This window comes from Elgaria multicarinata, chromosome 1 (assembly GCF_023053635.1).
Source record: "Elgaria multicarinata webbii isolate HBS135686 ecotype San Diego chromosome 1, rElgMul1.1.pri, whole genome shotgun sequence".
NCBI lineage: Eukaryota > Metazoa > Chordata > Lepidosauria > Squamata > Anguidae > Elgaria > Elgaria multicarinata.
In genome coordinates, this window is record NC_086171.1 from 125,705,079 (window position 1) to 125,833,148 (window position 128,070).

At 41.9% G+C, this 128,070-nt stretch overlaps 2 protein-coding genes across 3 annotated transcripts; one reads left to right on the plus strand and one right to left on the minus strand.

The window, feature by feature from the left end:
- The first annotated feature begins 3,999 nt into the window (after nucleotides 1-3,999).
- On the plus strand, nucleotides 4,000-82,690 carry PALMD (palmdelphin). Its single transcript, XM_063136259.1, has 9 exons — nucleotides 4,000-4,133; nucleotides 41,899-41,944; nucleotides 55,137-55,217; nucleotides 63,182-63,312; nucleotides 65,044-65,158; nucleotides 68,977-69,010; nucleotides 69,102-69,215; nucleotides 71,439-72,545; nucleotides 78,846-82,690. The coding sequence occupies exons 2-9, from the start codon at nucleotides 41,900-41,902 to the stop codon at nucleotides 78,887-78,889; spliced, it is 1,671 nt and encodes a 556-aa protein (XP_062992329.1). The 5' UTR covers nucleotides 4,000-4,133; nucleotide 41,899; the 3' UTR covers nucleotides 78,890-82,690.
- Nucleotides 82,691-82,756: 66 nt separating this feature from the next.
- Nucleotides 82,757-113,332, minus strand: FRRS1 (ferric chelate reductase 1). 2 transcript variants are annotated; one of them, XM_063136236.1, is made up of 16 exons: nucleotides 113,243-113,332; nucleotides 104,697-104,892; nucleotides 103,437-103,573; nucleotides 101,071-101,165; nucleotides 99,114-99,252; nucleotides 95,976-96,155; nucleotides 94,916-95,017; nucleotides 93,585-93,732; nucleotides 91,818-91,934; nucleotides 91,160-91,275; nucleotides 90,736-90,822; nucleotides 88,680-88,777; nucleotides 87,588-87,646; nucleotides 86,929-87,072; nucleotides 84,303-84,364; nucleotides 82,757-83,947 (listed from the first exon to the last, which is right to left on the minus strand). In XM_063136236.1, exons 2-16 carry the CDS (start codon nucleotides 104,890-104,892, stop codon nucleotides 83,855-83,857), a joined length of 1,773 nt encoding a protein of 590 aa, XP_062992306.1. In that variant the 5' UTR covers nucleotides 113,243-113,332; the 3' UTR covers nucleotides 82,757-83,854. The 2 variants fall into 2 exon arrangements, with proteins under 2 accessions (XP_062992306.1, XP_062992315.1); XM_063136245.1 differs by having other exon boundaries at nucleotides 113,238-113,296.
- Between the last annotated feature and the right edge of the window lie 14,738 nt (nucleotides 113,333-128,070).

The window sequence follows — 128,070 nt, forward strand, 5'->3', positions numbered from 1 at the left end:
TGAATGTTGTGCAGTATCCATCATGTTTATAATGCAGTCAGGCATCACTCACAAATGCATAGTGTAACTGCAAGAAAAGTAGGAAGAGTTTTAATAAGTTTGAATCACATGTATCTTTTTGTTTGTGTTTATAGCCCATGTCACAAGCCACCGTGTAGTGCTGCGACTGTTTGAAAAATGGGAAGGCATTTGGCTATTGTAGTTTGTTTTTGCTCTTTTTTGAGTTGGCTAACTGTATGTGCACCTTTGTGGCTGTGCAGGAATTGAGGTTTAAAAAGAAATTGTCGTTAGTGCTGCACAACTGTGAGAAATGGCCACCCAAAAAATCAACTACATGTGAACCTTCACTGTTGTGCAGGAATGGATATTTAAAAATGAAATGTGTGGTTATTTACTTCTGTGTAAATCTGTATGTGCACAGTGAAAAAATAGCCACTGAACCACCATCCCCAGTGTGGATTTCCTGCCTGCAAATCCCATGAAAATCAGTGTGAGGAAAGCTCAGAGAACAAAAAGAAGAGGAGGTGGACGCTGAGGAGGGGGAGGAGGAAAAGTGCAGATCCTACAATGCAAGGAGGAAAAGGATATGGGGGAATGTTTTAAAAAAAGATTCTAGTTTTAAAGTGGCTCCCTCTAGTAAGAGTTAAAATATTGCTAGATTGGAACACACATTTCTTTGTAGCACACATAACCCCCCAAAAACACCATAATGATAGTTTGAGGAAAAAATGAAATCTTGAGGGAGAAACAGCAACGGGTCAAGAGGCTGGGGTGTGTCATGTACCCCACATGTGAGCCAGAAGTTGCAATCCTGGGGGAAACCACTAGTGTACATTGGCCCTGTACAACCAAAGTTGGGTCATTTATTATCCTGACAAATATTAAGAAACGATTTGGGTTTTTTACCACACATCAGGTGTAGAGGTGTGGAAAAATGAATTATCAAATGCTTGCCATCCATACTACCCCCTCCTTCGAATCCAGTTCACTCAATATGAATACATTTTATGAAATAATAAATATGGAAAGAGGAGGAGGAAAAGATTAGCTGTGGCTTTTTCATTTGGAGGCTTTGCTTATGGCTCTTATACAGCTTCGAGACAATTTTAAAAAAGCAATTTATTGGCTAACACCTGGAACAAGATAATGTGTGATTGCTAAAGAGTAGGGCTAGCATGAGTATAGCATTAACAGCAATCACCACCACCACCCAAAAAACCCTGCTTTTTGGTTGTAATGTATCTGGAAGCACCCCATATCATTTTCCTATAATTGCTGAGGCTCTCTTCAGAGAGGACAAAACAAGTCCTAGCACAAAAGGTACTGTCTTATATTTCTGTTCTAGACTGAAATGGTTTCAATAGCAGACTTTTAAAAAGGGGAAGAAGAAGAAAAAACATCACAGGCATGGATTCTCTGTGAAAAGAATCACGCTGTTCACTTTCCGACAATGACAAACTAATTGCTCTCCTTTACCAAGCAGAGTCTAACCATTCTGTAGGCTAAGACTAAAACATGATGAGGATACAATGTTTAAGTCACAAAGGCCAGCCTGCAAAGCTGAACAGCAACATGTGACCCTCCATGCTTAATGAAACCCGCATGCCATAAATTACAGCCTTAGTTTCAAGGGCTTAATAAGTCTCCTCTCTCTCTCTTTCTCTCTTTTGCTGCCTGAAACTGCTGGAACAGGGGGGTTGTCCAACATCTGGCAGAGCACAGTATGTGTTCAGAAGGCGATGGTCATCTTAATGAGTCATAACTTTGCAGGCTTGATGTAAAGTAGGGTGGGCTACTTGTGGGCCTCCAGATGTGGTTGGACTACAACACACCATTATTGGCTGTACTGGTTGGTGCACCCCTGATGTAAAGGCAAAAGTAAGGCATAAAATCTAAGGTGAAAGTCCAACTTGTACAAACGTTAGTGTCTGTCTGGTTCAAAAGGAAACCATTTCTTCATTATCTGTCTAAAAGTACTGTGTTAATAACAATAAATATCCCCACTTACTTCTGATGATAATTCTGTCTCTTGAAACTTTTTAATGCTATCTCTTCTATTCTCCCCCCCCTTCCCTTCATCATTTTGTTTGCTGTCTCCCTTTCCTGTTGTTGCCTTTATCTCAGTACAACATATGGTTTAATGACATCCTTTCCCTTAACTGCAACTCTTATTGATCGCTGCCATTTTATGTGACCAAGAAATCTTTTGTGACAGCTATTTGGCTATCAGAAGTTGTTGTTGTTATTGTGTGCTCTTGCTTGGCTGTTGCACAGCGTGCATGATCTCCTGCTTGTTTAGTAACTAACCATCATATAGCCTGATCCACAATTCAGTTCAAAGAAAATTAATGGAAGGGCTTCACTCGAGGACTCCAGAAAATTTAGTCGAAGGCTGCACTGAAGTTGATGTTGGTTCTTTTGCCAATCATAATTTACCTCCCTTCCTTTGGCCACAATTATCTCTCCAGCAAAGATTTACATGATTCCCCACTACGGAATCACTAGGGTCACCACAGCTTTAGGTGGAGTAAGCCTGTGAAAGTTGAATCAACTTAAAAGCTTGCAAGAAGTTATTTCAGTGGTGTTTACCAATGGCGAATAGGCCATTCATTCAAGTTCCCTCCTGATGTTGCAGGTGTCAAATGATCAGCTAGGAGTGTATGGACCATCTCCACATCTCTCTTTTTCTATGGAAGCATCAGTGCCAGCAAGGACCAAGCTACATGTCTAAAGTAAGCACAGGGGACCTAACCTGGATTGAAACCCTAGCATGGAAGGTGGGGCTTTTGGTTTTCTCTGTCTGTGTCCAACTGCAAAGCTGCCAAACCGTCTTCTCAGCTTTGGAGCAGGGGTGTAGTGACAAATTTTGAAGTGTAGATGCTCATCAAGACAGCCCCCATAGCCATGCCCCCAAGGAAAGGCCCTGTATGCATGGAGTTCTGTGGAATTATATCAACAAACCAATTCCAGCAGTTTTCAACTTTACTAGGTGCTTTATCAAACTAATGGGCCTTAAATTGCCCATTCAAGTCTAAGCTACACCAAAGTACTTTTGCATTACAACAGGGATAGCTCACTACAATACAGTGTTGCTGGGGAAAACCACTTCCACAAAACTACTATGAGGATTGCAGCTAGGCTCAGAGAAACAGGCAAATCCAAGAGGGATAGTGGGTTTGGTGGGGACATTGTCCCTGCTAATCGTAAAGTTCCAGGGCTTCGACCGTGTGAGCCCTGGTTCCGCTACACCGCTGCTCAGGAGGTGTCCTGGACTGTTAAGCAGTAATCCTTCTAACAAAGGCACAGTTAGCCAGCAGCTGTAACACAATCTTTTCCAGCTACACAAAACGACACCTTTGTGGAAGAAAGGTTTCATTGTGTTATCAAGGAGCCTCCACAAGAGGGAGACTTCACCTCACTCGATCTGAGCGGACTACATGGAAAATGAACCTTCCCTGATTTCTGTGAAGGTATAACTGAAATTTTTAATGTATCCATTATAGGGTCTTCGATGAAACTTCATTAGCTAATCCCCTTTTCTTAAAAAAAAAAAAAAGTATCAGGAAAGGACGCACACTGTTCAAAATCTGCCAGATAGGGTTTTAGTTGCATGTAAACTGGCAGGGCTGTGGATGGGTATTTCTGTGCGAAAGGTTATTCGACTAATCAAATTCAAAACCCATGAGTCATTTTTCTGTCATAGCGCCAGAACCTTCGACACACAAGAAAGCACTAACCTCCTCTCCTTTCCATTGCTGCCTTGCTGTTCACCAACCTTTACATAGGACAGAGATTTGGCCAGGTATAAATTCCCATCTATTTCATAACTGCATCCATGCCGAAGTTAAATATTTACCAATCTGGTTCTGCACACAGCCATAAGATGTATATGCAGTTGACATCAACAACAGATCAGCTAGAGTATGTTATAATCGCAGGCGCCTCCGCCCTCAAGGAGATACTGCGTCAGTAAAGGCCAATAGCAGTCAGATGGGTTTTTTTTATTATCATTCCAGCTGGGAACTTCCCTGGATACACTTTGAATCGCTGCCATTCATGATGTGGCATTGATCACTGTGGCACCAGAACGAGACCGCGACTTGGATTAATTCCCACCCTGTGAAGGCACAAAGGTAAGAGACCGGCGGCGGCGGCTTTTTGCTACTTGCAAAAAGAGAGGCAACGGTGAGGATAGCAGTCAACCTAGGGCAGTCTACTGTAGTGCACAGAGTTTTCCATTTCCACTAAGGGTGGGCAACGCAGGAACAACAAGTTGTACCCAGTTCACCAAGGCTTTGTTCCAGTCCTCACAAGGCTAGCATTACCAACATGTAGAGTACAGGTGGGGAAACTCAGGCCTGGGGCCAAATTGGGGCCACTATAAGCCATAGTGGGGTGTTTTGTGAATCAGGTTGCTGACTTACAAAGGGTTGATTCACATTATCACTGGAGCCCACCACAGCTTATTTAAGCCACTGTGGGTTTCAGCCCATGCCGGTGGCCATTTTGAATATTCAAGCAATGGTGGGCAGTTGCCATGGTTTATCATAATTTTATTTATTATTACATTTATATCTGCCTTTTTTCTTTTTGCAAAGAACCCAAGGCAATTTACATAGTCGTCCTCTGCTCCATGTCTGAATCCAGCACAAGGTGGGTTGTTGGTGTGGTTAACAAACCACCCACAACATTAAAACAGCCCAGGGTTGTCTGGTTGTTTAAAGTTTAAACCATGACTTTTCATGATGTCTGAACCTAGAATAAAAGCTTACCCCTTCTTTCTTGCATTCTTGTCTGTCCTGAAACAGAGGCGCGGAGCAGTGTGAAAATGGAACTTGCTCTGAAGGTTAGCAAAATGAGCAGGAGAGAAATAAATCAGAAATAGGGAAAACAAGCCACAATTTGGTTGTTTGTCTGCAAGATAATTCCTGGCCAAAGCAATGAACTATGGTTAACACAAATGATGGATTAGCGTTATATAGGGTGACCCTATGAAAAGGAGGACAGGGCTCCTGTATCTTTAACAGTTGCATAGAAAAGGGAATTTCAGCAGGTGTCATTTGTATATATGGAGAACCTGGTGAATTCCCTCTTCATCACAACAGTTAAAGTGCAGGAGCTATACTAGAGTGACCAGATTTAAAAAGGGCAGGACTCCTGCAGCTTTAACTGTTGTGATGAAGAGGAAATTTCCCCAGGTTCCCCATATATACAAATGACACCTGCTGAAATTCCTTTTTCTAAGCAATTGTTGAAGACACAGGAGCCCTGTCCTCCTTTTCATATGGTCACCCTAGTGTCATACACAAACACAGTCTCTGAACTTCTCTAAACAAGCGATTTATAGCAAGCTCATGATTGGCTACTTACAGAAGTTTGTGGGTTCATTACACAACGTTATCAGTATCCAGGGCCCCTCCTGTGCTATCCCCTGGAAATTGCGGGTTTAAAAAAATCAGAGATAAAGAGGGGAATATCTGGGAAATTACATGATTTTCCAGTGTGTAATTTCCATGCTGTGCTCTAATTATGCCACTAGATGGCGTTCTCTCATTAAACTGAATAGAGCACATGGAGCATGCAGAGGGAGGAAGTATTCCGTTTAAAACCACGTGGCCACCTGTGTAATGGCACCGATCACATCCCAGAAAGAAAGCGGATGCAGAAAGCCATAGTAAGGCAGTACTGGGTTTTTAAAATGTAGAGATGCTCCCTTTGTCTTAAGAGCTTTTCTAAAGGCCTGTAATGATGCGGACCCGATAAACCCCACTTGTTTTTCCAATATCTGTTTCGTAGCAATGTGTTAATACATCATATCTAGTGGTTATTAACTAGAAGATCCCATTATTACAAGAAATAATTATTTTGGGTTGATTTGAATAACGTATTGGTTTGGTTTGGAATGTCTTTATAGCAGCTAAAATAACAGTGTCAAAAAAACACAAAAATGTATTTATTTATTTATTTGTTTGTTTGTTTGTTACATTTATATACCGCCCCATAGCCGAAGCTCTCTGGGTGATTTACAAAAGATAAAAACAGTAAACATTAAAAGTATACAAAATTTAAAAACATAAAAACGACAGTATAAAAACAACAGTATCCATTTAAAAACAACAGTTCTGGGGTCCGTTAAAAAACAAACTTAGTGTTGTTAAATGCTGTTAAATGCCTGGGAGAAGAGAAAAGTCTTGACCTGGCGCCTAAAAGATAACAGTGTTGGTGCCAGGTGAGCCTCATCAGGGAGATCATTCCACACTCGAGGGGCCACCACCGAAAAGGCCCTCTCCCTGAGGTCACAACATAGATCAGACCAACTGGAATGACTGACCAAGATTTTGAGATGTGAATAAATTAACATTACTTGTTCACCAGAGAAGACTTGTAAGGCGATCCTTGACAGATGTTTGGCATGTATTCTGTACCGTATGGAACATTTTGGTTCAAGATGTGAACCGCCCAGAGAGCTTCGGTTATTGGGCGGTATAAAAATGTAATAAATAAATAAATAAATAAATAAATAAATAAATAAAATAAATAAAGATATAAATACGCGAGATGTTTTATTAATACCATCGTAACAGGATTTGAATGAGGCTTCTTCCTCTGCTAACATCATGTAAATACTATGATGAAAAAGAGAAAATAACAATATTCAGGCATTCTAAGCCAGAACAGGGTAGACACGCAAGGGGAGGGAGCGCTCCAGGCCTCATTCCTGTACCCCATTGTGTTTTATTGCCCTTTACCATCCCGCCTCCTGTATCCCATTGCGTTTTGTTGCCCTTGAAGGGTGACAGTCGAAAGCAGACAGCCTCCTCTAGCTGTGGGGGCTCCCTATGCAATTCCGAATGCTGATTGTCCCTGTCCTTGTGTATTTACCCTATTCAGGTTTAGAATGCCTGAATCTTGCTATAGTCTCTAAAGCAGTGGTGGGCAGAAGGAAGATCTCCAGACATTTTGGACTTCAGCTCCCAGAAGTCCTTGCCAGCATGCCCAATAGTCAGGGATGCTGGGAGTTGAAATCTCAAATATCTGGAGATCTACTTTCTGCCTACCCCTGCTCTAAATCATGTGCCATCCCTTCCTTCAAGTTGTAAGGGCCAAACTAGATATGATCCTGAGTCGTGGATATTCGTTCACAGGGACACAGGAAGCTGCCCAACACCAAGTCAGACCTTTGGTCTATCTAGCTTAGTATTGTCTACTCTATGGTTAATGAAAGTGGCTCTCCAGGGTTTCAGACAGGGTTTTGTTTTTACCAGCTCTACCTGCAGATGCCAGGGATTGAACTTGGCTGGGACCTGCATGCAAAGCATCCATTCTGCCAGTGAAACATTTCCTCAAGGGTTTATTTGGTGTTTAAACAAAATGCAGCCAGGGCAGGTATGGAGGGGCCATAGCTCAGAGGTAGAGCACCTGCATTGCATGAAGACGGTCCCAGGTTCAATCCCTGGCATCTCCAGATAGGGCAGGAAAGATTCCTACCTGAAAACCTGAAGATCCACTGCCAGTCTGTGTCGGCAGTACTGGGGTAGATGGGCCAGTGGTCTGAGGCAGTATAAGGCAGCTATCTAGGTTCTAAGGGTACAAGCTCCTGTGAAGGATGCATATAGGTTGCTTAACTCTCTCCTCCAGCATTTTTTCTAGTGGAAGCTTCTCCCCTCCCCAGCTACTGTTTCCGTGATGAAGGAAAGGCTATATGTAACTATGTCTTCTGTTTCAACTTGCAGCATTTGTGGTTGTATTTTGTTTGTTTTTTTCTAAATGTATGTAATAAATAAGAGAAAAGCTGCACATAACTCAATGTCAAATGCCATTTGGGCTTAGAGTGTAAAGATCTAGTTTCAGAAGCTTGCCATAACGTAATAATCAGCAGTCTTACAATGGAGGAATTGTTATGGCTATTGTGAGAGCTGTGTATAACCAGGAAACAAAGGAGGAAGAACCTGAATGATGCAATATATAATCTCAGTGAAGATGAAGGCCTATATCTGAAAGGCAAGCCTCACATTTTTCCAGACTGAATTGAAAATCACCTTTAGAGAACCCTGAAATTAAGTTCTGCATAATTTATGTTAAATTAAATGAGCCCTATTTCTCTAGGGTGTGTAAAGGCGTGTGTGTGTGTATGGATGGATGGATGGATGGATGGATGGATGGATGGATGGATAGATAGATAGATAGATAGATAGATAGATAGATAGATAGATAGATAGATCTAAATACATCAGTGTCCATGATTATTTAACTGCTTCATAATTTAAACTAAACTATGGTGTACTGATTCCTTACTTAGAATTCTCCATTTTGCTGCTGTTCCATCCAGCAGGCCTCTGCTTTAATATTTATTAATTTCATAGAATCATAGAATAGTAGAGTTGGAAGGGGCTTATAAGGACAAAACCCGTTGTATCGCTTTTCAGTTAAAAAAATTCATGGCAGTTTACAATAGAGTGGAAATCTCAAAAGTGTATGGGATTGTTTTAATATTTATTTGTTCATTTATTCAACTTATGAGTTACCTTATAGCAGCTATAAATTAAGGCATAAATTGAATAAATGTTTAATATAGATTGATATGTACAAGTTGAATAAGGCTCGGTCTGACTTACATAAAATAAACAATAAAACACAATGAAATCAATCAAAATCAAATACAACTAAGTTTAAAAGTGTCTCAGTCATTGGTTGAACAAAATAGGGCAAACCAATTAAGGTGAAACAAGCTGTCTCAATTCAGGGAGAATGTTAAATTTCCAATTATAGAAGGCAGGCAAATGTAGAAATTGCCTCTCTTTATTCCAGCCTTCCCCTGTCTAGTGCCCTCCAGATGTTTTGGACTTTACCTTCCATCAGCCCCAGCCAGGATGGTCAATGGTGAGGAATGCTGGCCCACTGAGCTGCCACTTTGTGAAATGGTGACTCATTTTTTTTCATAACTGTAATGTTGCATAGATGGTCCATTTATGCCTGCAATGTAATGTTGCATAAATGGCCTCTTTATGGCCGCCATTTACACATTATATCTGTGAAAAACTTATATATATATATATATATATATATATATATATATATACATGGCAGCTTGGTGAGGAATCAGGCAGCCATGTGCCACCCATGAACAGCACGGTGAGAGGCCGGCCGGTGGGGGTCCAACGAGACACAGTCTAAGGCCATGGCTAGACCTGCCAATATCCTGGGGATCGTCCCGGGATCAACCCTGTGCATCCACATGATGCACAGGGGATCCCGGGAGCAGGGAAGGATGATCCTTCCCTTGCCATTAATCCCACTTTTTCCCGCAGTCTCAAAATGATCGCGGGATATGTGGGCAGGCATCAGGTTTCATCCTGGCTCCTCGCGAGTAACTGTGAGGAGCCGGGAACTGTGCACGTGGTGCAAAGCTCCTCAGGAGCTCTGTGCCCATTGGGGGTGAGGTTGGGGATCAGGAGGTTTTTTTTTGTAAAATAAAACACTTACCTTTTGCACTCGACCGTTTGAGTGCTCCTTCCCCTTTAAAACAAAAAACAAAATGGGGGCTGCAACGTCCTCCTCCTCCTCCTCCTCCCAGGACATTGTGTAGACAGAGGGGGAGATCTCGCGATCATAAAATCCCAAGTTCCTTCCCCCTCCATCGTGCAAGCCCACTAGGTCTAGCCATGGCCTTAGTTCAGTTCAACAATTCCTAACTGGCACTGTCTGTATGTGGTACTTAAGAGCTTCATTGCACTATTTTAATCATTCCTTAATTGATTCTTTCAGGTGAAGGCATGTAGCAACATGCCAAATCGCTGTCTTCCAATTATTAGAAAGAGCATAATTCCATTGACTTCAGTTAGACTGCAACAATCAATACACTAATCTCATGGGTCTATGGGAGGTGGGGGGAATCTGACTTACTACTTCATAATGTGTCATAGTTGAAGCCAGTTGGACCCAAGATTGAAGAGTGACATGGGAGAGTTCCCTTGGGGCCTCGTGCATACAGGCAAATAAAGCTCTTAGAAGTAGGGTTGTGCAAGGACCCCCCCCAATCCGCTCCGCACCCGATCCGCAAATTCCGGATCGGGCCCGCTACACCCTGCGTCGATCCGCCTATGGGCTGCTCCACTCTGCTGCGGAGCTCCGGCTCTGAATCGGAGCTCCGCAGTGGCGGTGGCACCAGGTAAGCCCCCCTTCCCTCCTCCCCCCTTACCTGGCTCTGCCGCCGTCACCGCACAGACTGCGGTGGTGGCAGCGGTGCCAGGTAAGGCGCTCCTTCACCCTTACCTGCGTCTGTCGCATTCCAGCAGCAACTTTACCTGAGGCCAAGGACTCAAACAGGAAGACCAGGCCGCGCTTGCCGTCTGGTCTTCCGGTTTGAGCCTCAGCCTCAGTTGAAGCCACTGCCAGAATGCGACGGACTCAGGCAAGACCCTGTCCCCTTACTTGGCTCCGCTGCTGTCGCCGCACGGACTGCGGTGGCAGCACCAGCGCCAGGTAAGGCCCCCTACCTCCTCCCCCCTTACCTGCATCTGTCGTGTTCCAGCAGCAGCTTTACCTGAGGCCAAGGACTCAAACAGGAAGACCAGGCCGCGGTTGCCGTCTGGTCTTCCGGTTTACGCCTCAGTTGAAGCCACTGCCGGACCGCAACAGAGGCAGGTAAGCCCTCCTCCCTCTGCCTCCTTACCTGGCTCTGCTGCCGTCGCCGCACTAACTGCAGCAGCACCAGGTAAGCCCCCACTTACTTTTTTTTTAGCTCCGGATCGAGGCGAAGGATCCGCTTGGTCTCGATCCTCTTCGCCTCAATCCGCAGCCCCCCCAACCCGCTTCGTCTCCGCCTTTGTCGGAGGCGAATCAGGCCGCCTCGCTATTGCTTCTATGCTCTGATGCGAAGCGGAGCACAGCCCTACTTAGAAGCATAAGCAAGAGATCATTCTTTCCCAGAAACATGCTTGGCTTACTCACTCACATGCAAATACCCTGGATGTTCTGTTAGCTCCTAGCAATTGAAGGGAATTGCCGGAGTCCTACTTTTGAGAGTGAGCTGTATTCATCACAAGCTTTTGTGTTCATTCTGTATGAAGAATGTAATTATGTGTGTTTTCCATAGAACAGGCAGCAGCACAAGAGCCTTCATTCAGTAGAAAGCTTTCCATTAGGGCGTGAACAGATAAAAGTCAGCAGTGGGAGCCAAGGAAACAGTGAGTCAGACTGTATAGTAGCAACTGTTACGTAAGACAGAGAGACGTGGAAAAAGGCACGAGTGTGTTACTGTCAATCTCAAAGGACCATATCAGTTGTGAGGGCTCCTTGGTAGCTAGTTCTGTATTTGCCCGATAAATATTTGCACACTGCATAAATGGAATGCCAAGCACTTGACTTGCATGTGCAGCTTGCCTTGCATATAATCTGCCTGAGCTCTAGTTTGACTAAAAAAGCATGCTCAGCTAATGAGATCATACTGGAATTTAACTTAAGCACCCACAGATGTAAAAATGGCTAACCACACATTCTTCTTCAAAGCATAGGAAGAGCAGCCATTAGGAAAGACTAAAGGACATGGGTCACAGGGAAAGCTTTCCATACACACCTGGTCATGTTCAAATGCGTATTACGTGCCCTAAACCATTCACATGTTAATTTTAGCACACCAGTTAACAATGGCCCTGGCAGGTGCACTGCTGGCATGCTATCATGAATGGGCCAGAGCATACAGAAAGTACATTTAAATATGATTATATGAAAATGAAAAGCTTATGAGAGTAAAGGTTTTTTTTCCACATAGCCAGGATCCTGTATAAATCAGGCTTGCTACATCAGCACACAAACAGTTTATCTTCTTTATTGTGCATTCTGCTCAGCCACATGAGACAATTCTATCATATGGATGGGATTAAATTTATTTATTTATTTGATTTGTACTCTGCCTTTCTACCATGAAAACGGCACTCAAGGCAGCTCACAGTCATAGGAACTTTTTTAAAAAACAAAACAAAATAAATACATTAAAAAGACAATGCCAGAATAAAAACAGCACCCAGCCCAATAGACCAACTTACACACCGGAGGCCTGCTTGAATAAAATCATCTTTGCCTGCCAGGGAAAGGATAGTAGAGGAAGCAAAGCTAGCCAGGGCTAGCATCAAAAGTAGGCATAGTCAGGTGTCTGCCAAGGGCCCACACCCCAGCAGTGGTCCACTGACAAGAGACCCTGGAATTGCTCCTCTTTATCATTGCAACTTGTCTGTTCACTGTCTTTCTCTCTGGCCCAGACAATGGTGGTGAGGAGAAGGAGGAGGAACAGATGCCACTGCCTACTTTCTCACTGACACTCTGCCCATTATGCAAGTGGTAGCCATGATGGGAAAGATGAGGAACAATAGCTGCTGGTGGCAATGAAGGTGGAAGGTAAACTCACTGAGGGAGGGGAGCATTGAGGGTGTCCTTTGCAAGGGCCCTCAAAAACCTGGAACTGGCACTGAACCTAGCCTCCCATGTCAGAGAGTTTCACAGCCTGGGAGCAGCCACCAAAAAGGCCATATTTCCAATTGCCACCAAATGCATCTCTGATGGTGGGAGTACCAAAAGAAGGGCCTCTCCCAAAACTCTTATAATCCTAGGCAGGATTGCATAGGAGAAGGCAGTCTTTCAGGTAGCCTTGTCTCAGGCCATATATGGCTTTATAGGTTATAACTAGCATTTTGGATTCTTCCTGGAAACACACTGGTAGCCAGTGAGCCTACTGTAAGAAGGGAGTCAGTGAACAGTCTGGCTGCAGCATTCTGGACTAGTAGAAAACAGTTTTCAAAGGCAGCCCTACATGGAGCTCATTACAGTAGTCCAAACGGGATGTAACTAAGACATCTCTAGGAACGGGCACAGTTGACACACTAAAACACACTAGCTGTCACAATCTATAAGAAATAAGGAACTCACGTGGCCAGTACTGCATCTGCTGACCATGTTTATCCAATATGAGCCTTATACAGCAGAAAGAACTGCATCTGGTCATCTGATGTGGGAGGACCAAGAGTGGTGTGCCCCCCATAATTTTCAGAAAAGAAAACAAGTCAGCTGACCACTTGTTAATACCACTTCATCTGTCTACTCATTGGTCAGGCACACATGTGTGGACACACTGGGTGGCAAAACAAAGGTAAGGTCGGGCTAGGAGTGGGTCTCTACAGACATGGATGTCATGTTCTGGTCTGAGTAGGGCCCACAGGGCTAAGAGCAAGGCAGGGTAGATGTTGCAGCACCCCGGAAAGCTCCTAGTGAACAACTTGCTTCAACAAGATCTGAGACCAAAATGAAGTCTTTTATGCTGTAGTTCCAGACTCCACCTACAAAATGGTAGTCTAAAAGAGATAGGCCTCTGACCTGGAGCTAGCACTCTTCTGTTTCTTCAAGAGCTCATGCTGGGTACACTGCTGGTTTGGGTTCATTGGCCCCATTGAATGGGAGGGGGTGCTGGCCCAGGGCTGGAGCTTGCATGAGAGGTCTTGGGTTCAGGGGTCTCTGGTCTCACGATCATGCTCAGGTCTGGAGTTTCTTCTGTTGCCACCACTGGTTCTTCAGCTTCTGAGTCTACATCCAGGCCACTGCTGGACCCCAGCATCATGAAAATAGGGAGACTCAAAGTGTGGTTAAAACTGTAAAGCACTGTAGTCCGAAAATCCTATCATTGAAATATAGAATGATATGGCTTTAAAGAAGAGGGTACTGCTACAGAAGTTTGAGACACCTATTGTATCCACTGAGTGTGAGCCTCTCCCTCTGAAAAGTGACCCATACAATACTAGATTACAAGAATTAAACTGAGAGGTCTAATCTTTTAGATAGCCTGGTCCAAGCCATTTAGGGATTTATAGGTCAGAAAATAAGCACTGCAGCTTACCTCTAAGTAGATATGTCTAGGATTGCACTGTTAAACTGATTTATTACTCATTCCTTTGACTCAGGAAACTGTAGAGCTTTGAAAGGGGAAAGGGATCTCAAACAGAGAATTCTCAGCACCTTTATCCAACCAAATTACAGTTCTTAGAACTCTTCGGGGAAAGCTGTGGCAACTGAATTGATATTAAATCAATAGACAGTTGTAACATATCCAAAAATATCCAAAAATAATATGTTGCCTTGAGCAACTTCAAAAGCTACATCACAGTGGTAAAGTGCATGAAAGAGATTGTGGGGAATGAAGAGTGAATATTTGCAGGAGGGACCCTTTGCCTCCCAGAGACAGTGTAGGGAGAAAAAAATCCTGGTTTTTCGTTGGCTAATGTTGTAAAGATGGCTTATTGTAGTTAGAGGCTCTAGGCCTCTGTTGTGTTTTATACTCAAATAAATAGTTTAAGTTCATTCATATGACACTTTGTGGAACTCAGAACACAATTGAATCTGAATTGCAACATTCACAACATATAATACAGGACAATGTTTTGAACTAGGGCAGCCAGACGTATAGTAAGAACGTTTTAAAAGGTGATCCTGAAAACTGGATTCTACTGCCAAGAACAATCTAGAACAGCAGCGTAGCTGACTATCTCAGTTTGGACACAGTACTACCTATAGTTGAAACAGCAATATAACAGTTAAACTCCTCGTCACAACTCCCCACTACATTAACCATTACTATATACTTCCTACTTTAGAAATCCTTCCTTGTGTGTTATGGAGATACTGGTTTCCTTTACTCAGTAAACCTCAATACTAAAGTGTGACTGTGTTTTGGGTACTGGGCCAATCTTCCAATGGACTGAAAATAAGATTTCCTTAGTTCAATAGGCTCTGTACAACTATATGATGAAATGCCAAGATGAGTGAGATCAAGAAGATCCTTTTTTATGTTAACAAAGGCTGGATTTTATGCTTGGAGTTTATAAATTTAGTTGCTTCCCAACAATAAAAGTAAGTTGTCTTGTATCTGGCCCTTGGAAGAGCCAAGTTAAATTTGGCATGACATCTGACACTGCTAAGATGTAAGAATTGCTGATCACATCACACATCTCCAAAATGGCCTTTCACTTTCTCTCTCTCTTTTTAAATTATACCCATTGCTTAGGCACAACATTGATCTGGCTTCACTCGATTCACATTGTTCTAAATTAGGGAAAGGAATGAAATGTAACATCGGATTAACACACTAATCAGACTTCACACATTAGTATGACTCATGCTAAATAATAATAGAATGTACATTTTAAATAGCCTTCCGTATCAGAAGCCACCAAAAGCCTCTTGTAATTAAACTTACCTATACAATATCTTCCCATAATTTTTTACCAAGGGATCCATCCTGTGAAGTTTTTACTTTTGCCTAGTACCCTTATGTAAAACAAAATCTCTGATGGGATCAGGCCTCCCTCCTTGTGGCAGCCATTTTCTGGAATTAACATCTAAAACAAATCTTGGCACGACCTGTTTAACAAATTATATTTTGGAATGTTTTTTCCTATTGGAACAATGATGAGGGCCGCTGTTTCATGGGCAAGTTTTGTTGCTATTTGTTTTTGCTTTTGAACAAACATGTATATGCTATTATGTTGCCTTAAGTACCTTTGTGGGGGAAAGGATAGATTACATAGACACATAGCTTAGACCTCAAGAAATCTAATCTGCTGGAAGATCTTTCTTACAAAATCAATTTGGGATGCATTCTGACAATATTTCTAATGGATCTGTTTACATGGAGAATTAATTGTGTTCCGGCACTGATCTCTTATTTCTTTCCTTTTTTTATATATATTTTTTCCAAACAATACAAACAATACAATATAAAATAATACCCCATAATACATAATAATACATACTAAACAAATTAATAAACATATATTTTAACTTAATTCTGTTTAATCTAATCATTGATTAACATTAACGTGCTCCCTCAACCCAGGGATCTTATTCTGATTTCCAAAATCTCATTAATTCCTCTGGAGGTGTTTTCCCTCCCCCCTTTAATAATACAAAGTCCAAAAACTATTTCCATATTACTTCAAAATCATTCTTTTTTATCATTCCTCTTCTCACTCTCATGTTACATGTTAGTTTATTGTTAATAGCAATATCTTATTGATCTCTTATTTCTAAGGGTTGCTGACACAGCACATAGTTAGACTGTGGAATTCACTACCACAAGATGTGGTAAAGGCCACCCATTTGGATGGCTTTTAAAAGGGGTTGGACAAATTCCTGGAGGAGAAGGGTATTGGCTACTAGTCCTGATGCTATATGCTGTAGCCCGCAGTGTCAAAGGCAAGTGTGCCTATGTACGCCAAGAGGATTCTCCTGCACTCATGTCCTGCTTGTGTGTTTCCCATTAATAACTGGTTGGCCACTGCATAAATAGAATGCTGGACTAAATGGATCCATGGTCTGATCCAGCATGGCTCTTCTTATGTTCCTAATTGAATTGGGACTGCTTAAAAAGGAATGCATTTTCATGTGGAAATTAACATACAGCATACATGTAATTCTGCCTGTGTGTATACATGCCTGCAAGCCATATATATGGACTGTGATTATTTATCCTAGGATAATCAAGTAGGGGGCATATGCCACATCTGGCCCTTTAAAAAGTATTAGCTAAACTCCACCCTCCCAACCCAAAGGCAAGAAATATTTTTGGAGGGAGTAGTGCCCATAGCATCCAGATTTGGAGGGTGGGGCTGGTTTGTCACCTCTACTCCAGGGGTAACCAACTTGGTACCCTGAAGATGATTTGGGCTTCAACCCCATCAGCTCTAGACAGCCTGGCCAATGGAAAGGTATTATGGGAGTTGTCATTCAAACCATCTGGAGGGAACCAGGTTGCCTATCCTGCTCTATACGCTCCTGTCCTGAGTGTATCCCTTCCCTAATAAAATAAACAGCTGGTGAAAGTGTTATGCACAGATTGCATACTAAGTCCTACAAGGAATGTATGGAACACCTCAAACAGCCCCGATAAATTTCAGATTAAATCATGCCTGTCAATGATAAAACAGGGAGTTGTTTGGGACTTATGGTATTCTTCCACAATGTGCTGGGAATCCAAAGTCCTCCAGAGATTCACATTAGGACACCTTGGCAGCTCTGTATCTGTAATCCTGCCATGATGATTTCTACTTTTAGATGTGCTTCCTCTGTCTCCATCTCAATTGGCAAAGCTGTATTCATAGTCAGTCAATCATCTTTTTCCATACCCCCGTTGCTGCTTCAGGCAATGGCTGAACCACCTCAGCCTGTCAATACCTTCCCTTTACTGCACCTTTATTATTATTATTATTATTATTATTATTATTATTATTATTTATTTATATAGCACCATCAATGTACATGGTGCTGTACAGAGTAAAACAGTAAAACAGTAAATAGCAAGACCCTGCTGCTTAGGCTTACATTCTGATTCCATTGTCACTCCTACTTATTGCCTGACCTGAAACTCTCTTTTCTTTTTTCGGTCAGAGAAAGCAGTTCATCTACACAAGCTGCCAGTAGAGTCAATTGAGTCATTAATGGGTAAAAACATGGCAAGAGTGCACCACTATGTACCTTATTCTCCCCCAGTAGGTCTCTCTTTTACTACTCTTATCCTGCCCCTAATAACTGGATCCTTCTCTATCCCCCTTTTAGCACTACCTGCCTCTCGTCATCATCATATCTCAGCTGGACTTATTTGCCAGGTCACATCTGTCACTGCTAATGTTTCCTCTGACTTACTTTCATTAGATAGTACCAGAGATCCAGACAGATCCAGACTCCCAAATGCATTTACTATTCTGCTGGCAGGCTTATTATACTGTTTTCCTTGCATTTGCACAGCATGCTAGCGCCCTTTTCTAAGCCAGCTATTTTCCCATCGTCAGACAGCTCCCATCTGTCAGTACAGCCGTCTCTGCCAAGTTTCCTCATGTTGAGGAAGTGACATAGCCTAGGCATGAGATGGCTTTGCTTGTCACCTCTCTATGGTCGCTAAGCATTACAATGTGCTCCTCTTTTCTAATACATTTCGATGAAGGCTATGCATAATTTACCTAGACTATTGTTTCATGAACCCTACACTCTTCAGTGCATTTAATTTCTGCAGCATCTGAATTTATTTTGGCTCAGTGTAGTAAATGGCAGGTGTAGTACATGGCAGCAGTGCCATTTAAGAGAAAGAGGCAGTTTCTTCTTCCTGTTGTTTCAGTTGGCAAGTTTCAAAAAAACCCAAGAAGTTCAGCTCAGTGCAGTTTTATTGATTATAACCCCAAGGCATCACAGTCTAACACAAAAAATAATATTCAGTATATTGCAAAAGTCAACATGGACAAATGAAATATAGATCGGAGAAAATTACTAATAATATGGAACCAACAACCTTAAACTACAGATAAAATACCATAATTAAACTTTCCAATTTTTATAAAAGTGTCTGTTAACCAAACCAAGGATAAAACTTTCAAGGCTAAAATCAAACATTTGAACAATCAAACTTCACAGCCTTTTACAGCTGCCTTATAAAATCTTGCACGAACATTAGCTAATGCCATTAGGCATCGATGCAGCTAGGTAATTTTAGAACCTGGACTTCATGGTCTTGCGGGGTGGGGTTCAGATGCTCTTGTGCGTTACTTGAGTTGTAAAGCATACAACTAACATTTCTCATTCACCCAACCACTGTTCCATGATTTAAAACTGCTTCTACATAACCTGGCTAAATAATCGTAATCGTAATCCTAATACTCTTGAGCATGTATAGTTTTGCATTTTAAACTCACTTAATCCATAGCACCATCATGACTACAGGGACACAACGTGTCTGCTTGCTTCTGCTACCCAGATGCCCTTACCACCTGTTGTTAGTCATTTGGACCGAGGGGACAGGAGCAGGCAGAAGTAACATCGGGGCCTGCTCCTGCTGGACTCTTCCCCCCCCCCACAGGGCAAACTGCCATCTTGGCCCTGTGGGGAAGAAGAAGGACCGAGGGGACAGGAGCAGGCAGAAGTAACATCGGGGCCTGCTCCTGCTGGACTCTTCCCCCCCCCCCCCACAGGGCAAAATGCCATCTTGGCCCTGTGGGGAAGAAGAAGGACCGAGGGGACAGGAGCAGGCAGAAGTAACATCGGGGCCTGCTCCTGCTGGACTCTTCCCCCCCCCCCCACAGGGCAAACTGCCATCTTGGCCCTGTGGGGAAGAAGAAGGACTGAGGGGACAGGAGCAGGCAGAAGTAACATCGGGGCCTGCTCCTGCTGGACTCTCTCTCTCTCTCTCTCTCTCTCTCTCTCTCTCTCTCTCTCTCTCTCTCTCTCTCTTTCTCTCTCCTCCCTCTTTGACTCCTTTTCCTTGTGTGTCATGTCTTTATTAGATTGTAAGCCTGAGGGCAGGGACTGTCTTTTTTGCTAAGTGTAAGCCGCTCCGAGAGCCTTTTTTGGCTGAGGAGCGGGGTATAAGTATGATAAATAAATAAATAAAAATAAAAATAAATAAATTTGGGGAGTTTTTGGATTGCAGGGCCTTGGACTTTGGCCCCAACGTCCAGCCCTAGCTGTGCCACTAATGGATCTAAGAAGAACAGTGGCTGGATCCGACAGAAGGTCCAACAGGTTTTATATCCTGCTTTCAACAACCATGTGATTCTGGGAAACTTACAAGCAAGATGTAAGTTTTCCCCTCTGGAATCTGGTATTTAAAGGAACACTACATCAATTTCATTTAGCTGTCCTGGATAAATAGCCACAGACAGGCATATTCTCCATGGATTTCTTTCATTCGTTTTAAAGCTTGATTAATGGTTTAATTTGTTTTTAGCTGTGCATATTTATTGTTTTATATTGTATAATTTTATCGGTATGCCGCCCTGAGATCCTAGTGATATAGGGCTGGATACGAATGTTTTAAATAAATAAATAATCTAAGGGCCAAGCTAGATGTGATGCTAGGTGCATTTTTTGCATTTTACAGGCAGGGTTTTGTTTAAAAATGCAAATGCAAATAACATCAGTTGGGGGTTAGGCAGGACTGTTAATGATCAGAGTCACAGCAGGTGTGGAGGGACAATCTGAGTAAAATATCAGGTGCTTTGATGTTTAATGGCACTCACCTAGCTCGTCTTTGTTTTGCTGAATGCAAAAGGATGTTTTTCAAACATGTTTCAAGACAGGCCTGTTGTGGAGGGGAATTTTTTTTTCTCCTAATATAAACAAAGCCTCAGGTTTTGTGCCTTAGTTTTTCCAAGCAATAACGTTGCACTTCAAAGGGCTTCTTTCGTCATCTAAGCGATCTCAGATTTAACACAGAAGCACATGGGTGGGATATGCAGCACAAGGGGGGGCGGGGGGTTATGCTGGCCAGGGCCCTTCGGCATTCTCAGAATGCCATGCAAATGTATCAGATAACTCATCTCATCCTTTTGAGATCTGAGACATGACGTCCCATCTTTGGAATACCCCTGTTCAAGGAGAACATGCCTAAACATTAAGTAACTAGGATTGCCCCATTTGTACAGCAGTCTGTAGGAAGGAAAACAAATATTTATAACATCACCTAACTCAAAAACAAAACAAACGCCCACACGTAGCGCATCCAATTTATACATTTTTATAGATTTAAACTGGATGCGCTACTTGTGGTTTGTTTTGCTTTGGGAGAGCTGTTATCAGGCGCGCCACATCGCCTGCATCTTGGTTGAACCTTACATTACTCCAAGTGAATCTTCAGCTAGCTCAGCTTGGAGGACTATCTCCTATACCAGCCTTCCCCAGCCGGGTGCTCCAGATGTTTTGGACTAGAGATTCCATCAGCCCAAACCTACACGGCTAATAATCTGGAATGATGGAAGTTGTAGACAGAGGTGGCTGTATATTGGGGGTGAATAGGCCAGCGACCTTCTGCTTCTCCCCCACCCACTTATGGGAGAGAATTCCCTCCCCCAGCCAAGTCCATTTGCACCAATGCATGGCATGCAGCTGACGATGGCCACGCACCATCTTCTTCTGCCCTCCTCCGACAACCTCCATAGAATATTGCGCTGCCCTCCGTCCCACCAGCCCCATGGAGCACCAGCCGCCACTGATTGTAGACCAAAAATATCTGAACAGCACCAGATTACTGTCCTGTGTTTTAGTAAGAGTGAACTCAATTATCCAAGTGCCCATCATAATGTAGCGACAAGAGCACCATCCACACATAAGGGGGAGGTATCAGCAGGCCTGGGGAAACCCAAGGGCTTGCAGAAGTACAAACAAATATTCGGGTGGGATGAAAACCTGTGTGTGTGTGTGCAAAAAACAGTCCAGTGGGGGCTGCGTATGCTGGCTAGGCTGATAATACTTACACAGAATGCTGACTTGAGTGTTGGGGAATGTGGATGGAAAACAGGAGAGGGAGGAATGGAATTAAGTATCCTGGCCATGGGTGGCTAGAACCCACAGCAGGGCAGGAGTACTCCACGCTGCAACATTTTGTTGCCAGTTCCACTTCTCTCATGTACTTTAGTAATTCGGCTTTCCCCAACCTGGCACCCTCTGGATGAATTGGCCTGCAACTCCCATCATTCCCAGCCAGAATGGACACTGACCTTCTTTCTCTTTGTGATAAACTGGTGGATAAAAACTCAGAATTATGGCATCCATCCACTGCAAAAGACCCTAGTGCTGGTTTTGTGATATGAAGATCCATACAACATGGAGCAAGAGACCAAGCAGAATTCCATTGCTACATTCCATTTTTACTTTTCCAGTGCAATTTTTTCCAGGGTGATCTTGGCCCACCTCTTCTTCCCTTCCCACTGATGATTTGCAGATTATTTTATGTAGCCAGTGACTGCACCTCATTTTCTCAATGGCTATTGACACAATCCTGGCTGGTCCCATCTTGTCTTAAGATACTAGGGCATTCCTACACTATTGCTTTTGTTCAATTTAATTATCATGCTTCCCCCAAGAATGCTAGAAAGTGTTGTTTGGCCAGGATGTGCTAAGCATTTCTGTTAAGGGTCCCTTGGCCCTTCTTCACAGAACTATAGTTTCCAGGACTTCCTTGGGAGAGCAAATGAGTATTAAACCAGCGTGAGTCTGTGGTGCAGATTTTCCCATACTCTCTAGGGGCTCCATCACACATGGGAAAACACGCTCCCTACCGTCGCTTTTCCACTCCTGGTTTCGTTGCTCAGTTACTTCCTGTTTCAAAACAGGAAGTAAACAACGAGCACGAGGCCCATTCAGTCGGGCGCTGTAATCACGCTGCTTCTCTTGCACACAGCAGGAGAGAGCAGCAACTTCTAGTCTTAAAAATATTTCAGACTTTCTGTGGTTTTTCTTGTGGCCCAAGGAAGGCCAGAGGGAGCAGAAGGGGCGTGGGAGGCAGACGACATCATGTGAGGGACCTGCAAAAAATCCGTGAGTGCCCAGAAACAAGCATGCAAAAAAAGCTTGTCAGATGGAGGAACGTGTGGCCCTCAAGCTGTTGTGGGACAGCAACTCCCATCATCCCTCACCATTGGCTATGCTAGGCCAGATGGGAGTTGTGGTCCAACCACACCTGGAGGGTCACATGTTCTCCACCTCTGCTCAAGACGGACAGCTGTGTGGACTCAGGGCTTGATTCATTCTGGAGTAAAAACCAAACAAACTTGCTTATTTAATGCTTAGAGAAATAACAGCTTTTAATGTAATTCTCACTGTAGAGTTAATAGTGAAATATATGACTGAGGGCCTTCATGTCTCCATATGTGCCACATTCTCATCAAAAGCCAACATGCAAGCACTCGACGATAAAGCTAAGGTGCTGAACCTGTGGCCCTCCAAATGTTGTTGGTCTCCCAACTCCCATCAGCCCCAACCAACAAGGCCAATAACTGGAGTTGAAAGTCCAACAACATCTGGAGGGCCACAGAGCCACCAATACACGCACACACCAATAAAATGAATTGGGGTTTCATAAATTAAAAAAAGATGTACACCGTGTGTATTTTTAATAAAACAACTTTGAAGGTCCACTACAGTAGGCACATGGTCACTCTGTTGCTTTCAGAGAAGGCTGTGGCATGCATGAAGCATATTAAATTCTACAGCGTATGGGTTTGCTAAACAAGATTATCCTCCTTTTCTTCTTCTTTGTTTCCTCTTTGCAATCCACTATCTCATAATGAACCTCCCAGTCTTCTTAACAGAGACAGAAATGCAAATGGGTATATGCAATGTCAGACAAGCTACAGAAAATAATAGCAGTCTTAAGGCTGCCTTTGTTTAAACACTCTGTATCACCAAATGGAGTATCTATAATATATGGTCTCGGGGTAAATTGCATGCTACCTTGAATGCAGAGCCTATTATTTATTATTATTATTATTATTATTATTATTATTATTATTATTATTATTTACTTACTTCGTGTAAGCACGACAATGCATGGGTTGGAGGGGGGCAAAAACCTTTCCACATAGCTATTCTTCCCCCCTAAATTTGCCCCCTTCCACAGAAAACTCCATTAACACCAATGGAGGGTTGTTGTTTTTAGAGCCCCGGGGGGGGGGGATTTGGGGGAAACAGGTGTATCTGGTCATGCTAGGCAGGGCTCCTGCAGCTTTAACTGTTGTGATGAAGAGGGAATTTCTCCAGGTGCTGCATGTATACAAATGACATCTGCTGAAATCCCCTTTTCAATACAACTGTTAAAGATACAGGAGCCCCGTCCTCCTTTTCTTATGCTCGCCCTAGCAGGACCCTCGCATTGTACAAGGGGATTTGGCGGCTCACACTGAGGCAGCAGGGATTCCTTATGCAGCATCCCAGTGGCCATTTGGAAGAGTGGGAACAGGGAAGTGCTTCGGCGTGTAAGGGGATTTGTATGGCAGGTTGGGAGGAGTGTGTGTGCCTGACCCATTGTCTGAGTACAGAACGCCACAGCACTGTTGGCATTTGGGCACTGCAAGAGAGAGCTCAAAGACAGGTAAGAATCTTGTAAAACAATCCCCCTGCTGCTCTTGCCAGCAGCCACAGATATGGAAATGTCCACATACAGGACAAGAATAGCAACCAACACACCCACACCAGAAGTAACAGCCAGAACGTTGGCCAACACCAGAGACTGTCATGGGAAACCACAGAGGTGATTACTGGTTTCATTTTCCTAGCACAGGCTGCTATTAAGTTATAAGCGGAAGAGGCTTCAATGTAAGCCTGTCTGAAGGGCATGATCTAACTATACGGAGTGGAGGGAGAAATACAAGAAAACATTTCACGAGTGCAGACATAATGTAAGACTATCACAAAGGCCAGATAGAATCTCAGGGTTTGACTTTCCCTGGTAGCCATTTATAATGAACGCTGTATGCTTTCCTGTTAATTAATAATCCGCCGCTAATACTGTTTCCTCGAGAAGTTAGGAAACGTAATGACATCCAAGGGGAGCACACCGTTCTGATGGGGCTACATGAGAAAAGCTAGTCTTAATTAAATTTTGTTCAGGAGCAGCCAGTTCTACATCACAGCATTGTGTGTGGATGTCAGCTGCTAGACAGCTGTTTCCTCAAAGTAAGACAGGGGGAGTTGCGGGGGGGGGGGGGAGAGATGTCTCATTAAAACCAGAAATTGACATTTGAAACCCTAGGGAAAGCAATGATCTTCACCATTTTCTTTCAAAAAATTGCAGGAGTGAGAATGCAAAAAAAAAAAGAAGATCTAACCAAAGGTTGAGAATGGCAAAAATGGCATCTGAGGGTCAAAGCGCTGAAAAGTTTTATTTATATGAACAAATTATATATGCTTTGTCAGAATGACCTAGTTTTTGTGACGACAGCAATTAAACCATGCCGGTGGCTCTGGAACTCATAGCAATATCCTGAGGTTTTGTCCTTCCATGCAGAAATGTAGGCCATTATCCAGAAGGCTAAGATTAAGGTCATTCAACACTGGGAGACAAAGATTAAAAGAAAAAGCATATAGACACAACAATGTCGCTTTTGTCATTTAATATTCACAAGCACCCGACATTTCCTATCTGCCTTAACGAAAGCACATTAACAAAAGGTACTAAGGCCATGGAGAATGTTTCGAGATAACATTCTTATTTGTCTATGCCTTTAGCGAACAGAGATGGTAATTTTATTGTACTTTTGATTCTTATTATGTGCTTTTAGAAGGTACCAACTCTTGTTTTACGTCACCTGTTTTGTATTGGTTTGATTTTGAGTGATTTTATATCTTTTTATTGTGTTGTTTTAATATATTGGAAGCCGCCTTGTGACTCTTTTGAAAAACCAAAAGGCAGAGTATAAAAGTCCTATGAAAACCAACTGAGAAATAAGTCACATAAATCTGCATTACTGAAGGGCTGAGAATTCTTATACTTAAGAACATAAGAAAAGTCATGCAGACTCAAACCAAAGGTTTATTTAATGCAGCATTCTGTTCCCACAGTGGCCAATCAGATGCCTGTGGGAAGCCCACAAGCAGGACATGAGTGCAGAATTATCCTCCACTCATGGTCCGGAGCAATCTCGTGCCTTCTCATAGTGTTGCAGGTTTTTAGATGCCCTACCACTGGGCACATCTTACTCTCAACTAAAGATAAATACCAGCCGTAACTTGAAAGGTGAAGAGCCAGCCCACGCAGTATCTGGAAATCAGGTACGCCCACCTCATAATGTAGTTCTGCTTTCACTGGTTTCTTTAAAGGCACTATTTTACAGTTTACATTCTCCATCTGTACAATGGGAATCATGACAACAGAACTGTTGCAAGGCTGAATAGTATATTTTTAAATCCAAGTATTTTACACAGTCACGATGCCTGCACAGTTCAAGATCGCTGTTTTAACTCTATGTACGGATGAGATACCATGAAAGAGAAGTTGTTCTCCACCATACACAAAACATCCTATTAGTGCATTTGATCCTGTATTTAAAAGAGAAGGGAAACTAGTCTGCCGCATAAAGCATTTACAGATGTCCTTCCTGGGACTGTTACATGCCAGTTACTTTTTTAAAAAGTACGTCGTAGTTTACAGAGCATTCCAGAACGCTGTTAAACAGGTCTTTTTCCGTCTTAAAAGATTTAACAGGGTGGTTATGAATAGAAATAGGAAGGGTGTTCCACCTAGAGGAACACAGTTATGGAAAGCTTTCTTCCACTGGTACAGGGTGTGGAACTTCTTGTGCGAAGAAGAAAAACAAACAACATGTGTCACTCGCTTGGATAAGATTATCGCAGCAAACGGCCGAAGGACAATGTTAAGAGAGATGTTCTGCTAGGAAGAGTGAGCTAAATCATTTAGTGAAAGGAAAACCCATTTCCTTGGCACTGAGGCAAACTGCACCTACCCACCCCACCAAAAAGAACCTATCAGATTCATCCATAGGCAATATAAAGTGATAGGTTTAAGAGAGACCCTATTAAGATATACCCTGCTTTGGCAGAGACTGGTCATAAGAAACACACCCATTCTTATAATCAGCCCTAAGCTTGGTCTATCTTAATTTTTCTCATACTCCCCATTTATTTTTTTAGCATTTAAGAAAGCTATAAAGTCTGTTATCTTCTGGCAGGCCTATCCAGTGGAATGTTAGGATGCTTTTAGGATGTTTTTTAGGATGTTTTAACAATGTATACATTTTTAATCAGTATTTTATGTATTTTATATTTACTGTTGTTCCCAGCCTCAATCAAAATGGAGAGGCGGGTAAGAAATAATTTATTATTATTATTATTAATGGTTAGCCAGCCCAAGAGATATTGCTCCTGAGGTGAAGATCAAAATGGTGGCCCCTTCCGTTCCATTTACAAAAGCCAACTTGTCTAGTAGTTGGAGCTTTCTTCAACAGTGGTGATGACACAGCATCTTCCACTTCACCTGAGGGGAGCAGGCTAGCTTAGGAAGCACAGAGCCCGCCGCCTGGCCCACATCTCTCTCCTCCAACATCTTCTTGCCTTCTCCCAGCATCAGCTGCCTGAAGCAACTGGCTCACTCTGCCTAATGGTAGGGCTGGCTAATTGTGTTTAAATAGTCCTTAATGGCAGCATTTCTTAGCTTACAAGTATGACTTGAAGAAGTTGCTGCAGCCCATTTTCTAGGATCTAGCAAATGACTGCACCATATTCTGAGCTATTAGGTCTTGGGAGCAGAGCTTTATTGTGGAGGCAAGAGCTATGCTGAACCATTGCATGGGGAAAGACAGAGGAGAAAGTCAAGGCTGAGAGCGAAGAGGCTGGGCCCTGAACTTGAACTTCTGGTTCTTCTACTACTCCATATTTTTCAGGAACTGTGTCTTTCAGCACACAGGATCCCTTTGTAATTTAATTTGTAACTTAATATTGCACTACCTTGACCCCCTACCTCCCCCCCCCCAAAAAAAATGCTTTAAAAACACTTCTGGGGTCCTTGTGGTTAGACTAATCCAGACTTCCCCAATCTGGTGACCTCCAGATGTGTTGGACTGCAACTGCTAGCATACCCAATCATTGGCCATCTTGACTCAGACTGATAGGAATTGAAGTCCAGAACATCTGGAGGCCACCAGGATGGGAAAGGCTAGATATTGATCCCAAGAACCTGCAATCCTGTGCACACTTAGATTGCTTCAATCCCATTTCATTTCAGTTTTTTGCACAGGTTTGCACCTATTTCATTGCACACCCATCAGCTTTGCTCAGCCAAATGGGCACCTGGCTTAATTCAGCTCCAAGGCTGCTAGGTCCACTTATTGTAAGCAAATCTGGGCTTGGAATTTTACAATAAGCAGGTGCTTATATTTTAAGCTTTGTTGCTTGTTTCAGAGCTTGTTTTCTCCTTGCCTTGTGTTTGCTCCTCTAACCACATAAAGCTCTTATAATTCAGAGATAATGTTGCTATGCTGGATTGCAATTGCTAAGTAAGGTTGCCAACTTTCCTTTTTATTGGCTTCTCACCCTTTCTTTTAACCACACATTTAGACTTGCAGGCCTAGCAGGTGATCACTGTTTACCTCACTAAAAGCCTCACTGCTGTTTCTTACATACTAAAGCTATTGTGAAACACACATGAACTTTGCTCATTTGTTTCTTTGGGGGGCCAGTTGGCAACCCTACTAGCGATTGCTCCAGAAAACCAGACAGCCCTACATCCAGCAGACCGGTCACCAACTTATTCTCTTCCAATACCCTGCCACAGTAAGACATCATGGAAGTTGTAGGAGCATAGAAACAGCACATTGTAGTGCACGAGGGTAAGGTGAACAAGAACTAACCATTGTGAGGGCCAAGATCTCTTCTTGATCCTCCCAGAGTGCAAGACATGGAATAATGGGCTCAAGTTACAGGAAGCCAGATTCCGGCTAGACATCAGGAAAAACTTCCTGACTGTTAAAGCAGTAGGACAATGGAACCAGTTACCTAGGGGGGTTGTGGGCTCTCCCACACTAGAGGCCTTCAAGAGGCAGCTGGACAGCCAGGTATGCTTTAATGTAGATTGATTCCTGCAATGAGCAGGGGGTTGGACTCGATGGCCTTGTAGGCCCCTTCCAACTCTACTATTCTATGATTCTATGAAGCAACATGGGTCATTCCCCCTTAGTACTACTAGTGATCTAGCATCAGTAGCTCAATTACTGTACAAATATAATGAGACAGGGATGGGAAGCCTGCTACTCTATTTTCCCAAATTCCAGACTGTAATTATCTAATTCATTTCCCATACCCACACCTGCAATCATATGACAGTTAATACTGCATATATAACGCTTCTAAACTCCACCAGGATGGTCACTTATGCATTGCCAAAAAAGGGGAATAAAAGTAAATGGTATTTAAGCCAAAGAAAGGGAGGATTGGGACTCCCAAACCTTAAGTCTTATTATGTAGCAAACAGGTTAAGACATATTGTTGAAGCAATTTTAGGGGTAGGTGATTTAGATTGGATGGAGGAAAAAACAGCAAGTAATATAGAATTAAAATTGCAGAATGTATTCTTTAAGGAAAGAGGGAAAGGAAAATGGGTTAATGATTTAGACAATCAGTTTTTGAAGTTCCATTGGGAACTTTGGAATAAATATAAAAAGGAACTGCTTTCAAGCAGCTCCTCCTTAACACCGGTGATAATGTTAAAGAATTTTCCTGAAGATCTAAAGAATAGGTTAAGTAAAGTTTTAATAGAGAAAAATAAAATGAAATTAAGAGAATGGCTAAGAGGGATGAATACAAGAGAGAGGTTGGAGGAGGTTTTAAAAGATATAAAATTAACGTGGTTAAATTATGGTCAATTGGAACAATGGACTAAAAATTGGGTAAGAGAAAATGGAGAGTGTGGAGAGATGACGAAGTTTGAGAAACTAATTGGGGAAAAAAGAAATCGATAAGGGACAAAATATAGGGACAAAAGGGCTAATGAGTCAATTATATATTATATTAGTTGAGAAAGGATTGTTGGATAGTGTAGGTAAAGTGGTTTGGGAGACTGATTTGAAGATACAGATAGGACAGCAGAGTTGGGAAGGACTATGGAGACAGAGAGTGTTGAGAAATATGTCAGTAAGAATAAAGGAGAATTATTATAAACTTGTATGGAGGTGGTATTTAACTCCAGTTAGATTAAATAAGATTAATAATCAGCATTCAGCAGATTGTTGGAGGGGTTGTGGTGAAAAAGGAACGTATTTTATTATTATTATTATTATTTTTACATATGTGGTGGGATTGTAAATATGTGCAAAAGTTGTGGAAGATGGTGCCCTTTGAGATTGAGCAGATTGTGGGATTTAAAATAGAGGACACACCAAGGATTGCATTACTCTCACTGCAAGATCTTAAATGCAGTAAAGAAACTAAGGAACTGATAACGAATCTGCTGACGGCTGCAAGGTTAATCGTAGCTAGGAACTGGAAGATTCAAGGAGATTATTGTATTGAAGAATGGTATAAAGAAGTGTGGGATATTGCTATAAATGATAAATTGACATGTAATATTAAAATGAAAAGAGGTATAGTAAAAACGAATGATTTTGAGGGAATATGGAAAAAGTTCCTAGAGTTTGTGTTTTCTAAGGGAAGCGGGAAACCACCAACAGAAGAAACTATGAGTTTTTGGAAACAGGAATGAGATCCCGAAGTGGGGGGAGCACTGTTATGTTGAGTATGAATATGTTTAATAGCTTAAGTTTGAATATATGATATTAAGGCAATTTTATGTTTATGTATTATGTTCTTTTTTGTTGTTGTTGAAAAAAAAAGGGGGGGACAAAAGAGGACACTGGTTTTGCATTAAAATCTGCATATGCTAGTGTATATGGACAAATGCAAATGTATAAATTATTATAATTTAATTAGAAATGCAATTTCATAGTGGAGACGACTGTGTCCAGGTGTCCTGTGTGTCTGCTGTCCAGGTGCTAACTGTTATGGGTAACTTCAGGGCCCCTGCTGGCTCACCCTTCTTAGGGTTCGTTATCTTTAAAGCAGAGGTGGAATGGGCACAGCCCTTCAAAGAGGACACCTTCAAACAACAGACAGTCCTCTAGTAGCTGTTCCAAATGAGGACTATATTCTGTAAAAGAGAGAGAGAGAGAGAACGAATGAACGAACGCCTGGCCACCTTATAAGCCCTAAGGCTTCCTTCTAACGTTTCTTTAGCTTTAAAACAGACCTGGTTTGGACAGTCCTTCAAATAGAGGATGTCTTCTAATAGAGGATGGTCTTCTAGAGGACTATACTCTACAGGACACAAACACTCTCATCAGACTCTTAAACTTTCACTCAGTAGTGGTCAGCAACCAACTGCCAGTCTTTGATGGAACTCCATTCTCTCACTACGGGTGGGGAACAACCCACCCACCCCCAAGCTGTATCAGATCAGTGGAGCCTTCCAATCAGGCCCATGTAGTCTCCCTGTGCCCTGTCAGCCTGGCCCCCTCCCCTCAGCCTTACTGCATGATCGTGTGACCTGCCAGTGTGCCAGTCCTTACAGAAGCAACGGTTCTTTCTGCGATTTTCAGTAGCTTCCAGCTGCACGTTATCTTCTTTCCAGGGCTGCTGTCAAAGGTAGGCATGGTTAGGCCCCTGCTGAGCGTCCACTCCCCAGAGGGTACCACTAAGAAGAGCTTCCTGGAGTTGCTCCCAGAGCTTCACCATTGCAACCTTCTTGTCCAACTGCCTGTCACTCTTGTTCACCAAAACAGAAGGATGGCATTGCCTTCTAGCTCACTGGCTCTCAGCCTATTAAGTAAACAAGATGTAGGAATGATAAGAAACAAGATGAGGAGCAATAACCACTGGTGACAATGGTGGTGAGAAGGTAGACTCATTGAGGAAGGGGGTCTACTGCAGATGTCTTGCCCAAGGACCCTCCAAAACGCTGCTCTGTTTGTTCTTCCCTTAGGTGGCTCCATCCTCCTCCTCTCTCACCTGCTGGCAATGCGAAGCCCTCATTTCCACAGCGTTGCTACCGAATTTCACCCAAAGCAAAATTTTGATATGCTTGTGAAGGTTCCTGATGGGGCCAGACGTATGGGAAGGTTTGAGGCATGTAAAAGAGTTTGGTTACAAGTAGACCCATTTCTCAGGAATCCTGCACACTCTATTCATTTCCAGAGGCAGCTGCCCAACTACACAACCCACTTTAACTCAAACATAGAGATTTATGAAACCTTATTGGAATCAATGGGGTGAAATCAGCTTACATCCAAACTTTCAGTTAAATTTAGGTTTTGGTTGAATAGCTGAGATATAATAAAGTCAAGTTATAGGCAGAAAGTCAGGCATGCTGCAGTGAAAGTTAAGGTGCATGGATGATTTCTATTGCTCAATAAAAATGCTGCATTGTCTCAAGTATACACAAGTACATTGGATAATTTCATCTCTTGAAACGAAGTGTGGAGTTATTAAAGGTTTCATTTTATCAGAATGTGTATGTCAAAAATCCCACCACTGTAAGCTTCTTAGGTATTAACTCACTACAGTCAGGCAAGTAAAACGGGCACTTCCTAAGGGAATGCTCCAGTGAGAAGCCAGCAACTGAAGTTTAGTCAAATTGCTTTTCTTTTAGCAAAGGGAATGTTCTTATTCCACAGAGAAGGACTGGTTTATTCTTGTAAGTGCTCGTATTAGGAAAGTGTTGTATCAACAGCAAAGTCTCTTCTGTTGCAGAAAGACGTGTTCTGGCATCTAGTTCAAATTTCAGTTCTGATGGTTCAAAGCCTGATTTCCCTGACGGACCCAAGTGATGAATGAACACCTGAACCATGTTGCTTTGGTGAACCAATGGGCTCATGCAGTGCATGAGATCTTTACAGTACACCCAGATGATGGTAGCAACTGTAGGATCAGCACAAGCGCAAGGGTGGCTTTTCACAGTGACCCTCAAACTGGCTGCAACTATGATCACAGCATAATCATATCCCATCCAAATCGATGGAGCAAACTAGTGTCTGGGCAGTTGCATGTAGACACTGCAGTCTCATTTGAAAACCTTCTATTAATCTGCCCAGCCAAAGGCCAGGCTGTCCTGATTAGGCCCTCTGGCTAGTTAGACTGATGTAGTCAAGATATATATTTCGACTAGTGAACCACCTTTGTTTCCCCAATCCATTGCACGTAGCCTAATTTGCATGTGTATAGATCAAAGGTGGTCCACTGTTTATTATTTTTTTACATTTATATCCTGACTTTTCTCCAAGAAGCTCAAGGCAGTACAGAGGGCGCTCTACTCCGCAGTTTATCATCACAACAGTACGCTAGGCTTAGAGATGGTGACTAGCCCAGGGTCACACCCATAGAGCTCTTTGGCTTAGTAAAGGTTTGGGTCTGCCCAGTGCCACACTAACCATTAGATCACACTGGCTCTAGTGTAAGTTCAACTGAACTAACTGCTTTTATGTAGGTAAACTAGCAGCTTAAATTAGTGAGGCAGTATCCTGTCTAACACTAGTTCTGACATAAATTACATCACACTAGCATAATCCAGTTCTAGCACAACACCGACAGCGTTTGCTGGTGCAACGGGTTTCTCTGATGTAATTTACATCAGCAGTGCCGTCTAATAGGATAGTGCCCATGGTTTTAAATACTACTTTTAGTAAGTGGCCTATCAATTAAATCCTTCTTTGGAACCCACTTTCTTGACTCCAAATACAAAGGAGTTAAGGGTGCAATCCTATGCATGTTTAGATAGAACAGAAGGCCTACAACTCCCAACATCTTAGCAGCTGTAGGCCTTTTTTCTGTCTAAACATGCATAGGACTGTGCCTTAACTTCCTTAACTATAAGTAGGACTTCAGTTGAATTCTGCCCATTGTTCTCAACAGAGCTACTAGAGGGCAAGACCTAGCAAAACTGATGGAGGCAGGAGGGACCATTTCCAACACAAAAACAAAAGAATGCAAACTTACACGTGGTGATGCCAGCATGGAAAAGTCTACATTCTACATGACATGGATATGATATAATGTCACATATTTGTGATTTCTGAGACAGTGGAAAGGACTGGCAGAGGCATCCAGAACAAAGGAATTAACACAGTTCACCCTAATATTTAACACTACAAACAAGGATACGTATATTTTTAAAAAGTAATTACCAACTAAGTATGCTGCGAGAAAAAGAGAAAATAAGATAATTAGAGACCAAAGCACCCACCAACAGAGGAGGCTGCCTGCTCCATCTCTACAAGATTCATCGCTCTGGCCATGCATCTTTTCAACCAGCCTCAGCTTGGAGGGGGAAGGAGAAGAAGGAGAATTTTCAGTCTTCAGAGGGGGCTGCGTGTTACATATGAGTCACTGCTTTGGACTTTTTTTCCTCCCTCCCAGGCAGGAGGCATGCTCAGAACTGTAGGTCATGGAGAAACGCAGAGCCTGGGCTCGTCTGTGGGCGGGAAATGTCTTACTTTTTTCTCACTCTGAAAGTCAACTTGTTGGAGTGTACAAGTGAAATGTGCCTCCCATTTTAATTCAGGAAAGAAAGTGTGGCCCACAGCTCTCCAAATTTTGAGCAGTTTTAAAAGATGTCAAAAGATGTGGGTGAAGCGACAGCTCATGTAATTCTTCTGCACTAGGATTACTCCAAGCAGCTATTTAAAATTGCCTTACCGAACAAAACTCTAAGAGCTACAATATACATATTCATATCCAGCTGCTATTGTTGCCATGAAAAACTCATGATTATTGTTTAAAAAATTAAGATTACGGAGTCCTCAAAATCCACACCCACTTTCCAATATTTGCTCTGGTAATGCACTGAGAAAGCAGACTCCTACAGTAAAATCCATTACAAAATAGATCTGAATATATGAAAGATGGGGAGGGGGGAACCTAAAAAGAAAGCAATCAGCATGCCAGATCAAACAACTACAAACGTTACATTCATAAGTCAACATCCACTGGCTCAAAGAGAAACATTTGCTCACATCTGCCACCGAAAACAGTTCTAAGCTGAACATTTTACTTTTGTGGACAACAGCCTTGGTCAAAGTAGTCAGAAACTATTTTAATTGTCAAATCTCACAAACCCCCTTCCAGGAATTCTGAACAGGCGGTGGCTGTTGAAGTTTCTGAGCTACTAGAATGTGATATCTTCTTTATGGCACCATCATAGGCAAAGTGGGCTTAGGGGCAGACAAAATGACAGCTGACCCATTTCTCCTTTTGCCATACAAAGCCTGTTCAGAGGAGGAGGATTAATGTAAATGAGATAAAATAACCTATTGATTGAAGGGAAGATATTTAGATGAAATATATATGTAAGGCATATTTGCAACAAGGGTCCCTTGGGAAACAGTGACATTAGTCTGCAATCCTAGGTAGACCAATCTGGGCAGACTGCTGTGTTAGAATCAATCAACCAGTTTAATTCTATCACCAGGGGCTTGAATCAGGATAAAGGATTTTTTATCACACTATATGTGTTAATTGGCTTACCTAGGGCCAGGGTATTTGCATTATCAGCAACCATTGTACTGTGAGTGACCACTGTCTTTGTCACTTTTTGCATTTAATTTCCTTCTCACCTGTTTATAATTCTTTCACCATCGCCCCCACCACTACATCATCACCATCATTACATTTTTCCTCCTAAACCTTCTCCCCATCTCTCATTCTCTCTTACTGACAATGATGTTACACTTACTCCAGTCAAGGAAGCTCGTAGTCTTGGCTTTATATTTGACTCCGCGCTCTCCTTTATTCCTCATATTGAGGCAGTAGCTAAATCCTGTCGTTTTTTCCTGTATAATATTGCCAGGATTCGATCATTTTTGTCTGTCTCTTCTACCAAGACTCTTGTTCATGCATTGGTTATTTCTTGGCTGGACTAGTGTTACAACCGAGACTGGCCTTCCTTCTTCTCACATCAGTTCATTGGTTTCTGTTCACCACTCTGCTGCTAAGATCATCTTCTTGACTCGCCGCTCTGACCATGTTATGCCACTTCTGAAATCTCTTCATTGGCTTCCAGTTCACCTCAGAGTCCAATATAAACTTCTCCTGTTGACCTACAAAGCTTTTCACAGTCTAGCTCCTTCCTATCTTTCCTCTCTCATCTCACACTATTGCCCCGCTCGTGCTCTTCGCTCCTCTGATGCCATGTTTCTCGCCTGCCCAAGGGTCTCTACTTCCCTTGCTCGGCTTCGTCCATTTTCTTCTGCTGCCCCTTATGCCTGGAATGCTCTTCCAGAACATTTGAGAACTACAAGTTCAATCGCAGCTTTTAAAGCTCAGCTAAAAACTTTTCTTTTTTCTAAAGCTTTTAAAACTTGATTTTGATCTGACTTTTATACTGTTAGTTTTACTCTACCCTGTGCCTGTTTGGTGCATTCTCTTCCCCTTCTTATTGTTTTATTATGATTCTATTACAATGTAAGCCTAAGCGGCAGGGTTTTACTATTTTATTGTTTTACTCTGTACATCACCATGTACACTGATAGTGCTAAATAAATAAATAAATAAATAACACTGAATAGAAACCTGAATTCTTCATAATATTCCATGCATCTGATAAAGTGGGTTATAGTCCACAGAAGCTTATATCAGAATATATCTGTTAGTCTTTACAGTGCTACAAATCTTTTTGTTGTTACAGCTTTAAAATAAGTGGTCTTAATGCCATAGTAAGCTGCACATGACTTTTCCTTTTCTCATAGTAGAGAAATAATGGAGTCTTAGTACAGTGAACCCTTCATAAAGATACTCAGCGCAGACACAATGCACAGATTTAACAGGAGTATGGAACATTTTGCCATAGTACATATAGGTCTCATTTCCCACTTAGGTGTTCATATGGTAAATTCACTACATCATGACTTATACTTTGTCTGTTTCACATAGTGATCATTTATTCTGAATGTTCTGTGACATAGAAGCCTTATTCAAACATTATGCCGAAGAGGGTACAAGCAACACATGTAAGGGGATGGGGCCAGCCCAGCCCCCAATGTCCCCAGCCTCCCGATGTTGAGCAGCGAGGTCTGCAGCAGGCTTCTACTCTCTTCCACTTGAACAGGCAGAGAAGTCTCCATGCAACTGAGAATGCAGCTTTATCGGGGCTTCTGATCATGCAAAGGGTTCTACACATATTCAAGCAAATATGAGCCTGCTGCACATCTCCCTGTTCAATATAGGGAAGTTGGGGCTCAACCTAGGTCAGGGCTAGTTTGTACAGCCCCATCCTTCTTTCATGGGCTGCATGTACTCGCTTCAGCATAATGAGGAGTTGAGTGGAGAGGATTGGGGATGAGGGGAGGGGAAAGATTTGCACCCGATTCTTCTGCTAGCAATGAGGGAAGAACAATTTGTAGCAGGATGACCGGGATGTGTACATGAGTGCCCCCAAGCCAGCATCATATGTGGCAATTAGAGCTGAAAAGGTTGTGATCATGTGGTCTAGAGGACAAAGCCAGTTATGAAAGCCAGACTATAAGCTATAAAAGGAACTTTGAGTCAAGTCTGTTTTTCCTCAAGAGAACGTCGTGGAATCATGGATACCTGAAGATAACCCAGATCCCCCTTATTCATAAATGTTGTTCAGGGGCAGAACTTCCCTTGCTATGCATCCTCACTGTTACTAAAAGAATCAGAGGGTTGCTATTGTCCTCCTTTCTTAGTTCTGCCCTAACCTTTTCACTGAAAGGTTGTAATTATCTGAAAGGAGAACCGAGCAAGTGACCCAACTGAGATTTAGCAGGGCTATGCAATTCATCCGCTACATAATCAACTATGGAATCATAACAGAAACTTCATAAAGAACGTGTAGCAACTGGAAGAACTTAAAAGTAATTAGTCCACCTATTGCCCCACTGTAGAGGCAAGATCAAACCATATTAATTCCTCTGGTTGTTATTTTTTTTGACAGTTGGATATATTTTTTAAAGTCTCTGATTGGATCTGATGATCATTTATTTAGCGTAGGCAGAGTCTGGCAAGCCTGAGGGAGGATAAAGCAGGAATCTTCAAATACTTAAAAAGTTCTGTTGGAAAATAAAATACCAGCTGTTCAGTGTGGTCATACTGATGGATAGGCCAAAAGCCTTGGCATCTAGTTACAGGGAAGACAAGTGTGATCAATTATTAGGAAATTCTTTGTGAGTGACTTTGCAACAGGACTTGAACTTAGAAAGTAAGCAAAATTGGTTGTGGGGAAAATCCAAGTTAGTGGAAGAATATTCTCTAAAATGGAAATACCAATCGAATATTGTTCAGCAACTGACAAATACTACGAGCTATAACCTGATTTCTTCTTGTAATCGGCTCTTTAAAATTAAACATGTAAAATCAAAACAAATTTAAAGTAGCTACAACACAACCGACAAGCTTTATCTTGCCTTCGTAGTCATTAGTCTATGCAATTTCACCATTCTTATTTATTTATTTACTGCATTTGTTTCTTCTTTTTAAAATTAATATATAAATATAGAGAATAGCAAGAAAATACATGAAACATTTCATTACAATTGTTCATACATAAATCATACTGAGAAATATAATTAATAAAACATAATTAAATGGTGGAGGGAGCAATCCTATGTCTCCTAGAGAGCACCTGAGGGATATAGAATTTTTCCAGTTTCCTAGATACAAGTTTAGATAAGATGGCCGTATGAAAAGGAGGACAGGGCTCCTGTATCTTTAGCAGTTGTATTGAAAAGGAAATTCCAGCAGGGGTCATTTGTATTTACTGGAAACCTGGTGAAATTCCGTCTTCATCACAACAGTTAAAACTGCAGGTGCCCTGCCCTCTTTTAAATCTGGTCACTCTAGTATAGCTCCTGCATGTTTAACTGTTGTGATGAAGAGGAAATTTCACCAGGCTCTCCATATATACAAATGACACCTACTGAAATTCACTTTTCTATGCAACTGTTAAAGATACAGGAGCCCCGTCCTCCTTTTCATATGGTCACCTTAGTTTAGAGGCATGTCTCCGACCTTGTGGCCAGAAAAACACGCTCCTTGCTCCCTTCCCCCTTGTAACCAGCAGGGAGAGAACCGTAGCGGCTACCTTTCCGCATGGAGAGAGGGAGACAAGGAAAAGGGGTGTTCTTGAGGGAGGAGACCAGAGGAGGCTGGAGTAGCTGGCTTATGCCTTCGCCAATCCAACCATCTTCCCTCCCCTTACCTGAAGCCTCCATTCTACCAGCGAAATCGCCCATCTAGGTAAAATGCAGAGAGAGAGGCACGAGGCATCTCCACGTTTTCATAGGATATTCATCTCGGAGTTCAGGAGCTTATGAGTATCCAGGACACAAACCATAGGACTGCATCCTAAAGCATGAATACATATTAATATTTACATTATACTTTATTCTCCAATATTCAGTGATTCTGCTATTTACTGCATTTCTTTACCACCCCATGGTCAGAGCTCTCTGGACAGTTCACAAAATAATGATTAAAACAATAAAATATGTAAATATAATAAAACAATGTAAAATGTAAACAGGTTCAAACAGCCACAGAATAAAAGTGACTTAAAACCAACAGCAGGGGACAGCATCAGTGCAAGTATCTAAAAAGCACAAACATTTTTTAAAAGATTAAAAAGCCCAGGAGAATAAAAAGACTGAAAAGACGACAATGTAGGCACCAGAGGGCTATCTATAAGCACAGAAAGCCCCAGGGTGGGCGTGCGGTGGCACTGCGTCAATTATACGATGCAGCAGCCATCTTGCAGCCATCGCAGGGCTTTCCCGCAAAGCTGCGAAGAAAAACAGTCGGGGACTTACCCCAACCTTTTTCTCCAGAGCAAGGCAAATACAGTGCCTCCGCTGTCTATCTTTGCTATGGAGTTGTGGCGGAGGCGTGGCTGGGTGGATCATGACTCCTGATTGGTCGCCGTCTGCCCAGGAAGAGGGCAGGGGGTGGGCCTGGCTGCTGGAAACCCCGCACTTTTGCTGCTGCATCAGGATTAACCACTGCCACTCCAAAGCAGCAAAAGCGTGCGGTTTTGCTTACCCCAGTGGCAACCCACTGCCATATAGGCAGGCCCCAGGTGATTCTCTTTGGGGAGGACATTGTATAATCAAAAAAGGCCCTCTATAGCAGCCATTTGCCTAACCTAATTTGGTGGGCATTTGGAGAAGGGCCTCAAAAGTTGACCTTAGGGTCCACAGAATATACAGGAGAAGATGATATTGCATTCCAAAGAGCAATGCTGTTAGTAGAATCGTTTAGGCTGCCACATTTTGTGGGAAGAGATTCTGTACCTTTAACAACCACAGCGAATGGCCCAAAAATATAAACAACCAGTGAATTCTTTGTTGGCATGGGAATGCAGTGATGGGGAAATGTTCTCGGGTTGATTTCTGTTTGTAATTTAAGTACACAAAACCAGCATACTTCTTTCTTTTCTTTTCTTTTTCAGGCACCACTGCCTCTAGATTAATTACACATTTTGTGAAACAAAAGGAGGATGCTGGCAATTTCCATGTCCATACATATTTATAGAGATAATAAAGGTTCATTTACATGACGTTGAAGGTGTGGAACAATTCACAAACAAACATAATACTAAGCTACTCAGATCCCACTTTTAAGAGGATTGTCAAGAGTGATTTTTTCCCAACTAGCAGATATTATTTTTCATCATTCTACCTGTTTTGCAAGTTTTGTGTGTATTTTTAGAATGCTTGACCTTTTAACTGGAAAAGTAAGAAACATGTGAAGTATATCAGCCGTGTAAAGCCACTTTCAACTTTACTGTAAAGATGTAGACAAAAGTTCATTCTTGCCTTCAGAGTATAGAACACCAACTATAATGGAGGTGGGGGGACTCATTCATGTTCTATGCATTTTAATGATTTTTAATAATTCTGAATTAATGCTTTATTTATTACTTTTGGATTTTTTTTAAAAAAAATACTGTGCTCTTTAGTTTATGCTAAAACTTGCAGGGTGGCTTACAAAAGACAACAGTCTCTATATTATATCAGTATCGATCTGAACATTATTGTTTGGTTCTAGTCCCACATATACCCATCCCTGGCATCACCCCTTTTTTCTCAATCACCAATCACTTGGTGGCTTCCTATTTATTGGGCAGGGTTTTTTTCTCCATTCCTAAAGGATGAAATACCTCTCCTAAGTCTTACTCACTCTAAGTAAAAGCTTTATGCTAAAATATTCTGATATTTGGGGACCGCCCCTTTTGCCTTTAGCTTTGCCCACTACCGGAATGTAAGAGTTTCTCCAAAATGGAATATAGCCCTCAGGCTGAAAGAGGTTCAAGGCCCTGGTCATAGAAACACAGAATAGAGTTGGAAGGGGCCTATAAGGCCGTTGAGTCCAACCCCCCTTAAAGCATTCCTGACAGATGGTTGTTCAGCTGCCTCTTGAATGCCTCTAGTGTGGGAGAGCCCACAACCTCCCTAGGTAACAGGTTCCATTGTCGTACTTTGCAGAAGTCAGATGAATGCCATTGAGTTTTGCACCAAATTTCAAAACCTCAACTCAGAGCATTGTTAGGCTTGCAATCTAGAGGAACCCTGGGTTCACGCAAGATACTAACCCACACTCAGTGACTGAGTGTGTCTTGTTGTTGAACTGTGGTTTTTTTTATTGAAATTTGGATTAGCGTGTTGTTGAACCCAGGTTATTTTCAGCAGGGTGGCTTGTTAACCATGCAGTGTGGCTCATTTTTCTTGAACAAGCCACCTTGAGAATACATGGTTTGTTATGTTGTTCAGGTTAGTTAACAAGCCACACTGCATGGTTAACAAGACACCCTGTGGGAAATGTCCTGAGTTTTGACATTAACCTCCGGTTCAACAAACATAATTTTAGATTTTTTAATTGATATGTATTGTAACAAATTGGGGTGGGGGGTTCTTTCAAATGTAGTCTTTTGATTCGTTAACGTTTACTGTGAATCATTTGCACAGTTTACTGTGGAAAAGAGGCATATGAATATACTGGATTTAAATAAATATAGGAATAATGACTATTCTTATTATGACTTCTCAATGAACATTTAAGCATGTCAGCATTTTATATTTCACCTGTTATTTGATGATGATGATGATGATGAAGAAGAAGAAGAAGAAGAAGAAGAAGAAGAAGAAGAAGAAGAAGAGGTGTAGATGCACATTAAATAATATGGATAGCTATGATTTGTATTCTCTGTGTTGGGGGTAGGAGGAGAAAATTGCTTGGGCAGTTAATAGTTAATGTATGGCATGCAAAGTGTGCATATTATTACAACAAAGAATTGGCAGCTGCAGAAGGAAAAGGGCTTGTGCTCTGCCGTTCAAACTTGTCAGTCAACTCATGCCAGTATTCTGGACGTCTGCCTCCCCAGCACACCCTCATTACATTTGTCTGTCTGAGCAGACTTGCTCATCTGTTTGGAGACGCTCCGCATAAGTCGGGAATTCTCTGTACTCTGTGGAATTAGATCATAACCCTTCAGAAGCATCTGCCTTGTAACCCTCCTCCTCCTCCTTACCGGCGTCTATGTGGTATCTCTTTGTAGCTTTACAACCTGTGTGTTTGTTTGATTTCTAGAATGGAAGAAGCTGAACTGCTGAAGGAACGATTCCAGGCCATCACAGTAAGTGTTTATCGCGAGATATATATATATTAGAAAACCATCATAAAAGCAGCTTGGAGGTAAAATAGGCAATAGAAACATAGTTCTGTATTGACTGAAATCCTTTGTTTCTCTTCTTATTCGGTTTGGCTTTGCAGACACAAAGTTTGGAGATTCAGCATAATTCTGGGTATGAATTGCAGTTACAGCGTGCATACGATTTGACAGTTAGGTCCGGGGCACCGAATGTAGCAGACTCAGGAGTCGTGCTATGTTTTATATCAGGCGTACGTGATGCTGTCATTAGGAGCGAGAAGCTCCGGGCACATGCATGCATTTGAAGGACACCGGGTCAAAAAGCCAGGAAAGAGCTGGAATGAAATAATTCCACCGCCTGACAAGAAGCAACCAGGGCAGTAAATCTTCTGCTTAGTTGAATGCGTACTGGCTGATAGTTCACGTCAGCATCAAAGTTTACTTTTCAAAGCATGAAAGACGTAATTCAAATCAGTTCACACTATGGCTAGACTGCATTCATTGAGAGCCAGTATGTTGTAGTGGTTAGTGTGTTGATTTAGGTAGTTTGGACCAGTCATTTTCTCTCTTAACCGGGTCTCTCCTACCTCACAAGGTTGTTGTGAAGATAAAATGGAGAGGAGGAGGACCAGATATGCCACCTTGGTTTTCCTGCAAGAGAAAAAAAAGGCAGGATATAAATGTACTAATAAAATTAAGTTAAATTAAAATACTATATGAAAAGGACTTGGAAGAAGCTTACTCAAAAGTGTGTTTTTTTCAGAGGAAGAAGATACAGGGGGGAAAGCAGTGTAAGAAAAAGTGTCAACCTTCAGGTCTCTACTGCCTGAACATAGTCCTCGTGCTCTCAAGTCATGACAAGTTCGGGCCAGTAGACTAGTTCATTGGGGGGTGGGGACATGACTCTTCTTTAAAAACAGAGCTATGAGTGGCCATTGGCATCATGATCCAATAATAATAATGACCCAAGAGAAGGCTTCTAAAGCCAATCAAAACACCTTCAGAAAAAAAATCCAGTTATTTCCAGTATAGTTATTTATATACATTTCCATTGCTCCCAATGGAACCTAGGTTTATGCAGCCAAGTCAGAAAGTAGGGGAAACTTTAAAAGTTATGGAGCAACTGATTTCAATCCCTTCCCAAGCCCTTAGTTCAACCTCTATTTTCTCCATCCATCCAGGGCCAGCACTACCATAAGGCAGAGTGAGGCGACCGCCTCAGAAAGCAGGTGCTGGGGGTTTTGAAGGACAGAACTGTGTGAGCTATGGGGCCTGCCCACCATCCCCTAGTAGGCTAATTTAGGGGATGGCGAGCAGGCCCTATAACATACACAGCTCTGCCATCAGGTAGGCTGGAAACCCCCTCTCCTTACATCAGTGTTGAAGTAAGATCCAACTGTTGAGCTTCTGTACATGGAATGTGGGAAGGAGAGAAACATCTTGTCCATTGCCTCAGTCAGCAAAATTTCTGGGCCGGCCCTGCATCCATAAGACTTCATATTGGGGAACTGACTATGTCACTACCAGACTCTCTAGTCAGGCTTGTAAAGACAGACATACTTTGTAGCCCATCATGAATGAAGCATCTGCTCCAGGGAGGCTCCCATAAGAGGCTTTTAGCATTCTGCCTCATTCATGGAATTTTAGGCAAGGGCAAGAGTGGATCCAGACAGTAACACTTTCCACTTGATACCCTCCCGTGTTTTCGCATCACTTCTTCTGTCTCTTTTGTTTACACACACACACCCTGTTCAGAAGACACACTAAGACACAGTGGTTAAACATTTTGAACTAAACATTATGGCTTAGCGTGTCATGTGAACCATTCCTAAACATGTTGGCTTCATAACCACAGTTTAAACACGCTCACTAACCATTTGCTGCCAAAGAGTTAGTGGCCTAACCATGGCTTAGCGTGTCGTCTGAACAGGCCCATTACGGATAAAAAGACAGAATACCTGCACAACGTCCTTTGATTGGTAAAGCTCGGAGCTGTCTAGAAGACAAGGCTTTAAAAAACCATTGAAGAGAGCTGGGCCTCCCCTCTTCTCGTTTCAGGCCATTACTGTGCCCCAAATATCCTACTTAAGTATGTGTGGTCAGACAAACTGTTAAAATGTTTGGAAGCTACTAACTTTGGTGGGTTTATTTGTAAGGTTGCAATAGCCCTTTTCTAAACAGTGCCCCAGAAGAAATGCAGAGGGCCTTTCCATGTCCCATGTAGCAAGTATAGGAGGAAAGTTGCATCCTCCTGAAGCATGTTTTGAATCTATTAGCAGTAGTACAATTGTAGATAATACCATTGTTATTTATATAGCACCATCAACATGCATTGTACTAGAGGACCAGAGGACAGGTCCCTGCCCCATGAAGCTTGCAATCTAAACTTTGGCATGGGGAGACAACAGAGGAGGGTCAGGGAAATGGAGGCAGGAACAAACAGAGGAGAAAGTGCATATTTACTTCAGTAATGTATTTAGACTTGTTTAATATGGGGTGTTGTTTTAAGGAGTTGTATTTAAGGAGTTTGAGAAGAGAGAGGTGGATTTACAGAAATATCCTGGGTGGGAATTCCTAATAAAAGAAATATTAGGAAGTGTAAGCTGGAGAGCTAGTAGGAGATTTTCTTTTTTCTAGAAATCGGGGGGAAAATGTGTGTCCTTTGAGGAGTAAAGGCAAAAGGAAGCTGAGCTCACCAAGCAACAGCAGAAAAAGAAAACCTCCCTGTTTGTAGGTATATCTATAAGCATGTTCAGCTAGAAAAAGTGAGCTCTGTTTGGGAGTTTGTTTTTAACGTAGAAACTCATTTTGATGGCCTATACAGTTAATGACTGGATTATTTCAAGGCCATTTATATAGTGACATTAGGAAGAAAGGAATGTTCAAAGTTCAGAAACTGGCAATAAGATCTGGATTAACTGAACCACCCCAGACTGCTACAGTGGTGTATCCTTAGTAAACAAACTTTAAAAATAGAACTCTCTGAAGAACACGACCACCCACAACAACCATTCTTTTCTCAAAGATCTAAGTTGTTTGGTTCAGTGAGTTAGAAAAGCAGAAGCTAGAGACCTTATTTATTTATTTATTTATTTATTACATTTTTATACCGCCCAATAGCCGAAGCTCTCTGGGCGGTTCACAAAAATTAAAACCACAGTAAAACACCCAACAGTTTAAAACACAATTACGAAATACAGTATAAAAAGCGCAACCAGGATAAAACCACACAGCAAAGTTGATATAGGATTAAAATACAGAGTTAAAACAGTAAAATTTAAATTTAAGTTAAAATTAAGTGTTAAAATACTGAGTGAATAAAAAGGTCTTCAGCTGGCGACGAAAGCAGTACAGTGTAGGCGCCAAGCGGACCTCTCTGGGGAGCTCGTTCCACAACCGGGGTGCCACAGCGGAGAAAGCCCTCCTCCTAGTAGCCACCTGCCTCACTTCCTTTGGCAGGGGCTCATGGAGAAGGCCCCCTGTAGATGATCTTAAGGTCCGGGTAGGTACATATGGGAGGAGGCGTTCCTTCAGATAACCTGGCCCCAAACCGTTTAGGGCTTTAAATGTTAATACCAGCACTTTGAATTGGGCCCGGACCTGGACTGGCAGCCAGTGAAGTTGTAAAAGGACTGGCATAATGTGATCTCGCCGGCCAGTCCCTGTTAATAACCTTGCTGCCCTGTTTTGTACCAGTTGAAGTTTCCGGACCGTTTTCAAAGGCAGCCCCACGTATAACGCATTGCAGTAATCCAAACGAGAGGTTATCAGAGCATGGATAACTGTAGCTAAGCTATCTCTGTCCAGATAAGGGCGCAGCTGGTATATCAGCCTGAGCTGATAAAAGGTGCTCTTTGCCACTGAGTTCACCTGTGCCTCAAGTGACAGTTCTGGATCCAAGAGCACCCCCAAACTACGGACCCGATCCTTTAGGGGGAGTGCAACCCCGTCCAGGACAGGGCAAACATCACCTCGCCGGACAGAAGAACCACCCACTAACAGTACCTCCGTCTTGTCTGGATTGAGTCTCAGTTTATTAGCCCTCATCCAGTCCATTACCGTGCCCAGACACTGGTTCAGAACAGCCACTGCCTCACCTGGGTTTGATGAAAAGGAAAGGTAGAGCTGGGTATCATCCGCATATTGATGACACCTCAGTCCACATCTCCGGATAACCTCCCCCAGCGGCTTCATGTATATGTTAAACAGCATAGGGGATAAGATAGAGCCCTGTGGAACCCCATGGCTTAGGTGCCACGGCACAGAGCAATAATCCCCCAGCACCACCTTCTGGAATCGGCCATCCAAGTAGGAGCGGAACCACTGCAACGCAGTACCTCCAACTCCCAGCTCAGACAACCTATCCAGAAGGATACCATGGTCGATGGTATCGAAGGCCGCTGAGAGGTCCAGGAGAACCAACAGGGTCGCACTCCCCCTGTCTCTCTCCCGACAGAGGTCATCCCACAGGGCGACCAAGGCAGTTTCCGTTCCAAAACCAGGCCTGAAGCCCGATTGAAATGGATCTAGATAATCCGTTTCATTCAAGAGTGCCTGGAGTTGTCCTGCAACCACCCGCTCAAGCACCTTGCCCAGGAAAGGGATATTAGCCACCGGCCTATAGTTGTTAACATCCTCCGGGTCCAGATTAGGCTTCTTCAGGAGTGGTCTAATTACCGCCTCTTTTAAAGAGGCCGGCACCACTCCCTCTCTCAAGGAGGCATTTACAACCTCCTGGACCCTTGCAGAGGATATACACATTTGAGGAACACTTGTAAATACACACTACCACATTATTTACTTCTCAGATGTAGTTTATCGCCACATTACAGGATGTCTGCCAGAAATAACTCCTATTTGCAATGAAGATTCCTCGAAACCTTGCAACGTTATAAGGAGTATAGAACCCAGCTTGCTTGCAAAATCATCTATAACTGAAATTATCTCCTACCAATCTAACCTCATTAACTTACCCCTTCTTGTTTCTGTCTGGTGCTAGTAAAATATGTAAAGAAAAAAAGACGCATCTTTTGAGACATAGGAGAATTGCTTCCTGAAATCAGATCAAATATATTTGGAAGTATTTCCCTAGCTTTTGGTGAATGAAATAAAATAATCAGGACAGCTGCACTTGGCAAAAATAATATAGAAATAATAATTTGCCTGTCTAGGCCATTAATATTAAACCACACCTATGAAATCTTTAATTTAATTTGTTTCCGACCCTGAACCAGGCACCCGATTTGTACCAAAAATTAAAGAACTAAAAAGCTACCTTGAAGAATAACTGTGAGTTTAGTTCACAAAGGAGGGATCTAATCTATGGACTGAAACTACTTTAGCAGTCATTTCCTCTTCCCATGGAACCCTGGGAATTGTAGTTCTGTCAGGTGAGGCAAGGAACCTTATGTTAAGAAATAATTATTTGAAAACTCAACAACTACAATTCCCAGAATTCCTGAAGGAAGCCACAACCACTGAAATAGTATAGGGCTGCTTTAAGTTTGTACTCTAGAAATGTTCATGTATTTTCTTTCCATTTTTTTTTCTTAACCTTTCCTATTCTGGGGATAGGGAATCTCATTTTCCAGTAGCTGAAAGCAGGAAAGAACAGACAGCTTCTCCCTCCCACCACAGTTCTAACAAAGAAATTAACTTGTAAAAACTAACATCTCTTTTCTTCCTGTAAAAAAAATTAATTATATTCCAAGTCACATACATACTTTCCCATACTCCTTTACTTAGTATCTATACTAAAAAAAAATAGCATCTGCATAGGATAATATTAATGAGACCTTCTCCCCCCTTTTATATATATATATATATATATATATACACACACACACACACACACACACACATTTGACACTTTTCTTATAGTATAGAGCTTAGAGGGACCCTATGAAAAGGAGGACAGGGCTCCTATACCTTTAACAGCTGCAGGAGCCCTGTCTTCTTTGGCTGGATTGACCAGATAGTGACCATATGACCGGATCTGCCCAGATCTGTCCAGTTTTTTGATGGCAAATCCGGGAGAGGGAGGGGAAATCCGGATTTTTCCAATCTTCCCCAGCCAAAGAGCAGCTCTAATGGGAATTAACAAAAATACTTATAACTCCGTCATTTTTAAAGATAAAGACACGAAACCTGGCACAATGGTAGCTCTTAGGTAGGTATTTAGTCATACCAAATTTGAAATAGATACATTCATTCATTGATTTTTTAGGAATTTTTTAAAAATTAAGGTTTTAAAATTATTTTTTAAAATCTTCATTTTTAAAGATAAAGAGCTGGAAGTTGGCACCATGATAGCTTTTAGGTAGAACTTTAGCCATACCAAATTTGAAACAGATCTGTTCATCCATTGATTTTTAGGGTTTTTTAAAAAAATTGAGGATTTTTTTTAAAAAAAATGTTATTTTTAAAGATAAAGAGATGAAACTTGGCACCATGATTGTTCTTAACAAGGACTTTAGCTATGCCAAGTTTGAAACAGATCTGTCCATTTTTAAGGTTTTTTTTTAAAGTTCAAAGTTTTAAAATTATTGTTTTTTAAAACTGCTGGAGCCATATCCTTCAAACTCAGGTTGTCAATCCTCCTCTTTGGGGTGTTGCACATTGAGCAGTTTCAGCCCTTGTCATTAAGGGGATCTCTAGTCTTTAGGTAAGAAGTCCTGGGCAAGCAGGGCACCTTTCCTGTTGCAGATTTGGTGTGCAGTCGGGTACTTGGAGCTCAGCAGAGGCAAGGCATCCACAAATCAAAATGTGGGAAAGGAGAGGTCAGTCAAAGCAGCCCATAAGGCAAAACAGAATGGGCCAGAGACCTTTTTCTCAAATTTCCACATCATGGGCGATGTGGATGTCCAAGTCACAAGTGTGCAGCCTAGCTGGACCATTGGCAGACTTTGGGGGGTGGGGGGAGAGAGGTAGAGAGAGAGAGATTGTTTGAGGCTGGAGGCTTTGGTTTGTCTGCAATGACTTAGAGTGAGAAACAACAGAGGCTGCACAGACAACCCAGAGACATCTATTGTAACTCAGCCCCATGGTGCTGGCATGAAATGCAGGGCATTAGGAAGAGGATCTCAGAGTTGCATGTTTGTGCAGGAAGTAGACAGGAGTTCAAAGTCTGGATGTGTGAAGTGGTTCCAACACACAAGCCTTGAGAAGCTAATGTATATCAGTGAGAAGTGTGAATGGGCAAAGTAGTGTTCACTGCCACAACACCCACCCTAATGTTAGAATAGAGAAACTTGTGACAATTATACACAAGCTTTTTAAAAAAATTGAAATTAAAAAAAGCCAGCCATCCGGCCGGCCAGTAGCAAACCCTGTTAACAACAACAGCGGCTTGCAATGAGTGAAGATACAGTCAGAAAAGATATTTTGGGGAAGGGGAGAATGTAACACACAGAGTATAGCAAAAGCTTCAAAGTACAGCAAAACCTACAAAAGTAGGAGTGAGTGAAGTTAATTTCAGATACATTGAATCTCTCACTTGTTCTTTAGTTCAGTGATTTTAACATTAAGATGTTATGTAGAACAGATTTGTCTTAAATGTGTGCTGTAAAATCAGACATGTGACCAAGGCTATGTTCTGGTGGGCACGCCCCCTTGGTGCTGGACACGCCTCCTTGGGGGCGACTATGTTGTCCTCCTTTTTGGTTTCCAAAATATGGTCACCCTACAGATACAAAAGAGGGCATGACTCCTGCAGCTTTGAAGAATTGTGGATCAATGGACTCTCTAAACTGTGGTTCACTGTTTTGAACTACCATGAATGTTTTGTACAAATTTTGGTTCCAGGCTGTTCTCAGGGGTTGGCATTGTTGGGTTCCTACTGAGGCACAAACCCTAGGAAAAGCCCCCTTGTAAACTAACAGAGACCCATGTCCAGGGCCTTTGGGGAGGCATAGGGGGCAATTGCCCCAGACCTCACATATGAGGGGGGGGGGCTCACACATGGAATGGGACACATCAACATTGGCATTGTTGCCAACTCTTTTCTTACAGAATCTTATTAACTCCAGTTCCATAAACTTAATGGGGAAAACAAACTGCTGGTAGTGTCCTTTTGTCCTGACAGCATGAGTAAAATGGTTGCAGCCACAGGCAGCCCAGCCATGATGAACACGGTTCCTGAATACAGTGCCTACACGCACCAGGGTACTCATAAAGACCTACCTGAGCAATCTCCAAGCTTTCTGCTCCCTTCACTGCATAAATTATAATGGGCTCCAGTTTCTCTTAACTCTCACCAACATAGCTTTCTGAAGCCTGCTTGTACTGTTCTGATTGGCCAGCAAAAAGGAGATAAGAGAAGAAAAAGAACCAAGATCCTGCTAAATGGCCTTCAGAATGAATATTTTGAGAACATTGATGGAAAATGCGACGCTTCAGCATGAGTATATTCAAAATCAATGTGCTATCTGTCATCCTCCATAATTCTGCAAGTATTAGAAAATGGGGCAAAACATTGTCAGAATTGGCTGTTGTACTCTGTATCAACAGGAAACTTTTTTATTATTATTATTTTGCCTGTAAACTTTTTCAATCATCTAGAGTGATGAAAACCACCTTTGTGGGAAGAGGATTCTAAAATTAGGGAGGGGGAATATGAAGCTAAAAATCATGGAAGCAGTATTTCATACCAAAACTGTATTACGGCCTGGATTTTAAGGAAGGGGGGGAACAGTGGAGGAACATTTTTCAAAGCCGCATGTGTGAAAAAAATCAAACACGAAAGAAATACTGAAACACGTTGCTGCTCCAATTATCTTTCTTGCAGAGAGAGGCATTCTATTCTACTATGTCAACTAGAATTTGGGATCACCCCACAATGGAAATTACATTGGAACGTATTGCCAACTTTGAGCCTTCTCTTGAGCAGCACTTGAGAAATCAGGGAAATAAAGGAAAGGTCATGTTTCATACATTTCCTCACAGATATGTGATGAACTGGTTGAGCTAATGGGGAATGAAGGTCATATGAAAATAATTCAGGAGATTAAAGAGGCAAAGTACTTTTCTCTTACTGTTGACTCCACATCAGATATTTCTCATACAAATCAGCTATGCATTATTTTACAGTACTGCTTAAATGGAAAAGAAAGGGGCGATTTTTGTGCTTTGTGCCAATTGAAAACCACACTGGAGAAAACTTAGGTGAAACTGTCATCAGCATTCTTAAGAAGTATATTGTTATCAAAAATTGTAGGGGGCAGACATTTGATAATGCAAAGAATATGAGTGGTCAATACCAGGGTCTGGAAGCACTCATAAAAATTATGAACAACCCTGCTTTGTGCAGGTCATTCCCTGAATTTAGTTGGGCATCACTTTATGCAGTGAAGCTGTTCAAATTTCTAGATGCTTTATATGCATTCTTCTCAGGACCTACCCACAAATGAAAAATACAATTCAACGAAGATCACTTTGGAAAAACCTGTCACAAACAAGGTAGTCCTGCAGAGAAGATGCCACACAAATTTTTGTCATTTATTATGACTGTATTTTGGAAGTCTTAGTGAAGATTGCCAATGATTCCAAAGAGAAAGTAGTGGTTATGTTAGAAGCCAACTCTTTGGTAAACAAAAAGCAAAACAAAAGCTGAAAACACTTTTATGGCAGTATTTCACAGGTTTGACCATGTCAGCAAAATACTACAAAAAACAGAGCTTGATGTGTCAGTGGGGAAATGTTCTCTTTCCTAATAACCTTTACCCATGACATGCAGAACAACTGTGAAGAAATTGAAAGGAAGCAAAGAAACTGAGTAATCAAGTGGAATCCACATATTCTGATGAAAGGTCAACAGCTCAGAGACGCAAATCAATTTTCCCAGGTGAAAAAAGTGCCTGAAACTAACTGGCAGAGAAAATTTCTAGGCGGAAACATACTACAGAGTCTTAGATAAACTTCAAATGGAACTGGAGAAGTACTCTTGTGCTTACACAAAAGTTGTGGATCTGTTTGGATTCCTGGCAAGACTGGATCACCCTTCCCAAAATCATGGCACCCTGGAAAATGATGCAGAAGCTTTATTGAGAACTTACTTAAATGATCTGCAGATTTCTCTGTCCTCTGAATAGTTAATTCATTTCTTAGATACTACAGAGGAATGTGATGAATCTGAGACTACTGCACATACTAGTTTGAAGAAAATTTACAATAATGATCTGGTTGAAGCTCTCCACCTTTATCTAACCCTAATTTGGAATTGTAAAGGAAAAAGAGCGTTCTCCAAATTAGCCTGTATTAAAAAAAAACACAATAAGTTATGCTCCACAATGCTACAGTCAAGACTCTTGTCATTATCTGTGAGTGAGATCTTCTGAGAGGACTATCGTTTGATAATTTCATCTCCAAATTTGCTGACAAGAAAAGTAGAAAACAGTTGAGATAACTTTTAAAATACTCTGAATGTGGTTTGTCATTGTCTGTAAATATTTTAGTCATAAAATATTAACATTCTGATGTCAAAAACAGCTCTGTGTGTTTTTAAAGTATTAATTATATGCATACTCACTTCTTTTCTAGCAGAGGGAAAAATGACACTGACACAAGGTGCTGTGAGCAGGGTGGGAGGCTCAAATCAACATTCTGTCCTGGGCCTCTCAGTGTCTTAAAAGGCCCCTGTGCAGGGTGGCCAGGTGTCCTATTTTATGTGTCCTAACCTCCAGCTGGCTGAGGACAGTCCTCTGTTTGTCCAGTCCAAGTCTTGTTTAAAGACAAAGAACCCTAAAGAGTGAGAACAGCAGGGGCCTTGAAGGCTCCCATCAACACTTAGCACCAGGATAGCAGACTAAGCCGGTCACCTAGTCAGTCTTCTCCACTGTGATGATGCATTGTACTTCTATTTGAACTATACGTATTATTTTTAAAATTGCAGGTAATACATATACATTTGCATATGCAAACAAAACAGTATGCAAATTGGTGTCTTTTTTGACCTTTTTCTTTTTGTGATGCAATTCCTCTTTGGGGGGGGCAAATGCTCTCCAAACAACTGAGAAGTGACAGGAGCAAGTAAAGGAGCAGCAGGAGCCTCCATTCATCTTGGCCTCTCCCTCCGGGCAGCCAGGTGGATTGGATCCAGAGCAGCCAAGTAAATGGGCAGCAGCAGCAGCAGCGAAGAGGAGCTTGGCCCTCTCAGGGATGGGGTCCATTGAATGCCTTTTGCCCAAGGTGCACTAAAACCTGTAGCTAACGTTGACTTTGGTTTCTTCTCTTATGCGTTTAAGATTTTGCTTTGTGGAACTTTCTCATTGCATCGGGATTCTCATTGCTTCCAACTTTGTTCAGGGCAGCTACTTCGCTTTTTGTTTTTATGTCATGAGGAAAATTCATAGCATGCAGATCATCCAATGCATTTGCTACAAGTACAAGCTGAATTACTCTATACACAACCCACATTGCACCAGACACATACGTTCAGTTAGTTACTACTTATAACAACAGAGTCAAACTGTTTGCCATGACCAAAGATTGGGAAAAGATGCCTCTAAAAGCAGAACAATTGTATGCCTTAGCCACAATGTGATAAGATCGATATGACAGTAGACTAAAGACAGATAAACTGATTCCATTTAATGAGCGATATCCTTATGCTCTTAGAGGAAACTAGACGTCTGCAAACAAAGGGTGCTTCCAGATGAGCATTTTATTACAATCAGCCTACCTTACAGAAAGTTACAGCAGGTCCAAATTACTGTGTCTTCAATTAGTAACCTTCCCGTGTTTTCCCACTGTTTCTTCCCCCTTTTTTCTTAACAGGAAGAATCTATTCAGGGTGAAAGGACTGGACAAGGTGGTTTGCACGTAACGACAAGCCACTGGTTTGAAAACCAATGGGTTGTCATTCACACACACCTCTTCCACTTTACCACAAACCCACGACCATCTCCTTCATAAGCTGTGCAGCATGACATGCAAACCCAGGCTGATGGGTTGTTTAGGGGCTAACAAACCATGGGTTACCTGCTGGATTGTTTAGCCCATAAACAACCCAGCTGTCCGAGTTCACATGTCACACCTCACAACTTGCAAAGGAGCTAATTGTGGGTTGCGCAGTAAAGTGGAATAGGTGGGAATGCTGTTGTTGCATCCCTGATAACCCATCAGTTTTTATACTGATAAGATTGTCATTTCATGCAAACAGCCCCAATTGCCGCACAATTCCATAGTCTACAAGCGCCAAAAAATTGGGCTGGTTATTTCAAATGAATACATGAACGTAAGCCTCACCTCTGCAGTTCCTGAATTTTGTGCACCTCTCTTTGCCCCTTCTATTTTCCAGTTTTCCTTCACCATTTGAACTCCTTCTTTTGGCCTTCTCTTCCTCATCTCTGGCGACTACCTCTTGCAACCTCCTTTTCCTAGGCCCCGCCTTATGCTATCCTTCCTTTCCTAGGACCTTCTGGCTGCCCCCTACAGGGTCAGAGCAGTTCAGCCAATGGCAGTGGGAGACTCTTATGATCAAAACATCTTAGCCCATGGCAATCTGCAGTCCTTAAGATCAAAGTAAGTCAGCCAATAGCAGTCAGAGGTGCCTTCTGCCTACCCAGCCCCTCTGTGACAGCCAGGCAACTGGTGAAACACTAGTAGGATCTGAAACAGCACCACATAATCCCATTATTATTATTATTATTATTATTATTATTATTATTATTATTATTACATAATCTTAGTATATATTAAATAATTCATAAATCTGAGAGCAATTACAAAGGCTTCTGCTCAGTTCAACTACATTTGAGACCATGTGATAGCATGTGTTAGATATAGCCTGTGAATGCATGCATGCCAACACACAGCACAGTACACAATGCTCCCTCTAAACTCATTATTCATCTAAAATTAACCGGTTCCAACTGACTAGCATTACTTCTGGGAGGTATTGTACTGGACTTGTATTCTACTGCTAGAGCACAGAGTCCTGTGTCCTGAACCAGGTTATAGACAATGCTTTCACAGAACATATGCAGGCATGTTCTATGTTTCAGGACAAAACTAAAAATTGCTCTAAAGTCTTGATTCTGCATCCATTGAATTCAATGGCAAAACTGTTACTGGTTTTAATTGTATAGGGACAGCATCTATTATTAAAACAAGCACAATTTTTTTAGTTTGATTTTTGTATTTTACTGTTAAAATCATTTTCGTTTTTGTAATTTTTCAGGACAAGAGGAAACTGCAAGAAGGAATCACTCAGAAACGCCTTAAAGTAGAAGAAGAAAAACTAAAGCATCAGCACTTGAAGGTAACATGCTCTCAGGAAGGCTCAAATAACTGGCTGAGGCGCCACTGCTAGATGGGCAAATTCACCCATCTAGCAGAAATGCAAGGCAGGCTGTAGCACGGAGGCAAAGATTGCCTCTGTGCTGCTCCCGCTCTACGTGGTATTCCTGTCAAACTCCACGGGAATTGTGATAAGATTGCACCCTTAATAGTCTTAATGGCTGGTAGTTGAATCTTTGACCTGATTTCACTGAAAAGCAATTGTGTTGGCGAGGGAGAATATGGAAGCTCTACAATGTCAGACGAATCTGAATGTGTGAATCCCCCCCCAGCTGCATAAGTCAATACATAAACAATACAAGGCAAGTTAAAAAAATATTATTTCATACACAGATCTCAGTATTTCCTTACTGTTCACAGGTTGGGTTTGTCTTTACTTAGATTTACAGATGTACTTTGAGCTTTACAAGTTAGAAAACAATAGACTTTATTAATAAACACTGGGCATTTCAGAAGTTACATAAATAATACACTTTTGTTGTTTGATCATGTGGTGCAGTTTAAAATGAGAGCCAGAAATAATTCCTTACTAAGAGTATGGCTGCAATTCTTCCAACAGCGTGTGTTCAATTTGATATTGGCACTTTGCTTCGTACACCATACCAATGATATTCAGAAAAAAGCATTAAATAAAAGATTCTGCAAAAATCTTCATACTTTATTTTATCTGGCATTTTTTTTGCCCATTAAGTTAATGGTTCTAAATGAAAATATGTTTTGACCCTACTTCCCACGCATAGGAAAAGCATCTGTAGATTTTGCACTGAAGCCAAACCTGCCAAGTTCCTTGGTACAGAATTCCAATTACTGATGGATCAAATTACCAGCCTGACTTGAATGGGAAGGGGAAGAAATGACTATGTATTCTCATGCTTGACTTTGCAAGGACAGCTTGACATTTCTTGTCATATTAAAATCTGAGCAAAAATAAAAGCTTACAATGCTCATTTGTTGAAAATAGAAACCACCCTTACATTCTCATAAAAAGAGAATCTCAACAAAAATTCCAGAGAGTGGGTAAAGCACTTATCTGAAATATGTCTGAATATTACAATATTTCCGAATCGCTCAACCATTCAATGGCTGCTTGCTTATTGTCCGTGTAAATCCCACTACTGAATTTTATCTTCCATGGATTTCAGTCTGTTTTCTCATACTAAAACTAATATCCTAAGCATAAGTACAAGGGAGTAATTCTCATCAAATTTGTACTATTTGGATATCTTTCATATAAGCACTATATCAAAATTCACTGCATTTATTTATTTATTATCTATTTAAAAAAAGTTTGTATCCTGCTCTATATCATTAAGATCTCAGGGCGGCGTACAGATAAAATCATACAAGATAAAACAATAAATATACATAGCTAAAATCAAATTAAACCATGAACCAAGTTAAAACAATATATAATTTAAAAGCAGTAAAAACAACTAAATCAGTTAAAACAATGTGCCATCTTAGTGAATTTAACCATTAAAGACTTTGTTAAAAAGCCATGTTTTCACTTGGTGCCAGAATAAAATTAGCGTTGGCGCCAGTCAGGCCTCTGAGGGGAGGGCATTTCATAGTTGGGGTGCCACAACAGAGAAAGCCCTCTCCCTTGTCCCATCATAGCATATGTGTTACGCTGGTGGGATGCAGAGAAGGGCTTCTCCAACAGATCTCAAGTCTCGGGCAGGCATATATAAGGAGAGGCGCTCCCTCAAGTATCAAGGTCCAAAGCCGTTTACTTCCTTCTAAAAGCCACTACTATATTAATTCCAACGTATAAGCAGAAGACACCTAATTATTACTAACATTATAAAGAGGACAATTCTATGGCCCCCAAACAGTGTGCCAGGGACCATTTGGAGCTCACACTCTGAGGTTATAAAGACTGCTACAACCTCAGACAGGAGGTTCTGGTATCTGAGTGCTCTCCCCCCACCCCACCGCCACCCCACAGCTGCCATAGAAAGAACTCTGCCAGCTGCTTTCCAGGGTCGCAAAAGCAATTTTGGAGATGTCTGAAACGAGGCGTGCCAGTGGGCAGCGAAGTGAGGGAAGCAAAAGGAACAGGGGAGGCCAGGATATGAAGAATCCTATGACCTTCCCATCCCTGCGCCACCAGCGTGATTCCCTTACACAGGCTCAGAGGCCCGTGCATCAGCAGGAGCCCACGGAGGCGAAAATCGCCTCTATATTATTCAACCTGCACTGCTGGCATTAGCCCAGCACAGCATTGAATACATAGTAGGCTTTGATTTCTTAGGCTTCTGATAAACAAGGACGGAACCCGTAGGAGTGCACTCTTAATTATTCAAACTATACTGTGTATTAGACAGAATTATGGCATTACATATATTTAACATTACTCTCTAAAGTGATTTCTTATTATTGTCACAGCCATGGTTTTGTGTTTTACCCAATCCAACAGTTAATATTAATAGTATTATAGCTAACAGCAAAGATTATAAAACTTTAGATTCCATTGCACTGTTTTGGGAAAATACAAATTAAAGCAGGCAGCTACAAATAAGAGACTCATAATTATAAACCCATGGATCACTGTAGATACCAGAGGTTTAGTGAACAGCTGCTCTGCATAATAAAGAAAGGTCAAATCTATCCTTGGTTACCTGTTGCAAACCTGAAAGCAAGGATGTAACTTTGTATCTCCCACTGACATTAATTCATATCTCACAGCTAGGTTCCTGTGTTCCACTGTGTAGAGCAGTCTCCAAGCGCATGAAAATATGCTTGCTTTTGCAGAGTAAATCCCATAACATCTATAATAAGTCCGGTCCAGCACTGATGAGTACAGCAGTGATTTAGGATACAACTCAGACTACTTTAATAGCAAATCATACTCCTTAAATTCTTTGAAATCTTCAGGGTACTGTAGTCACTAGAAATAGAAAGAGCGCACTGGATGTATGGATTTTTTTTTTTAAAAAAAATAGTCAGCTATTTGGGCAAGGAGGAGGAAGCAACTCATCATAATCTCAGTCCCAACATGTTCTTCATTGAAGGGACAGCTATCATGAGATGCCTACTTTGAACAATATTTTCAGACCAGCTGTTGGGCTATTGCTTCCACTTCCATGGCTACATTAAGCAGCTACATACATACTACAATCAGGCTTCAGCCTTCATGGCTACCGTTTTTTTGTTTGGGAATAGAAGAAACTGCAATTGCGGTTGCTATGGAACATAGAATGTATTTCTTAATACCATATTCAGGGCAGCTCAGAGATGCATGGAGAGTGTGTCCTTTGGTTGCCTAGCAAATACGATGTGCTTATTAAAAAATAAATGGGAACTGTGCCAGGGATGAAAATCTGGCGGGAATGGGGTGGCCTCACCAAGAAAAGAGAAAAAGGTCAAAGGGGGAAAACAGAGGTGGTTATCATTGTGGCAGGCAAGTTGGTGGCGTGTGCCTGGGCAGAGATGAAAAACTAGGCCTCAGAGCAGGAGCCATAGTGTCTTGAGTGAAACCCTGTTCCATATTTATCTTTTAACCACATACATCCCTTTGCCACTGCTACCAATTCTACATTCGTGAAAGAGAGACAGTTTTCTTTCCCTGTTTTGCTAATCTCTCTCTATAAAGCTGAACCTGTGTATGTCTGGAAATGTTTGCCCACTTCTAGATGAACTACAAACTTGAAATTGGGATGCTGATAGGTCCTCCAGTACAATGTACCAAAAAATCCAAACCTGGGGGTCTAACTATTTTTAAACATTTTTAAACAAATCCTGCACTGATGCCTACAACTCTCAGCAACTGTCGAGGAAGCGCCGCTCGGAGGACGGGGCTACCTGCAGAGCGCTGAAGGCATGCTGGGAGGTGTAGGAATTTCAGAGATCTCGGGGGATCATGTGTGGCCACATGGGTTATCTGCCGAGATATCTGAAATGGGTACACATCCCAGCATGCCTTGCCCAGAGCTGCCCACGTCCACTGGGAGATGCTTCCCTCTACTGCAGCGGTTCTCAACCTGTGGGTCGGGACCCCTTTGGGGGTCGAATGACCCTTTCATAGGGGTCGCCTAAGACCATCGGAAAACACATATTTCCGATGGTTTAGGAAACTGTATTGACTGAACTATGTCATGTATCATCTTTTGTATTATTAAACCTATTGTTATGTATTATTTTCATTAGCAAACCATCCCATGACAATGGATCGTGTAGAGAAGAACGAAAATAATTTTATGGTTGGGGGTCACCACAACATGAGGAACTGTATTAAAGGGTTGCGGCATTAGGAAGGTTGAGAACCACTGCTCTACTGCTTGGCGATGCTACTCCTCAAAAGAGCAGCGAGGATCAGCATCAGCAATGAGCAGGGGCAAGCAGATTAACGTTATTTGGGGACCCGAGCCACGTCGGCAATATCTTCTATTCCCATATCTAAAATAGAACCTCCAATGTCATGTGATAAGGAACTAGTCACCATCTTCTAAGCTGTGAGGAATTTCACAGGCACCAAGTGCAGGAAACAAAACATATCTGATTATCCAGGACAGAGATCTGATTTCCTATATCTAATATGGGAATCCTCATAGAGCTGTTATGAGGACAAACCATGTATGAGCTTATGAACCATGTTTATAAACAGGTTATAGTGTCAACATATGGGAGAAGTTGCAGTATATTTTACAGGTCCTCTAATCTTCCTTTGTTGAGCCCTTTTATCCCCTCTTCTAACCATGGGGAAATAGGTTTATAACTTATTGAGTACCACCTCATAAAAGAATAGCACTTTACCCTTTTAAGATATTGTTACTGGGATGTTGGCAGAAGAACCTGCTTAAAGCCTTTAAAAGGAACCTTTTAGCTCTTTTTTTACCCCTTAAAATGTTCCTTAAAATGTTATATATAAAGCATATGTCAAGCCTGTAGCAAGATTTACTTCAGATTATAGAATGATTGGCTGCCGAGGAAGTATTCTGGGAATTCTTTGCTTCTGGTTCACTCATGGGCCTGTGTGCATCCCAAGCATTCACAGGCCTATATGACAGAAGTTCATGTTGCTGCCTCATTTCCAGTGATATGGTGGAATGTGAACCACACAAGGCAAATGCAGCATTCTATCATTCAAGCCATTCTGAAAGTCTTATCGCATCACACTTTGCTACCAGCCTGTCTTTGTTATAATTTACCACAAGCTGCCATGGCATTTAAGAAGTCACTGCCTAAGAGATACAATCTCTCCCAGGCAAGTGCTGCATTCTGCTGTGGTATTTTTTGCAAAATAGAAAGAATTAGGTATCTGGATAATCAAAGGCAACAGTGTTACTGCTCTATTACTGACATGTAGTAAGAAGTTATCAATTGTGCAATGCCTGCAAGTTCAGGCATTTCCAACGATTTTAGGTTGTTCATTCTAAACGGGGCGCATTTAGATGTGCATGTTTATCAGCAAGCAGTACCTTGCATGCGTGGATGAACAAAAACAGATTACTCACAACAGCTTCATATCTTGCAGGATGTTATCAGCTCAAACACACTGCTTTTCAATCGGGACAGTTCAAACATTCACCTGAGACACATCTAGCGATGAGTGATCGAACTATGTGATGCACATGTCAATCACAACCTGCATTTCCTCAGCAGTCCAAACTCATATATCCTGTGTGATCTATATGTTCTCCAAAAGCACTTTTTCTCCTCATGATTGCCCCAGTGTTCAGATCCATACAGTCCCCACCTTCCTTTCATGCCCTCTTGCTGCTGCTACCACCACTGCCACAGTTATAAGCTTTTCCTTTTTGGGCTCAGTGCAGATGAAACATTCTGAATCTAACCATGATTAGGAATCGAGTAACATGCTACAGTCTTACAGGGTCTCTCCTCCACCATCCCACACAACATCCCTGACCTTTTAGTCTTATAGACACACATGTCAACCTGCAGTATGATAAAGATGTCTACAGGTCAGTTATTCATCTTGGTGGAACTGGGATACTACTGCTTTAAAGTGCTTTATAACAGTTTTGAAAACTGTATACATAGAGCTTTATCACACCAGCGTTATACAGGGCCGGCGCTGCCATAGAAGCAGCTCAGGTGGCGACCTAGAGCACCAAGGTCCTGGAAGCCGCTTTCCCACAGTGGCTCAGAGAGGGCGGCTTCCGGGCACGCCGTTCCGAAGCCGCCTGCCCACCCCAGTGTCCTGGTATCGAAGCCAGGAGTGGCTTCCAGCCAGGCGCTGACTTCAAAGCCAGGAGCAGCTTCCAGATGGACACTGGCTTCGAAGCCAGGACACTGGGGTGGGGGAGTGGGCGGGCGGCTTCAGAATGGCACGCCCTGCCAGAAGCCACTCTGGGAGAGCGGCTTCCGGGCGCGCCTTTCTGAAGCTGGCTGGCTGCCCCCCACCCACCCCAGCATCCTGGCTTCGCTTCGGCTGGGCAGGCGAGATGGCGCCCTGCGCCCAGGTATGCTGGGGTGGAGGTGAGGAATGGTAGGGGGTGGGGGTGGGGGGTGAAAGCAGCTCACCTGTCTAGGGCACAAAATAGTCTGGCACTGGCCCTGGTGTTATACTGTGCAATCACTGCAAATTGCTTGCAAAGGACTCCGAAGTTTTCCAGTTTATAATCCGCTTTTATTGTGAAGTACCATATTTCTTCGATTCTAAGACGCCATCGATTGTAAGACGCACACTAATTTCAGTACCACCAACATAAAAAAGGCTTTGATTCTAAGAAATAATAAATGACCTGCGATTCTAAGACGCACCCCGTTTTTAGAGATGTTTATATGGGGGGAAAAGTGCGTCTTAGAATCGAAGAAATACAGTACTCCCAGGCATCCTGCTTTAATGGTGCTTCTTATCCAAAAGAAGTGCAATATTTTGCTACTAGTTTTTGAGCGTATCATTTGTTGTTTTCCGAGCGGCCACTGGGACACAGGAGCAGGATTTGAAGAAAAATTAAACAAATGCTTACATCTGCATAAGCTTTAAAGATAAAGACATCAAAATTGTTACAGTAATAGATATTAAGGAGAGCTTTAAGCATACCAAATTTGAATCGGATTGGGTCATCCGTTGATTTTTTATGATTTTTTTTACATTTCACCCTTTAAACCCATTTCCTGGTATGCAAAGGAACTAGCCGCCTGGTAGCAACAATAACAACAAAGGCGACAGCTTAGCGCTGTAGGGGATAATTCGAGGGAAACATGGGATGAAGCTCGTAGCGTGTCCTGGACCCCAACAGTTGTCAAAACTGTTATAAAGCGCTTTAAAGCAGTAGTGTAGATCCTGCCCAGGTCAGTTCATATGAGAAGTTGTAAAGAATAACTGTCTCATCCATGCTGTAATCTCAACATAAGCCAGGAGATCTGAGACCTCTTTTAGATTCACACACACACACACACCAGACTTCCCCAACGTAACAACTCACAACTCCCATTAGTTTTGTCACAACTCCCATCAGCCCCAGCCAGCATGGCCAATAGATTCTGGGGGTGGTAGTCAAAAACATCCGGAAGGTCACACTTTGAAAAGGGCTGTCTTACGCCTTACTGAAACTCCTTTTGGTAGTATCTAATGGTATCCCAGCACTGATGATATTGTGCTAGTGTAAAGCGACACTTGAACAATGTAACAGTGCAATGGCAAATTGTTCAGAAAGTTCAAGATAGCTCATGTGGCACCAACATACAACAGTGGAGTGCATTCCTGCACAAGCATACAATTTAGACTGTCCGTCCAACTGTTCTTCCCATTTAAAAGGGAAGGTGAAACAGGATGATGTTCATATGTCATTAAGCAGGAGTGGCATCACTAAAGAGGACACTGAATGACATCATTCCACTGATGGTGCAAGTTGGTTTTTCATCAGGATGGACCCAATGCATAGCTGACATGGTAATTTGTGCTAGATGATTAATAAAAGAAATTGCTAATGGTTTTTTTTAAAAAAAAATGTATAGAAAAAAGCTCTGCGTGAAAAATGGCTCTGGGATGGATTAAACACGCTTACTCCAAAAGAACAAGAAGAAATTCAAAACCAGAATCTAGAGGATCAACAACGGATGGCAGAGCTGGAACAAAATATCCTCAGGTGCAACACAAATTCTATTTATTTCTCTACCGTTAAAAGCTTTTGTGATCAGATCAGTTTTCTATGCTGACCAGGCGGATTAATGTCTCTGGGGCCAGCTATTTGAATTCTGATGTTTCAACAATACAGCCAACTTTTTGTTGTTCCAAAAAAAGGCATGATTTTAAAAGATCAGGTTCTGAATATCCTGCACACAGTTGAGATTAATTAAATCATAGAATCTGACTTAGTATTATAACAGCTTCTTGTGTTCCTATGACATTTTGAATGGACAGCACTTTACTTTTAAAAATTCAGATATTCAGCTAACTATGATAAGAAGGAGGAAGCAAAATTTGCAAAAGTACTTCAACATAGGAGAGGAGAGCAAGGTGAAATCAATATGCCTTAAGGCCCAATCCTATGCATGTTCAGACTGAAAAAAGTCCTATAATTCCCAGCTTTCCCCAGATAGCCATGCTGGGAGTTATAGGGCTGTTTTTCGGTCTAAACATGCATAGGATTGTGCCCTTAAATAATATTCTATGTCATAATCAACACAGGTTTCTCAGTAACTGTGGAAATAGGCTTCCCACATGCTGTGAGTAGGAAGGATTTGGAAACATGGAATTAGCATCAAAACAACCCCCTGTAATGTTACCAAGGATCACAGAGCAACACCTGTTCAAATCTTCTGTGGTCTCATTAAAACTTCTCTACAATTTCTTAGGAAGTTTTATTTTATTTTTTTAGAAGCAAATACTCTATAAGCATCAAATCCTATCAGAGGCAGGAAATGCCAAAAAACGGTTGGTTAACTCCAGCGACATTCAAGGCTGCTCCACATACGATAAAACAGCAAATGCACGTTCCCTACATTGTGTAGGGAACATGCATTTGGCAAAAATATAGAAGTTGTGCCTGTGTTGTGGACACACATTAAATTTTTACATGGACACTTTAAGGCCTCATTGAGGTCCCTGCATGGTAAAGGCGGAGGCACATCTCTCTCCTTTACTCTATACAGTGTGGTTCCCTTCCTCCTCCTCCCACCTGGTGCCACCGCAGAGAAAAAGAACCCTGAATATCATATTATTGCCTTTTAAAATACAATTGGACCATTTAGCTTTGTTTCCCTGCTTCTTTCTTTCTTTCTTTGTTTACCTTTCACATATAAAGCCGCCTCCTTCTAGAAGGGTTCCATTTTGATGAATATCCAAAAATATACCTTGGATTCCCAATAAAATGTAATCGGTATAGAAAACAGAAAGGTTACCTGCCAAGAGGGATTCACTTTACTGCTAGACACAGATAATCATATGGTGCATGAGAGGCTACTCAAGGGAACCGAGGCCAGCAAATACCATTTTACTCTGTATTGATTTTATTATGTCTTGTGCTTGATTAGCACATTTTAAATAAGGCACTATAAACTAGTGCTAACAATTCTCTCCATGCCAGCTGCGAGGGGGAGGGACTCCTGGGCCAAAGTCAGAGTGCTGTCTCCAGCCTCGGATCCATGCATCCAAAGTATCCTATGTGCCCCAAGATGCTGTTTAGGGGCCATAGGGTGGCTCTCCCCAAGATCTCCCAATATATCTCGATCTGTCTTCACTCCCTCTGAAAACCCCTCTCATGTGCTTGAAATCAAATCCACTGATGCACAGCAGATGCGCTAGCACCTGTTATGTGTGAACTTCTTTGCAGTTCGTACCATTAAACATTGCTCCTTCCAACATTGTACATCTGCAGACTTGAGAAAGAAATTGAGGATCTTGAGCAAGAGGAACTCAGCATCTCAGTTAAAGAAAAAGCCATTTTGAAGAAGCTTAAATCTGTTGAAAGGACCACAGAAGATATTATAAAGGTCAGAGTCTAATTTTAAAAGCCTGCTACTTATTGTTGCTTTGTAAAAAATGAACAGTTAAGGGAGATGGAGGAATGAAAGCAAGGAAATGGTGCAAGGCTCCATTCTTATGCACAGCTATGGAAACAAAAAGCGAATAACAATGCAATACTATGCATGTCTACTCAGACATACGCCCCATGGAATTTAATGGTATTTAATTTTTGTGAACTCCCCAGAGAATTTTGGCTGTTGTAATAAAAAAATAAAATACTCCGAGGTAAGTGCATATATATATAATTGCAACCTAAAATGTATCCTACTCAAGCATCTTAGGATCATGTAGATAAATATGTCAGAATTAAGGTTGTTATAATTGCTAGCAATTCTGGATCTTTATTGTGCCAAATCCATTCCGTGCCACAGGAATGTTTTCTTACATTTATACTTGTACTCTGTATATTTGCAGTTTGTGCTATGAACTGTGACATTATTTTAGCATGAAATAACCCAGTGTTAACTATTAACTATATCTACGTTGGCAGAATGCCAAGAACATATGGGGAAAATTCCCCTGCAGCCTGCCTCTCTCTAAGCTCAGAAAAGGGGGGGGAGGCACTCCACATTTATTCAACCTTCAGAAAAAGCCTGAACAAACATGCCAGCTTGCCAGTGTGAACTGAAAGTCAAACAGGCCTGTAGGAGTATTATACAATTGCTGGAGTGGAAAACAGCCACTGCCCTTCCTTGCCTTAAGCAGTTTACTTGAGGACGTGGTAGGGCACTAAGAGCCTCAGACAAAAAGAACAGTGTCTTCACCCTGGAATAGCAAATAAAATTGGCCTATTGCAGATGCTACATAAGATAAATTTAATACCCTGAATGACAAAGGGAAATGCTTGAGACATTCAGGGAGGAAAGAGTGCTGTGATTTCTAGAGATGAGCAGAATTTTTACAGAAGACTTTTTTTTTCCTGAGAAAGTTTTTGAGATTTTTGTTTTCATCCCCACCCCTAATAATAATAATAATAATAATAATAATAATAATAATAATAATATTCTTAGCCGCCTCTCCATTTTGATCGAGGCGGGGAACAACAGTAAATATAAAATACATAAAACTGAATTAAGAACATAGTATACATTGTTAAAACATCCTAAAAAGCATCCTAAAATTCCCCTGGATAGGTCTGCCAGAAGAGATCAGTCTTGATAGCTTTCTTGAATGCTAATAGACTGTCAAGTTGACGAGTCTCCTTCGGCAGGCCATTCCACAGTCTGGGAACAGCAGAAGAGAAGGTCCTCTGCGTAATACCTCTCTGCCTAATTTTGGCTGGCTGAAGGAAATTCTTCTCAGAGGACCTGATTGTGTGGGGTAGATTGTACAGGAGAAGGTGATCCCGCAGGTAGCCTGGATCCAAACCATATAGGGCTTTAAAGGTGATAACCAACACTTTATACTTCGCCGGAAACTAATTGGCAGCCAGTGAAGAGATTTTAAAACTGGTGTAATGTGGTCACCCCTAGGTGTACCGGTGACCAGCCTGGCTGCCATATTTTGAACTAGTTGAAGTTTCTGGACTAGAAAAAGATGGTCGATATGCAGTATTTTCTCCAAATATTCTCCACTGTTTTGGGGGGTGGCCGCCATTCCTCCACCCCACAATGCACCAAAACAACAATAGGTCTGGGGCATTATGGAGGATGCAAAGTGGCATTGCAACTTGCAGTAGCCAAAAAAATTGGCGGGGCGGAGTGGTAGAGGAACGCTTAGGGGGAAAAGAAAGTCATTTTGCTATTGCCACTGCAAATGGTGAGCTCTGTCCAGAAAAACTATTGAGAGAATTTCTCCTCATCCTAGGAAAAAAACCTGTGAAATAGTCATCTCTGCCCACTCCCACTGTTATGCTGTTCACAAGTGGAGAATTTTGAGAGACCGTTTGTGCACAGCGCTAGCCTCTGCCACTACATTTCCTCTGCCGCTACCTATTCTGCAACTGCTTGATAAAGCTGCAGTGGCATTTCAAGCCCTGCTGGTTGGTCAAACTGGAGCCTTGCAAGTCCAGTTGCTAGTTTTCTACCATTAATATAAACATAAATTATTCTGGCCAGCCTCCCTCAACCTGGTGCCTGGTAGAACTGTTGGTCTACAACTCTCAATGTTCCCAGCCAATATGTCAATTGGCCATGCTGGTTGGGGATGATGGGAGTTTTAGTCCCACACCCCTGGAGGACTCCAGGTTGGGTAATGCTCGTTTAGGCATTGTACACTCAGAAGTCTACTTGACATACTTTTATTTATTTATTTATTTATTACATTTCTATATCGCCCGATAGCCGAAGCTCTCTGGGCGGTTCACAAAAATTAAAACCATAATAAAACAACCAACAGTTTAAAATCACAAATATAAAATACAGTATAAAAAGCACAACCAGGATAAAACCACGCAGCAAAATTGATATAAGATTAAAATACAGAGTTAGAACAGTAAAATTTAAATTTAAGTTAAAATTAAGTGTTAAAATACTGAGAGAATAAAAAGGTCTTCAGTTGGCGACGAAAAGAGTACAGTGTAAGCGCCAGGCGGACCTCTCTGGGGAGCTCATTCCACAACCGGGGTGCCACAGCGGAGAAAGCCCTCCTCCTAGTAGCCACCTGCCTCACTTCCTTTCTTAGATCAGCTGAGAATGCCCTTTTCTAACCTGAAAAAATAAAGCAGGCTTCCATGCATGCAGTCATTATGGAAGGAGATGCCCATCAGGACATAATCCCATCCAGAGGAGCTGGTGCATCTGATCTCAGTGGGGCTGTTAAATCCATTCTGGCTTTCAAGGGGGCTATCCAGGGTGCTGAACCCATTTTGAAGATAGGGTTCAGCACCTTGAATAGCTCCACCAAAATCAGAGCCACCAGGCTCCACTGGTCCCGTCCACATCGTGATATTAATCCAGCTCTATTGAAGAAGCTGGATGCCTTTTTCTAATATACCAGTCAGGATACACATCCCAATATAGGGCTACTAGTCACTGTGCACAACTAGTGGCCCATGACTAGACCTAATTGGGCCATAGGATGAGGGCACACATGCAACTGCTCTGCAACACAGTTATTGAATGTTTTTCTTCCTGAGATTCCCCCTAGGTCTAAGCATCGTTTAAGGCTCTCAAGGCGGCTTACAAAAATATTTCTTGACAGTCCCTACCCACAGGCTTACAATCTAAAAGACACAACACAAAAGGAAAGGGGGTTGGGAGGGAGGAGGAGGGGGGAAAGGAAAGCAAATCCAGGCAGCGTTGAGATGCTTAGACTTTTATATATGAATGGACTTTCAGTGGCTGGAGTCAGTACTCAATTTTTTAATATTTGTCTTAGTTTCAATGCATAACCTGTCCCCCAAATTCTCAGTAACATACCAGTTAAAAGCCAAAAGTAAGTAACTAAATAAATAGTAAGTAAGGAAATAAAAGACTAAAGGATGAAACAACTTCTGGAATAAGGGAACTATTTGGGGGAAAAGGTTATAACTCATTAACTAATTATATAGTTCCATTGGTTTGAAAAGAAAAGAAAAAGTATGGGGCCACCGTTGCAGAGGAATTGCTTTTGGATCCCAGGCTTTTTAAATGTTGCAATCTTATGCATGCTTACTTGGAAATAAGTACTATTGAACACAGTGGGACACATTTCTTAGTAACGACACATAAGAGTCCCTTGCATGGCAAGATGCCTTACACCAAACATAATACTAATAATAATAATAATAGTAATAGGTTTGTGTCACAAATTCTTAAAACTACATGAAAATCACAGAATTTGTTGTTGCTGTTTTTTTCCTTAGTCTGTGAAAATGGAAAAAGTAAAGACTGCAGAAGGTATGTTAACTCAAAACATAGAATTTCAAATTATTTATGCGTAACACCATCAGGATAAATGATATGTATTGACAAATGTCTCTTTTCACAGAGCCAGCTGACTACATATATGCCAACATACCAGATCTTCCAAAATCTTTCAGGCCTACTGCACTTAAGAGGACCGGGCATCTAGAAACAGAGGATGATGAAGAAAAGCGGAGAGGTATGATTCAGCAATGCAAATCATAGAAAGAGTATTGGCTTATATGGACTACGTATATAATGGTTTCAAATCTGGGAAATAAACTAAACATCTGATGTGTATGTGTGTGTGAGATAGATAGAAAGATAGATAGGACTATGCCTTGTGTTCTTATGAAATGGTTACCAGCAAGAAAGGTTAGTGTTGGGGGGGGCATGTCTAGACAATACCTTATCCCAGGGATCGCCCCGGGAACATCCCTGTGCATCCACATGACCCACAGGGTATCCCAGGGGCAGGGAGGGATGATCCCTACATTTCCCTGGGATTACCGGGACAGCTTTTAGCCTGATTTTTCCTGTGGTCTCAGGATCATCCCAAGACTGCGGGAGGTGTGGGCGGCCGTCCCAGCTCCTCACGAGTAAACACGAGGAGCTGAGAACCGGGCATGGGGCACAGAGCTCTTCAGGAGCTCTGTGCCCATTGAAGGTGGGGAGGGGAGCAGGGTCAGTTTTGTTTTGACCTTGTAATTTTTGCTGGAGCACTCGTGCGCTCCAGCTCTTCTGTCGGGGAAAAAATGGCCGCCATGATGGGTGCAATGCCCGGGATGTCGCATGGTACATGTGGACTGAGGGGGGGATCTCTCGATCAGCATATTGCGAGATCCTCCCCATCCCCTGGTGTAGACGTGTCCTAGGTGTGTCTATACACACCCACACAACATTTCATAAGAACACAGACATAGGCCTGGTTCAGACAACACGCTAAACCATGCTGTTTAACCACAAAATGGTTAAGCAGCATGGTTTAGTGTGTTGTCTGAACCAGGCCATTTGCCTTATACCAACTTAGAAAAGAGGAGGGATCAGTCAATCCAGGCCTTGCCCATCACTAGTCCCACCCCCCTGTGCAGTCCTCAGAGGGTTCCACAACTACCAATGCGGCCCTTCAACCAAAAGAGGTTGCCCACCCCTAGTCCACACTGGCTGGCAGTAGCTGGAGTCCTTTCTAGCCCTACCTGGAATTGTCAAAGACTGAACCTGGGACCTTCTGCATGCAAAGCATGTGCTCTACCATTGGTAACACAACCCTATAGTGTGGTCTCTCCCCCTGCCCTCCCCACCACCACAATAAGCCTGGAATTAAATCAGCAGTGGAGAACCTGTAACTCTACAGATGTTGTTGGACTACAACTCGCATAATCCTTGATCCTTGGCCTGGAGTTTGCATCTAGCTTCTGGTGGACCACAGGTTCCCCACCCCTGCTTTAAATGACAGTGGGTAACAGCCACCATTGCACTACACTAAGATTTTTGCAGCAGAGCAGTGTGGTCAAGGCTGCCTGGATTGCCTTCTCCAGTAGCAAGGCAAAGAAAGGGGTAAGTCTATGAGCCTTTATACATGAGGCTTTTATTGTGTGCTCATGTTTCCTCACTCGTGGGAGTTGCAGGGCCTTTACACGACATCCTCCTTCTCCAAGGCCTCTCCTGAACTTGGCAACCATTATCATGTTTTTTTTTAGATCAAGTAAAGTGCAGTATTTTCTTGAATGGTATTACATTTATAACATGTAATTGCACAGTTCCACCATACCACAGCATCATCTGGTGGCTGTTTAACAGAAAGGCAGAAAAAGAAAAACCCCAGAAAAAAGCACTTGTAAAGGAGACAACCTTAATCCCACAAATAATCCGGAAACAGAAGCCCCGGTAAAGATGTGGGATAAAGGCCTCAAGTAGAAATGCCCTATGTGGGGGATGGGAAGGGAAGGCTCCCTGTATTCTGCATGGACTTCTGTGCTCCCGAGTAGCAGTGTGCCATGCCGGTAAATCATAATATAGTTGATGACTGTCCAACCATCTGTGATTGCAACGATCATAGGAGCTATCTGTTAAAACATGGGTTTGTGCCACACTTATATAAAGTGGGGTTAGGTTGATTTAAACTGGAAGGAGCAGGTAGGAAGGATGAGGTCATTTCTTCCCCTGCCTTCAGTTTTCTGCCACCAAACTGCCTACAGCCAGCTGAAAAACGATTGGAAGGAGGGATTTTAAGTAAAGGGGGGGGGAAGCTGTGGAGGAGGGAGAATTCTGCACCCCTGCATCGAATAATGCATCAGCAACTTTCCAAGAAGTTGCTGGTGCTCCATGTTCTAATAAAACACAAGCCTGTGTAAGTTCTTAGATGTATATTTAGTAATTGTGTGAATCATCTTTTAAAAAGATTTTGTTCCTTCCAATGCAGCCCTGTTCGCTATGGAAATTAAAGTTGAAAAAGACATAAAGACTGGGGAAAGCACAGTTTTGTCAACAATACCGCTTCCGTCTGATGACTTTAAGGGTGCAGGAGTAAAAGTATATGATGATGGGCGAAAGTCTGTCTATGCAGTGTGTGCCAATGGAAGCGTAAAAAACAACGGAGTGGACGATCTTGCACCTGTTGAAGTGGAGGATCTGTTAAGACAAGCGACTGAAAAGCAATCCAAATCTCCCACTGAATATCATGAGCCAGTATATGCAAACCAATTTTGCAGACCCACAACTCCGCAGCAGGATAAGTTAGCCCAGCGACCAAATGGTGAAAAGGGTGCTATTCAACATAAGATTAACAGATTTGACTATTTTTATAATGAACCTGTCTATAACAAAGACAAACAGCAACAAATGGAAGCAAATGGTCTAGAAGGTCTTTCAAAGGGCTGTCAGCAGAATTCTCACTCTCCGGTTCTTCAGACAGGGAGGTCTCAGCAGATTAGCCCCCAAAACAAGATGGCACCTAATGTTCAAAGAGAAGTTATCCAAGAGGCTGTTGATCCATATCAAACGGGCAGAGAGAGCCAAAAAGATATAAAATTCAGAAACTCTGTAAATACTAATGAAAAGCCTTCTGCATCGCTAAAAAGCGATGAAGATTCTAGTTATAGTGTGGTCCAGGCTGTGCCATGTTATGTGGATGATACGGAGCCTGTTACAATGATTTTCATGGGATACCAGCATGTGGATGATGAAGAACTCAATAAAACCGTCTGCGGATATGATGGGATTATCCATGCAGAACTTGTTGTCATCGATGATGATGATGATGATGATGGTGAAGAAGAGGACAGGAAAACTGCGACAGCTTTGTATCATCCGGTGGGACCTTATAGCCAGGTCTACCAGCCATCCAACCAAACAGGTGCAATTCCACAGACAAATTCCACCAAAACTACTGGTGACAATGTGAACAAGTCACCTTACAAAAATTCCATATCACTCAAGGAACAAGAAGAAAGTTTGAGCTGTTCTACCCACAATGGTCAAGTTGATGGCCAATTAGCAGGTGATGGAACTGAAGATCCCTCCTTAACAGGTAAAAAAACAGGCAAGTCACGACACTGTTGTGCTCTCATGTAACAGACTGGTTACTCCTCTTTCCTATTCTTGTTCCTTCACCTTAAGAGCATTTCTACAAGAGGTGTTTATTCTGCATTCATCACTCCTAACTCACAATTGTTTATGGGTTCTTTAGACAATGTTGTGACCCTCCAGTTTCATTTCTTTTTTAAGAAAAGTTTCATGGTTTATTTTAGAGCCAGGAAAATGGAGCATTATTTGCAAAAGCAAAATAAAATATATTTTCCTACCTGTGTAATTGTATTATTCAATGAGACTGCCACCTAAAGGCTATGCAGTGGGAAAGCAGGAAAGGAAAAGCTCTTCTGTGGAGCTTGGAGCTCCATTCTGAGACTAAACCAAAAGCAGATACAGCAGATTAATAGCCTCATGTAGAAAAGCTCTAAGTCTGACTAATTCACAATATCTAGACCGTTTTCTCTTTGTCTTTTATATTCTAATTGTTTCACGTAATCTTTAATCATGTGCTATCTAGCAGCCATAGTACTTTGAAGGACCTAAGTGCTCAAAGACTTGTTAAAAAAGGTTCCTGACATCAGATGAGGGTGGTAGTGATGGTAAAAACGAGATATGGACCTAATTTGAGCACGTCTTGAAAACAATGATTTAAAAACTATCTCTTTGTTCCTACGACATGCAAGAAAAATGGGTTCAGATGCATTTTAGTGGTAAATAACATTTCTTCCTGTTACATGGATATCCATTTTTGGAGCTCAATTATGCCTCTGACTTTGTACTTTATAACTTACCTTGCACCTTAACATAGAAAGACCGGTTAAACAGGTCTGTTTTTCCTTTAACCTTGACCAAACGTGTCCAATTCACTGGAAATATCTTTATGCAAGTTTTGATATCTTTTCTTGGCCTGCTTTATTTGATTTTTTTTAATAGTAAATGTGGCTAAAATCAAATTATTTTGTCTGTACATTAACCACAAGCTGTCTGTCCTTCTACCTTGAATAAAACTGTCTTACATTTTCTAATAAGTTTGCATGAAATCTTTCACTCTGCTTCTCACTATAAACCTTTTGTATTCTAAACACTTTGTAGAACACAATAACCTTAATCCAAATTGCTTAGTAGCTCATATTTACGCAAAGAGCTGGTAGTAGCTCTATTGGGTAAATGCAGATTGCAATGTAAATGCAGATTCCAATGTGGACCACAACTGATCATCCAGATCCCCAAACAGTTGAATCCTGATCCTTTGAATTTAAAACAGTTTACTTCTATTGACTTTGTTTTGGAATAATCCTGTGATCCTACATATGCTTGCTTGGAAATAAGTTTCATTAATGAATATCAATAAGGCCTACTTAGACACACATGGATTTAGCATCAGGGCATCAGAAGGGTTTAATTCAAATGGTCTTTAAATTTAAGTAGGCCTGCATATGTATTGTAACTCCTTTTGTTGAAGGAGTTGACTAATTCCTTAGTCAACTAAGGCCTTTCAACTAATGGACGGGTATCCCACCATGTTCAACCATCTTTTTCTGTGCTCCTCCCTGCAGGGAGGATCCTCCCAACTCAACCTCTGATGGGCAGCCAATCTGGCGGAATACCTCCCACCTCCGTCCGCTTAACTTGGCGGTGGGTTCTGGCACGTGTCAATTCCTATGCTCTCTCCCCCTCCGACAGAGGCTGGGTTCCCACAGCAGGTGGTGGTGGGGAAACAGTCTCTGAACCTGGCTCTCCTGCTCGATAGGCCCCTGGGAAGGTCCTTCGCTGACTCCTGGAGAGTCTTGGGAAATTTCCTCCCCCATCCCAGCTGAATCAGTCACCCAACTGGGGAGCCTGGGTCCAATTCTGACCTTCCAGGAGCACCACTGCATCTGCTCCCACATCCATTTTAACAATGTAATAGACACTTGAAAAGGAGCTTTGCACATACTTTGCTAGAGGGAATGAATGGCACCTTTACTGTAGTACAGAATAGGGGGAATAGAAATGTAGGTTTGATGCTGTATTTACCTTCAGCTGCAACAAAGGTTAGATTGATAGGACCAGCTAAGCAAATTGAAAGCTGTTGTCACTAAACCTTTTTGGGATGCTCGTGACCAGTAGGACTGCTAGATTTGAATCTAAATCAGCCTCCCCAACCTGGTGCCCTCCAGATGTGTTTTTGTGAATTGCTCAGAGAGCTTCAGCTATTGGGCAGTATAGAAATGCAGTAAATAAATAAAATACTGCAACACCCATTGTTCCCAATCAGCATGAGCAGTGTCCCTGCTGACTAGGATGGTAAGACTTGTAGTCCAACTCATCTGGAGGACATTAGGTCAGGAAAACTGCTCTACAGCTTGGCACCTTTCATTTCCCTGATAAAATGGGAAACGGCCTATCCTGCCCATTTTGTCTTTGTGCCCTTTTCATCTACTACCCTGTCATGAAGCACAGCTGGAGTTGCATTTGCTAAAAACTGGGGAGGCAGCAGAACAAACATTTCAAGAGAAGCTGCTGCTGCCTCTCCCTCTCCAACTTCACCTGGGCATTGTAAAGGAATAACATCAGTTTGCAAGTTAGAGAGCCTGGCCCTGGCAACCCTCCCATCCCAAAGGATACGATTTATATCCTCCACTTCGTTAATAGCTCTTTTTCATCTGGCAGGAAATAGTGCAGTGCAGTGCAGTGTGGAAACACAATTGCCAGGGCTGGTCCAAGACATTTTGCTGTCTGAGGCGAAGGACAAGATGGCGCCCCTCCCATTCCGTGGACAGAAGCTGCCTGGACTGGCAGATGAATCTGTCTTCCACACTAATGATGGGGCAATGTTCTCCACTGCACTTGAAGACAGCAGGCTTACTAAGAGGGTGCAGAGTAGGCTGCAATCCACAGGGTTATCTCCTTGAACACCTTGCTGCTGCCTTTCAGCATCTGCCACCCGAGGTGACTGCCTCACCCTGCCTCATGGTAGAGCCAGCTCTGTCATTTGCTGTTCTGCTTCAGGCAACAAAACATCTTGTAATCCATATGGATTTTCAAGTGGGTACAAAACAATGAAGACTTAGGTTTGTGCCCAGGCTCACATCCAACTTCTGCTTTCAGTGCCAGGCCTCAACCCTGGAATCTGTGAAGGAATAATAGGTGGAGGTGTTCGTGAGCAGCTGCGGAACATGCATTTTCTTGACTACATAACAGAGTCCCTCTCCACCCCACCATTTGTCAGAGATTAGAGGGAAGAATCTAAATCAGGGTAGTATTTTCAATTGAGTCTCCACTCTGTCCTTTCCTATACATTATTCAAAGGTTCTATCTTGTACTGATTTTCTTTCTTTCTTTCGAGCTGGTGAGCTCTCTCCATTAGGAATCTTTTGAAAGCTTTGCTGGTTGATTTAATAAGTGGTGCAACCTAAATGCTATAGAAGCTACACCACGCTACTAAATGCTATAGAAGCTACACCACACTACTCTGTACCAAGGCAACAGAACTGAAATGAATTTAGGTTAACTAGCTGCAGACGGTTCTCTGTTAATACTTGCCTTTGCTTTGGTCCGCTCCTCTATACTCTTTCCCATGCATTGTTACTGTGCCCAAACACATACTGAATACTCAGAGAATGCTAGGAAATGAGCAATTTTCCAAAACAATCTCATAATTATCCTGCTTACCCTAAAGAGGAAACAATGCCAGGAAGGCCCGTTGTAGACAAGGTAGCAACACACAAAGGACTGTTTGTGAAGGGAACAGAGCTTTTTTTTCTTGGAATTCTTTTGACAAAACTCATCCTACTTCAGCCACTAAAATCAGTGCCAACTCTCCCACATTTGGAGAAGGTACAATCATGGTCTGTGCAAAGTATTCCTTGATACCTTTGCACTGTAGGAGGAAGGAGCCCAAACGTTCTAAGGAATGCAGAGAAATCTAGGGTGGCCTCTGACCCAATGTGCATGTAGGAATAAATTTTGTTCCAAATAACAAGGTAGGCACAAGTGCCAAGTGGCCAGACTGAAAAGGAAGTCTCCTTCTACATCAGCCTTCCCCAACCTGGTGTTCTCCAAATGTGTTGGAACTACAGTTCCCAACATCCCCCAACCAGACATGTTTGGATAAGAGTTTTCATCAAATACATCTGGAGGACACCATATTGGGGGAAGGCAAATATACATCTTACTGTGTAGTCCAGCAAGGCAGTCTGTGCATCTTCTCAGATCACACCTGCTCAGCATCAGCAGCAGTGTGGCTACCATTTTAACAGCAGGAACAAAAAGATTCTCTTTCTATCTTAGGCTTTTAGAACCTCTGACCTGTTCTTTCTGGCCTGTTCTCACAGCAAATTGCAAAAAGAAAAAACCCTCCACCCTGTATAAAATCCGCACAGGGATTGAATTTGCATGTGAAAAGGGATTTTCTATCAAAATACATGTTTCTACATGAATGTTCATAAACATAAAACAAGAACTGCATCAGAACAGTGCAAAAACAGTAGAAAACCAAGTTCTGATCTGCACATTAGTCCAGGGGTCAAACTAAGCTAGCATTTTAAACTAGCATTAGGACAACTTCCCGTAGTCCTGAAGGTATCTCTCCATCCATCTTTTATGATTGCAGTTCCCACACACCACCAGGTCATGTGTGTTCCAGTTTAGCAGTGTTGCTACCCTTACCAGTGGGAGAGGCTTTAAAGCTGTAGAACCTGCTTTGCAACTTTTCCTTTCTCTCTCCCCTCTCCTACTTCCTCTTCTTCCTCCCATGCTGTTTGTGCTCTTGTGTTCTTTTTCCTTGTGCAGATTTTGATGGAATTTGCAGGCAAGAAATTGGCAGGGGGGGGGGGATTTGAGGCTATTTTTCACCCTCACAATTTATTTCTAAACCAGTGTTCCTGCACAGCTGCAAAGATGCACAAACAATTAGCAGACTAAAAAACAAAACAAAACACCAGTGTGGCGTAGTGGCTAAAGTGTCGGACTGGGAGTCGGGAGATCCGGGTTCTAGTCCCCACTCGGCCATGGGAGCTCACTGGGTGACTTTGGGCCAGTCACAGACTCTCAGCCCAGCCTACCTCACAGGAGAGGAGGAGGATTATGTACACCGCCTTGGGTTCCTTGGAGGAAAAAAAGGCGGGTTATAAATGCAATAATAAATAAATAAATAAATAAAACCCCAGCCTGAAACAGCAGCTTGACCTCCTACATCTCCTGCAGTTGCAGCACTATATGCTGGCTATTATAGGGATACACAGAACTGCCTTACACAAGACTCAGACCATGGGTCCATCTAGCCCAGGATTGTCAACACTGACTGGCAGCAGCTCTCCAGGGTTTCAGGAAGGAATTTTTCCAGCTCTACCTTCAGATGCCAGGGATTGAACCTTTTCAGCATGCAAAGCAGGTGCTCTGCCAGTTAGCCATGACTCCTCCCATGGTCTGGTTGGTTTAGTCAAAAAAACAAATTAAGTTTCCACAAGCCTGTCTACTCTGATATACTGGACAGCATGCTAGACTTACAAATTAGAATGCAAATTGTTTACCATCAATAAACAATTCCCTTGGAGCAAAACCTCTGATCTCAGAGACTTCTGAGTATCCACTGGCCTGCCGGGCTGCAGCCAATAGAACAGGAAGAGCATCGAAGCCGATGCTCACCTCTCCATCCTACTTTTATGCATTTTTTTCTCTAGATAAGCCTCTGAGCCCATCTGGAGATGGAGAGCTGCTGGGGGGCTGGGCCAGGGCCAGAGAGGCCATAGGATTTCTCATAGCCTGGTCTCCCTTCTGCCAGCCCACCTGAACGTCCCCTTTCTTCTCCCTCTGAGGCTACATTTACGACCTTGGCATGGCATCCTTTCCATGGCAACTGGGAGGGGGTGGGCTATTGGAACGTCCTCTTCTTGCAGAGAAGAGATTGCTTGAGATCATGGCATTATCTACGGCCTCGGTAGGAAGACTCCGAACACTCCTATGTTCCCTGGGACGCTCTCCAGGATTGTTCTCTCAGTGAGTTAAAGCACAGATCCAATTTTTCACTATACCACCTGAGCAAAAAAGTTGCAATTTAGCCCCTATTCTTCCTTTGTCTGTGGTCTGTGTTATAATCTCAATGTATATTAATAACTTCTGACTTTTAACACTAATAAAATAATCCTCTCTCTGGGACTAACTGTGTGAGGCGAGGCAAGTCTCTCTCTCTCTCTCTCTCTCTCTCTCTCTCACACACACACACACACACACACACACACACACACACACACATTTAATATCAGTTGTAGGATAACATTCTTCATGTTCATTGTGGTGTTTGTTTTTTATTTCACAGCTCTGAGAATGAGAATGGCAAAACTGGGGAAGAAAGTGATTTAACAGCTGCAATGGTATAATACTAAGTATCTGGCAGTGTGATATGATGGAAAAGAAGAATTTTCTATGTTTTGGACCTGGGTGGTTTCTGCGTATTCAAATATAAATACATAGGAATAATGGCACTTTACATGGAAATGAATGGACAACAGTGAGTCACAAAATTTGCCCCTCCAGATATTTACTCTAATTTAAAATTGAATCCCTTCAGGAATTACTGGCAGCATTAATTAGAAATTCCTCAGTGTTATGATGTGTCATAGGACCCTAAGAACCAGTATCTTGAACAGGACAACATCCAGCAAGTTTTATTGAATGAGCATTATCAGTCTCATTGATCAGCTCATTCTCTAAACCTGACCCACAGGAATGGAAGAGGAAGAATGCAAGAACAAGTCTTCCAATCTTTCTAAGCCTGTTTTTGGTTAGAGGTTCTAATTCTTACATTCCCATAAGCTGCTTACTTGGCCTGCTGCGGACTGGAGCATATTATGATATTTACCACTACCAGAGCCTACCCATCACAGGTCATGCCTGCATATGCTATTTTGGTTGTTGTTTCCCACTACCTAAAAATGTATGTATTTTTCTCCTTGAGCTTAAGGAAGCACCTGGCAACTGCCAGGCAGTCTGAAGGCAGTGTAAAGTATAATCTGTCAGAATAGTTCACCTTCTTCCTTACTTGATCCTACATGGCTGCACTTTACAGCTTTTCCTTTAGATTTTCTGTCTTCACCCTATACAGGTGCTAGACAGAAAACCCCACCCTTTCTCCTTGTTCCTCATTACCAGATGTGAAAAGACAGGAACAGAATCTGTCCGCCAGTTACAAAACACACACACACACACCCAATGCACAAGCTAACCTGGCCACATTAGCCTCGTTCAGAAGACACTTTAAAACACAGCTTTAAGCCATTTAACCATGGTTAAAAGGCGTGGTTTAATATGTCTTCTGAACCAGGCCATTGTCAGCAGCATGGGGAGATGGGTAATTTTAAGGCTATGGCCCACTGTAGTGGTCTTGTCTTCACATTAGTTCCCAAAAAAGTGAAAAACACACAGGTTTTAGAGTGCTGTAGAGCACCTGCCCAGGTGTGTGTTCAAAGTCTGAAACCCAAGGCAACGTGCGTATGAATAATGCACAGAAGGTGGAAGGCTCCACTTCTTCTCTTTGCTAATACCATCTTGCTGTAGCCTCTTGGACAAGCATCACTAAAAGTGAACTTAAACCCCACAACAGTAATCCTAGGGGGATCTACACTACTGCTTTAAAGCACTTTAAAGCGCTTTATAACAGTTTTGACAACTGTTGGGGCCCAGGACACACTGCATATACAGGTTTCAAAACGTTTTCAAAGTGCTTTAAAGCGCTTTAAAAGCAGTAGTGTAGATCCCCCCCTAGATTATGTCAGCCCCAACCCATTCCAGAATCGGGGAACACACCATCTTAAAAAACCATTTAATGGGTAAGTCCCGTAGAGGGAGGAAAATAACTTTACCCTGCCTGCCTGTTTCTTTTCCACCATCTTCTGCCTGTTTCAGTTTCAGTTATCATTTCAAGTTTTAACCATTTCCAAGTTCAAAAAGGAATTCCTTCTCCTATCCTTGTGGTTTCCTCATCCTCCAATGCTCTGATAAACTTCATTTTTTGATTGGTAGAAAATTTGCAAGGCCCAGCTTTTTAGAAAAAGATTTTAAAATTACTATTGTTAATTGCACTCCAGTACCTGGACTGGCTGGAGTTAAATTTCTGGACTCAAATGAAAAACTGGTCATAACTGTCTGCTACAGATCTCAGTCTGGTCCAGAAAACAGAGAAGAGGGCAAAATGCACAGCAGCAGGATGTATGAGACTTTTAGTTTAGTTAAGCCTGAGCATTTGTAGACAGCCTATTTCGTACTCATGAAGTACAAGTACAAAAAAATATATACTACTTTTAGGGTGTTTGGTTTTATTGTTGTTTTAGTTAAGGCATTGTGCTTTTAAAGCATAATTTCTATTTGTCCTGGGAAGTTTAGACTCATGTGGGTTGTTTCATTTCTTCAAGCTGGCAACTGTTAAACTTATTTGCTATTAAACCTGAGCAAGAGCACCACACAGTGTCTCAATGGTAGAAGTGCCAGGCCCGGCACTCAGCTGTGCATCCAGGCATTTTATATGCTAACGATGGCAACACTGGACTTTCTCTATGAATGAAAGATATGACAAATAACTGGGAAAATAGATTCGATGGGCAGCTTAGTCTTCTGGGATGTATCAGCAATACACCTTGTGGATTTATTTCCTTATTAAAGACAGAAGGCGTTTTAGGGCACACCATTCATTGTTACGAGTGCATTCACACGGGTTGAGTGTTTTCCACTTTTAAGTCACCTGTCTAGAAATATATCCATGGCAAATATATTGGATTGGTGGGCAGGGAAGAGGGAAGGAATTTCCATTCCAGAACGTCTGTTTGCCATTCTAACTGTTCAGTGGATTTTGGCCTTAAGATTCAAGATCTCTAGGATGATTCATTTGAGTGCACTTCCAAGCTCTCTGTGAGATTTCCATGTTCAACCAGGCCCTCCCTGACTTAACAGCTCAAGGGTTTTACAATAGCCAAAACCCGTTAAAAACTAGAAGCCAGATTCTGAATTTCTTTCCCCTACTCCATTAGAACGGAGCATAGGAAGGGGCAGAGGTGGAGAAGAGAAGGTCAAAACCATTATTTTCAGCTGTGGCAGGAAGCTATCAGTTCATGGTGACCCTTGCCAGAGCTAAAGCCTATCAGTAGCATTTTCTACCTTTTTTCTGAAGTATTTCATGGGCATCCTCACAAAGGCTACACTGCATATACACAAAGGCCCTGTTCAGAAGACACCTTAAACCTCAGCGAATAAGGCAAAAAGCCTCATTCACCATAGTTCAAGCCATGGTTTAAGGCGTCTTCTGAACAGGGCCAATATTGCAGCCATTGAAATATTATCAAGGCTTGTGCAATACTGCTTACCTTTTGCCGGAGGATGCTGTTTCTGCATATTATCAAAAACTATTTATAGCCATCACTTCTTCACCTAGCTCTCACACAGGAGCCAGCAGAACTCCAAAATGGCTAAAGGAGCGATACTGTGGACCCTAGACATTTTCTGAGGGGGCATACGGCACTGGGGATTCCCCACTCGGGTGTTCGGAGACAGCACTCCAATCTCAGAATGGGGAGTCGGAGATCTGCCCCTCATAGCCGGCATGGAAAGAACTTTGCTGGCTTACCTCCAAGGTCAGAAAAGCAACTTCAAAGAGGAGGGAAAGGAGGTGTTTCAGTGAAAGGGGAAGAGACCGTAGAGGCCAGGATACAAGCTATCTTGAGGAGTTTCCAGCCTCCTTCCCTCCCCTTCCAAAGTGCTATCACAAAAAAACCCACCTCATGAAAAATGCAGGAACGGAGGACAAGGAGGTGAAAATCTCTTCCTGTCCTGCACTGGATGATCAGAAGCCTCCAAGTTTGATGGCATCCAATCCTAAACTAATCTTATATGAGATCCCTTTTTCTAAATTCCTCCTATCCCAGATTCCATATATCCCCAACAAACACTGGCTCTGCATTATGTGGATGCCACTTTCTTTAGTGCAAAACATCTGGAGGGACACTTACCACTGGACAAATCAGAGTAACTACATGTAAATGTTGAGTCATGGAAATTCGAGAATAACCTTTCATGTTGTGTACTCACCATAATTGATCAGCAAAACACTTTGGATGCATACCCAAGTTCTCAAACTATTGTTCTGTTTGAGATGTCTGTCTGCCATTTTAAAAGGCCATATAAAAAGGAAAAAGACCCTTTCAAAAAAAAATCCATACAATACACAAGTGTTTTAATTTAAACAATTCATACTTTCATAATAGGATAAAAAATATTAAGCACTGGAATGTAATGCACAATTATAAAACCACTATGTTAGTGGTCTTGCACTTTGTTCTTTATGAGTGTGGCAAGCTGGGAAAGTCATTAAAGGATCAATATCTATTGGGAACTTTTATCAAGGACAGGAGACCTGAAACCCAATGCATGGCAAAAGCAAACTAGAGAGACAGCAAGTTAGTAGGAGTTGTTTTCTTCCTATATCCAACACTGTACAAGTAGACTTCTGCTCACACAATGGTCCTTTCCTGTCCTTCCAGCACCGGAGTGACCCCCCCCCCCCAATCATCCAGCACAGATTTGGGGGGCACAAAGGACTTCAGGGGAAGGGGGAACCACTCCCGTGGCAGACCCCATTCTGTCAGTAGATAAACACACTTGGATATCACCCTACATATATATACAAAAAATATCAGCAAATAATTCATTAAATAAATAGGTTGACACTAGATCTAGAGAGCTTTTGGGGCACAACTGGGCACAGTAACTAGTCATTATCTTTTGAAGAGAGAGTTTTGAAGAAGCAACAATGTTTAAAAAAACTCCACTCTTGGAATGCTAAGGGACCGAGACGGTACAAGCTGATATTAGACACCTATTTAGCCTCCATTGGTGCTGAGCCCTCTCACCTTTAAAGTTGACAAGTCATTTGATTCCAAGTTTAACTGCTTAATCACTATCGATTAAACAAAAGCTCCTCAAAACCTAGTGCCTTAAACCCTCAACTGGAAGAAGAGCCAACTTGTCCAAAGCAAAATACTCTCCGATCAGCCTTCTTGTGACTGGTCAAGCTAGAGGATACAAATGGACAAAACTGAAATGAGGTGTTCAGTCATAGTGGAGATCATGACAGGGCCCAATCCTGATTAGAACAACACTGCCAAAAATGTCTAATTCTCCTCCTCTTCAGTGGTTGTGTGGTGAGAACAATATTCTCATATGATTTCTTAAATCCTCAATTTCATTCATTCATTTCTTTTTGTTGTGATCTTCAGTGAGCCATGTGTCCCCAAATAATCCCATTACAAGCTCTTCAGGATATTAAAGTCTTCTTCAGAGTCATATTTGTACAATTGCTGTCAGGAAAGTGATGAGAAATGCTATGTTGCCACAAATGTAGAGGAATAGCACCGTCTTTTTAAACGTATGACCCTGGAAAGAAGGAAAAGAAAATGTGAGGGACCGGGCCTGCTGGCAAAAATACCCAGGCTTTTCCGAAAAGGCATGCCTACCAATCCTCTGGACTGTAATGCTCTAGTAAGAGGTAAGTGGAGACAGTCTTCAAAATGCTACCCAATGCAAAAAGAAGCAAGGTTTGAGTGGGAAAGCAAGATGAATGGTGAAGAAGAATATTAGATCCCAATATGCTTCCTCTTTACAAAGACTAAGAGCATTCAAAATGTGCTAGCCTTGCACCCTGATAATGGTATCATTCTTGGAAGGCTATTCCATGTTCAGGGGGGTGGGGGGAAGCATAATCTCTCTCTAATGCACACATTATGCTCACCTGTGCCTCTGCAGTAGTAACAGACTGCAAAATCTGTACCCTGTCGTCTTCCAACACTTCAACTGCAACACAGAAGTATCATTAGAGCTATATTCAAGGGGATATACACAAACATTTTCTTAATGGCCATTGACCAGATTAGCTTTAAAAAGGCATGTGTCACCTGATAAGACACTGGACAATAGAAACGGTGTTAAATCTATTTTTTTTATTATTATTATTATTATTATTATTATTATTATTATTATTTTTATTAAATTTTTATTATTAAACAATATACAACAAACACAAAAACAACAAATAAAATCACTTAATACATATACATAAAATTGCCTTAATATCGTATATTCAAATTTAACCTATTAAACATATTTGTACTAAACATAACAGTGCTCCCCCCACCACGGGATCTCATTCCTGTTTCCAAAAACTCATAGTTTCATCTGTTGGTGGTTTCCCACTTCCTTTAAAGAACACAAACTCTAGGAACTTTTTCCATATACCCTCAAAATCGTTCATTTTTACTATGCCTCTTTTCATTTTAATATTACATGTCAATTTATCATTTATAGCAATATCCCACACTTCTTTATACCATTCTTCAATACCATAAATCTATTTAAAATCTATTAAATCTATTTAAGCCAGTGGTAGTGACTTGAGGCTTTCCAGATGTTTTGGCCTACAACTCCCAAGATGTCACAACTGACTAAGCTGGCTAGAGCTGATGGAAGTTGTAGGCCAAAGTATCTGGAGGATCACAAGTTGCCCACTCCCTGACTTAAATATATCTGCTTTGGATCATAGCCACTGAGCTTCATCCAACAATACACAACCTTAAAACAGCCACTCATGCTTTGGATATTAAGTCACCATGTGAAATTAATGCATTCTGTTTTAGTAATGGAGTGGAGGGTGGGGGGATCCTTTCCTTGCAGCTCCGTTTTGGAATATGAGATGCACTTTATCATAGTACATGACACCTTACAATGAAGGCCAGTTTCAGGCAATCTTGTACCATACAAAAGTTGTAAGTCTGTAGGGAAATTCACCCCAGAGGACCTGCTTATGCATCCTCAACCAGGTGGCCCTTTGTGGCCCTCCATCTCCTTTGATCTCTCACCATTAATTATACTGGCAATGGCTGATGGGAGTTATGGCCCTCTAGATGTTTTGGACCACAAGTTGCCCACCCCTGCTTTATGTGATTCCTGAATGTACGTACTGAATGTAAAACCGGGTCCTGGGGGAGGTGAAGGGGGAGAGTCAGCTTGGAATGTGTAGATAAGCAGATTGGTGTCTATAGCTGTCAAAGACATTTCATCAAAGAGCGATTACACCTCTCAGAGATTTTTGGACATGACATTTTTGCACCAATTTTCAGCACTGATCTCAAAATACACATGAGCAAACTGGAAACTTTCAGGCCCTTACTTGCATTTGTTGCAAAGGACAGCCACTGGAAATTGTGATCTTTCCTGCAGGGATTGCATCTGTTGCAAACAACAGCAGGGAAGTGGCCATCTTTCCTGCAGGTATCGTTAGGGTATGGGAATCAAAGACTCTCCTCATACACACAACTCAGTGATCCTGATCAAAATCACTGCTTCACCGCTGCAATAGCACCGCCAGAACATCAATCTGTCCCCTGCCAGCCAGCTAATGGCTGACCAGCAGAGCAGTTGGAAGAAGTGGGTGGGGCTACCCAGGCCACATGGAGAGCGACAACAGGCAGAATGTTGTCCATGGGTAGCTTATGCCATGGTCTGGACAAGGTCTTGCAACAGTGCAATTTTCTAATCGAAGATAGATTTTTGCTCATGTGCATGATGTTTGGACACAGTTCGAACAAGCAATTCTTGTGATTGACCCTCATTGATACCAACTATTATTCAGTACTTTTCAGCTGAGAAGTATCAAACAAGTGTTATTTAGTGGTGGCTGCAAATGAGGAGAAAAAACACTGCTAAATAGCTCAATAAATAACACACTAGCGAAGTGTGTCAAGTAAAAGGTTCACCTTAGAGAAGCTGGCTCCTCACTTGGAAAGTAACAAATTCATGCATGGAGACATGTAAGTCCCTGAAAGTACTCATTGGCCTGTTATTTCCATGACGAAATAATGAAAAGATATCATGGGGGAAAAGTATGGAGAGAGCATTCAGTTTGGTCTTGGAAGCCTTGGTCCTGCTTAGTCATAGATTCATCTAGTGACTGGAACGTATCACCATCTCAGCCTCAGAGCCCATTATATGGTCAACTGGCAGTTCCTTGCCCTTCATACCCTATCACTAGGAGGTGTAAGGCGGACCAATTTTAGATATAGAGCCCTCAAGCCACCTCCCCCATATGATTGTTCCTGAACATCTGATCACAATTGCAATCATGTAAATTACGGATCAAGTGCACCACATTTCATTTTCCCACTCAAGAGGTGTACCTGGAGCATTTGCAGCAATTGTGAAGATGAGGAAAGCAGCTGGTAAAAAGCACCTGGTAAGACCAGCGCGAACTGTCTTTAAAACAGAGAAATCCAACCTCTTTAAAAACCACAAAGAGACAAAAGATCCGATGCTTGTCATGACTGCATGACTTTCAAAGTAAACTGAAGTAGTATTGTTTGTACCTTTGCGAATGAGACAATAGCCATGTATCTCCAAGAGAAGATCGATACCAACATGCCAAGCTACAAATCCCATCATTGTATAGGTATCCCACGGATCTGGAAGGTTGAGAGCAGGCAAGTCCATTCCCAGGAACATTGTTATCACTAGTTAAGAACAAGATCAAATTTATATGCGTAATCCTCTTCAAACATTCCAAAAGTAGATGAAGGAATTTAACTAGCAACAAGCAGTCCTCTACTACACTGTAGGTTGTTGCTACACAGAGCATAAACCAGATCCCCACACTAGAACAGGCTTTCTGGGCACATCTATAAAACAAGACATTCATCAGCCTCCCTATTGCTCATATGAAAGGCCCTTATCTGAAAGAGTCAGTGGAGCATGTTTAGCAATGGTCATCTATACATTCCCAGAGATGGTCAGATTATACTCATAGAATACGTTCCATTTATTCATCACCTGTTAGACGAAGAGCAATTTAAAGAAGTCAGCAGCAAACAAGAGTGAAGTTCCCATTTAACTAAATGCAGGTTGCATGAGACTATGAATTCACACGTTGCTTTTCTAAAACCCTACTAAAGGCCATCATTACCTATTATTCCTGGTCATTTTACAAATCCAACATTTTAGACTAGACTAGATTGGATTATTCACTCACCAGCTAATATTCTAGCGGTTGTGCCAGTGCTCCAGTGTAACCAGTTGAAGATTTGCCTTCTGTTTCCCAAACAGGAAATAGGAATCAATGCATAGTTTCAAACACAGTAGTAAAATGGCAAGAGGAGAAACCCGGGACAGGGAGCTCCTGAAGGGACTATCAACAGCCTAAGAGAAGTATATTCTGGTTTTGGTTTTTGGTCATGCTTGTTCGTTTCAGTATTTAAACTGGCTGCATTCAGACAACACAATAGTCAATGGTAGGTTAATAGTCAACTCCATGGTTGATTATCTAGGGGGCACTCCCCACACGACATGATTCTAATCAACCATGGTGTGGGTTAAAGACAGCACTATTTATTTATTTATTTATTTATTACATTTCTATACCGCCCAATAGCCGGAGCTCTCTAAGTTGACTATTAGTCAACAGTGGCTGAGTTCAGATGACACGCTAATCAACGGTTGTTTCCCGTTCTGTTCCTATTACCGCCACCCCAGTTGATTAGCGTGTCATCCGAACTCAGCCCATGTGTTTGATTGTCACATCCCCCCTCTCCCCCCCCCTCAGTCCTCCTGCTGGTATCCCATCAGCCTTTGCGATTTCTGCTGGCTGGGCTAGAGCAGCAGCCACAGCTTTGGTCTCTCTTGCCAGGGGACTCTGTGGTCGCTGAAAATAAACAACCATGTGTGACGAATTAGTCAATAAATACATAATAAAAAGTGGGGGGCTTAGCACACCAATGCATTTTCATTAGGGCTGCTGTAGTGTTAGGGGTTTTTGAAAGTTTGGGGTTTGCAGAATTTTTTTCAGGGTCTGCACAAACCTAGTTTTCTAGGCCCGTAGCCATATGATCATTATCCCTAAAACAAGGGTTGGGAAGATTGCATCCTCCAGATGTTTGGGCCTATAAATCCCATCATCACTCTCCATTGACTATGCTAGCTAGGACTGATGGATGTCGTAGGCCAAATCATCTGGAGGGCCATAAGTAGTCCACCCCTTGCATTAAACCTTCTGAGCAGGCTAGTAATAACCTCAGAATGTCATTAGGAAACATGTACAGCTCTTGATTCTATAAAAACCATGTACCTTGGTGCTTGGGGAGGTGGTCTGAATCCTGCCATGAGGGGCTGAAAGATTGCCAGTGCCATCACCGTGCAGCCAAGGAATGGATGAAAGCCTGCTTGCTAGACAAAAGACAGCTTCAGTTATAACATAGCCTTCTCTTTCTACACAATACACACATCACACTGCAGCTCGATATATCTATGTTACTACTTTGCTGCAATAGGCTCTTCAACTTCATGAAGTCTTAAGAGATGATTTCCCATGCTTAGAAAGCCAGGCCTGGGAGTAATTTTTTGTACTGTGAAAAACACAGATTGGAAGATAGAAAATCACAAAGATAATGTTAAGAAATCATTTGGGGTAGGCTCCTGAAAGCTGGAAGGATTTTTCTGAAGGTTAGGGGCAATGCACTACCAGAAGCAGTGCAAGTTCTACCTTTCATTGCTACCCAACTTGTGCTAGGAGGTTGGAGTATAGATCCATCTTACTTCCCAAACACTTATTCCATACTGGGTGAAACCAACAGCTCTTCTTAACAGTTCTCTATTTTAAAGGACATTTTTGCAGCTCCCAAGAATGTAGCTCAGGTCTCTTTGTTTGTCCTTCAGCTATGTAGTCTTGAGCCACTTATCTGGGTACAAGCAGTGATGCACACATACTAGTCTGGACTGAGTGCATTATTCCTGGTTTTAGGGAGGATAGCAGTTAAACATAAGCCACAAATGTAATGCACCCACAGTTTGGGTTTGGCAATCATGGGAATCCATCATGGTTTCTCCCCCCGCCCATCCCCATGCATGCCATATGGATGCACCCTTTGTTTACATAATTATCCATGCTGCAGCATCGTTTGTCATGTTGTTAGAACCCAGTGCACTGCACAGCAAGGATGGCTTCATTTCCACCGTACAACTCAGTAGAGATTATATTTATTTATTTATTTATTTATTTTATTTTATTTTATTTTATTACATTTATATACCGCCCCACAGCCGAAGCTCTCTGGGTGGTTTACAACAATTATAGGGAGAGAATGAAGTCACCCCTGCCATGTGTAAGACATGCCAACCTGCACTGCAGCATAGGTAATTTTGTACATGACAGACACACGCAGGGGTGGGGGGAGACACCTCAATGGCTTCTTTTCTCCCATGATCATCCAAACACCCTCACAATGTCCCTGTTCATACAATTAAACAACCCATGGTTTGTTAACTGTGGGTTGTTTCGGAGAGCATGGAAGCAAGTGAGCATGCTGTCTCCAGATCACTCACCTGCTTTCCAGAACCTATGGTTTGTCCTTGTGTTCTAACTCTGGGTTGTTTCTCCCTCCGGGTTGTTTCTCCCTCGACAACCCAGAGTTCTGGACTTGCACATCACAGAGAACAACATAGGGATGGAGCATCTCAGGGGTTGTTTAGCACACTGGAAGCAGGCAAGCAGTCAGGAGCCAGCATGCACACTTGCTCCCAAACAACCATGGTTGTTTAATCAAGCCAATTAGGTTGTTTACTTACAAGCCCCACTTTAGTAGCTAGTACTGCCTTCAAGTTCCAAAGAAACAATTAGGGCTGGGCTGAAATTTTTCAGGTTGACAAAGCGCTTATTGAATAGGTCTCCCAGTTCCACAATATTAAACCTTCCATGTTCTAAAACGTGCTACAAGGTAAGCATCTGGAGTTAACACTTTTGCCTAATTTCCTGACCTATCAACGAGCTGGGATAAATTACAATGTTCTGAATTTTTGTCAATCAGGGTGGTGAAGATTAACCTGCAAGATAATTACTCCTTCATATATTTCCATATGGTCCAGATCATGCCAAGAATTTAATAATCGAACCAGAATTCCATCTATGTTACCATGAAATACAATTACGTGAAAACACATGGGCATTAAATGCACAAACAGAGACTTAGTGCCATTACAGAATATTATATATTTCTTTTATTGAGACGTTAAAAAAGCGCAGTGCCTGAATACCGAAACTTTAGTGGAAGGTTAGTTAATAGGTTATAACAGGCAATTATTAGATTTTAAGCAAAAGTAGTATTCAAAACTTAAATAATGTCACTTACTTCACTCCAACCTCCACGGTAGACAAAAGGAAGAACAAAAGATGCAGTTGTAAGCAACACTGTCGTCATCATTAGCATACGATGGACCTATTGTTCAAGTTACATAATTTTTAAAAAACAGTTTACTGCAACATAAGTTGCGTACTGGTTTTTATAAAAGTTCTACTTAAAATATTTCATTTATTCAATTTATGAGTAGCCCTATAGCCAAAGCTTTCAAGGGCAGGGTGATGTAAATATAATAATAATAATAATAATAATAATAATAATAATAATAATAATAATAATAATAATAATAATATAGAAAAATAATCTGTTCAGAATAAAACTGGAATATAAGCTCTTATAGAATCATAAAAAGACTTGAGAGAAATCTTGCATATGGCATATGAGAGAGATTTCCATGTTTCACTTTTTCTCTCACCTGAAACCAGATCTCTTCGCCAAACAGAAATGAATTAGGCCAGACAGGTTTGAAAAATCGGGCAACGATCACCCCAATGCTTACTGCCGTCATCCAAGCAACAAACATCAATGCACCTGAAAGGAAGACACAAGTTACTTGCAAGTGGCTTTAGTTACAGTGCTGAGTATCGAGTGCAGTAAGAGACAAACTCTTCCCATTTTCGGACATTCAAAGAACTGCAAGAGAACACACTCACACGCATGTCATTTATGTTTCTTTTATCAATAGCCTAACTCTCAGAAGCTGACCTTGCACAGCTGCCTTTGGAAGTGTTCTTCAAGTTTGCACATCCTCTTCATTTGAGACAGGGATGTGCGCAAGAAACCAGAGAATTTGGGAAGGTGTTTTATGTAGATTTCCTACATAACGGAGGGTGTTTTGTGTAGGAGATTTCCTCTAGCATGTTTCCCCATGCCCCTAGTTTCCTTAGTATGCTCAGGAGCCAAAGTTCTTCCCTGGGGAAGACCAAGCAAAGTCATAATATTTTGTGATAAATCTAGGACAGCTCACCTATTAGAGGAGTTCCAAGGATCTAACTATACAGGCTACAACTTACTGGACAGCAGGAGCCAAATCTTGCTCATACACTTAAAAAATAGAAGACATTCAAACTTGCCATGGATCTTGATGAGAAATGGGGAACGGGATCCTCCAATATCCTTTAGTGGTCCCGAAACATTATACTTTCCATTCGTGATCAGAGGCTGACGGTAGTGTTTTTGAATTGTACCTCCTGCACAAGAGAATAAAAGTAATAGATTATCCACTATTGGCAAAGGCAGGCTGGGGTGAATTATCTGCATTCTGAAAGGTCTTCAGGGCAAGGACTCCTTTTGTGTATGAAGGGCAGCTTCTTTATGCAGTTCTAGTTTTTCAGCCAGAGAACAAAAGCAGCCACCTTTAAGTTTAGATGAAGATTAGAACAACAGTAGTTCCTGTAACCACTTGTAGCCCAAAACTTCCAGAGGGCTGCCACCCCTGCCATCCCTGAATGCCATTGCAGTTTTCATAGGAAATAAAGAGGCCAATATGCTCAGTGAACTCATTTGCAAATGGCAGCCAAAGGGTTAAATAGCCCATAGCTGTCGTGCACAAACAGAAGAGAGCAGGCATGCTGCCTGTGGAGCACCCACCACTCCCTCTTATTTACTCAGCAACCCACAGATTTCATAGGTTGCTGAGAGTGATGTCTGAACCTAGACCTCTAGGTTGGTTAGAATATACACTATTGGCAAAATAGTCATTTAGGGATTAAACAACCCAGCGGTTAACCCATAGCTTGTTGTTGGGTTAACTGCCGGGTTGTTTAGCCCCTAACCAACACAGTGGCCGGGTTCACACATCATGCTCAGCAACTTACAAAGGAGCCGCTTGTGGGTGGCTGAGTAAAAGCAAAAGCAGGGCATGCTGCAGGAGGAGAGATGAAATATTGCCTAATTTGAAGCCTGCTAATGAAGATTCTCTCAAAACCTCACCAACATAGATTGCACAGAATCTGCAAGTCATTTTCTTTCTCAGTTCGAAGCATTAGTTGGCAAAGGGAAAACACCCAGTAACGCTCAGAACTGAGAAGGAAAAGTTAATCTGCAGCAGAAAACCACCAAATCCAAAGCCCTGTACCTGCCAGGGTAGAAGGTAGGGGCATTATATTTTTGCTGGCAGCAGCCAGCCTTTTAGCACTCTTCAAATAGTTAAAAGGTTGCCACACAGAGGAGGGACAGGATCTCTTCTCGATCATCCCAGAGTGCAGGACACAGAATAACGGGCTCAAGTTACAGGAAGCCAGATTCCGGCTGGACATCAGGAAAAACTTCCTGACTATTAGAGCAGTATGACAATGGAACCAGTTACCTAGGGAGGCCGTGGGCTCTCCCACACTAGAGGCATTCAAGAGGCAGCTGGACAGCCATCTGTCAGGTAGGCTTTAAGGTGGATTCCTGCACTGAGCAGGGGGTTGGACTCGATGGCCTTATAGGCCCCTTCCAACTCTACTATTCTATGATTCTATGAATTTTCAATGGGAGGTAAATAACTACACCAGCTCCAGGGCTGAAATAATTTTCTCCTATTGTTAGGGGTGTCAGGAGAATAGGAAGCCTTTGGATTTGCCACCCCCCCATTTTAACCCCTACCTCTGACAGAACCCTAGTTGCTCAGGAGTGATGGCAGCAGCGCTTTCCACCACCCAAACAATGAAGCTTCCAATGGGGGACCTCCTCCGCCCCTCGCGGATCTCCTTCTCCGCGTATGAAGAGGAAGGTGCAAAATACCCTATGCCCTCCCACAGGGACCATAGGATTGCACCCTAAGAATCCATAACTGGTAATGGAACCTAAAGAAGTATAAGTATTTGGACACATTTTATTTCAGTTCCAAACTTTACCTTCATCGACTTCACCATTTGCCAGAAATATGTAGTAGTTTGCATCTAGGTTAAACCTCCCTTTAAAAGCAGGAAGATGAATTCTTCTTTTGAAAGAACACTGAATAAAACCGTCAGCCAGCCTCCATGAGGTTTCTTCCAGAGCCACCTGAGAAACATGCAATGCAGATTTAAGACTGGGGTCTCCAAGGATGAATTACCACACGTTTGGATTTTTACAGAACCAGTGCTGCCAAAGCCCTATAAGTCACCACGTTTTTCTTTCATCAGTGTCATCAGAATGAACTTGCCTGACTCAAATAGGATTCCTTTGGCTGGCTTTGTAAGAAGCAGTTGTGGGATGTTAGTGACAACAGAAGGATGCCTCCCATTATAAATCTAATTTCTCTTCCCATGTGATCTCAGCACCATCCCACTGAGTTCCATGAGAATTTCTGAAAAACCAGGAATACACACACACCAGCTCTTGTGGCCAAAAGATTTTTTAGTATCCGGTTTTTTGGGTGGAGGGGGTGTGTGCCAAACTTGGTGATCACAAATGCAAATAAAAGCCGGATCCTTCAAAGACATGCCAGTTCCACATGAATCCCATCACAAGGCACCTCAAAGAAGATCATGGAGGCTAAACGAAAGGACACTGACCCAAAAACTTAAATATAAGGCACAGATGGGGTCTGAGCACCAAAATACAAAACCATTCTTTTGTGCTTTTTATATTGTATTTTGTATTTGTGTTTTTAAATTGTTGGTTGTTTTTATGTTCTTCACTGTTTTAATTTTGGTGAACTGCCCAGAGAGCTTTGGCTATTGGACAGTATAAAAATGTAATTAATTTTTTTTAAAAAAAAATGGTTTTCTGCTCCAACACACATTTCACAGAGGGCAAACTGATGAAGCTCACTCCACTCTAACCAGCCAAATGCTCTGCCCTCCGCCCTGACATATCTTCCTCTTTCTTTTCTGGGTGGCTAAGCACACTCAAAATGAAGTGCTGGACTGCAGGCACTGGCCATTTTTCATGTCTAAGAATGCCTCTGGGATCTATGTGGGGCCCAGATGCATTCCCGGAAATAAAGATGGCGGAGGAGGCCAGTGCTTCGCTCTGCAGTATGCCTGTCTACCACTTAAATATTATTTTTAAAAAACTTTTGAAAAATCACAAGAGGCAAGGAAATTAGTAGTCACCAAGAGAAATGTCTGCTGGCACAGTGGTGCCCATGGGCACTCTACTGAAGACCCCAGACTTCTAGGTAACATACTTTGTAGCAAGAGTGTGATGATTTGTTAAAAAAAACAATGGAAAAAAAGCTGTGTCCATGGAGTTTTAATACCTCTGAATCAAACTCTGGATAAGCTCGTTCAGCCAGAGAGGCTGTACTGATGTCAACATGATGATTTTCACTAATGCAGAGATATGCGTCATCACCATCACCCTGCAAATAGATTCAAGAGATTTGTTTATTGCATTTCCAAGATATTCTGCCCTTTATGTCTGTATCGAGCATTATTACATAGTCAAGACAAATGAGGTTGAGGAAGCCCATCCAGCTTTCACATGGGCTAACCATCTAGGGACACAGTCCTATTTAGTAACCCCAGGGCTATCACACCTATGAAGTTCAATCTTAACAGACCAGTAGAGGATGTCTGTAATCCATGGTAGTGTTACCCTTAAGAGTCTGGGAGGGAGTTCATAAGAAGTGATTCCCAAATATCTGTTCCACTAGCCAGTGCCAGCTCTGGGGTTTTGGAAGTCCCTTGGGCAAGACACCCTCAATACCCCCTCCCTTAGTGAGTCTACCCTCTCACAGCATTGTCATCAGCTGCTATTCCTCCTCATCTTCTTTCTCATCATTGCTACCACTTGCTTGCTTGACAGCCAGAGAGCCAGTAAGCAAGTATGCAGTGGCATTTACTGCTCCTCCTTCTCACCACCACCGTTGCCTGGGCCAAAGTGAGACAGGTAGACATGCAGGTTGCAATGGTGAAGAGGAGGAACAATTCCAGGGGGATTTTGACAGTGGGCCCCTGCTGGGGTGTGGACCTCAGCAGGTGTCTGATCATACCTGCCTTTGATGTCATCCCTACCACCAACTGTACCCATCAATGCAAATATGGTATGTTGGCAATTATGCCACATCTCATCTTAAATACTTGCTCATTGGTGTAAGCAGCACTATTACATATTCATGGAGCTCAAAACTCAGATTTCTTCCAAAAATCTCAATGACAGGAACATTTGACTATCCCCCAGTTCCTTTGCTCAAGTAGTGCTATTGTGGTTTTTAATGGTTCATTCATATTTATGGTTATAAGGTTAGGCCCAGAAGTTTATGCAGTTTTCTCCAGATTGGAAAAAGAATTCAACCACAAAGTAAAGAGGTTACTAACCATCCACTGATCATGAGACAATGCAAATGCAATGTAGCCTTCACTAGGACCACTCATTTCAACCAACACTGAGTCATTATCTCGTCTGAAGGACAGAAAGAAGCAGCCATTGGCTTGAGGATCACAGTTCGAAGGGTTTCTCACACAGAATTTGTTATTTCCACAGTCTGAAGCATTGAACTAAGGAGACAAGAAGCCAAGTTATATTACTTTACAGGTCACTGCTTGAGAAACAGTCCATTTCCAGAATACCAGCTAGCACAGTTGCAGGCTGAAGTGAAAACACATTTCCCACAACCACAAATTTCTACCTAGCAATTCCTTCCCATCCACCCCATTATTAAGCTGCAAGCCTCAAATTCACTGTTCTGTTAAAACTAGGCACTTGACATCACAAAGTCACAAGTCTATAATTTTGGATGCACATACAATCCCACTCCTGTTCTAGTCAGACACTTAATTGTTAATTGTTCAAAACTTTGCATTAACAGGAGTATAATTAAAGGCTTTCTGAATCACCACAAACTGTTCTACATAATTACACAAACCCTAGAAAGCTTAAAGTGATTTTTAAAAATCCACAGGGGACTCTCTTTTTTTTCAACAGAATACAGAGGATAGAATTGTGTTTGTTTGGCAGGAAGCTAAATGCTAAAGGACAAAAAAGTATAGCTATTTAAAAAGGACACCCTACCCCACCACCACCCAGTACCTGAAGAGGCAACAATATCCATCTAAGCTTTAGAAATGGCAAAAATTAAAGTTCATACTTGAGAACCAACAAGACTTAAAGGAAAGCCTGCATCTAATCTAGAGGTGCTAGCCAAAAGCTGAACAGAAAGGCATAAATCAGGTGACAGTTTCATGAAAAGGATTAGAAAGGGAGGTATCATTTTTTGAGAATGACGCCATGTAAAAGTTAGGTTCCTATTTCTGCATTGGTATTTGAGCCTGGGGATTAGACAGTCGACAGAAAAGTGAGCCTTGAACAAAAGATTTCAGATCACCTATATCCCAAATTATACCCACAAATTGTGAAGATCTAAATACAAGTTTTCCTCCCTACCAGTGCATACTTCATGTAGCCAAAACGTGGTAAGGCCAAGTCACATTGCCTATGTGCATGCGCACACACATGCACAAAGAAAGAGAGAGAGAGAGTGAAAGAGCACATAGCTGCCAGAAGAAAACAGTTTGCACTAAGTTCTAGCCTGGTAAGATGTTCACTGAGGGTTTAAGGGTTTGCTGCCAGCATGCATCAAGATGCAGATAGACATAAAATGAATACTAAAAAGCCATCTATTAGATGCATAAATATACCAGACCCTCAGATAGTCTTCAGACTATCTCCTCCAGGTGCTCTCGCCAAATGAAGTAAGGTAGGTGGCTACTAAAAAGGGGGCCTTTTTAATTGTGGCACCCTGGTTGTGGTATCATGCCCTCAGTAGAGAAATTCACCTGAAGAATTGTGGTCTTTTTTGGCACCAGGTGAGAACATGTTATTCTCCCAGGCATTTTAAGTTCCTGAGTTTTTATTGTTTTAAATTTGTTATTGTATTTTTAGATCTTTCCATTTTTACTTCTGACTTTGAGTTGTACTGTAAATTTGAACTTTTAAAAGTTTTATACTACGTTTTGTCAGGTTGTTGTATTTCATGGTTTTAACTGAAGAGAGCTTCAGCTGTTGGGTGAGATAAAAATGAAATTAAACAAGATGAATGAATGAATGAATAAACTAACGCCAATTCATGCATGCCTCAGCACGCACCAGCAGTCACCGAAGACGTTGGTATAATAAGTTGCTGCAGTGTTCAAGAGCACTTGCACACAGTGTAGTAGCCACCACCTCAGGCAACGGAGTGGGAGGAGCAGCACACTGAATTGTTTCCCTCCCTGACCCCACCCCTCACCTCCAGTGGGTGCTCTGGAGAGCTCCACCAGCCCCACTCTCCCGCTGTGGCAAATTTTACAGTGCAAGAGCAGCTGGCAGGGCTCTCTGGAGCAGAACCTATCCCTCTGTTTGCTTTGAACAGATCCTCAGAATGAAAGAGAGGACTGTTCTCAACCACTCAACCTCTGGCTCATGCTGAGAATCCTTTCAGCGAGTGCGAGTGGATGGACTATCCAGAGAGCAGACAAGGCGAAGGTAGAAAGCGGTGGGGCCCACCAAAGGAAGGAGGCACGCACAATGAAGTAAGAGGTGGGGGTGCAATGCAATGGCAGTGCATATGCTCTCATGTCTCACATGGCAGGAGAGCTCGTGTCAGGCCTGCAGTGTGGGCAATGAAGGAGAGAGAGAGTTGTGTGATTAGGCCCCTAATTCTTTTCAGACTGCAGTATTATTATTATTATTATTATTATTATTATTACTGAATTAAAAACAAAATAAACATAGAACATAAAAATATACACAATACTTATTCTATAACCCTCCCCACACTTGGTCAATTACATCAAATCACAAAACTAAATATGCAAAATAGAAGTATCTCATGAATTGTTAAAAGTCCAACAAAGTATTCCAAGAAGATTGTTGATTATCTGGGGGGGGGGGGTGTTTTTATGAGTTCCACAGATTTCTATAGGCTTCTGCCAAAGTTGTTCTGTTTGATTCCTTTTTCGTGTAGTCTATATATTTTTGCCAGCCTGTCCTGAAAGTATCTCTTTTCTTTATCCCTCTATGTGTTCTTAACTTCTGTGTCAACTTTTTGTTTATTGCTATGTCCCAGATTTTCTTTCTCCACAGTCTTAGAGCTTCTCCAAACAAGGTTAAAATCCCGCACCCTTGCCAGGGCTTCTGCTTCTAGGTTCCTTGTGGAATTAAGATTCTCCTTTACACAGGGGTTTCTTTCTGGGCAAGTTCTCTATGTTCCATTATTTAGTCATTAGAATGCACTGGAATTTTATCACACTTCAAACCGTGATAAAATCTCTTATCACATCATCCCCATAGAGAAATACGCTGCTATAATGGCGAGAAAGTATGGGAGAGGTCCTGTAGGTTGACAATGTCATATAAAAGAGCCCGCAAAAAAGTGACTGACCAATCACAAGCACACAATAAAAGCCTCATGTAGAAATGCCCTTAGACAGAAATGCCCTTTGATAGAAATCACATTAGATTAAAAGTAAACTTACTGGCTGGATTAGATGAGGAACAAGCGAAGTTGCTGGAACAATCCCAATGGTTGTTGTCAAAATAGGTGTATTAGACTGGGAAATCGTAGGACCAGGAATTTTTACCCAAAAGATGCTATATCTTTCCACAACTGTGACTCTGGGGACAAGACAAAAGACATGTATTTTATATTTGAACCAAAATTGTATGTCACTCTCTTCCACATATAGCCAGCCCGCTGCACAATCCAACACAGATGCTTCAGACGTATTCAGGTATTACTTATCAGGTAGTGATCTCACACCCAATACCGCTCTTCTACATTGAAGGAGAAAAACTATTATCTCCCTGACCTGTCCCAAGAAAGAATTGGGATTCCCAATTGTGGAGGGAGATAACAACTGGTCATCTACATAATTGAAAAAATGGAGAGTGCTGCTGCTGAATCTTCTCTAATGTTAGATGCTCAACAGAGGCCTCCATGGACTGAAATATTCTGAACAGTTGCCACACCCTCATGTAAGCCTATGTGTGCACACATGTAACAATGAAAGCAGGTGTAATGGGACCTTTACCAAAGGTGTAAACACAGCAGATTTATGCACCATTTTTAAGAAACGCTACTTCTGCTAGCAACTTCTAAAATAGGGAAATATGCTCAAGCAACCATGTTACTGAAAAGAAAAATGGCTTGATTAATATACCAACCCTCTAGAACATGAACCACTATATATCAGTTCTAATAACCCTAATATAAAGACAAGGACAGAGATCAGGGAAGTCAGTCTTTGGGCTCATCTACACCAAGCAGGATATTCCAGTATGAAAGTGGTATATAAAAGGCAGGATCTACACTACTGCGTTATAGTGGTATTGAAGTGCACTGACAACTGTTGGGGCCCATTGACACATAACTTATATCACTTTCATAGTGTTATATCCTGCTTGGCATAGATGTGTCATGGGCCCCAACAGTTGTCAGTGCACTTCAGTACCACTATAAAGCAGTAGTGTAGACCCTGCAGTGCACTTCAATAGTGCTATAAAGCAGTAGTGTGGCTCCTGCCTTTTATATACCGTTTTCATAGTGGACTATCCTGCTTGGTGTAGATGAGCCCTTTGTCAAATAAGGAACGGAAGGAGGCACTATGGAAATGGCAAGGCAGGGGACTGGGAGGCTATGCGACCAGATGAGCTCAAATGCCGTTCACAATGGTGGTCCAACCTGGTGTAAACTGATAGACTAAGGCCATAGCTAGACCTAAGGTTTATCCCTGGATCGTCCAGTGGTCAAACCTGTTCATCTAGGTGACACACAGGGGATCCAGTGCTCAGGCAGGGGTGAACCCTGGATGATCCCAAGTTAAACCTTAGGTCTAGCTGTGGCCTTAGAAAGAGAGGAGAAGAAGAAACAGAGCCTAAGTGGTTATTGAGCCTTTCTATACAAAGCTTTGATTGCTCACGCAAGGTAGCTTGCAGGTCCTTTACACGTCATTGTCACCCTTCAGGGCCTTTCTCATGCTTTGCAACCATTATCACATTTTTTCATTAAGGGGAAAAGTGGGGTATTTTTTTCTGAATGGCCTCTAAAATGCCTTAGAAATCTCTTGCAACTGTGCAAATCCATTATACAACAGGGCTACCTCCACATGACTGAAACCATCGTGCATTCATTATCATGCAGAGAGTTCTACCTGCATTCAAGTGAAGGTGATTAGAAACCCAGGTCAGAACTTGCTGCTCAACACGGCAAGGGAGGATGGAACATTGAGGGAGGGATTTGCAGGCACTTTCTTCCCACCAGCCTTTTAACAACTGAGCGACTATTTGTGCTTAGGAAACACTGCATACAGAACAGGAACAAGGTAAAGGCTGCTTTCCCAAAGGTAGTAGCAAAATTCTGTATCTGTGTTTAGCAAGGAGACCAAAGGAAGAAAATCCAGCAATAGATGAAGTACTTTTAATACACACACTTACAGAAATTGTACTCTCTTTGGTGCATCTTTAGGTGCAATCCAATAGGCATCCAGATGGGTTTTCTTAGATTTACTTGTGTGACTGACAGCTGAATTCTGCAACATTCAGAAGTTCTATTTTAGCATTACACAGAGAGATTTGCTTGAGCTGCTCTGTTCATACACAATCTAAATGGCAAAAATGGCCTAACACAATCCACATTTTAATGCTTCCCTCGTAACATGGCCTTGCTGACATCGTACCTTAGCATGGGTTTGAAGAAAATATTTCCCTGTCAACACTAATTTGCTTCTAGTGCCATCCTGACCAAGAACAATAGTGACTCACCCACAAGGCCAAGCAAGGTTCAAACTCTAGTTTCCCCCACATCTAGCCATGGCATTCCAAAATTGATTTTAGTAAATACTTTATGAAAGCCCGCTTCAGACTTGGGGTTGATCTGCATGGAGTTTAAAAGATAAGCACAAAATCTAAAAAGAGGCAGGTCCAAAAACTGGGGCAATGCACATACTAAATTACCCAGAGGGGAAATATGGGGGGAAAGTTGAAAGCAAATTCTAAATACTATTTCTGATAAGAATAGGAGGCCAAGAAGTTCATTTATACTTCCCAAGTTACATTTGTGATTCACTTCATTACACTGGCCTGTACTCCCATGGAGGAGAAGTGACTTTGGTCTGAAGTCAACTGAGAGACTCTAGTATAAGGATTGGAAGCTTCTGACCCTTGGACCAAATCTGGTCCGTCAGGCCAGTCATTCTGGCCTGTGGTCCTCCCACTCCCTGAAGCCCCACTCACTCAAAAGGGAGACAAGCAGGAGAGTGACTGAGCTGCAGCTGACTCACTTCACTCCTCCTTCTCCTTCCCAACACGAGGTCCTTGAGGTGCTGGCAGAGTCTGCTTTGGTCGTCCCAAACACTCCCTGCATGGGGAAAATGGAGCCAGGGCAACTCCAACACTTGGGCAGAATTTATTTCAACTGACTGACGTCCCTCAGTCTGGGAGACAGCTTCACTCAACCTGGGCTTTTCCTAGCTGCGAAAAGTCCAGAAAGAGCAAAGTAGGCCCCTTGGCTGAGGTGCCTGCTAGGACTCAGTGAAGTCAGGGGATGCCCCCACCCCAGACATCATCCAGCCTGCAGGAGGAACTGGGAGGGGGGAGCAATCTGGCCATTAGATCCAAAATGGTCCCCAGTAGTACTTGCATCCTAAGTTGCCCCTTCACCATTAGGTCAAAGTGGGGACACAGCAAGAAGGGGCAAGCTGGAGAGCTCCAGCACACCAAAAAGGTTGGCCATTCTGTGAAGCGATCCAAGATACTCATGTCCCTAGAGGGGTCCTTGTGTGTTCCACAGGCACCCTGCTCCACCTGGAGTATCCTGGATCGCTGCACAGACTGGACGATCATGGCGGCTGATCGTAGCAGTGAGCAAGCAATCGCGCTTAATAGTGGGTGATCGCAGAGGTGGCAGCGGGGAAGACACGAGTGCCGACCGTTCTTGGCCTCCGGTAGGTTCAGCCCTCCCAGGCAGTGCATGTTGGGAGTTGTAGGCTGCTGCTTCTTTATGGAGGCCTAGGGCTCTGCTTTAAAATGGTGGAACCATCATAAAATGGCCGTCGTGATTCAAATTTTCAAATCCAAGGCCCAAAGTTTGCACAGCCCTAATCAACAGTACCTCCGTCTTGTCAAGAGAGTTCATAACCCAGGCTCTGCATATCAAAATGCATATTTTGGGATGGAATATATTTTGAAATGTGAGTTTTTGAAGAAATAATATTTTCATGCTGATTTTTAAAAATATTGCAGACATGGGACGAACAGACCTATGGACACATGCAAAACTAACATGGACCAAATCCAGACTGATCCATCCAGTTTGAACATGTCAAGCAGAACAGAAGCACCTGCAGATCAGATCCCGACAAGTAAGCCAGCTCAGATGCTTCCGGAAGGTCAAAAAAGCAAACAAAACACTTTTCAATTTAGAGTCATTTAGAGAGAAGATTTTAAAGCTAGCAACAGTCATTAACCAACTTTCACCTGGATATACCAGTAGAGGGAGCCCTAATATTAAGGTATTGCCTATAAAGGAGAGAATTTGGCACTGGGAAATTACATCAGTGCTGATTAATTCCAAGACCAAACTTCTATAAAGGTTGTATTTTCAAAATATTAATTAAAAACAAGATATTTACAGAATCCCTACCCCTTCCTATGTCATGTTGGTGAAGAGTAGAAAGGATAGTGAAGAGTAGGAAGGACAGTGATGTCCCTTCTACATATTCTACATATATGAAAGTTCTAGTCAATATAGGACTAGATAAAACAGCTTCCAAAAGCCATCTTGAAGGTTCAGGATCGCTTACCTTTGTGCGTCCACATGTGAGGAGCTGAGACATTCTCTTGTCAGCAAGTGCAAAAGAACCGATGGCAGGGCCCCCCACATCCTCAGCATTGCGGGCTTGTAGGAAAAATCCTTCAAACGTAGGCCCGGACAAACTAACTAAAGCCAGGAGGTGTGGGGGAAGAGATGAATATTAGTCCCCAGATATACTGGCAACACTAACATACCTCTTACCAAATACAGATGTATTTACCACCCTTTAGGCCATATATAGGGTGGCCTTCATGGCCAGGAAGCCACAATTCTAAAAATTTTCAATGGGCTACATTTTTTAGGAGTGCAAATGTGTATTCTCACATAGGCATGTACCCAACACAAACTAAACAATACCCACACACTTGCAGTAAAAAAAAAAAAAAGCTATCATTTGTATTATACTTTCCAGATATAGAAATCCCATCATTTTCCATTTCCTTCAATGGCAGGTTTCCCCATCCAGGGCTGTACCCAATGTTAGTCTAACTTATGTCCTATTCATTTCAACGAGTCTACTCTAATTAGTACTATAATTGGATACAATCCTCAGTGTTCACCAGCCCCAGCAATCGGTTATGTGGAATGTGATCTCAGGATTCATACAATATTAAGACACAATGTTATGAAGGGAATTTTTATTTTTTTAAAAAGTAACCAACACATCACCCAAATATCTGAGGGGGGCAGTAGAAAAGTGCAAATAACAATGCTTATTACAATACAATGACTAGGTTCACACAACATGCTAACTCACACTTAGTGATTGAGTGTGGGTTGTTCTTGAACCTTGAGTTTGTTGAACCATGGGTTAGCGTGTTGTCTGGATCCAGGACATTTTCTAGAGGGTGGCTTGTTAACTATGCAGTGTGGCTTATTTTTCTCAAGCAAGGCACCTTGATAACCCAGGGTTTGTTGTTGGTTTGTTCAGGTCACTCTGCATGGTTAGCAATCCACCCTGCAGAAAATATCCTTGGCTCACTCAACATGCTAACCTGTGGATCAACAAGCAACCCATGATTCAACAACAACCCACATTCAACTACTGAGTGTTGTATGAATCCAGGCATTATGAGGTAGTACTTGGTAAGTGGCAAGGGGACCTGCATGCCCTTACCAGAAGGAGACATGGCAGCAGCCAAGGTAGGGATTGGTTCTCTTAGCACTGCACAGATAAGTAACAATACAACTCAAGTAACAATACAGTAAGATTCCTGGTCACAGATGGTAAAAGACAAAAAGATGGTACCTTTCACATGATCGCCTGGTTTAAACTCTGTCATATTTACTTTAATGGTGTGCTTAGGAAATTTTTGAGATGAGTGTCCATGGAGAGGCATCATACTACTGCAGGCTTCTTTTACTTTTCCATTTGGGTAACCAGCTGATAGCTCAGAATGGCAGGCGAGTACCCAAACAAGAAAAACTATTCCAGAAGATTTCATCTACCAAAAAGAACAGTGAATATCTCAGAGTTAATATAGTTCTAAATGTTTCTGAAAATAGTAGACTTGTACGCTCTCTAAAGTTTTATAGAGTTTTCTACACAAGCCTCAGGAGTAGGCTTGTGTAGAAAATGCAAGGCCTCTTAACCTCTTCCCCTCTTTTATAGTAGGGTGCTCCACTACTAGGAGGAGGGCTTTCTCCGCTGTAGCACCCCAGTTGTGGAACGAGCTCCCCAGAGAGGTCCGCCTGGCGCCTACACTGTACTGCTTTCGTCGCCAGCTGAAGACCTTTTTATTCACTCAGTATTTTAACACTTAATTTTAACTTAAATTTAAATTTTACTGTTTTAACTCTGTATTTTAATCTTATATCAACTTTGCTGTGTGGTTTTATCCTGGTTGCACTTTTTATACTGTATTTCGTAATTGTGTTTTAACCTGTTGGGTGTTTTATTGTGGTTTTAATTTTTGTGAACTGCCCAGAGAGCTTCGGCTATTGGGCGGTATAAAAATGTAATAAATAAATAAATAAATAGTTAGATTGTCAGATCTTTTCCCACAGACCTCTACTATATCTTTATGTCCTCCGAAGCAACTATTGAATCTCCTTCCCCTTTCCTCCAGTTATTTGTGACATTTTTGCCTAGTTATTAATTTATGGCATTTTATTCCAGCCTTCCTCCAAGAAACTCAGTGTAGCTAACGTGTTTCTCTTCCTCATGATTTTACCCTTCCAACAACCCAGTGAGGTAGGCTGGGCCAAGGGATAGTGACTGGCCCAAGGTCAACAAGTAAGCTTTGTTGCGGAGTGTGAATTTGAACTGGTTCTTTTAGAGTGGTTAAGGAGTTTGGGCCTCAAACTAGCTCTGGTTCCTTTCTCACCTTCCTCCCACACTCAGTGTGGACAAGAACAGAAACTTGCAATTCTCTAACCTCCTGTTCTAAATGTGGGACATGAGGAATAGTGGCCACATTTTCTTTGAGTGCCTATTATATACTTCTAAGCTATATAGATACTGCTATTAGGCAACACCCTGACAATCCTACTTGTTTTATCCTGTCAAGGAGCTATAGCCCAATGGAAGAACTGGTCCCGTTCCTGTTTCAATATCATTTAAAGATAATCCATTATGACCCAGATTAAATATTCAGAAACTAGAACTGGTCCCGTTCCCGTTCCTGTTTCAATATCATTTAAAGATAATCCATTATGACCCAGATTAAATATTCAGAAACTATGTCAAGCAACTTGAAGCTTAGAACTAGTGAGAATGTATTCTAATGAGTGATGCAACCACTATTGAAAGTTACTTTTTCAAAGCTTGGACAAGTTTTTAAAACAACCATTTGTTTACTCAGGTTGCACAGCACCACAGCATTATTAGAGGCATGATTTTACTTGCAATGCCGTTGTAGCACTGCTTCAAACTGGAACAGTGGGTTTTACCATTAAATGATCTTTCAATGCAGGTTACAACCTTCCAAGTTTTGAATGCAATTTTCTCTCTCTACCTCCACCCCTTCCCCCACTGGTATTTATGCTTAGAGGCTGAATGGGCTAAAAGCATCACCTACAAGCCCCTAGCCCTTGTCAGAGCTGTTGCAAAGGCATGGATTGTTAACACATTCCAAATACTGAGCAACAGTACCAGACACTTTTGTACAAAAGAGGGCCCACACTCCTGGCAAGAAAAAGGCAGAACCAAAGCACAGGAATAAGAAGTGTGTTGTTTTGGCAGAATAAGGCAGGAGTGGTAACAGGGCTGGCCCTACTGTTAGGCAGAGTGAGGCAGTTGCCTCTGGCAATAAATGCTGGGAGGAGGCAGTAAGGTGTTGGAGAAGAGAAATGAGAGCTATGCGTCCTGCCCTGCATCCCCTAAGCTAGCCTACTACCCTCAGGTGAGGTGGAGGATGGTGCCCCATCTCCCGTGTTGAAGCTTCAAATGCCAATCCTGTATGCTTTTGTACATGAGTTGGGAGAGGCCACCATCTTGTTCTTCACCACAGGCAGCTAAATTTCTTGGGCTGGCCTTGGCTGTTAAGCAGATACCAAAGCTTAGAACTGGGGAGCTCAATGGGGGAAAGGACCTGAGGTAGAAAAACGAAGAATAAGAAGCCCAGAAGCAAGAGAGCATGGGAACAGAACCACCCCAACTGGCAGGCTGAGAAACAGGGAGAGCTTTTCAGAGTATATCCTTTGCTCCCACACTCATGATTGCAGCCACCCCAGCCCATGTAATGGGGCAAACATTTATTCAGTTTAGAAGTTAAGTACTGCAGTCTTTGCTTGCATTCAGGACCTAATGGAAGGTGGAATGTTTATCATGCTATTGCCCTGCCTCATTCACAGAATTTTATAGGGAGTCCAGATGATGTTTCATTTACTGCCCACTTTTCATTTTAAAATAATCTCTAAATGGGGTACAACTAATAAATAACAATAAAAACATACTGTATCAACCAAAAATAACCAATAAGAGAATAGAAACACAGATAAATAACAATTCACACAATGCAGCAAAATAAATTCAATCAAAAGCCTGGGTGCACAAAAAGGTCTTTAGTTGGCATCGAAAGCTTGTAAGACTTCTTCCACTCACAGCCCCCTTATTTATTTATTTATTTATTTATTTATTACATTTTTATACTGCCCAATAGCCGAAGCTCTCTGGGTGGTTCACAAAAATTAAAACCATAATAAAGCAACCAACAGTCTAAAAACACAAATACAAAATACAGTATAAAAAGCACAACCAGGATAAAACCACGCAGCAAAAATTGATATAAGATTAAAATACAGAGTTAGAACAGTAAAATTTAAATTTAAGTTAAAATTAAGTGTTAAAATACTGAGAGAATAAAAAGGTCTTCAGCTGGCGACGAAAGGAGTACAATATAGGTGCCAGGCGGACCTCTCTGGGAAGCTCATTCCACAGCCGGGGTGCCACAGCGGAGAAAGCCCTTTATCATCCCTTCTACCATCTCTTTACTTGTGGTAGAAAATCCACTAAGGAGAAAAAGATGACATAGCTGCAGAATGCCCTGCATCTGGAAGCACTCCTGGTCTACAGCCTCAAACTCAAGTAGCAGACTTGCATTATCTGGAAAAAGTTACCACTCTGGTCTCATCATTCTACTCATCGAGCGGAATTTAGAAATACCGGTTCAAACCTGAGGAAACAGAGACATGATCAGCCAGGATCTTTGGTTCATTGGCATCAAGGAGAGAGTAGAATTGTTTTACAAACACATATTATGGAGAAGAGTTTTGACAGCTAAAACAAACCTTATCTTTAAAGATTAGGCTCTTGCACTGGTGAGGTTCCTCCCAAACAGGCATATGGAGATCTTGATAAAGGCAAAACACCATTTCACAAGCAAACTGAAAGCCTACTTGCCATAAGAGAGAACTAGCAAGAAGAAAGACCGTTTGCTGTTTTGGTATCCTGAATTGACAGTGTTTATCTTGGAGTTCTTTGTCTGAATTAACACTTTATAACCATCTAAAGTTAACATTGGGTATTGAAGTGTAGTCAACTCAAGAGCTCTCTAGATAACCAAGCATTTGTTTACATTCTGTGTTGAATTCATTTCTCTCATATTAGCAGTCTTAATGGAAGACCACAGTGTTCTGTGCCTACAAACACTAATATGAGGTGCTCTGAAATTGCCAGAGTGAAATAACCTCCACTTTGGCCATGGTTGTTGCTGGCCATGAACTAATTCCCTTCCAAGGCACAAGTAATTCATGTGTCCTCTACTGGCCTTGAATTCATTTTCAGGCCCAGTTCAAAATGCTGGTTTTGAACTATAAAGCTGTACATGGCTTAGAACCGAACGAAATACCTCTTCCCATCTTTACCTACCCATGCATTAAAGTAATCTATGGAGGCCCTCAATCTGAAGGTCGGAGGGCAGCCATGAGACAGAGGGCCTTTTTTGGTGGCAGGCCCCTGGTTATGAAATGTTCTTCCTAGGGAAATTACCTGGAACCCACTTAGTGGCCTTTTCTGTTCTTCTGTCCTTTAAGACCTTTTAAGATCTGGTTGATTAGGCCAGATCTACACTACTGCTTTAAAGCGCTTTATAACAGTTTTATAGCGCTTTAAAGCAGTAGCGTAGATCCTGCCTTAGTCCCTGTCACTGATGGCAATTTTAGCTTCTGCATTGGCTGGTTGTTTTTAGCCCCTGCAATTTGTATTGTATTTTTATTGTTGATATTGTTTATGGGGGGGGGTTCAAGTTTTACTGTGTTATTCTTATGTTTTCGTCAATTTTGTACAATGCCTAGAGAACTTGTTTAGGAGGCATCTAATAAGATGAATAAATAAATAAACCATTCTTTGAATACAGATGCAAATAATTAAGCTCTTCACAAATGAAGAGTTTTAAATAAATGACCTTAAAATTTTCCTTGAAAAGATTTAAAGAAACAGGACATGACTCACTGATCTATGACAAAACATCAGTGTGGAAGAACTGAGTTATTTGGAAGACAATGCTGGGAATTCCCCATGCAAGGGAGTTAGCTAATTAACATAACAGTCACAATGAGTTTTGAAGGAACATTAAGAGATACCATAGGCTTAGATTAAAAAAATACCAGTTTAGAGGTAGAAGGGAAAAGCTTTATATTACTACTGGATGTCTAATTCGTTTTATTTTTTAAAGTTTCTATACTGCTCCTTCATCACTAAAGGCAATCAAGATAGAAATATAAATAAACTTTGGGAGGCAGGAGAAAGGGGCTGGAAAAATGCTTCTTTTTAAAGGACCCCAATTTTCAAAATGGCACAGGTAGATACATCGAGGTCCCACTCAGACAACTAGTACAGTCACCTTTCCAATAACAAAGGCCCTGCAACAGCCATGCTAGTTGAGGGAAGGTGCAGCTTCAGCAGTTACAAGTAAAGGTATAATTGCTTTTAGAACATCAATAGCCACACCCCAGAAGGACTTGCTCAACACTGCTTGGCTGTTCTATTCCCTACTCTAAAGTCCTCCTGGGAGAATAGCGGTGTCAGTGACAGCTCTGTGACATAGTTTAATTATTGGGTGTGTATGGAAGAAGACTCAAATATTGCTTTAGTCCGAAATATTAAGGCTTTAATCTTAAACACAACTCCTAGGAAGCAAACTTAATGTGGTGTATTTCCAAGTGAACAGACATGGGATTCCACTGCACAATAATCAGCTTCCTCCTAAAAGTCAAATCCTTTCATATATATAACCACACTGACTTATTAGGATATTTCAGTGTCATTGTTTGCAGGATCAGGGTAAAGAATCAAGTCAGAAATGTAAATAAGACTACACATGACTAAAGTGCCATTTTAAAAGCGGTTATATATTAAGAGTTAATGCTACTAAGAAGCCAGACTATTAGGTTATTGCTACACAAGATGACTAGTTTGGACTTTGTAAGTTGAATCACAGAAAGGAGTTTAACAGCTGATAAGACTAAGTTGAAACCAGCAAGGGACAGATTAACTAGATCCAGCCTTCTAGAGGGAAAAGCTGAACTGCACTGCACTAGAAACTATTGATAGAAGTACACCCAGCAAAAACACTGGAGTCGCTTTGTGTTCAGATTCAGCCTTTCAAGTCATGATTTATTCAGACCAAACTATTAAGTGACCTTTAGGTCATAGGGTAGTATCCAACTTTGCCTTTCTGTTAGCACAAATGATGTTGCGCTAGTGGAAACTAGTTTCTGAACTATGCACAAGAGAAGAATCCAATTGAAGTTTGTTTGCACAAGCGGTTGCGTATTATGCTTGCGCAACCAAATGTGCATACCTCTTGTGGAACCCATGGAGAATATTCCTGTTGCACAACCAGTTGTGCTAGCATAACGGGCAATTGCTTCTGCAGTGGAAAGATTTAGCAAAGCTCTATTAGCGCTATTTGGGTTTACAGAATGACACTGCTGGATATTGCCCATAGTAACTAACAAATGCAAGGTTATCAATAAAAGGCTGTATCTTCACCCATCACAGTACTACAAATCTGGGAAGATCTCATTGAATGTCACAACACATCAATACGTTTATGTCTTAAAGTACAACACTGTATCATGATTCATTTTTCAATGACCTTCTACAAGAACTTCTGTTTAAGAAACTTCCTACATTTCAGTTGCTATTTTAGAAAGGTTTGGAAAAGTTGTCACCACAAAGTTGGACAGTTTACACTTCTGGAGATCTAGCTACAGTAACTTGGGGGAATTAAATTATTTTAAAGTTCTGTTTTTTTAGCATTCTAGAGTCAATTTGAAAGTTAAGCTGCTTAAGGGAAGAGAGCCAACCCATGTGAATATTGTAGGTTTGGGACAAACCAAATGACTTCATGCAGTACCTAATTTATAACATTCATTGGCACAGATCTTGTGATTGTCATAAACACTTTTTAAAAGTGAGATTAACACTACTAGCAATATGCTCTGATTGCTGGGATAAATAGGATAATACCTCCCTTCTGCCCAATGTCTGAGTTCAGAGGGGCATTCCAGCTTCTGGTAGAGAGAGGGGGCTGGAAGAGGAGGCTCTTATGAATGACTGTGTATGATTAGTCCCATGGAGTGCAAGAGCAACAGTGTTGTGGCTCAGTATTAAGTCATTAGGAAGAACTTCCTAACCGTGGAAAAAGCTTGCTAACAGGAAAATTAGCTGCTTGAGAGACAGCAACATCTCACTATCAGATGTACGTTAGACTGGCACTATTCTGAGATGCTTTTGCTATAGGCAAAGCCACTTTAGGATCTGTGTGCATTGGGTCCCTGTCAAGTCTATGACCCTGTCATTGCCTTCCAATTTGGGCCAAAATCAGCTAATGAACACAGGAAGGTGCCTTCTACTGAGTCAAACCATCCATTGTTGACACTGACTGGCGGTGGCTCTCCAAGGTTTCAGACAGGGTTTTTACCAGCCCTACCTGGAGATGTGGGGATTGAACCTAGAACCTTCTGCATGCAAAGCAGGTGCTCTACCAATGACTCTACCCCACAAGGACATTGTCCCAACACTCCAGGATATTGGGCCAGGCAGCAGTGGAAACCCAGGGCAGGAAGGCAGGTGAGCTTCTCAGAGAGAGAGAGAGAAAAGAATGGAACAGAAAAACAGAAGACAAGCCTGTTTGAAGCCTTTAGAAGGCTTTAGTGTGCACCTGAGATTTATAAGATTTATCGTTTCATAAGCACATTCAAACTCAAGCAGTTTGAATAGAACAGGAGTGGGCAGAAGGTAGTTTGGGATCTACCAATGGACTACTGGAGGATTTTAAGTAGATCAGTAATGACTTCTTAATTCCCAATTGCTTAACAATAGCCACAATAAAACTCCCTCCCCCACCCTAAAAGTTAGAATCCCATCTGTAGTAATTCAGATACAGATTTTTTCCTTTTACTTTTATGCTGCCCGTCCCTATTCTCTTCTTAAACTGGTTTCCTACTTATCTCTAAAAATTTAATATTTAGACGTCTTCTCTCAGATCTTCAAAATAAGAAGACTTTATGTACAATTCATCAAGGGTATGCTTGCCAATCTTATACAGGGCAGTCAATTACTTTGGGACCTTTTTCAATAGAAAGGAATATATTAACAATAATTATAGCTTTAATGTGCTTGTTTTCATACTATATTCCATGAATTCCTGGGGTGTCTCCAAAAGGCAGACAACCCTGAGTGTTTACTCACCTTTCCTGATCTTGGCTTGAAACACGCAGCTCCAGGAGAATGGTGGGTTGTGTTGCAAGGTTCAGCCTTCGTTCACAAAGTAATAGAGAGGCCCAACAAGCCTAGCCAACGTCTTGCATAAACCAAGTACTCACTCTAAAACACAGGCCAGAATCCCCCCCCCCCAAAGCACAGGAGTTTCTTGATTTGCCTGTCAATGTAGGTAAGCCTTGTTGAAGACTGGAAATTTGGAAGACACTTCTCTAATGAATGCATATTTTCCCACTCCCACTATAAAGCCCCCTTTCCTTAATAAGGTATTCTCACCTGTCACTTTGGTTCTTTGGAGCACTAGCACAAACAAGAAATAGCGGCAGCAGCAAATATATATACCCACTGAATCTAATCAAGTGAGAGCATCTGTATTTACATCACCAAACTGTCCTAATGCTCCTTGCAGACCAAGTTTTATGAAGCTATTTTAACAGCTCTACCTTTTTGGAAATGAACACATGAGTACCTTTGGTACAGTAAAGGCTATCTAGTACAAGTCCGGGGTCCTCTTTTAAGCATCCCATTGTATTTTTTAAAACACACACACACCTCCAACGTATCAAACAAAATACGCACGTGCACCCTCTAAATGCTCAGGTTTAACCACTTGTTCCTTACCTTACCGAACACTGCTCATGAAGCCTAAAGGTAACTGCTAAACTCTGTGACAGGCAAACAATTTAAAAAATCACCACGCTTTGCATATATAGACTACAATCATACGCAGTCCTATCTGTACGCTAATATATATGAGCGGCTTCCTGCTTTTCTCACAAGCTGCATCCCATCCCAGATGTGGGCGGAGCCAAGCAACCCTAGCAAGAAAGCAAACGCCTTTGAAGAAGCTTCAGGGAAGAAGTTGTTTCTGCGGCGGGAGGGGGAAGGCGTGGGGCTAGGAGGACAGCAGCCTTTAAAGCACGTCGATCCTGTGTTACTCGAAAGCAAGCCCTATTGAGCTCAATGAGAGTACTAAATCTCTAGTAAAGGAATACAGAACGGCCATTGAAATACATAAATTCCTAAGGCAGACATGCTCGTATCCACATCTATATATACACCTACCTGGCTGGGAGTAAAGCCCCTTTGAACTAGGTGGGATTTTCTCTCCGGAAAACTTGCACAGGAGCGGGCTGAGAGCTGTAATGATATCCACATTCTCCTGAAAATAAACCCCTGTGATGTGCTTACTTCTGAGTAAATATGTGTAGGACTCAGTGTGCAGCACCGCTGCTGCATTCCTATGTCCACTTACTCTACGGAGGAATTCCCACTGTAGCTCTGTAGGGCCAACTTCCCAATGAGATCAGGCTGCAGTCTGACTTTTAGATCATATGATTTTGAGACCACATGTTCTCTCCCCAAGAACAATTATCCCCACCTTGTTATAAAATTTGGCCAGCTATCTTTTACCAAGATAATAAAACTGATGATCCTATGTTCACTAACTGCTAAATCTCTTTGAAATCAATGAGACACTCACAAGTATATTTGCTTAGGATCAATTTGTTTACTTGTCCACCAGGACCACCACCACACCCTCCCCACAAAATCCCACGTTCCTCCAAGACAGAAAATCTGAATAATTTAAGAACTAAATTAATAATCCCTTCAAGTCCAGTATCAGTAAAGATTCAACAACTGCAGAATTTGTACTTACTTCATAGTATTTACAGAATAAGAGTTAAGGCAAATAACTTGTTAAACTTTACCTAGGTTTACAATAACCCTTTCTGCAATCATTTCGAGTCAACACAACAGCGGCAGGTAAGTAACACTGTTATGCAGCCCTATGCAAGTCCACAAGTCCCAATGTTGCAGATGTCTTTGGCACTGCATTGCATAAGGTACAAGTAAACCACTGGGCACAGGTTTGATGTATGCATCCTAAGAACACAGTAGGAAGAGTAGGCAGACACATATACAATTTTCTGCATGAATTCCCGTAAGGTGGCTGTACTTGCAATCTGGATAACAAAAGAGAAATAGTGCTATGGTTAGTGGGACTGTGCTATACAATATTGCTGGGGGCACTATCTGGATATGGTACCTGTCAGACTGGCCCTGCCAGGCCCAAATCTCAGTGATTGCCGATAGCTGGTAAAATACTAGACAAGGTACATTGCTGTGGGTGTGTGGTGGTGGTGGTCCTTGCCCAGCATATCATGACAATTTTGTGATGCAGATAAGAAAAATATTAGATTCACACAGCTGGCATTGGACTAAGTTTGCATTGCCCTAAGTTGTGCCATATTGATGGAACCATATTTGCACTGCCCTAATGTCAGGCAAATTATTTATTGGGATTTACACACACACACACATTCCAAAGGCTCAGGAAAGATAAAAGAAGCACATAGCCCCCTCAGCAAACAGAATACATACAATCCCATCATATGAAAAGTGCCCCACCTTCTGCCACCTTGGTCCTGAACCCCAAAAGCTACACAAAACAAGTAGAACTAATAACACTGCTGAAAGATGCTCAGGAACAAGCTTTGATTATAATTAATAACTTCTTTTAATTACAAGTAAAGCATTCTACATTTTAAGATAATACAAATCAGCACTTGCTTAAAGCAGAACACATTTAGAACTGCACCATAATAAATATTTTGCTACATGCTGCCCTTTTCCCAAGTGATGAGAAATTCTTGGGAGAACAATGCAGAGTAGAGATAGGCGACCTCTTCACCCCCAAGGACACATCCAGCAGTGGGTGGCCTCTGGGACCAGCAATGTCTGGGACTGGCAATGAGCAGGACCTGAGGTCCACCTCACCCCCCCTTCTCTCTCGCACACACTCACACACAAGTTTCGTACCATTTACTGTTTCTCATAAACAGACACACACACAAAATCCAATGCCCAGTTGATTCACACTAGAAACAGCTGAGGAGTGCCTGATCCTCAGCTGTTTCTAGCACTAATCAGCTGAGCAGCAGCAGGAGGGGAACTTCAACTCCCATCAGCCCTTGCCAGCATAATCAATGGTCAGGGATGCTGGGTTTTGTAGTGCACAACATCTGGAGGGGAAAACTGTCCATTTCTTCACTCCTCTGTTTAAGATCTATAGCTTGACATCACACATGTGCAAGTTTGGAAAAAAAATAGAACTGCAAGTCTTGTAGGACTTGTCTTGGGTTTAGATCAATTGATGGCCAATGAAGAAGGAGAGTTTACAACAGTTTCCAACCCTTTTGTCTTTCTAGAGGATGAGTCCAAATAGCTACTAGTTGTAATGGTTATGTTGCTACCTTCAGGATCAGAAGAAATAAGCCTTTGAATACTGGTTGCTGGAGTACAATAGCAGAAGAGATATCCCACTGGTGGGCTTCCTAGAGGCATCTAGTTGAACACTGCAGGACAGTATACTGGTCTGCTCATCCAGGACTCTTATGTTCAATGACATAGCCTCCAGATGTTTTGGACTCCAAACCCCTTCAGGCCAAGCCAGCATAGCTAATGGTCAGGAATTCTGAGAATTGTCATCCAAAACATCTAGAAGTCACCAGGCTGGGGAAAGTTTACAGAACTATTTGCCAAGAGTATTGCTTGTTATATTGCTGGAAGTCTCCATATCTTTGCTTTATATTTCTGGTGGTTTTTGACGGAGGTGTGGAAACCCACAAAGTCATAAGGCCATCCATTGTTTTCCTGTTAAAGCTAAGACAGGAATCAATAGGCATGGAGGATATCTTTATGGCAACTGTGGAGGGAGAACTCAGGGACATGGACTCTTTGTCAGAGCAGGAGCAATGACTATCTGCCAGAGCCCCAGAGTATTGGATGGGTACTCACTCTGGCAAGTGAATGAGATGACAAGGCTGTTACTATTGTTTTTGATAAATTAGTATAAAAGAAGTCAGAGAATGAGGAAAATAATTAAGCTGGGGCAGGATAATTCCTTCTCTTTTTAAACTAGAGTGCACTCTAGTTTAAATGGTAATACTTCTTTGCAAGGTTGTCTGAATTTCTTAAGCCAGCAATGCAGCCTCATGCATCCCTACTTAGAAGAAAGCCCTATTAAGTACATTGGAACTTACTGCCAACCTAAACGCTTCATTTCAACTGGCTTAAGATTGTTCAAACCAAAGCACCACTAAGTTCAAAGGAGGTTACTTTAAAAAGCATAGGCCTTTTGATTCTGCCACCCTCCCTATCTGACCCCGATCCAAAAGATTCAACTTGCCTCATATCAGGGCCAAACCTGAAACTGGGGACTTCTCGTGTTTTTCAGGGCACAAGCACCAAATCAGAAAAAAAGGGAGTTCATTCTATCCTACTGCCTTGAATGTTGTAACATTGGCCCACTCAAACTACTACACTGAAACACATCACTACGCATTTGTTTTGTTAGATGTTGGGTTGGCAGGTTCTTGTGCTTAATAACTTGTGTATAACCTTGTCGATTTAAAGTGACCTCATTGGCATTAGATTACAATTAGTGGGGGAATCGAAGGAATGCAGAGTGGATACCGTGTAATTTCTATCCAGACTTCTTTTTAATTATATCAACCAGAACCACTGAACATAAGCAGAGTAAAGAACTGTAATTAACTGTAATTATACTTTGTAATGACCTATCTCAGGATGATCTCAGGATGATATCTGTACTCACTCTGAGATCTAAAATCCCCAAATAATGTCAGATTATTAGTTTCCTAGACCTCGTTTCAATTATGAAATTCCCTTCAAGACCGAGACCCTAGTTATTGAGTAAGAACTACAGAAATACAATATAAAATATCATCCTTAAATTTCAATAGTAGGACAAGAGAGTATCGTCCAGCCAATTGACAGTAAAAAGAGTGTTAATAGGTTCAAGATAGGAGGGAAATCAGAAATCAAATACACATTTAATTACATAAGTGCTTAGTTGGGGAAAACGTGTTTTTAAAAATAACCTGTACAAAAAGACGACAGTGTAATTATTGCATAAGAAGCATTTTTTTAAAAAAAACATAATAATAGAAAAGAGTTGTGATCTCTATGATATGCTGCTCATATGCCATTCATGTGAGCAGTTATTTGCCCTTATAACAACACATGAATTGACTCATGCTTCACTTGATAATCAGGCTATGCAATCAGTACAAGACCCAAAATTGTAGTTTTCTAACACTGCTTACCAAAATCTTCATTTAAAATTATTACAGAATCATAACTATAAAGCATGAGTGGTGACAATATATTCTGAATTTTACTGGAGCTACAGCTAGAATGTGAAATTTTAAAAAGGAGGATAAGTTACATTTATAACAACTCTTATTTTTTGTGGAATTGTTAACATTTCTCCCTTTATATCTTTGTTCATAATAGGAATGTCCCATAGCTAAAGGACAGAAAAAGGATCTGGTATAAATATATGTCCACTTTATAAAAAACAAATAGTATTAAAATCACCACACCCTTCAGTGCTACAATGTAGAAATTAATATAACCGTAATATAATTAATATAATATATAAACGCAATACCTGTTACAAGATCTCCAAATTACTTTTTTCCTTTGGTCAAGGTTCGCTGCTGAACCTTTATTCTAAAGTCAAAAGTTGACAATTTGCAATCCTTTAGATTGAAGTGTCCCGTCAGTAAAGGTCAACTCATATACGTACAATGCAAAACAATTCTATCATCTACTTCTTTTTGGTAAATAATGCTATTGCAAATCTCCATCTGTGCACATTGATTCTGTATTTGTGTGTGTTTGATGTAATGAGCAGTCAATAAGAAATAAATTTTGGAAAGCATCTCCACTCATTACAGCACAAAGCAGCATTGTATGTTTTCTGAGTGTAATAAACTCTGTCACTGCACAATAGCAAGTGCTGTGCATTTTAAAAGCTGCAAATGACCTGTTTTGTTTAGAGGGGATGGGAACAGAATTCCATGCTGAGTGAGTATATGAGTGCCCTCTTTTCATCAAAATCAAGTAAACCAATTTTGAGGGTGGGGCAATCCCCCAAATCCTTGCTAGTGCTTGTTTTTAAATATCTGTAGCAAGAGGTGCCTTTCAATTCCAGCCAAGAAAACCCTGACTGTTGTTGATCAGGGATGCAAAAAGTAAATGCCTTCCACTTTCCCTAGCATCAGCCTCTTCTCCAGGGTATCCTGTCTTCTCATTATGTGGCCAAAGCACTTCAGTTTTCCCTTTAATACCATTCCCTCAAGTGAGCAGTCTGGCTTTATTTCCTGGAGTATGGACTGGTTTGATCTTCTTGCAGTCCAAGGCACTCTCAGAATTTTCCTCCAACACCACAGTTCAAAAGCATCTATGGTCCATCTCTCAGCCAAATGGCTGTTGCTTATTCCAACATCTCTAGCCAAGGGATTTATCTTAAGCATAAACTTCACTCCTTTTCAATGAAAGTTCCAAATGTGGAATGTCATCAACTCAGGGGGAAAGTTAGTAAAAATATAAAGTCTAATTAAATTCCATGCACCGCTTTCTTTAAGTTGCAGAGGAAGAAAGAGAGTGGAAAGAAAACTCAAATAACAATAGGCTGCTCCTTTCACCCTCACTGTATCATCATTATTATCATCATTGTAAGCCTATGCGGCAGGGTCTTGCTATTTACTGTGTTATCTGTACAGCACCATGTACATTGATGGTGCTATATAAATAAATAAATAATAACAATAATAATAATATCATAATCATTATATCACCATCATCATCCATTATCATTATCACCATTCCTCCTCCGTTTCCTTAGCAAGTTGAGCGCTGGGCACTTTCACATCTCTGTGTTGTTGCACTGTTTCAGCTGATGTATCTTTTCACCTGGAGCACTACCATGCCAGGGAAATCTCCCGCCCCACCCACTACGTTCTCTTTTCCCCTGCAGTTATTTTTTTTTAAAAAAATATATATCTTTATTTCTGCTAAATTATTCCTCCTAGTAGCCACCTGCCTCACTAAGTCATGGTTTACATGGCACACTAAGCAATAATGTTTATAGTTCAAAATGCTTAATCATTATGGCTTAGCATGTCATCTGAACAGAGTTTTTGAATATACAAATTGAGTAATACTAGTAATATTTACTTGTAAACTAGTAAAATTTCATTATGATGGGAGGCCCCAGGGTGACCATGTGTCCTCTTTTACAGAGCGCATTCCTTTTACAGAGCACATTTGAAGGGCTGACAGTGGACGATTCTTTGTTTGAAGGTGTCCTCTATTTGAATGGCTGTGCTGTACAATTTTGGTTTAAAGATAAGAACCGTTAGAACTTTGCCCATGAACAGTTGGCACCTGGCTAGCAGACTGAACAGGCAGGCTGGGCACCTGGCCTCAGTCTTCTGTGCTGTGGTGAGAGGTACTATATTTCTATTATTATTATTATTATTATTATTATTATTATTATTATTATTATTATTATTATTATTCAGTTTGCATGTATACCTTTTATGCAAATCATTGTCCTCATAAATAAATAAATAAATTTTTGGTCATAAATTTCCTCTCTTTTGGGGGGGGGGCAATTCATAAGTGGCCCTACTTACTCATGCCCACTTATTTCCCCCTGCAAATCCCACCTATGCCCCCAGCTATTTCCTCCTCAGCCACTCATTTTTATTACTCCCATCCCAAGTCCAGTTTAGATTGTGAGGGGCAGAGTAAAACTACCGAGAAAAGAATTTGTGGTTGTGGGAATGACAATAGTGCTCCCTTACTGCTCACTCTGCCTCACCCCAGCTTCCTCCCTCTCCCCCTCTCTCTCCCATATTGGCAAACATGGGAACCCCAAATTTATCTCGCAACCTCTAGTTCCACCTTAAGAATTGTCTTTTACTATCCATAAAGCTTTGTTTCCACAGAAAGGCCACAAGATGGCACCAGATGCTAGAATTAAATAGAAAATCATCTGAGGCAGCGAATCATACAAGCACCAATCCCTACCAATAAAAATATAATAACAATACAGTAAAGAATGAATAATTATCTGTCTTTTCGTGACACTGAGGACTAGCTGCCTGAGGCAGAGTGACTAACAAGTGTGTCCAGCCATTGACCAAGTGCCCTTTGTGTCTGAGCAGGAATTTGAACACAGGTATTCCCACTCAAAATACTATCCACTATACTATATTCACCTTCAAACTGCCACTCTAGTTAATCACCAATTGACTTTCATTCTTATTTTTCTTTTTTTACTGTAACAGATATTTTTACTGTAACAGATTTCTATTGATTTCACAGTTTAGATCAGGCTGAATGATTACCTGCACACAAAATCCAATGATTTAAACAGAATTCTCTTAGTATCACTCCTGCTTCCATTAAATAAGCACGAATCCCAAATGCATGATAAAGGCAAACTTTGAGAAACATAGATGACCATGTGATAAATGTTCTACTACTAATTAGAAATGTAGGGAAGTGAGGGGTGGCAAAATTACAATTATCTGAAGAGACAGACAACTAGCTCTTGTGGTTGTATGCTCACCTCAGCACGTTTCTGACATTTTCTGAAGGCTGAAGCAGTGAGGAAGCCACTGTTGCATGGCTCCATCCTGCCCCCTCAGAAACATTAGAAATCTGACATCATGGGGAATGAGTCCACATGGTGGTTCCTTCCTACACCAGTGTTGCTCCAGCAGCAGGAATAACACTGGTGTAGGAAACCGCTATGGTGAGAACTCCTCCTACATTACCTTGAACGTCCGATGTTACCAATTAGTGCTGGAAAGGGCTAAACCATGGCTGCTCCTGTGGTACTAAAAGTAGTATCAGGGCTAAATTAGACTTAACTTGGAAGAACTGTAATTAGAATCTCCTGTATTCTGTGATTTACTTTTTGGATAGAAAGACCTTGCAATGCTAATCCATGTTTTTAAAACCCTCCAAACTTTATTGCAATGTGATCTACATAGGATGACCACGTGTCTTATGTTACAAAGGACAATCCTCTGTTTAAACATGCACTCTCTTTGAAGAGCTGTCCAGTTCAACTCCAGTATAAAGATATACTGTATAGCTTCATCACACCAGGGTTATACTGTGCAATCACTGTGAATTGCATGCAAAGGACTCCAAAGTTTTCCAGCTTATAATCTGCTTTCACTGTGAAGTACTCCCACGCATCCTGCTTTAATTGTGCTTCTTAGGCAAAAGAACTGACCTGTTTTACTACCTCTTTAGGAGTGAATCTTTTGTTGTTCCCCAAGCAGCCACTGGGGGCACAAAAGGAGGATTTGATATGTTTAAAGTACAAATTAAACAAATGCTTTCATCTGCGTAAGTTTTAAAGATAAAGTCATCAAAATTGGCACAGTAATAGATATTAAAGAGGGCTTTAAGCATACCAAATTTGAATCGGATTGGGTCGTCCATTGATTTTTTACATTTCTCCCCCTTAAATCCTTTCCTGGTATGCAAAGGATCTTAGGAGCATTGCCGCCTGGGGTGTGATTTAGCTAACAACAACAACGACAGCTTTACGCTATGGGATAATTCGAGAGAAACGGGTACGTGGGATGAAGCTCTCCCAGCCTAAGAATGCACCCTGACTGCTTCTAATAGTTCAGAGCTAGCACCACAAGCCAGCACAGTTGGGCATCTGCCAAGGCCCATACCTCTGGTGAAGGCACTCTGCTGACAACTACTGCTCCTCTTGCATTACTATGTGCTCACCTGCTCTATCCCCAGGCCCAGAGGGAGTACCCCAGCAAGCAACAGGAGTGAACAGCTACCTATTCACATTTACCCTTTCTCTATAGGCAGTGGTGAAGACTGGGCCCAGAGGCAGAGCAAGTTGGGAAGTTTAAGGAGGAGGAGAGCTCCCTGAGGGCAACTTGCCCACGGGAACACAAAATCCTCCAGCCAACACAGCATTAGTTATGAGATGTAGAACATGTGAGAGAAGAGCAGATTCTACATCAAAGGTCCAGAACCTCAGGCCTGAGGTGGGGGGAAATTCAACCTACCCAGGATCTTAATCCAGCCCTCTGGGGTTCCCTAGAAGGCCACACACCCTTTCCATGGCCTCACCCCATTTCTCTGACCACCAATCATTGGGTGGTTTCTTAGGCCTAATCTACACCAAGTAGGATATTGCACTATGAAAGTGGTATATAAAAAGTAGGAGCCATACCAAACAGGATGTAGCGGTATGAAAGCAGTCTATGGGATGTGTCAATGGGCCCCAACAGTTGTCAGTGCACTTCAACATCGCTATAAAGCAGTAGTGTGGCTCCTGCCTTTTATATACTCTTTTCATAGTACAATATCCTCCTTGGTGTAGATGAGGCCTAAGATTTTGTGTAGTCCTTCTCCATTCTAAATGGTCAGAATGCCTCTCCTGAGGCTGTTATTGGCAATAAGAGCTTTAAGCTGGATTATGCTGGTGTTTGGGGTCCTGCCCCTTTTGTCTGCAGGCCCGTCCACCACTGGAATGTGGCCCCTGAAGGTTTATCCTAAATGGAATCCGGTCCTCAGGTTGAAAGAGGTTCAACTTAGATTCTATATGTAGAATCTTCATATAGACAGGTATGGACTAATAGCTCCAAACTCTTTATCCTTTAACTCTGTAACCATGGAAGAAGGGAGAGAAGAGTTAAGCCTCTGGTTGTCCTATATGCCAGGGGAATCTTATGCATCACAGGTGGGCAGAAAATAAATCTACAGATGTTTTGGACTTCAGCTCTCACCATTCTTGACCATTGGCTGTGCTGACAGGGGTTCTGGGAGGTTGTCCAAAACATTTGACAATATACCTTCTGCCTAGCCCTGCAATATATTACCCCATGATACAGAGTTCCCTGACAGCTTGACTCCTTGGCTGCAAACACTCACTGGCCAAGCCACAGTTTGTTCAGGTGTATGTTGTGTTCAGGCACAGAAAATGAACTGTGTTTTGTCTTCCTAAGTACAGCCCATTCTCCAACTTCGCCCTTCTCTTTGGATAGGTGAAATTCAATAATAAATGTGAACAGGTTTTGCATGCTATTGGGCAGTATCCAGTGGCATCATTCTGCAAAACTGAAGTAACGCTAGTAGAGCTCCACCAAATCTTTCTGTTGTGTTTATGCAACCAGTTGTGCAATCAGTTACACAATGGGTTGCACAAGAAGAAAGTTGTGCCATCAGTTGCACAAGAATTATGTGCCACCAGTTGCACGAGGGTAATGTGCAACCACACTTGTGCAAATGTAACTTCAGAACTTCGTTTCCGCTAGGACATCATTTGCGCTAACGGAATGACACAGTTGGATACTATGCATAATGTTTATATGTTCTTCTCTAGCAGACATTTTAATTTTATAGTATAAAATATGATGTCCTGTTCCCCAGAGTGTTTAGATTAATCAAGTTCAAACCAGCAGCCCTGTGAAGAAATCCTACATGCCATATCGGCTATAGAAAGAGCAAGCTGCTTTTGTCTGTAAAGATACCTACTTTATGTTCGATACATTCTGTTCAACTTCTATAATGATACATCCTATGATAATTAAGATGTTTTAATCTCAATTTTCTAGTTTCACTGTCATCTTCATTCCCCAATGCAATTGCCCTTGCAAACATAAAAACACCTCACTACAGTGACTGTAACTTGAGAAAAGGATTTTTTTTACAGCTCCAATCATTGAAAATAGACTGACCTTTGATTACTGCAGGACTGACCTTTCCTGTGAAGTGTAGTTAAAAATATTTCATTGGTGAGACACTTGTAAGCAACTGGCCCTGCTTATGTTATAGCAGTAGCTGAAGGGTTAGAAAGCTAAGGATGCAAAACTCAGAGAGAGTTTTGTTGCAATAGCAACGACAATAAAGAATCAATGTTGCAGATTAAGTAATTCATAACAAGAAATTGAACAGATATTGCTCAATATCCTGAGACAGTAACTACTGCAACTAACAGATAAACTACGGATAAACTAACAGATGTGGTGCAGCAAAACCTTTAGGCTGCAACCCTATGCCAACTTTGGAGCATGTAAATTCATGTACATCTGTTAACATAGACACACTGAACTTACCATGATATTAAAATTTGCTGTCTGACCAATCTGCTGGGTATATCATATGGTTTTATCTTAAATGTTGCCCAACTGGACCCCAGGGTTTGACAATGGAATTAACAAGTGGGGCCTACAACAAAATGCCAGTCAGTCAGCCATGCTCTCCTCCACAATATTCCATTCCATGCCCTCAACGAGTTTTCCATTTACTTTCCCCACCAGTCAGTATTCCATTCACTACTGAGCACAATCAAACCTCATTGGGTGTTTTAGAGGGTTTACTTTGGATGTTCAGAGTTTCTAAAGCATTATTTTTTATTTATTTATTTATTTTTTATTTCTGCAAACCTTGGGGTTTCCCTGAACCTGCTGCTACCATCCTCTTGAAATTAATGGTTCTATTTTGCCCATGGAAGCACCGGCACTCACCTCTGAACATTGGAAATAGAAGGAATGATTATTGTTCTTTAATGGCTATGGGTGGTATTCTGGATGGACAATTCCCCTCCAGGCTATGAGGTGTGTTTTTCAGACCATGTGTAAGAATTTGACATTTAAAGACAGAGACACACACAAAGATATTAATTAGCTAAAATGCCTCAGGGTACAGGCTTTTGTTCTCTGGAGATCTGACAGAGGGTCTTTTTGCTCCACTTATGCTCTGCTTGTGCACTGTAAGGAGAAAAATATTATAAAGATACCATATGTTTCCTGCACTCTCTCATCCAATGGAAAATAAACCTGGTAGCATTGCCCTTGTAGCATTTTACTGCTCATCTGTAACTTAACATATTTTTCAATACTGCAAACAAACAATCCTAGTGCGTATGTGTGCAGGGTCTGGAATGTTGTAATTGGCAGGCTGTAGATACTCTGTACGTGCACATTGTCACTGGTAGGCAAATATATGCACAGCCACCTGCACACCCACGTATGCCATAGAAGGAGAGTCTGGCCCCATTCACACGATTACAGGGGGTGTTAAATTATCCACAGAGCAGGGAGGGTTAGGAAAACCACGATGTGCATGCCTGCCACATGACTATTACCCTGTAGAGCGCCATGGTTTACTTACTCCTTGCAGCTCCATCAATAACTTCCATGGAGCGCCCACGTATCCTAGCAGGCGCCATGGCACAACTCAGGCCAAGGCAGTCTCCCCAGCTGCCAAAAAGGCTACACGACCATAGGAAATGTCCACAGTGGCAAAAGCACCACTGGATGTGGTAGTCACTCTTGCTGGCGGACTCTATGGTTGCTGCCATTTTTTTTTTAAAAAAAAATCATCATTCCAAGTACTGAAACCTGTCACACAACATGAGAAACACTGTGGATGCCCAATAACCATCTTGCAGGAGATTAGTAGCAGGTGTGGGTACTTGAACCACCGTGGGGAGGAAATTTTCCCACCTCACAACATGCTAACCCACCATGGATCATATTTTTGAGCAATTCACTGTGGGTTAGCATTTTGTGTGAACAGGTGCTCTTTGAAACAAGTGGGACAGCCAGTTTGTAACACTGTACCAGTGCATATAGTCAGTGAAGCCTGAGGATAATTGTAATGGCCTGCTCTACAGAGCTGTTGTAAAGATTCCTGAAATAACACACATGATGAGTTTTGAAAACTTGGCACACATTATCTAGATACTAATAATTATTAGCTGAGGGCATCCAAACATTTATGCCATTAATAATGTTAAGGATTTTGACTTTAAACAATTACACCTATTGTTAAAAGAAGCCAATTGATTAAGGGAAGGTTAATTACACTGATGGTATGCCATGAGTTTAGTCCTCTTCTGCTTTCCAAATATCACGAAAGAGCAAAGATATATTTACCAACCAACCAACCTTTTCTGGCTTAGTCTTCTGGCAGTTGCCAAAGAAAACTTTAAGCAAGAAAAGAAATGGATAGCCAGTATTTAGTTATTTCCTTACTTCCTAAATTTTAGTTTTAGTAAAAAAATTAAAAATAAAACTTAGCCTTCCGAGAAAGCACACTGCACATTTTTATAAAGGTTACTTTTGTTACAGGAATTTTGTTACAGGCATGTTACAGAATGGACCCAGTTTCACGTAGGCTGGAATACCCTTCCGTATGTCACAGCAAAGCCTCAAAACTTACACTACTATCAAGAGTTGGACATGCTGCGTCCACCCTGTCAGAGTAAAGCCATGCCCAGTGGTACCTATAGGCATGTCCCCTGCCATGGTGCACCCATATAACCCCCTGAAGACAGAGTCTTTCCCATGTAACTCTGTGTCTCCCCCCCCCCCCCCAAAAAATACTTATCTCCCCTGGCTTCATACAGTATATGGACTGCAAAGCTATGTGCTGGTTAGGGAGGTCTGCCCCTGGTGGCAGAAGATGTTACTGCAGGCTTCAACCACATGATCACATTTAAATTAGCTAAAATTAATTAATAAATGCCTTTTAAAAACAAAATAACCATGAGGTGCATGCCCTATACTATGCATGTCAGGTTTCAGGAAACTAGGTTTCATGGCTTTGGTGCTAAAAGAAAGACACACATTCTTCTTTTATGATTGGGAGAGGGAATGGCCTTTCACCTTAGCCCTTAGGTCAGTTAAACAGAAATCTTTCTTCTCAGTGGAAAAGTCATTCTGTACGTGCTAAGAAGCACTCATCTGGAATGCCAGAAGTCTTAAACCCAAAGTTGGCAACACTGAGCCATGATGGCTCATACTGGAGCTCTAGGAAAAATAATGGGGGTGGAGAGAAAGGGTGTAGCGTTGTGGAGAGTCTCCAAGTGTGGCAGGGAGACTGTGTGAACCCACTAGTCCAGTTCTAAAGTACATGTGTATGGAAATAGAACCCTTTTTCACCTTCGAGCCATTGGTCTGGAAACACCCTCAGATGTTAAGGGCGGGGGGATCTACACTACTGCTTTACAGCGCTTTATAACAGTTTTGACAACTGTTGGGGCCCAGGACACACTGCATATACAGTTTTCAAAACATTTTCAAAGTGCTTTAAAGCGCTTTAAAAGCAGTTGTGTAGATCCCCCCCGGCGTAATCCTATGCATGTTCAGACGTCTTTTAAAAAGTCATACAATTCCTAGCATTCCGCAAGGAGCCATGGAGAATGCTTAAATAACGCACAGGAACAAAACAGATATTACTTTAGAATTGTGCATAACACAATTCCTTTTTGCTAGTGGTTTTTGCACTAGCATGGGAGGGTTTTTTTTTTTTAAGATAGTTTTTTTGGGGGGGGGTACTGCACCTACTCTCGAGTATAACTGAAAGCGAAAAAGGCGCATCTACTAGACACATTATGTACAGTGATGTCCGTTTTGGCCCTCTGTTTTTGCCAGGCACTTTGCAACACCCTGTGCAGCAACATCACGTCGTTTCGAATGTGCAATTTCCTTCCCCAGCAGCGGAGCCTTTCCCCGGCCCACCTCAGCGCCCTGCCTCTGGCTCGGATGCCCTCTTCCTTCTTGATGCCGCCTTCCCTGTC

What these genes read in the sequence shown, in the direction of transcription:
- PALMD (XM_063136259.1), top strand. Translation starts at nt 41,900, where the DNA reads ATGGAAGAAGCTGAACTGCTGAAGGAACGATTCCAGGCCATCACA. An exon ending in AACGATTCCAGGCCATCACA is followed by an intron (nt 41,945 to 55,136) that starts GTAAGTGTTTAT and finishes GTAATTTTTCAG; the next exon opens with GACAAGAGGAAACTGCAAGA. An exon ending in TGAAGATCCCTCCTTAACAG is followed by an intron (nt 72,546 to 78,845) that starts GTAAAAAAACAG and finishes TTTATTTCACAG; the next exon opens with CTCTGAGAATGAGAATGGCA.
- FRRS1 (XM_063136236.1), bottom strand. Translation starts at nt 104,892, where the DNA reads ATGAAATCTTCTGGAATAGTTTTTCTTGTTTGGGTACTCGCCTGCCAT. An exon ending in CCAAAGAGAGTACAATTTCT is followed by an intron (nt 99,253 to 101,070) that starts GTAAGTGTGTGT and finishes TCTTGTCCCCAG; the next exon opens with AGTCACAGTTGTGGAAAGAT. An exon ending in CTATTGTCTCATTCGCAAAG is followed by an intron (nt 84,365 to 86,928) that starts GTACAAACAATA and finishes TCTGTGTTGCAG; the next exon opens with TTGAAGTGTTGGAAGACGAC.